The following is a 141,988-nucleotide window of genomic DNA, read 5'->3' as shown; positions in this document are numbered from 1 at the left end:
TTTAATTTTTAGTTAATATAATATTTAAAAAATAGAAAATTAAATATTATTTTATTTAAAATATAATAAAAAATATTTCAAAATTAAAAGAAATAAGTATCATTTATTATAATTTCTGGAATGTAGGTGTAATTTTTGTTCTTAAAATATAATATTACTTTACTTGTAATTTCTACTCCCATATATTGATTAGATGGAATATATCTCAACTTAACATTATTTATCATAATTTTTATTTAATTTAAATTTATTTTAATAGAAAATGAAGTTGACTTTGTTAAGAAAATGCCTTAAAAGTAAGTAAGAAAAAAAAAACAATATATCAGATCTCATCTTTAAATTAATAAGGCATTTGCTGACATGTAAATAAGAATTTGCATGTGTAATTTTTCTAAGGACATTTTGTGAATTAAGCATAGTTGATCTTACAATAAACCGTTCATTCAGTTGATCTTACAATAAAATGCCTTAAAATTAAGCAAAAAATTCAATTATAATATTCATTCTTTAATAATGTGTTTGGAAATAGATTTTTTTAGAAAAAAAAATTGTAGAAAATTTAAAAAATTGTATAATATAATATATTGTTTAAGTAAAAAAAATGAAATTTCGAAAAATGATCAAATTTTATCTTTAAAAAATACGAATTTAAAATTAATTTTATTCTTATAATTTTGTGTTTTTATTTTTGTAATTTCTCCTCTATCAGTTTCACAAGTAAAGTTTTTTTTTTAAATTAAAATTTCTTATAGTTATTTTTTAATCAGTATTATAAAGATTTATGGAAATTAGTTTTATTTCGAAATCAACCTTATCTGGAGTTCTCTTTATTAAATTGATGTAAAATAATATTTTAAAGTAAAATGGTTATTTTAAATTTATATTAATTGAAAATTTTCTTAACCGTGTCAACTAAAATAATTTTTTACAAATATAAATCGAACTTATCTCTGAACTAACATTAATCAAAATTCTCTTTGTTAACATTAACAAAGTTATTTCTCATTAATGTTGATTAAAGTATTTTTTTTTATCAACGACAATAAAATTATTTTCTATTAATATAAATGTTAATAGGAATTTTTTTCGATTAAAATTACTATTTTTTTATTCATATAAACTAAAGATATCTCAAGATTTTTTTATGTGAATATTAGCGAGATTATTTTTCAACATATCTTGAATTTTTTTCCTTACTTTTTGGTAATGTTTGTAGAATTATTTGACGTTACGAGTTCAGTCTTTTATGTAAAGTTGATCATAGTTTTTTTTTTTCTATTGCTAAATGGATAAACTTTTGGTCAATTTTGACTAGTATTTTTTTTCAATGTCAAATAAGAAAAAATTTCAACGACATCTATTAAAAAGTTTGCAAAAAATCATCACCAACAAGATTTGAAAACAACTTATTTATTAATGTAAGTAATTGTTATTGACAATAAATAAAAATAACCTATTTAAAATTTTTTATTGATATCAGTTCAAAATATATTTGCTGAGTTTAAAAATAGCTTGATGAAAATCATCGTTAACTAATTTATTGAAGTATTAAATATTTTTCATATTAGGAGATTTTTTTATATTTAATAATAAATTAAATATTTTAGAGTTTGGAATGTACATTCAATTCAGAAAATACATTTTAAATTTTAAAATTCGAAATATAACTAGCTCAGAAAATCTATAAACCTATAAATTATACAATTTGAAAATGAAAAAAATAAACCTAACACCTTTTGTAAAAGGGTAATTTTGAAAATAAAAAAGGAAAATTGTCATAAAAAATTTATGGAGGTGAAGAAAGAAATTGACTTATTTTGGTCCGTTGGCCACCATTCCCAATTCAAGTTGAAGCCCAACTCACAAAATGGTGGAGAACTATTTCATACAAGACTAGTAAACACAGGCTGAAATTCACATTAAAAATAAAATAAAGATTAATATTTGCTTTTTAAAATTTTATTGTTGTTATATATTTGTTACTATTTTTTTTCAATTTTTTTTCTAAAATTAATTTTTTTAAATACTAAAAAAATAATATTTAATACATTAGTATAATAAGGAAAAAAATATATGGGAAAGACATTATTTAAGTGTATTTAATTTATTGCAGTAGGAAAAAATAGGATTATTAATATGAATATTCATCAAGTAATATGAGTGAACTGATGTAATAGAATTCAACGCCCTTTTATTTTTTAATTATGTAAAATATGGTAAAAGAATGTGTTGGATTTTCGATTCCCTTTTTATTTTTGTATGAAAGCATTGTTGTGTTTCTATTGCAATATTTTAAGATATAATATGGTCAATAATTTAGATGCATGTTTCATAAATTTAATAATTTTTACTGAAAATAAACAATTAGAAGTGTTTTATGAAATAACACAATGAAAAACTACTAGGTAGGTACATTAGTGGAATAAATAACAACTAGCGAGTCCAAAATTATTCTTTTTTATTATTTATAATTTATATTGCAAATTTTTAAGTCCCCTAAACTATCATTCTATTTATAAACGAAGATGAACTACATTTCTATATTCCATATATTTAATATGCTACTCTATCCCAACCCGCAGATCTATATATAATGTATGTGATATATTTATTATATTAGTAACAAAAATATTTTTTTACACCCATACTCCACCTTATATCTCAATAAATATTAATATTTTAATTATTTATAATTTTTTTAATTTTAAAAATTATTTAAATATTTTACATTTTATTTATATTATTAATGAAGAGATTTATAATTTTTTTATTAAAAAATTAATATTTTATTATAAATATTAATATTTTATTATGAATGTAAGGTTAAGTAGATGTAAAAATATCACCCTATTAGTAATTCTAAGTAAACTAAATGAGCTTCATATGTTTACTACATCCCATAAATATTTATTATTTAAAAAAATGTTATCAAGAACCATTTAATTAATTAAATAATAATATAATTCGTTATTGTAAATACTCAAACTTAAAAAAAATATAAATTCAACTATTTTGAGCTAATAATTAATTATGATGAAAAAATAATGGATTATTTGAAAGTTATCCAAATACCAATTGCATACATAATTAATTATCACGTGAAATAATTTAGTTACTTTAATTTTTAATTGAATATTAAAGTTTTTTTTTAAAAATTGAAATAATACTGAGACTATAGATACATTTTTTTTGTAAAAAGGGTTTAAGATTGTTTCTTTTTAAAAAAACATATTTCGAGCCTTTTCAAATGAACAAGTATTCATGAAACAATTTGCGAAACTTTTTTTTAAGAGATGTTTTTTTTGTTCACTTGTTCAAAATGTAATCACATTCAATATATACCTTTCTAACTTATTTTCTTATTCATTGATTTTATTTTACTTTCTCACTTAGGTTTGGTGTGTCGGTATTGTAGGTTTCCATATTTTATAGTGTTCTTGATAGGTTTTAAAAAAACCTTCATATTTTATAGTTGTTGCATATTATATTAAAGAAATAATAATTATCAAATTATATGTAATTATTGTATGCAATATTTGACGATATTGTACTCAATTATATGCAATTAATTTAATAATTATAGAATCTCATGATTAGTATCCTACCTAATTAGATTGTAATTTGGGAGATTTAAATAAAAAAAATCATGTCTTGTAAAGAAGGCACCAGTAACGAGTCCGATAGAAACCTCGTACAACGCTTCAGTGCCGAGCAAATTCAGCAATTGGCAAGGGCTATTTACTCGCTCAACAATAACGGTAAAAGTGACACGTTTGTTAGCTCTGCAGGTCTGCTTGCCCATAACTCCTCTTCTAATTCTGCTTTTACGAAACCATGGATTTTGGATAGCGGAGCAACCGATCACATTGCATCTGATTCACAATTTTTCACACACACCTCATCATCATTTATTTCAAATGTTAATCTGCCCACCGGCTCAACTGCGCCCATCTCATCTACAGGCACAATTAAATTCAATGACAAAATCACTCTCAAAGATGTTCTTTGTGTTCCTTCTTTTAATTTAAATCTCATGTCCATTAGTAAGATAACCAGTTCACTAAATTGTTGTGTCGTTTTTACTCCACATGGTTGCGTTTTACAGGACTTGGCTACGGGGAGGATGATTGGCTCGGGTAAACAACACGCAGGCTTATACTACATGTCCCCTCTTCCAAACCAAGCCCACGCATCTCAAATATCGACCGATCCTGATTTATGGCACAAGCGCCTTGGACATCCTTCTCCGGCGTGTCTACAGCTTGTATCTTCCCTACTACCTATCCCTATCAGTAAAAATCTCATTCCCATTCATAATCATTGTAGTATTTGTCCCAAAGCTAAACAGACAAGGCTACCCTTTCCTTTAAGCACAATAAAATCTCATTCTCCATTTAATCTATTGCATTGTGACATTTGGGGTCCTCACAAAACCCCAACTCATTTTGGAAAACGTTTTTTTCTCACTATAGTCGATGACTATACTAGATGTACTTGGCTATTTCTTATGAATCACAAATCTGAAACCCAACATCTCTTAGAGTCATTCATTACATTTGCACAAAATCAATTTCAGGCATCTATTAAAACCATCCGCGTTGACAACGGACTGGAATTTATTTCAATGTATGATTTTTTTCTCAAAAAAGGTATTGAATGTCAACGCACTTGCGTTTACACTCCTCAACAAAATGGAGTAGTAGAACGCAAACATACAGCACGAGCCCTCCTATTTCAGTCCAATTTACCATTAGAATTTTGGGGAGAATGCGTCTTAACCGCCACATATATCATTAATCGCTTGCCATCACCTTTACTAAAAAATAAATCACCTTTTGAGCTACTGTATAATCAACCACCTTCACTTTCTCACCTAAAAACTTTTGGTTGCCTCTGTTACGCAACTGTTGTTTCACCTAAGCAAAAATTTGATCCGCGTGCCCGACAATGCATTTTCATTGGTTATCCTCACAGTCAAAAAGCATACAAATTATTTGATATAGATGCAGGCACTTTTTTTACAAGTCGGGATGTCATCTTCCATGAAACTATTTTCCCATTCTGCCAACAGTCACAGACACAATCCTCACCTCCATTACAAGGTATTTTGCCCACTATTGACATTGACTTACCTACTCTTGTCCAACATTCACTCGATCAACCTTCTTCTCTTACTCATCACAATGCACCTGAACCTCCATCAAACCAACCTTTTTCTCCTACTCGTCACAATACACCTGAACCTCCATCAAACCAACTCTCTTCTCCTACTCGTCACAATGCACCTGAACCTCCATCAAACCAACCTTCTTCTTCTACTCGTCATAATACACCTGAACCTCCAATAGACCAACCTTCTTCTCCCATGCCAAGAAGTTTACCACCCATTACCAAACCTTCTCCAACCGACCTTCCTGTTCGACGATCCAGTCGCACATCAACCCAACCTTCCTGGCTTCAAGACTACGTAACGGGATCCCAAGCCAATCATTCGACCACTGCCCAAGACCGACCGAATGGAACCAGGTATCCTATGCATCATTTTCTTTCTAATTCACGATTTTCTTCTACACATAGTGCATATCTTGCTAACATCACAGCCACCAAAGAACCTCACACTTATGCTCAAGCTATCCTTGATCCAAATTGGCAAAAAGCAATGGACGAAGAGCTTTCCGCCTTGCAGCTAAATCAAACGTGGACCTTAACACCGTTACCCGCTGGCAGAAACCCATCGGATGCAAATGGGTCTATAAAATAAAGTACAACTCAGATGGTAGCGTCGACAGATATAAGGCGCGCCTTGTCGCAAAGGGGTACACTCAGATTGAAGGTGTCGACTATTCTGAAACTTTTTCACCAACAGCAAAATTAACAACTCCTCACCATTGCAGCAGCCAGAAATTGGTTTACTCACCAGCTAGATGTGCAAAATGCCTTCTTACATGGCACATTGCATGAAATTATTTACATGGACTTGCCACCCGGACATCATCGACAGGGGGAGAACATTGTATGTCGACTCAACAAATCCCTTTATGGTCTCAAACAAGCATCTCGAACATGGTTTTCATCATTTTCTCATGTGATTAAATCTGTAGGATTTCAACAGTCCAAGACAGATTACTCTCTATTCACAAGACAGAATAACTCATCATTTACTGCCCTTTTGATTTATGTGGATGATATTCTTCTAACAGGAAATGATTTGACAGAAATTCAGCGTGTTAAAGATTGTTTATTACAACAATTTCGCATTAAAGATCTTGGAGACCTAAAATATTTTCTAGGATTGAATTTTCCGTTCCAAAGCTGGTATTTACATGTCCCAAAGAAAATATGCGCTTGATATTTTGCAGGATACGGGACTCACAGGTGCTCGTCCAGACAAATTTCCAATGGAACAATACCTAAAACTCACACCAGACGATGGAGAGTTATTAAAGGATCCAGTCAAATACAGGCGACTCGTGGGACGACTGATATACCTCACGGTTACTCGACCTGACATAGCATTTTCGGTTCGGACCCTAAGTCAATATATACAGAATCCACGGAAACCTCATTGGGATGCCGCAATTCGAGTCCTAAAGTACATCAAAGGATCACCCGGACAAGGATTACTATTGCCATCCGAAAACAATCTGACATTGACAGCTTATTGTGACTCAGACTGGGGAGGTTGTCAGACAACTCGGAGATCAGTATCTGGATATTGCATTTTTCTTGGTTCCTCTATTATCTCATGGAAGTCAAAAAAACAGACAAACGTATCAAGATCATCGAAGCAGAATACCGCGCAATGGCCAATACTTGTTTGGAGATAGTTTGGTTGCGATATCTGTTGCAGGATTTAAAGGTGCCATGTAACTTGCCAGTTCAACTTTTCTGTGACAATCAAGCGGCATTACATATAGCAGCAAACCCAGTATTTCATGAACGCACAAAACACATTGAGATAGATTGCCACATTGTGCGAGAAAAATTACAAGCTGGGATAATCAGTCCTTCATATGTACCGACACAGTATCAGCTCGCAGATATTTTTACGAAGACATTAGGCAAAGAACGATTTTTGACGCTACGACACAAGTTGGGAGTTCTTGATCTTCACCTACCAACTTGAGGGGAGTATTAAAGAAATAATAATTATCAAATTATATGCAATTATTGTATGCAATATTTGACGATATTGTACCCAATTATATGCAATTAATTTAATAATTATAGAATCTCATGATTAGTATCCTACCTAATTAGATTGTAATTTGGGAGAGAGAAACTCCCTATATATTTTCTATACATTTTAAATAATTAATCTCAAGTTTATTTTTTTAAACCGAGTTTAGATTTAGAGTGAATTAAACTAGTTTAAAAATCTCTAATATTCTTTCTTTCCAACCTTTATTCTTTTATTGTTCTTTATCTTAAAATTTGTTAAAATATTCAAGAAATAATCTTAAAAAAAATCAGTTTTTAAAGAATTTAGAACCATTTCATCCCTCATTGTTCAACATCTTTGAATTAGAATCAATTATATTTTTATTAAGTCGACTTAAACCAATTTATCAATAGTTTTATTTTTTTGCCTGGAATTTATTTTCTATAACCCCCTAAATTTTGAGCACTTTCATCTTATCTCTATCATACCAAATCACTTTGTTTATGTTTCGTTCCTCTCCCACCATCTTTCACGTGTAACCAACCATAAGAAGTTAAAATTAAATTTATTCATATTTAGTGCGTTTTTTTTATGAAACTAAGTTAATTTTGTAAGCTAATTACTAAAATAAATAAAATTTTAAAAAAGTATTGAAATCGATAAGTCGAGTTAACTTAATATAATTCGAGCATAATTAAATTTTAATTAATTCTATAAAGTTGTATCAACTTAAAAAGATTTATATTTTTTAATAACTTTTTAAAATTCTATCTATTTTATTAATTAACCTAGTTTTATATAAAAAAAAACCGTTAAGTATTGAGGAGCAAAATAAATTGACAGCTGGGTGAAGTGAATGTTTGGTCAAACAAATAATCTAAACCCTATTCATCCATTCATGAAATAGCAGGTACTGTTTCCCATGCTCTCCACCAGTGTCTCTGCTAACTCTGACCCTAACCTAGTGACAGGTTACCCACCTTAGAATATATATCCAAAAACTACCACCCAGTTTTTGAACTTACTACACACTAAAAAAATTAAGCACGATAATTAAGGCATAAAAACTCCAATTAATCTTGTTCTTCTATTCCAGGAATGGTATCTAATGTTTGAGATCTCATTTTTATTAATATATAATTAAGTTTAAATTTTATTTTATAAATTGATTTTATTATAAAATAAATTTTAAGTCTAAGTTATCTTCATAAAACCTTTTCATGTGATCAAGTTTGCACCTACTTATATACAATAATTATTATGGGTAGTCCAATAATAGTCCGATAGCGGGTGACCTGATAAGTCTAACAAGCACTCGTTAGGATAGACTCAAAATGGCTCTAATGCCATATTACGAAGTGGACTATACGCCTAATTCAACCCCATAAAACCGGCTCATAAGATAAGGTTTACACCCACTTATATACAATGAAATATCTTAATCTCTAGTCGATGTGAGATCTCCAACGAATTTTTGTAAAATTAAATTTAAAATTTATTCTTTTATATGATATTAAAATTATTTAAAATTGATTGAAGTTATATGCCAATTTATGCTAATACTTAGTGTCTTTGAAATAATTTAAGTTTAGAGGTATGTTTGGATGGGAGTGTTTAGCATTTCCTCACTTTTTGAGGAGTTACTTGAATTGGGTGGTGTTTCAATAAATGTGTTACTTGGCCCGATGCAATTGGATAATGGCAGCATTAATTTTGTAGTTAAAAGAAAGTGCAATTGGGAATGGTGTGAAAGGATTTGGTGATATAGATGAAGAGAGTGGGTGGTGAGTGTCCAAGGTTCTTAATGCTTCTTTGTCTCATGCTTCGGCAGTTTCCCATGCTCAGGTCCTCACATTTTTCTAACTCAATATAAAGCCTGTGGAGCTTCTTCCTACAGAGCTCTGCACTGTTTATGGCCCCATTCTTCATCCACAATTCAGATTTACAAAATAAATGTTAGACCAACCAAAAAGATTTGGAAAATAAATGCTATTAGTCTTGCATGCACTTCCAGTCAATAACCTCACCTGTATTTTAATATTTATATTTCAAATAGATAAGACAAACATACATTATTATTTGGAATTTTATCTCACTTAAAACTTAAATAATTAATTATTATTTTTTTTTGGTATAGAGAATATTCTAACTATATTATCAGACTATAGTTTCAAGAAGCTTGTTGAGTAAAGATTTATGTGGATCAACAGGTGAATAGGTTATTCTCTATTAATTTTATTTTTTTTGAATGATTTAGTTTGATTTTGGAAACTTGTCTCGATTGATTTGGGATTTTTCAAGTGTGAGAACAAAGTTTTGATAACAGGCAGGATTCAATCATGGTAAGGTCTTTCATGTATACAATTTATATGGTTCTTTAGTTGAGAGTGAGATGTATGATAGTATAAGTTATGCGTATGTTGGAGTGGAAATATACAATTTTACATATATGATATGGAAGAAATACTAAGTACAATTAAGATTATGGATGTTTTGAGGCATGCCAATTGTGTCTTTATTGAATTGGATGCAGGAGAATGATTTTTCGTAATGAAAAGCATTGAGTTTTCTCTCGTTTTCATGAAAATGTTGCTACCAACATTCAAGTGTATAATCATTACATTTACTACTCAGCATCATTTATGATATGTATGGATGCTCAAGAGTAGATGATGTAATTCAAGGAGAGCACCTACCATAAGCAAGAGAAAGACCAATATAACTCTCTCTTATAAAACACATAAAACACATGTCGCTTAAGCGATGATTGATTACTTAAGCATTAGTGATAAAGTGTTAGAGGGTTTGAAACTTGTTTGAAGATTCCAACACATGTAGGTCACTAAAACGACATCATGAAAGTTAAGTTACGAAACACTAAGTGACATGTAGTTGCTTAAGCAAAATGTCTACTTCCAATTCCAGTAAAGGGATGTCGTTTAGGCAAGATGAACACATTCAAGAAACATGGTGTTATGTGTGTGTATTGTTTGTTTAATATGTATATGTTTTTTGTCATGTGTGTGTGGGTGTGTGCGTGCGTGCATGTGTAGGTGCGAGCGAGTGTGCATGTGTGTGTCTATGTCTATTTGTGTGTGTGTCCATATGCATGTGTGGGTGTGGGTGTGCGTGCATGCGTACATTCGAGCATGTGTGCATGTTTTGGTATGTGTGAATTGTGTGTGTGGTCATGACCCATTTGAATCGATAAATATTATATATATATATATATATATATGTTTTACGATTTTTTTATGAATCTATGATCTTTTATGTATTGTCTGTTATGGGATTGTGTGACCCTTTATGGGCGAGTGTGTGAGATATCAGGATGGTGTCATGCTTTAGATGAAGTGATATTAATAATGTTAGTTCATTAAGTAAATGATGAGATATCTTAAATTCACTGATAAGTTGATCACAAAGATTAAACTATTAGGTAATAAGAAGTTGAAGGTGTAAGGGTCTAAAAAAAGTAACCTTAGAGTAGAAGTGGTATATTTTAAATGATACTTGAATATTTTATTATTAAAATGAAATGACATATAAATAGAAAATTCAGTTATTCAGGTTTCATTTTAAAAGAACCACCATCTCTCTAAAAGTTTTCCTTTTCCTTTCTCTCCCTTCTCTCTAAGATTCTGATCTCCTCGCTTATAGATTTGACGATCGGAGTCTGCCATTGGACTCCTGACAGTGAATTCTATAAAATCTATAAGATTGCCCGATCAGAATCTCTTATAGAGTTAAGCTACTTTTGAAGATTTTGGTAGGTTTGGAGCTCTTCGTGAGCATATGCTCAAGTAAAGGTAAAGGAAGCTAGTTTAAAATCTTCAATAGAACCATAGGTTAGAAGATTTGAATGTGAGTATGACGAGGTCAACAATTCCAGATTTTGTTGCAAGATTTCTTGTTCTGAGTAGATTGTAGTTTGATTGAAATTGAAAGTGTTGTGATTGAGAATTGGTTGTTTGATTTAAATGCTAGATTTTCTTGCAAGATTTCTTGTTCTGAGTAGATTGTAGTTTGATTGAAATTGAAAGTGTTGTGATTGAGAATTGGTTGTTTGATTTAAATGGTTTTGGAATTGGAAATCATATATATGTATAAATGGACATAATAACTCAATGATTCAATGAGAGTGATTGTATCATGCTGAACAGGAACTGGCAATGTAATGTGTAGATTTATAATTTAGGAATTGAATGAGATATTGACTTATAATCTAATAGGTATATTAAGTTATGCAGAATTTTTCTGCATATTTCGCTCAAGCTAGCAAGTGCTAGCTCAAGCTAAAAAAAGTATGGGTGCTTTCTGGAGGATTTTAGCCCAAGCTAGCGAATTTTAGCTCAAGCTAAAATTATGGGTGCTCTCTGGAGGATTTTAGCTCAAGCTAGCAAATTTTAGCCCAAGCTAAAAAAAATATGGGTGCTCTCTGGAGGATTTTAGCTCAAGCTAGTGAATTTAGCTCAAGCTAAAATTCTGGGTGCTCTCTGGAGGATTTTAGCTCAAGCTAGCGAATTCTAGCTCAAGCTAAAGTAAAATAAATAAAAAAATATTAAATTAATTTTTATTTGCTTTTAAAAGATTTATTTATTTATTTCTATATAGTTTTTCTTATAAAGTATGTAAACTTTTATTTCAGGTATAGTTAATCGAAAATCTCTTTAATTAGACATTTATATGATTAATCAATGAATTGTTGTGTATTTTGGATATTCTAAACATTGGTATGATTTGATTGTTTGATGTTGGATATTATGAGGTTCAAAATATGAAGTCTAATCAAGACATAGTATTTTCAGGAAAGAAAATACCGTGTTGAGATTGTTATTAGGGTGTATTGATTTGTGAGTGTCCTGTGAATGAGATGATCCTGACTCTACTGATATAATGGAATCACATAGATGAAGTTATTCAGTTGGTGAGAGTTGAAGGAGGTCCATTTGGCTGAGTCTGAGGTTTTGAAATAACTGATTAGAGCAGATCAAATGGATTTACCCTGTCATATGAAGATGATGAGATATTGAAATGATTATGCGCATGGCTGTGTGGGTTTCACAGCAGTAGTATGACAGGTGCAGGTCTCTGGATGTTAATTTCAATACACGAGTCTTCTGGAAGTAGAGTCAAGTGTCTATGTGTTATGAGTCAGTAGAAGTCTGACATGTGAAAAGATGAATCATGAAAATTAATAGACACTTGATGATTTGAGAAATTGTATGAGAATTGATGAATTATGTTGATTAATTTGACATGAATTTATATAGAAATTTTTATATAGCTAGCTTACCCTGTTATTTGTTTGTGTTTGTTTCTTTATCTGTAATGATTGTGTTTTACACGGGAGCAGATGAGATTGCAGGTAATAGAGCTCCTCAATGAGCAGCTGGAGTATTGGATAGATTTACCTTTGAATGCTTTGTTTCTTTTGTCTTTTTTTTAAAACTTTTGATGTATATATTAATTCCCTATGAAGAGGGATATCTTTTTGAGATACAAATATGATAACCTAATATATGTTTACATGTTAATTAGATATTGCATGCATAATATATTAACAAATGTGAAGAAAAAAAAATAGGGATGTTACAGAAGGAGCTCAAGATAGGTGCATAAACAGACTTTGGTTGGGTGAATGTTATTATTCCTTTTTAATCGGCCATACTTAGCACAAATGTGTTTTTTAGAAAGAAGTCTTGTAGAGGTTACCATGTACATTAGTGATCTAATTAAGGATTTTGATACTTTGTTGACAATGTTTCAGCTTGTGGATGTTGTTGAATGATATTTTCATCTTGTTGACAATGCAATGATGTAATCCATGATATACATATAACTAGTTAAGTGGTTTCTATTTGCATTGATGAAAATGTCGTTATATGTATGATGTTTTATATCATGTAAGTAAAAATTGTGTATATGTTGTATTACATATATCATGTGATAAATATTTTAATTTGCATTAACTCACTCTTATTCATTGTCCTTGTAACTTATAGTCATAAATAGTAGCATGAGAACACATGATGATAAAGCAACAATAATATTAATGGAAAAAAATTCTATTCATATATACTATTGGTTTAATTAAGTTTTAAGTCTCTCATAAATTTAGGTATGTTCAATTGAATCTCTGTCATTTAGTTTATCCATTAACTGGATGACGTGATTGTTATCTTGCCCTGTCATCTTGTTTATTTATCTCCACGTATTAAGAGATATGATACTGTGTGGTCAATATAAAATTATATTGTCATTAATGCAAAATAATAATTAACTTTTATTTCTTTCATTGTAACATGTTTGGATAAAAATGTTATCGTGTTACCTAAAAACTTTAATATCACTATCTATAGTAAAGAAGGGATCATGGTATCATCTCAAAAATGTAAGTAACGACGATAGTCTTATGTTATTCAATACATTAAACAATAAAAATAATTTATTTTATATTAACCCAAAACCTCTTCCTTTTTAAAATATAGAGTCAAATAAACAAAAAGATGAAACAAGATAATAATTATATCATCCATTTAGTGAAAAAATAAATATAATATATATATATATATATATATTATATAGATATAGATATTTGTATTTGTATTAGTATAAGTAGACATTATTAATTATTTATATTTTTTTATGATGTTGATTTATTTTAAATAAAATATTTCAGGTTAGGTATAACTATGCAAACTTAATTATTATCTTAATTATTATCGTTACTAAAATAGTTCTCATTAAATGTTTTTAATTTATATTCTTTATATTTTACTAACATTTTTAAATTTAATGTAACAAGTACGGATGACAATACATTAAGTTTGGATATAATATAATTAAGTTTGTTCATATATTCGTGTTCAAAACAATATTTATTCCCATTTCATAATTACGCAGATTACAAATTTAATTTTTAGTGTCACACGGACTTATTATTTATATATTATCATTTTCATATTTGTTACCTATATTTTACTTGTGTACAAAATTAAAAATTGATAACAAATATTATTAAAATTTTCCACGAAATTTAATTCATGAAGGGTGTCGTTAATTTTTATGTTATCCCTGGAAACATTAACAATATAGGAGGGTCATTATTAACGAATATTTATCTTTAAGTTTTGGAAACACTTTTAACACGTTTCTTTTAGTCATGCATAAATTTTATCTCACTAGTATAATTCTTTTACTTCATATAATTAGTCATAAAATTTATAATTAAAAGTATATAGTTAGGTTTTTGTGAAAAGATTATAAATTATAGTTTATTACATAAATAAAATATTATATAGAGAGAATAAGAGATTAACAGGTATGAAAGGGCAATATCTGAGACACCGATCCACACAACCATATCTTGAAAGGGTTGATCTCTGAGAGTCCAATCCACACTAGCGGGTTTTTCAGAGATCAATTTACTTAATTTATGTACATTTATAATAGAGGCATAACAGATGTGGAACAACGATTATAGCTTCGTATGTAAGTAGTTTGAAGGACAATCCAATCAAGTTATATTGATTTTTTATAATTTTAAAGCACAATTACTTATAATTCCGTCTAAATCCCTTTCTCTTCTTACAAAAAAGGTTATTTGGATTAGTGAGTGGATATGAGAGAGTGAATTTGATATGTTTTGAAGGAAAAATGTAAAGAAAATGAGGTTGTTAGGATTAATGTAAATAAAGTTAGAAAATATTGAAAAAAATTATGAAAGTTTGTGTGTAATGTGATGAGTATTGTAACATCCCTATGTTTGTTCATATTTAATAAAATAATATGCATGCAATATCTAATTAACATATCATCAAAATATATCCATCTTCATAGGAATTTTAATATATACACAAAGGTTTAAAAATAAAACATTCCAAATAAAAACATTTCATCCTCTAGCTTCTCACCATGGAACTCTATCACCTGCAACCTCATATGCTCTCGTGTAAATACACGATCATAACAGATAAAGAAAACAAAACACAACAAGCAATAGAGTAAGCTAGCTATAAAAGAGTTCTATATAATTTGAATTTCAATTTAAGCACAAGTCATCAAGTCTCATACATTTTCTCAAACCATAAAGTGTTTATTATAATTCATCATTTACATTACTCATGTCAGATTACGTACAACCATACTCAAACACTTGACTCTACTTCCAAAAGACTTGTGCATTGACTTATATTCAGAGATTTGCACATGACATACTACCTCAATGTGAATCCACACAGCTAAGCGCATTAATAATCTCAATATCATATCACCTAGTATGACAAGGTTAATTCATATGATCTGACAGACCAGATTATATTTCAAACCGCAGATAAAATCATATGAACTTCATTCGACTCTCAACACCTCATAATCTTCATCTATATGACTCCAATATATCAGGAGAGGGAGAATATCTCCTTCTAGACGAATCCCTTATCAATGCATATCCTAAACAATCTTAACACGGTATTTTATTTATTGAAAATACTATGTCTTGATTAAGATTCATATTCCACATATCACAATATCCAAAATCACACAATTAAATCATACCAAAGTTTATAATTTCAAAACACACAAAAATTCATCCAACAATCACATAAATATATAATTAAAATATTTTTCAATTAAATATACATATTTTTTTTTAATGTAAGTTATAAGTAAAAACTATAAAATAGATATAAACCAACCTTTTAAACGCAAAGATAAAAAATTTCACTTCTAATTTTTTATTTTTATTTTTTAAGACTAGCTTGAGTAAAAATCATCTCTCTTAAGCCAGAATGGGTATTTCCAAAGCGAAAATTCTTTTACTTGAGCGAGATTGAACTCGGGAACACCCAAAATTTCATCTCAAATCTCGTCTAAGCGAGATTTCTTCTCGCTTGGGAGAAAACGAACCCGAGAACATCCAATTTTTTACTCTATTCTCGCTTGAGCGAGAATTATCTCACCTGAGCAAGATATGTAGAAAAATCTGCATAAACCTTCTATATTTCTGATTTATCTACCAAAATTACATCCAACTCATATTTTTATAAATCTACACATTAAAATGATAGTTACTCAAAATTATTCAAGCACTCTCATTGAGTTATTATGTCAATCTATACATATATATGCTCTAAAGTAAAACTTAAAACTTAAATAACTGAATTTTTTATTTATAATTTTTTATCATTTTAATAATAAAATATTCAACTGTCATTTAAAATACATCACTTCTACTCTAAAGTTATTTTTCTAAATTCTTACAAGTGGAATTGAAATTTTAACTTTTTTAATTAATAAAAAATAAGATTACAAATTTATCTTTATATTTAAAAATAATTAAAAAATATGATTTATTCATTTATACAATATTAATTGTTTGTAATTAAAATATATTTTCAGTACTATCTTAAAACTAACTTCGAATAAAATATGAATTATGTAGAATTGTCGAAACACAAAAAATACCATAAATTTTTTATTTTTAATTAGAAATAAAATGTTAATATTCGTAATTATAAAAGATGTGCGAAAATTTAGAAATACATTAAATTTTAATAACATAAAGCAAACATAATCTATATGATCATAGCATATAACAAATATTAAATAAAATACAGTATAATACATAGTATAAATAAAAATAGATATTAAAATAATATTTCAAAAAATAATAACAATTATTACAGCGGACACTTTTAGTTAAAAAAATACAAATAATCTTATATTATCAATATATGGAAAATTATTAAATAAAAAAATAATATTTAAATATTTATAATAATAAAAAATTTAATAAAAATGATTTTTATATTAAATTTAATTAATATTACTATTTTTATATTTATTTTATTACTAATATTATTATTGCATAAATATATTATTATTATTTTTTAATTGTTAATGATTTGATATTATTAATACATAAAAAATCATTAAATTAAAATAAATAATATTTAAATATTTATGATAATAAAAAACTAATATTTATATTAAAATAAAATAATAATAATTTTTTTGTATAATTTTTATAGTTAATATTTGTTATATAAATATATTTCTTTTATAAATAATTATATTTATTTTATCATATTATAATTATACTTTTACTATTATTATTATGATTCAATATTTATTTTTATTAATATTATTAATAAATATTTTTATTATATAAATTTATTTAATATTAATACTTTTTTATTTATATTATATTATAATATTAGGTAATGAAAACGTATAATTAATTATATATAATAAATTATATTTAATATTTAATAAATATTAATAATAATTAATATATTTTATAATTAATTAGATATTTAAATATATATAGCTTAAATAAGTGATGATAAAAAAGTATGAAATAATAATAAATCACATAAAAATAATAGAACAAAATATTTATTTGAGGATTCGCTTTAGAAGTTACATCATTTAGAAGTTAAAAGTCAAAATTAATTTAAATAGTGATAAAGTTTCAAATTCTAAAAGACAGAATAACCCAAATGCTATGTTAAAGAAATTTAGATTGAAGAGGATATAAAAGTTTTTACACTTTGAAGATAGATAAATAAAAAAAAGTATGAAAAGTGTTCCTTGTTGATTGAAAAGTGTTACGTGGAAAGTAGAGAAGATAGTGTGTTGTCCTGCAGTGCCGAAAATTTTGCTGATCGGAAGGGTCCCATTTACAGACTGGGATGTCAAATTCAAATTGACCATCTTCCATTCCCTTACCAATGCATACCCCACACCCTTCCCTCAACCTATATAACCTAAATCTCATTTACTCACTGCCCTACCACACAAATTCTAACTATTTTATCTTCCTATTCCCTAATTACTATTCCCAAGGACAACCTACTACTTCCCTCTCTTTCTTTCTATTCTCCAACTTCTCTTTTTTCTTCTTTCAAACCAAAATGTTATATATATTATCCACCAATAATAAAGATATTTTATATTTAAGTTAATATTTAATATAATATTAAAGTTATTTGAAAAATATTTAATATAATACTAGAGTTATTTAAAAACTATTAGAATTTGTTAATCTTGTTAGACTACTTATAATTGGATCGTTGTTGAACTATTATTAAATCACTATTAATATATTATCTTAGACACAAATTAATATGTGTGAGATAATATATTGAAAATTCTACATAATAATATTCTTATAATTTTATAAACTGATTTTATAAAATTAAATTTATAAAGTTATTTTTTTAATACTTCAATTCAATTTTTTTCTTTTCTCCTACCACCATATCCACCATTAAGCATTCTTCTTCAATTTCAAAGTGTTGTTCTATATGTATGCTTACAAAATGAATCCTATCATGTGTTAAAAGGTCAAATTACTGCACCACTTCAAACAACTAATCATTTGAAGGTACGCGCGTGCGAAGAACAAGTTTTTGCTGAATATATCTAAAGGACATTGGATTGCTACGGATGACAGAGATAAAAAAAAAAAAAGCATTCAAATTGAGTAAAATTAATTTGGAGAGTTTCATGAAATAATGTATGTATGAGAAATAAAGATGGAAAGATGAATCCGATTAAGTAAGAGAGTCTTATCATCTCTCATTAATACTACTAGGTCGGCCTATTTACTCATTCAAATCATTATTGCTTAGCATTCACTGTACACCAGTTGAGTCAATAAATAATCTAAAAGCCCATTTTCAAATACTTTCATTCACACTGAACCAATTTAATCACGATAAAAGATTAAAAAATAATTAGGTGCGTTTGTTTTAGGTTTTGTTTCAATTTGAGAGGAAATAGAGAGAAAATTGAAGTTGTTTGAACTAAAAAGGTTAAAGTGAAAAAAATGAATAAAATGCTTTGTTTTTATCTTATATTAATTAAAAATAACTTTTTACAGTATATAAATCTTGTAAATTTTAAGAATTAATTTTATAAGATTGAGTTTAAAATTATTTTTTAAAATGATATTAGAATTTATAAGATCTAGCATGACGAAATTTTTTTTAAATCATCCATAAATATATAGTTCAATGCATTAATGGTGAAGTCTCGATGTGAGAAGTATGTTATCAATCTACCTTAATTACAAATAAACATATTTTATATTATATATATATATAAAAAAGTGAAGTCAATTTTATAAGAATAAGTTAGACTTAAAATGTATTTGTTAATATTTTTTATTAGTGTGATTGATAAAAAAAATAATTGATAAAATTATAATATATAATTTTATCCTTATAATTAAAATTAATTTAAATAAAACATAATTATTTATTTGTACATACAAATTATTTGACATTCTAAATACATGCAACATTGTTAAAAATTAATTTATATTTAAATAAAAATAATTACTAAAGATTTAATCAAAATTATAAATTTTATAAAATATAATAAAATAAATAAAAATTGCTATAAAAATTTAGCACCTAATAAAATATTAAACATAAAACAATATAAGTAAATAAAATAAAATTACAATAATCACACGAAAATAAAAAAAAAATAATGAGAGCAATCTAGTACTACTAATAAATCTAAAAAATATATAAAATAAATGTGAAAGTAAAATAAATAAATTAAAAATAAATTTGATTATTTATTTGTTTTATTATTATAGATATCATTTATTTATAATTTCATTTTAGGTTATTATTATTACTTTTAATATAGTTATTATAATTATCATTTATAATTTCATCATTATTTTTATAGTTATTATTTTTTAAATGAATTAGAATATTATTATTTTATGGAGTGAACAGTACTAATCGGATCCAAACATAATCTAACGAAAATGTTTGTCTTTACCTTGCCTCGTGGGTGTGTATTGGGTTATCTAATTATTATGAGGATAAACAATGTCCAAAGTCCAAAGGTCTCGTTATTCTCAGCACCATCTTTTTGGTTCCTTCTTTGTTCCCCTACCTACAATCCTAGGTCTATGACCACACTATTTTATATAGCCCTTAGACTTATAGGGCATTGTCCTACTACTATTCCTACGAAACGATGTGAGTGAATCAATAATAATGATTTGATGTGAGTATTTCCCATTAGTCAAATCATATTTTTCTTTCACTCCACCATCACCATTCCACTCTCTCTTTTCCTATCCCACGTCACCCATCCAATTTACCATAATAACCCTCACAATTCAACATCTACCCATGGGCCCACTTCAAGGAGACGTGGCTCATCCCCGCTGGCTCATCAGGCCCAACCATTCTCATTTCAACTCTGTCCTTTCAAGCCCAATGCCTCCAACATTATAACTCACAGCTAAATTATTTCACTCTTCCTCACTTCCTCTGACCCATCTAGTACTTTCCGATGCAGGATTGAACCAAACCACTCATTAGATTCACGCAATTATTATTACTAAAGAGCATCATTCAAAATACATTATAACTTATAATTATGCAACAATCATAAATTATAAATTTAAATGAACAGATCATAGAGTTACCTTCAGAGCAACCAAATCTTGACCTTCGTCTTTATACGATCGAAATATAATTATAATAAAAGACCAGAAAGTAATTAACCACCTCTTTCTCCCTGACAAAAGATACCCAGGAAAAGGACACATTTTTTTATATTATATTGTGACTGTAATTAATTATAATAATATATGAATATTTGAATTTTATATTTTGATGCCCGGGAAAGAAGTTTCATCCGGTCTTATCTACCGCTGGGGTGCATCCGGAGCAGTGGATCGAAGCCGTTTATTTGGTGGCTCGGCTTCTCGCTGTTGTGATTCAGCTGAGCCGAGGAGATTTCTCTCGGAAGGTGTGTCGCAGCTGACACATGTGGCAGCGTCGAGCACGCCAATTGGGCTCGATGGTGGCGGCGACTCGGCTAGTCTCGCTTTGATGGTGGAGCAAGATGCGTAACACGTGTCCACCACGTACTCCTCCATTAGTTGGTGACAGCATCTCACCATTTCCTGTCCCGAAGAACAAAGATTCATTGTGATAATAATAATAAACAAATAAACAACCCCAAACAGCTAAAACAAGTTATCATCAACAAACCCTGTCACACACACACCTTTCCATGCTTCTTTAACCTTCCAATTATTCCAATTCTAATTATACTATTAACCATAATAATTAAAACAAATAAAATTACTTCAACTTCACTTCACTGAGTTTCGAATTTTATATTTTAAAACGAATAAAAAACAAAAAAATTATTCGGCATACATTGTTTACTCTATCATGAAAACTCGGCGACAATTGGGCGTCCGCGGAAGCAATGCCACGGCCAGCTGCGCAGAGAACGGCGGCGGCTGCCACCGTGGAGGGCGCAAATCCCAAGAAGTTAATCACTGCACAGTAGAAACGACGTGAGATAAACACATTTCTGAAAACGGCATTTCTTTTGAAGTAGTAGAAGGTTACCACGGGTGGTGCTAAGGATGAGATTGGAGGCGGTGGAGAAAAACTGATTCGTGGATTCGGAGGAGGAGGAAGAGGAAGAAGGGAGCTTGTTGATGAAATAGTGAAGATAAGCGTAGGGCGTGACGGAGCGTAGTCTCCATTTGAGATTGGACATGACCCAAAGCTCCATTCTCTGAACGGTTTTGGGAGCAAACACGAATTCAGGTTCGAACAGTTGCAGGTCGAGTAAGCACGGCACACGAGACTCTTCCATTTTCGCAGCGAGAGACAGGCATGCCACTGATAGCAGCTGGAACGGCCACCTACTCGGTTGCTGCCACGAATAAAATAAAATAATTAATTAATGGAAGGAAATAAAATAATAAAAAATAGCAATGTCTAACTTTATGCCTAAAGAGCATGACATTTTCGGGAGAGAAAAGATGTATTACGGGAAGAGAACATAGAGAGAGGAAACGGTCCAAATAGTTGACGGAGAGAAATGCAGTCACCGGAGAAAACTGGTAGAATGCGTGGACCTGCATTGCCAAGAATAAAACACTTTTCATTCATGCATCTTAACCAACGTGTTTCTGCGTGCGTTGCGCAAGTACCTTTAAGATCCAGTTGATGGCGTCGAGTCGCGCGGTGACGTCGATGGCGCGGTCGCGGCAGCGGCGGAGGTAGTCCTTCTCGGGCATGTGGTGGAGCTCGGCGTCGAGGAGGCAGGTGATGGGCAGGTCATCGGAATCCGGGAAGGGAGGTGTCGGCGGGTGGTGGTGGTCGGAGGTGACTTCGATGGCGTGTTCGCGGCAGAGGAAGTTAGAAGCGGCGGAGGGAGAGTCCGGCGAGTGAGACATTGCGGCGTTGGGTGAGGAGGCAATGGTGTTGGGTCATGACTGGGTTTTTATGGATTTGTGTTTGACATGTTGAAGTGGGTTGGGTTTCTCTTTCTTTGTGTCTGAAGCTTTCTTTTTTGTCTGTTTGTTTGGTTGCGCCTCTCTCTTTTTCTCTCTCTTTTTGGTCTGTGCGTGTGAAGTTGCAGAGAGAGTGTGGAACAGTTTTTATTTGTTTGTGTTTTTATTTTTTTTGTATTGCAGAAACGAGGAGTTGTCAAGCATAGACAAGACAGAGGAGAGAGAGTATTAATGCGTTAATGGCAGTGACATATGCGGTGGGGGTGGTGATTTATCTGTCGCTACTCACTGTTTATTCATCCCCAGCATTACCTTTTCACAACTCTTTTTCTTATCATCACTCTTACTAATCAAAATTATAACCCTAATCTTCATTTTTCTTAACAAATCTTCTCCTAATACACTAATTAAGAAGGTTATTTCACCTTTTTTATACAACATATTGTTTACAGACATAGCAATGACATGTGATGAACGATCCGTGTTTTACTATTCAGTGATGTAATGTGTGACTATTCATACAGTTCATCCAGAATCACGTTTAAAGTATCATTTAATTAGATAAGAAGTTTAATACATTAACTTTCCTCTTTGTGAGTATTGGTTTGATTTGTTGAAATGTTACATTTATATTTATACACTAATTATATAGATAGAATTTAATTAAGCATATAAACATGTCATTGACGTAATGTGAATAATGTTATACTCATAGTATGCTTCGAGAATCGGAATGGTATAAAGATGATATAAACATTGGAATGCTAAACCATAGAAGTGATGAGGTTCAGAATAATTACTAAATTTTCGTTTATTACGCCACATGATGATGGGCTGATAGAACGAGGAGAAGAGAGCGTTAAAAATAATCTACCGTCCTCGATTAGGTAACCTGAGAGAGGAGAGGAGAGAAATTCTACAGTAGAGATCCACCCAAAATGTTTTAGGTTTCATTTACATATCATCCACAATCCAAATAATGGTTCTTTTCAATAATCAACAAAAAAAATTCTATTTTATTACTTATTTAAATTATTTATGTCGTACTATATATATATATATAATATTATTTCTATTATAAAAAATATATAGATGAATAAAATCGAACAAAAATGAACAAAAAGAAAAATAAATAAAAAGATATTTCTTATGTTTTTCTATTAAAATAAAAAACATATGATTAGAAGACATATATACATACATTTATTTATATATACATAATACATTCATTAAGGTCTAACTCAATAGGAATAATGTAAAATAAAGAGTTAATAAAGGCTAAAATGAGAAAAGACAAAATAAAAATTAATATTTATACGGAATGAAACAATTAAAAATTATAAAAGACAAAATTTATATTAGTTTATCTATAAAATGTTTAGTTTTTCTATAAAAAGTTTGTATCCATATCTCTTGATATCTTCTGCAAGTTGGAGAACAAATATTTATGAAACCCAATTTGAAACAAATACTCTTGAAAGATTGAAGACTTAAGACTTTTGTATAAATGTCAGTGATAACTCATCTTCATTTTATTTCCTAACAATGTGACAATCTATTTCATAATATTGCTGAGTCATTATCACAATATAAAAGAGATGGTTGCTTAAAATAAAGTTTGAAATCTTGAACAAGATAAGTTGAACATTAAATTTCACATGTAACATTGGTCATTATATTAAGTTTCACATGAACTCCTTGATATTGTTCTTTACTTCTTTGATTTTTGGGATATGAGGGCATTCCAGAAATATACACTAAAATCAGTCACTCATTGTCTTGAATCACTGCATGTGCCTCAAACCACTATCACAAAAGGCTTTCAGATGAGTAGAACTGTTGGAAGAGAGAAATAAATCAAGACTTGAAATTCCTTTAATATATCTGAGAATTCTAATTGTTGCAATATAGTGAGCAATTGTAGGCTTAATAAGAAATTGAAAAAGTTGTTCCATAGAAAATGTCATGTTAAGTCGGATATTAGTGAGATATAAGTAAGCCTTCTAATCAATCTTCTGTAAGCTTGAATATTTGTGAAAGGAACACTCCTAGTAGAAGACAATTTTGCATATGATTGTCAATATGAGTGAGTGCAAGTTTGTAGGCTAAAAGACTTGTATCTGTTAACAATTTTAGTGCATATTTCCTTTGATTCACCATTATCCATTTCTTACTTGTTATTTCTAAACCAATAAAATATCTTAAATATCTAAGATCCTTAATTTTAAATGTCTGATTCAAAGCTTGTGTTGATTCGATTAATCTCCTCTTTATCATTTCATGTCAATATTATATCATTCACATGCACCAATAATGCTATAAAAGATTCTTCAGAAGAATTAATGAATAAGGAATGATCTAGATTGAGTATATCCCGGAAAAAGCAAAAAAGAAGGATGACAGTTTGACAAACCACTCTCTGCTAGCTTGTTTAAGCCAATATAAAACTTTTTTTAATTTACAAACTCATCCTAGTTGAATAGAAGTCAATCAAGGAGAAGCAACCATGTATACATGTTTTTTCAACTCTCCATGTAAAAAGGCATTATTTATGCCTAATTGTTTCAATTCTCAATTATATATAGAAGCTAGATAAAGAAACAACCTTATGGTGACCATCTTTGTTATTGGAGATAAAGTATCAAAGTAGTCAATGTCTTCGATTTGTGTGTATTCCTTTGCTACTAGCCTTGATTTATACCTTTCAACTGTCCCATTAACCTTATATTTTATTTTGAATACCCATTTTCAACCTATGGTTGTTTTTTTCCTTAGGCAGAAGAACAATCTTCTATTTTTGATTTGACTCCAGAGCAAATATCTCACATTGTATAGTTTTTCCTCAACAGTCATGGTTCACAGCTTTAGAGTGTTTGGCTCAACATGTGAAGGAAGAGACATAACAAAAGATGTGTAAGAAAGTGATAAATTGTTATAAGTCAAAACAAAATTCAAAATGATACTTAACTCTTGAAGACGTATTGGAAACATTAAGATTACAATAGTAATCCTTTAGATACTCAGGTGGTTGTTTTATTTTGGTACTCGTTCAGACATACTGATCTAATTAAAAAAAAAAAATTGTGTCATGATCTTCATTTAGGTTTTGGTTTATATGAAAAAAAAAGTATTTTGGAACCTCAATGTTTGATTCGCATTTATTATTACTGTTATTTTTAGCATTATCACAGGATGCAATAATGACTTGTGATGACTGACTCAAAATAGTAAAAAAAAAAGATCATAAATATTAGTACTGATAGTTTCATTGTTAGTATCTTGAATCCTTTGATATGGAAAAACATGTTTACAAAAGATAATATCCCTAGACACGAAAATTGATATGGATTGAATATTCAACATAACATATCTTTTTATTCTCCTTTAAAACCAATAAAAATGATGTCATTTGATCAAATTTTCTTCTACTTGTTGACGAAGTGCTAGCATAACATAAAGATCCAAACACCTTTAATCCATTAAAATCTGATGCAATTTTGTAAAGCATTTCATGAGGAGAATAATGGTTTAAAGCAGGTGTTGTAAGCATGTTTATAATATGTGCAACATGATGTTTGATGTACCATTCCTTAAATCGGGTACAGGACAAAGATGAATATGTAGACAAATACGAAGTGGACTTTAAGTCTAACTCAACCCCATAAAACCGGCTCTCATGAGGTTGAGGTTTGCACCCACTTATATACCATGAAAGGCTCTAATCTCTAATCGATATGGGATCTCCAACAAAATATTTGACCCCGTTTTAAATTACTAAAATACCATTAGTTTATTAGGTAACCTAACAAAAATTATTTTTCACCATTCCCCTTTTTTTCTTGATTTAGTTTAATTTAAACAATTATTCTTTCACTACACAAATCTTCATTTTTCTCTTGATTATTCTATGGTATGATATCCACTAATTTTATTCAAATCTCTAATGTCCCATGTCTTTCATCACAACATTTGATTAAAGATTTTTTTTTCTTTGTATGGTTTTTTTAAACAATGTATTGCATTTTAGGAAACACAAATATCAATTTTATCAAATTAAATCATATAAAACCCACATTTAATAATTTATAATCATTTTTAATATTTTTATTTGTTTTTTGTTATGTGAAAATGTCAAATTCTTAATTTTAAATGTTGAATCAATAGATAACCTAAAACAATTATCTTCTCTTCACTTTTTTTTTTCATTTTTAGTTTGGTCACATTTAAAAAATTATTTTTTTCTACATATTTATTTGTATCTCAATCGTTTAATTTGTTCGATATTCACTCTAGATTACTAAGATACTTTATCTTTAAATCATATACACAAGTAATATATGTTTTAGTTGTCTTATACTTTTAATCACATGTAATTTTTTTACTTTTTTTTTCTATAATTACCTTATATCTTTCTTTCTTATTTTATATGAAAGAAAAGAATATGTGTATGTTTTTATAGGGAATCTTTTTAATATCATGTTGTTTTTGTTGTAATTTTTTTTTATAAAAAAATTATTGAAACAATAATATATAAGGTAATACAAGAATAAATATGAGAATAAAACACAAATTTTATATAAAAAAATGAAGATGGTGTGGATTTTACTTTCAAAGTGGAGAGGATATAATATCTCATCCTATTATCATCTATACCATTGAGTGACTAATGATGACTTCAAAAGCACAAGTAAGAGTGTAAGACAAAAAAAATATTACTAGAGACATTGTTTAAACTATTAGATATTTTCTTCTTATTCCATTATAAAATTAAATATTAAATACTCTTAGTGATAACTTTGTGCTTTTATAAAATAAGAATAAGTAATATCCGACAAAGTAAGAGATGTTGTAAATATTATTTATATATGAAATAGTTTTTTAATTTATATATTAAATTTGAATATGAGTTTATCTAATTAAAATGTACTAAATTATGTATTAAGTTATTATATTTATTTAAATGTAATTTTATTTCTCTTCATCCTATAGTAAAAAAAATTGTAATAAATGTTAAAAACAAACAAAATAACATTAACAATTAGTAATTAGTAATTTTATAGGTTGCTTTGTCACTTTGAGGGAGATAATTATTTTAACATTATTGATGTATCATCTACTAATAACTTATTTAAAAAAAGATAAAATAAATATAATTCACAAAAAAAACTGGTATTGTAAGCCAGACTTACTTAAAGTATTAGATATTTTCTTCTTATTCCATTATAAAATTAAATATTAAATACTCTCTTAGTGATAACTTTGTGCTTTAATCAAAAAGAATAAGTAACATCCGACAAAGTAAGAAATGTTGTAAATATTATTCATGTATGAAATAATTTTTTTAATTTATATATTGAATTTGAATATGAGTTTATCTGATTAAAATGTACTAAATAATGTATTAAGTTATTATATTTATTTAAATGTAATTTGATTTCTCTTCATCCTATCTCTCTCTCTCTCACACACATATATATATATATATATATATTATTAATTATTAAGAAAACTAATGATTAAGAGTATTAGACGTGTAATATGTCATTAAGTTATTAAAAAATATATATTAATAAAATTCTGGCAATTTTCACGTTTGTGGGTTCACATTTCTATTAAGTTAAATTTAATATCCTATAACAATTCAATGTATTTATCCCTTTAATTTAGATTGTGGTAAAAAAAATGTAATAAATGTTAAAAACAAACAAAATAACATTTACAATTAGTAATTTTATATGTTGGTTTGTCACTTTGGGGGAGATAATTATTTTCACATTATTGATGTATCATCTACTAATAACTTATTTAAAAAAAAGATAAAATAAATATAATTAACAGGAAAAACTGGTATTGTAAGCCACACTTACATATGTCTTTTGGGCATACCTTTAAATAAAGAATAGGTAGTATAAATCGTCAAAATTTATTTATAGTATTTGAATTGTGTTGAACCAATAAAATTTATGAGGGAAAGTAACATAAAAATAGGACAAAGAAACTAATTAGATATAAACATAAATAGATTTTTTAAATAAAATAATAATAATATACGTGATTGTTGAGATATTATATATAATATAAAAGTTTTCAACATATGATGTGAGTTATAATTATGTTTATATATAACATCAAATCTAATGATGAATCGAGCCTTATGTGAAAGTCAAAGGAAATCACTATATTCGCATGACACGTGAGCATTCTGTCTTTTAAATAGTTCTTCTTTATATAACTGCATCACGTGTTACATACACCAAAAAAATGAGATCACTATCAAATATGTTGTTCAAAGCGAAATCAAAGATTTCAGACAACCTTTACCTTCGTACGCGGGAGTTGAACAGTGTTGTGTAATACAATGTGCATTGAAAGTTTAAATGAAAACAATATTAAAATAAATATAGATGTAAAAGAATCATAAAAAACACAATTTATATTATGAAATAATAAGTTGAGTTTGTTTTTGTTTTGAGCTTTTCCTTCTTTATCCAAAAAGAAAAAACAACCTTTTGAGGAAGTGAATTTGTTTTGAGCTAGAAATATCTATATTTCTACACCGAAACTAATTTTTCATTAACTATGAGTATCAACCTTTTTTCACACCAGTACTCGGTTGAAACTAAATTATTGATGTTTTTCATGTGAGTATACGACAAGACGGAAGCTGATTCCCGCAGGACAAGGGCTTCCACATGGACCCACTTAGTCTAAACCATGCCTAGGTGAGCCTATAAGAAAGCCATAAATTTCATGTCCAATTCCACAACACAGATTTCAAAACTTCAATTTGCACGTTCCTTTTTAGTCCTTTGATTTCATACATCATTGTCATCTCTCATATGTTTCCCACTTTGAGCTTCGACTCAATTTCAAGCTTCACTCCTAAAAGACACTACATTCATTCACATCCTCACTGGTAAAACATAAGGCCCGATTAGAATAACTGAGCAGAGTCAGATAAGTAGAGTAAGGTTCTGTAAACATTCCTAATGCAGAGAATATTCCGCTTCAAGTACATAGACGTGTAAGACAAAAACTTAGCATGCATGCAAATTGCTGCAAACTGCAACTCTTTTGCTCTAGTATCTTTCTTTATGCATACTACTTCAATCGAAGATACGATGATATGTTGTACTATATTCGTAGGAAGATTGTCTTGAGAGTTATATATAGATATCCTCTTGTTCATTTTAAAGTGGAAGTGCACTCAAACTGAGGGGAAAAATCTGTCCAGGTTGAAAGGAAGTGAATAGAAGTCTTTAGTTCTAATATCCTGATTAAAGTTCATGAACTTTTCCCACCAGAGTCTCCCACTGTCTCGCCGAGTTGAGGTGTCTCCACGATGCAGAGTTAAATCCAAGAAGCAAGCAACTATAATTGCCACAGTTGCTGGGGATGAGAGAAGCACTTGCGCTGTATTGTTGAACTGCAAAAGGAGAGTTACAATGAACCACAAGAACCAAAGGTAGGTATAGTTAAACTAAAACCAACAGAATCAAGGTATTATATACAAACCCAAGTGGAGCCAGTATGAAGACGATCATTTTTGGGTAGCAACAGATCATCGTGGAAATACTGTGGAACAGATAAACCGATGCAGAGAGAAAGTCCAAGGATGAGCATCGACCTATAACTGTTAAGATTGCAGAATTGAAGAAAACCAAGGCCAGCGGATGCTGCTCGTCATAGAAGAAACATAATCAAATATAGAAGTAACTCAGGAACAAAACATAGAATTAGTATATGATCCAATGGTTTACTTAAGTTTCATGGCAATCAGTAAGTAGTCACTTATTTGCTTTTGGTTTCTTGGTCATTAACTTGTTAGTTCTCATAAAATGCATATATACGCATATCAATATTGTAGAATTATTTTCCTTAATTGACGTTGCATTATTTTCAATGTATCATCCGACCATATAACATAAATCACGCACGTACCTACGAAGGAAAAGAGAATGCAGTAAATAGCTGCTACAATAGGCAAAGGCACTGCTGCAAGAGATGCTCCAAATTTTCCTGACACAGAAACACAATCCTGAATGCTTAAGCAGAACAAATTAGGCGGAAAAAATAACATGTAAAGCTTGATAAGTTTGACTTTTTTTTTATCACTAAGACCATTCTCGCTATATTCATTTTATTCCATTCCACCTGTGTTGTTAGATATCCAAAAAAAGGCTTAGGAAGGAACAATTTCTCCAAGGCAAATATAAAATATGGCACATTTGCTTTCACCAATACACCCGAGTGTTTAGAAATTGGAATAAGTCGTTGCAACACCTAATATAGAGAAGAAAAGCATGAATCCAGTTGATATTTGAACGACTCTGCGACTTCCTACTCGTGTTAAACCCAAGAGTCCTGCATTTGCACTTAATGCAGGAAATAAAAGGAAAGACAATTAGATAAAGTCTTTGAGGCAAAAACAAAAGATTTTTTTTCCAAAGTTCACACGTTTAATAGAAGACAATTGGGCAGCCATATTATTCATATATTTGGTCTATAAGCAACATCTTCAGCATCATTTTCATACAGAAATGTCCTGCCTTAACCAGTGATTGGCAGGATGCTCAACTCTGTTCACAACCTCTATGTAGTGTAATCAGGTGTTCCTGATAACCTCAAAGATTTTCTTAGACGATAACATCTTAATCTCATCATAAAACAAATTTGTAGACTATTAACATTGAGTGATAAAATATTAGAAAACTCGTTTTATGCTTAGAATCAGGAAAACTAGGATAGTTTGCCAAAGAATAGTAGTTAGTTTAGATGATTTTTAAAGGTAAACAAAATGTACACTGATGCAGTGGATCCAGTTCCAGTGCCAAAAAATCCATCCAAAAGAGTACCTATGCCCTGAAATCATCGAACTTCGACGAATAAGTCTGATTTCTTAGAAGTAAATGGACGTAAAAATGTAATGTCAAAGAATGAGACATTACCAGCCAGCCAACACCACGACCAAGCACAGATGGTGGAATAGGGGTTGCTTTACCTAATCTTGATGCTGCAATCAATGTCCCTGTTGACTGTCCTCAAATAATGACTTATATCAAAGTACATCCAAATAAAAAGAACTTCAATAATACCCCTTATCATTAGGAGTTGTCAAATTACAAGATAATGTGAAAAAGAGCAGGGGCAGTTCACCAAAATTTTGCAAATTTACACATTGTCATGTTCAAAATATTGCTAGCGTTAGTCTTTATGATTATTTTATCAATAATATAAAAACCATCCTCACAAAACAATTATGTTTAAATTATAAAAAAAAGCAGCAAACCTCTACAGTTGCAACAAGAGAAGCAGAAAGCATAGCAAAAATATCACCAGCATTGAAAGAAGGGTGTCCCCATTGAAATGGACGTGGAACTCTTATCCTGCACAAATGAAATGAAATCTAATTGAAGAATAGAGCTTTAGATAACCATCCACATGAATGAATGAATGAATTACCATCAGCAATAAGAGGTGGTCAGAACACATTCAGCTCCATGTACAAAATTGAAAAAACCAGTTTAATATTTTAAAGCCTTATCATATCAGAAACACAAAATATGGATTTGAAAGAACTACATGAGTCTTAATAACACAAACAAGCTACTTAAGACTGACCAGGGAGCAGCAGTAACTATCGCATATTGATTTGTACAACAAGTCATTTGAATTTTAGCCGGTCTTTCTTTGAATGCACCAGCTGCAGTAAGAAATTCAGCACAGGCCCATGCAATTCCAATTGAAACTATGATTGCAAATCGATCAACTCCACTTGATTTCAGCCTTTGAGGAATGTACTACAAGGCCATTGATTAACAACAGTAGAAATGTCAGTTTAAAATGTTGATTTATGTGGGTAAATAATATGCACACACAGATTAAAAGGGTAAATCATTTCTTACATATTTGAATCTTCTAAGTTAAAATTTTAGTGAAGAGTCAGCCAAATCATTTAGTGAAATTATTATGCATGTAGCAACGTTAAGCAGAAGAATATATATATTTCGGTCTAAATAATCTTATTCTAGCTCTTCGTGAGTTATATCCATACAGAAGACTTGAAACTCAGAAAATCAAACTTGTAACACTAGAACAACTAAGCTTTGGTAGCATATATATTTAATATCAAGAAATCTTGATGATATATTAATGATTTAATTACTCGTTCAGCACCTATAGGTATACAAATTTTACTACTTCGTCCTTATATTTAAAAATAAAAATATTCATTTTAGTGTATATATATATATATATTCTCATATATATTTACCATTTTTAGTATCTATACATATCATGGTTAATATCTTTTAGTCTTAATTTATTTCCGTTCTTCTACTATATATTGGCACGGAAGGTAGATGAAAATTATTTATTTGGAGGATGGAATTATCGATTATGTTGATTTTATTAAGTTTTAACGATTTTTAAATATATTAATAATATATAAATAATAAAAAATTAAATAATATTATAATAAAACATTCTTTCTCATTTCTTTTAATTAAAAAATCCTTCATTTTCACTAAATTGTTGTTCTTTCCTTTACCACTCTCTTCCTTTCCATTGTTCAAGTGAAACAAACCCTTAGTTAGTGTGATATAAATTTAGTTACTAGAAGTAGCATATACCAATGGAAGGTTAATTTTATAAAATTGGGGTAAATTTATTATAAATAGGTAAAGTTTTTAAAAATTACATAAACGAGTAAGACGAATTTTGAAACACTATTTTAAGGAAATTATATTTCAATGCACAATTTATTTTGATATTTTTTAAATTAGTGAAAAAATTGTGTATAAAAACATAACTTTATTTGAACAAAAAAAAGAAAGAGTACATGATTTAATGCACGATTTTTTAAACGGAAGTCCACTTTATTCACACAAATCTCTTTCCATTTATTTTTTTTTTTCTTTGCATTTTCCTGTGACCAATTGCTTGTATATGCTCTGCTATTTTTATTTTTATTTTGACTCAGACAGTAAATTTGGAGAAGCTGAAGTGAAAGAGTACAAGGCCAAACAAGCAACAAAGGTTGTTCCAGATATAAATCCCAACTTAACATAAATAATAGAAAGAGTTGTAATTGAAAAAAAAGGACCAATTGAGTGATTGTAATTAGAAAAACACAATTACCGTGTAATCTTTCCAACACAATAAAAGAATAAGAGAATGATATACGACCTCGGTTTCAAAAATATATTAAAAATGATTAAAAAATAAATTATAGAAGCACAATTTTTATTATTTAAAAAAATTAAAATATTATTTCTTCCTTTTGAAGTCATTTTTTCAAGCGTTGACTTATTTATTTGTATTATCTTTCAAAAATTTATTCATTTTTAATAAATTTAAAATAAAATCGTAATATTTTATGGAAGAAAAAAAACCTATCAAGATCATTTTTAGATATAAATATTAAACAGTAAAGTTTATTAAAGTATAGATAACACATAAATAGTTTAACCTATATTAAAAAAATAGTGCTTCTGCTATTTGCTTCACTAATGACTATGTTTTTGCTATACAAATATTTAAAAAAATAAACTAAAATAGATGTGGGAAAATAAACCTGGAACAGGAGGAGAAGGATGAATGCTGGGAGAGCAATTTCAACACAGTGTAGCAGCTACAAGAATCAGATTATGTTTGTTAAAGAAGTAATAATATGAAAGAGACAAGAAAAGAGCAATGCGTGTACTGTTGAAAATGCTGATATGAAGAGTCCTATGCCAGTGAGAGTGGCAAGGGGAACCACACTAAGCGGGCTCAGACACCTGCGATATCAGTACTAATAATATCACTGATTCTTCTGTTCCAAAGTATAACTCATTTAATCAAAGACGCAAATTGCACTAATCATCAAAATAGATTCTCAACTCAACCATGCACATTACCTTGCAAAAATCCTCCAAAATCCTAAAAAACCAATACCCATTTGAAAAACCGATGCACCAATAAGTGCCCCCTGTATGGCTCTCATCGAATGTAGAAACCTCTACAAAAACCATCCAAGAAAAGTTTGAAATTAGTGAGAAGCATTTTCACCAAATAGTGATTAGATAGAGCAATAACACAACAATGCAGACACACTGATATATAGATTAACCTGATGCGGATCTTCAAACACACTCATCCTCGTGGAAACAGCAATGGACACAGCAGGAATGAGGAAAGTGTAGGATGGTCCCATCACCACAGGAAGACGTGTTCCAAACAACGTTTGCATCAGTGTGTTAATGGCCGCAACAAAAAGCAGAGTCTCGATCATCTCAGCCTGCTCCTCCTATTTTATTTTATTTCAAAACAAGTAGAAAGAAATTCGAGTGAAACAGAAAAACTAAACAAACACATATATCAGCATGTATACATGAAAATGCTAATAAGAAAACTTCAAACGTTCGATTACATTGCCACCACCCATCAAAGGGACAAGGATGGAGGAAGCCATGGCAATGGTCCCAAGCACAACCGCGAAATGCAGAAACGCAAGAAAAATCCCTTCAGCTGCAACCAAAGCAAAGCAGAAGAAACCGTATCAGTGTGAAGTGTTAATTATTAAGTTTAGGTAGAAAAGAAGGGTTGGTAATAGCATATACGCCATGAGGGAAATCTTGGAACACAGTGAGCAACACCGAGAATTTCATTCACGTTTTCTTCTTCCATTGTTTGTCTCTCGTTTTCTTGTTGTTAGTGTTTATTCTGTCTCTGATTTGATATCTCTTATAAACACGATGAGTGCTTGAAATGCCTGTTTGTTTTCTTGTGAGGTTACGGTTATGGCCTATGGCCTATGGCCTAGTGAGGAGAATGCAGCTTTGCTTATATATAATATAGGCCTTTTAATTTTCCAATATTCACTTTTTTTTCCTTACATATGTATGTTACTAACAAAAATGTCTTTGCATGTTCCAAATCCTATGATTTATGTTGTCTTTAGTCGTGAAACTTTTTCTTCTTTATGTTTTTTTATCTGTACAATTTCATTATAATAATTATTTTGTATATCTAGTCAATTATGTTGTTAAAATGAAATATTAAACTATTTTTTGTAATAAACTAATGATAAATAATATTAATAACAATAAATAAAATAAATTTTAACTCATTTTTCTAATTAAATAATAAAAAATTTACTATTTTTTCTTTTCTTTTCTCCAATCTATTTTGTTTTGTTTTACCAAACTGATAAACAGCATACATTATTTATGACAAAAAATGGAAAAAAGAAAGGAGTAAATGCCTTTAGTTATGCTTCTTTGGTATTAATTACTCATTCTGTACTGTGCTATATGATGTTTTTAGTGACGCGTGGCACAATTTGAATGACACATCACAACATATTTGTTACAACATCATGAGTTTTTTGTTTATTAAAAGGAACGTGAACTTAATTGAAAACTTCAATCGAAAGTAAAATAAAATACATTCGTAAGATATTAATTTATTAGTTTTGGTACACTTTATTGTAGTATATAATTTTTATTTTTTTTATTTTTTAAGCTATATAAAACTATTTATTTATCATTTGAATTTATACTACATAATTTAATGATATTATGTGTAAACGTTATCACATTTAAAAAAAATCAAATTATTTAAATCTCATCTAAGATCACCAATGTTACAATATAGACAGAATAAATTAGGCATCTTACTGTAAAATATCATAATTGTTTGATTATGAAACTTAATAAATAGTTTATGCAGCTAAAGAAAAGTTCAAATTTGTTTTTAGTTTCTTAAAATAAATTAAAATTTTGGTCTCTGTAAATTATTTCTTTCTTTTTGCTCCCACTAAAATTTAAAATGATCAGTTTTGATCCCTATTGTTGTATAACATATTAGCTATTTATGCCTTTAACAAAAGCTTATATGATCATTTCAAGTTATAAATAAATTCTATTGTTGTAATATAATGTCAGCGTGTATCACTTCAAAATAAGAAGTAAGAGAAATTAAGTGCGAACATTTTATACGCAGGTGTAAGAATAAAAGTAGGAGATGCAGGAAGAAAAAACTCAGCAGAGAGTGATTGGCGCATGACAATGGCTACATATGGGCCTAATTACTATAGAGTGGACTGCTAGAGGCCCAATTGAAATAGTTGGGCAGGGTGAAACAAGTCAGTATTATTTGTATAGATATTACACACTTTGAGAGAAGAAATTCTAAAAGGAACATAGATTTTCTCTTGATCATTTTAAAAAGGAAGTGCTCTCTCTCAATATGAAGGAAAGAATCTGTTGAGGTTGAAAGGAAGTGAATAGAACTCTTCACTTCTAGTATCATGATTGAAGTTCCTGAACTTTTCCCACCAATGTCTCCCACTGTCTCTGCGGGTTAAGCTGTCTCCACGTCTCAAAGTTAAGTCCAAGAAGTAAGCAACTATAATTGCTACAGTTGCTGGGGATGAGAAAATCACTTGCACTATATCGTTGAACTGCAAAAACAATAATCAATGGTGTAATAGTAAAATAAGAATTATGAAGAAAACTTCTTTGAAGTTGAGTATGCAAACCGCAGTGGAGCCAGTATGAACAGGGCCATGTCCAGATATCAACAGATACTCGTTAAAATACTGTTGAACAGATAAACCAATGAAGAGAGAGAGTCCTAGGATGAACAATGACCTGTAGCTGTTTAGGTTGCAGAATTGAAGAAAACCAAGCCCAGCTGATGCTGCTCATCATAAAAAATGATACAACTAAATTAGAAATAATGCAGGAATAAACATGAAATTACCATGATCCAAATGGAAATACATTTTACATGAGAATTGACAAGTTTCACGGCATTCACTAGTTTACTTTTGGTGTTTAGGTCATTAACTTGTTTGTTCTCACAAGAAAACAGACACACATAAAGATGATAGAGTTATTTTCCCTAATTCATGTTGCATTATTTCCAATGCATTGGGCCAAGCAACACATAAATCAGTAAATCACAGACTTACCTACGTAGGCAAAGAGAACGCAGTAAATAGCTGCTATAATTGACAAAGGTATTGAAGCAAGAACTGCTCCAAATTTTCCTGGCACAGAAGCACAAACCTGAACTTAAGTAAAGAATCAGTAGAACAAAATAATAAAAGTAAAGCTAGATCAGTTTGATTATTTCATCACTTAAAAAAAGTTTGAATTGATGGAGGGGATAAGAAAAACGTAGAATGGAATGAAACTTTAGCTTTCAGTGCTTGACAGAGGGAGTTGAATATATGAAATATATACCATCCCATTCCATCAAATACCTCTATTTTTTTCCCAGTTTGGGAGGTATAGGAAAACATTATTGTTTGTTAATTTATTACTATTCTATTCACTTCTCAAATAATGAAATAAAAACTCTTTTACATTTCATCATAATGTTATGATATCCAATTCATTTTATTCCACCTTTTGCTGGGTACTACTAAAAATAGAGCCTTAGGAAAGATCAAATTCTCCAATATAATAAAGTATTTTCACCAATTCAAGTGTTTACACATTTGAAGAAATTGTTTCAATACCTAATATTGAGAAGAAAAACATGAATCCAGCTGATATTTGAATGACTCTGCGGCTTCCTACTCGTGTTAAACCAAGGAGTCCTGCATTTTCACTTAATATCAAGGAAAGACAATTAGATAAAAATTATCCAAGGTTCATACATTTGTATGAAAGAAAGAAATTAGGAAGACATATTATTCATATATTGGGTCAATAGGCAACACCCTTTTCAGACAGAAATGTTCCTACATAGCAACATGTCAATCCAAAACCCATCAAAACCTTTAGGTAGTCTAAATAAGTGGCTTCTTGATAACCTCCAATATTTTCCTATGTACTAACATCTAAGTATCACATAAAAGTAAATTTACAGTCTTCCACACAACAATGAAACAATGAAATAAACATTGATTGATTGAATATTAGCAACTCATCTTATCTTATGCACTGAGTCAGAACAACTTAGGTCCATAGCTTAAGAATACAGCAAGGCAGATGAACTTTTAAGACAATAAAACGTACACTGATGCAGTAGATCCAGTTCCTGAGCCAAAAATGCCATCCAAAAGAGTGCCTATACCCTGAAATCGTCAAACATTAACATATAAGTCTAAATTTTAAAAGAAATTGCATGAACAAATGTAATGTCAAAGAATCACATAGCACCAGCCAGCCAACACCACGACTAAGCACAGAAGGTGGAACAGGGGTTGCACTGCCAAATCTTGATGCTGCAATGAATGTCCCTGTTGACTGCCCGCAGAGAATGAAAAGGGAAAAAATTATATAAAAGTACATCCAAATGAAAAGAACTTTAATCATAAACCTTTTAATTAGAAATTGTCAAATCAAGAAGATAGCATAAAAAAAGACCCGAGGGAAGCTCACAGAATTTTTGTAAATCCAATTAATAGAGTCAACAAATTCATACTGATCATGGTACAAATTGTCATGTGCTAAATATTGCTAGCATTAGCCCTTCTGATTATTTTATTAAAATGATATAACAACCATCCCCACAAGTTTGTCGACACATTAAAAGAAACAAAAGCAAACCTCTACAATTGCAACAAGAGAAGCAGCAATCACAGCAAAAGCATCACCAGCATTGAAAGAAGGGCGTCCCCATTGAAATGGATATGGAACTCTTATCCTACATAAATGAAGAGAAATTTAATTGAAGGGTGTTACATTAAATGACCATCCATTTGAATGGATTTACCATCACCAAATGATCAAGTATGCATCTGTGTATTTTATGAAGAGGTGTCCTAAACACATTCATGTCCTTGCACATAGTTGCAAACACTAATTTGATGCTTGAAAGCCTTAGATATCATCATCAATTATATCATAGAATATAATATATGGTTCTAAAAGCACTACATGACTCTTATAATAGAAGCAAGTTATTAAGACTGACCAAGGAGCAGCACTAATTAACCCAGATCGATCAGTACGACAACTTAATTGAGTTTTAGGCGATCTTTTATTATAGGCACCAGCTGCAGTCAAAATTTCAGCAAATGCCCATGCAATTCCAATTGAGACTATAATTGCAAATCGATCAGCTCCTCTTGATTTCATCCTTTCCGGAATGTACTGCAAGGCCATTGATTTAACATAAGTAAAAATATCAATTCAAAGTGTTGATTTACTTTGATATATAATATACACAGATAACAAGTGTAATTCACTTCTTGAAGTACCACTAATTCGTACTTAAATTTTATTCAAGAGTTGGCCAAACCAAATGAAATTATGCATATAGCAATATCAAGCACAGATGCATATATATTTTGTGGTCTCGATTATAGATATCCTCTGCAAAAGACAATCTTATTCCAGTCTGATACTTTTTCCTACACACAAGACTTGAATGTGGACCTTGCTTAAGGAAAATCAAACATTTACTAGTTTAACTTACTGTTGGCAGACCCATGTAAATTTAATAGGAAGGGATTTGGGTAACATATTAAAAAAAATAGAGCTACAATTTTTGTCTAACTAATCACTTTCTTGTTGCTGTACAAATATTTCAAGAGAATTAAACTAAAATGGATGAGAGAGAATGGTAAAGAAAGTAACATACCTGGGAAAAGATGACAATGATAACCAATGCAAGGAGACCAATTTCAACACAATCTGCCAACTACAAGAATCAGAGAAATATCAAAGATTGTTTGTTAAACAACTAACAATCACATGAAAGAGACTGCCAATATGCATAAGAAAGAGCAAAGCGTGTACTTTTGGAAATCCTAACACAAAGAGTCCTAGTCCAGTCAGAGTTACAAGAGGGGCCACGCTAAGCGGGCTGAGAAATCTGCAGTATCAGTAGAGATAATATAGTGAACTTTTCTATTCTAAAATATAGCTGACTTCTACAGAGAGCAGATTGCAAAATAATGATCAAGAGATTCTCTGGTTTGTAATCTACCTGGCAAATATCCTCCAAAAGCCAAAAAAGCCAACAATGATTTGAAAAAACGATGCAACAATAAGTGCTCCTTGTATGGCTCTCATAGATTGTTTAAATCTCTGAAAAAATTCAGTGAAGAATCAATTGGCATTAGTAACATGCACTAACGCTTCAAAAATAGTCATGAAAACTAGTCAATTTTCAAGTAGAGAAACAGCACATCGACACCATTCATTAATTATTTTCACCAAGCAGTAATCAGAGAGAGCTACACAGTACACTACAACAATATGAACACACACACAGACTAACCTGATGTGGATCAACAAATACACTCATTCTGGTGGAAAAGGCAATGGAAACAGCAGGAATGAGAAAAGAATAGGATGCCCCCACAACCACTGGAAGACGTGTGCCAAACAACGTTTGCAGCAGTGTGTTAATGGCAGCAACAAAAAGTAGAGTCTGTATTGTTTCAGCCTTTTCTACCTATAATTTATTTCAGAGAAAAGAAATTAGAATCAAAACGAATGAGAAGACTAAACAACAAGGTATTAAAAAATTGCACTACATTGCCACCACCGATCAACGGGACAAGGATGGTGGAAACAATGACAATGGTCCCAAGCACAACCAGATAATGCTGAAAGCCAAGAATGACCCCTTCAGCTGCAACCAAATTAAAGACAAAAAAAAAATCGGCTCAGCAAATAAAGGGTGGCAAAAATTGAGCTTAGATAGAGAAAAAGGCCAAAGGGGTGGCATATACGCCATGAGGGCGAGCTGGTAACACAGTAATCAACACCGGGAAGTTGGTCCTTCACGGGATGAGGTAGGAACTCATCAGCCTTTCCTCCACCTCCACCAGCTACCATTGTTTCTCTCTCTGGTGTTTGTTTACTCAGCAATTTAATTTCTTAGTTGGTGTTTCTTATAGTGCAGAGAGAAAAAGAAGAAGAAGCAGGTGTATGGTGTGTTCGTTAAGAAATGGTCCAGAATGAAAATGATGAGTGAGAGTTGGCGAAGGCGTTGTGACTCTAGCTACTGCCTGAAACGCTTTTCCACATTCACCTGGCGCGCTTTTCAACAACTCTGACAGACTACTGTCATTTTCTTCACTGCACTTATGGGACACAATTGTACCCTCATACCATGCGCAGGGTAAGAACTCATAACAGTACCACAACACCACCGGATATAATACTTTTATGTTTATCACCTTTGAATGATTATTTTTTTCAAGATAATTCCAAATTCAATCTAAGAATCTGGTTTGTACTTGTTGAGGGAAGTTAAAATAATATGTATATAATTACTAATAAACTTCAACTTTCCTTTTACATGAAAACTGAATACATAATAATTATATTTTTAATACAAATAACTATAAAAAATTTAATACAAAGTTGGTTTAGAATATGCAACCCATGCATGTGTACCTAAGAGGGTCTGACATACACCAACCAGATCAGAATACATGCAGGTTTATCATTGCTTCTCTGTCTTTTTAACATACATATGGCAGATATTTTTCTGGCCAGACAAGTTTCAGGTCATTTATCCTGACCATTGATTTATTTAAGAGTGCATCTAATGGTCAAAACTAAGTGGTGCACCATGGACTGCTTCTTACGAGGTTCCCGCAGTGATGAGGTTACCTTAATTGGTTTGTTGTAGTTGGTAATGTTAGTTTAGCTTACTATTAACCCTAACTTTCTTTCTTATTTGGCTTTTATGTTTTTTTGCTTTGTTTATGGAATGACTTGCTAACTTGTACTACCATGGTTCTAGGGTCAAATGTTGGAACACCAAAACAAGGAATATGTCATTGTTCACCACCTCATGGACACAGAATTTACAAAAAGCTATGCAAAAATAAAACAACAATGATTCAATAATTTTCCATGTTGATGTTTATTAATAAATTTATTATTTAACATTGTATTTAAAAAAGAGAGTTTATATTTAAGGTTTTGATCTACTTTAACTAAAGTTGTAGTTTGTGATAAATACATTAGTTATCTATGTTGTTTCATTACCTAATTCACTTACTGTCATTTATCTATGTAGACAAGTCACAACTTATTGAGTTGAAAGTTTCTGCTTTGTAATAAAATAGTAAGAAAGTGAAAATAAGTAAAGAAAATAAAATGAGTAAAATTAAAAGAGAAAAACGATAAGAAGGGATTTTAATTTATGATGAAGTATATAATATAGTTTTTTACTTTGTATGGTGTGTTCCACAATGCTGATATATCCAATAACCAATAACTTCTACAGAATAAATTAAATTGAAAAAATATATATGCATTAACTTTTTTTTGGGCCGTTCATTGTGAAGGAGAAAGATGACAAAAGAACAAGCTGAAGCTAAAACACAAAAGAAGGAAAAAAAACAGCGCATGTATTATAGTCAGCAGGCTTTTTTTCTTATTCCGGGTTATTATTGGCTACTATAGACCTATGAAACTTTATCATGAAAAATTATTTGCAGTCCAAAATGTATCCTCACAGACGAGACTTTCATATGGGTATATTTTAACACTTTCTTTTTAAAATATAACCACTTAACAATTTTTTTTATTAATATAATAATAATAATATCTAATTCTTAAATTTTGTATTTTTTTAAATACCACAAGGATATAGTCTCTTATTTTTTATCTAAAATTTTAAATAATTTTATTAAATATCTATATTAATAAATAGGGAATCATTATATAGACTCATTAGATAAGTTAACTTTCTTCTAATAATAAATAAAAATAGTGTACCCTACGAATATTATTAATTTTTAAATATGATATAAATATAAAAAAATATTCTTAATCTCAAGTTTTAAGATAACTTAAAACCTCTCTTATACCAAATTTACTACAAGAAAACGCGTGATTAGCTGTCAGATATTTGCGTTGATCTAGTGTGGATGTATTTTTCGTTGGCCAAACCCACATAAAACTGACGCAAAATTGGTTTTTGTGAGATGTTCGACGCATAACAAACGTGCGAAAAGATTTTGAAAAAAAAAATTTATTTTGTGTCGCCAATAACCGACGCTTAATTTAAGTTGTGTGTAAGGGTCTAGAAAATAACCTTAAAGTAGAAGTGGTATATTTTAAATGATACCTGAATATTTTATTATTAAAATGAAAATGACATATAAATAGAAAATTCACTTCAGGTTTCATTTCAAAACAACCACCATTTCTCTAAAAGTTTCCTTTTTCCTTTCTCTCCCTTCTCTCTAAGATTCTGATCTCCTCGCTTATCAGTTTGGCGATCGAAGTCTGCCATTGGACTCCTGGCAGCGAAGACTACAAGACTGTCCGATCATAATCTCTTATAGAGTTTCAATTTTGTTCCTCTTTTTCCTTTTCTCTCCCTTCTCTCTAAGATTCTGATCTCCTTACTTATCAGTTTGACGATCGGAGTCTGCCATTGAACTCCTGGCAGTGAATCCTATAAGATTGCCCGATCAAAATCTCTGATAGAGTAAGTTCAATTTTTACCCTTCTCTGAGTCAAATTTTGAACTAGTAGGTTTATCTCAATCTAAGTGTATGCATGTGCCACTTTTAGTTTTAGGATTAGTCTTTAGTAGATCAGAGTCTTAGAGATATAGTTAGATTTTTTATCAGGACTCTGTGGTGCAGGTTAAGCTACTTTTGAAGATTTTGGTAGGTTTGGAGCTCTTCGTGAGCATATGCTCAAGTAAAGGTAAGGGAAGCTAGTTTAAAATCTTCTAACATCTTCAATAGAACCCTAGGTTAGAAGATTTGAATGTGAGTGTGACGGGGTCACCAATTCCAGATTCTGTTGCAAGATTTCTTGTTCTGAGTAGATTGTAGTTTGATTGAAATTGAAAGTGTTGTGATTGAGAATTGGTTGTTTGATTTAAATGATTTTGGAATTAGAAATCATATATATGTATAAATGGACATAATAACTCAATGATTCAATGAGAGTGATTGTATCATGCTGAACAGGAACTGTCAATGTAATGTGTAGATTTATAATTTATGAATTGAATGAGATATTGATTTATAATCTAATAGGTATATTAAGTTATGCAGAATTTTTCTGCATATTTCGCTCAAGCCAAGCTAAACATTTTGGGTGCTCTCTGGAGGATTTTTAGCCCAAGCTAAAAATTCTGGGTGCTCTCTGGAGGATTTTAGCTCAAGCTAGCGAATTTTAGCTCAAGCTAAAATTCTAGGTACTCTCTGGAGGATTTTAGCTCAAGCTAGCGAATTTTAGCTCAAGTTAAAATTCTGGGTGCTCTCGGGTGGATTTTAGCTCAAGCTAGCGAATTCTAGCTCAAGCTAAAGTAAAATAAAATAAAAATAAAAAATAAAGTAAAATAAAAATATTAAACTAATTTTTATTTGCTTTTAAAAGATTGATTGATTTATTTCTATATAGTTTTTCTTATAAAGTATGTAAACTTATATTTCATGTATAGTTAATTGAAAATCTCTTTAATTAGACATTTATATGATTAGTCAATGAATTGTTGTGTATTTTGGAAATTCTAAACATTGGTATGATTTGATTGTTTGATGGTGGATATTATGAGGTTCAAAATATGAATTCTAATCGAGACATAGTATTTTCAGGAAAGAAAATACCGTGTTAAGATTGTTTAGGATGTGCATTGACTAGGGATTCGTCTAGAATGAGATATCCTGACTCTCCTAAGATAATGGAATCATATAGATGAAGTTATTCAGGTGGTGAGACTCGAAGGAGGTTCATATGAATGGGTAAGTTGTTTGAAAGATAATTAACTTGACCTGTTATATGAATTAACCCTGTCATACTATGAGAGAGATGATATTGAGATTAATTATGCGCATAGCTGTGTGGATTTCACAGTGATGTAGTATGACAGGTGCAGATATCTGAGTCTAAGTCAACGCATGAGTCTTCCGGAAGTAGAGTCAAGTGTTTATGTGTTATGAGTCCGTGAAGTCTGACATGTGAAAAGATGAATTGTGAAATTTAATAGACACTTGATGATTTGAGAAATTGTATGAGACTTGATGAATTATGTTGATTAATTTGACATTAAATTTTATAGAAATTTTTATTTAGCTAGCTTACCCTGTTATTTGTTTGTGTTTGTTTCTTTACCTGTGATAATCGTGTTTTACACGAGAGCAGATGAGATTGCAAGTAATAAAGCTCCTCAGTGAGCAACTGGAGTATGGGATAGATTTACCTTTAAATGCTTTGTTTGTTTTGTTTTTTTTAGTTTTGATGTATATATTAGCTCCCTGTGAAGAGGGATATCTTTTTTAGATACAAATATGATAACCTAATATATGTTTACATGTTAATTAAATATTGCATGCATAATATATTAACAAATATGAAAAAAATAGGGATGTTACATTGTGCGTCCACCTGACCGACGATATTTATAGAAAAAAATATGTTGCGTCAACCGACACGTAATTATACTTTAATCTTTTAATATTTTAAAGTTTATTTATTTTAAATTTATTTAATATGTAATATCATAATAAATATTTTAATTTTTAATTGTTTATGTATTTATTTTATTTTTTATTTTTTTAATATTATAATAAAAAAATTAATTTTAATTTTTTTGATATAAGTTAGTTGAATTAAATTTATTAAATTGATTAAGTGTTTGATTTTTAAATTATTTAAAAAATTATCTTAAAAAGTTTAGAAAAAATTGAAAATTGTAGAAAAATAATAATTGAGTAAAAGAAAATACGTATTTAAATTTTGTAAATGTTATATAAAATATTTTAATTTTTTAAAGATTATTTGTTTTAAATTTATTTAATTTATAATGGTTTTATAAATATTTTAATTTTGAAAATTTTGATATAAGTTAGTTAAATTAAATTTCTTAAATTGATTAAGTGTTTAATTTTAAAATTATTTAAAAAAATTATCTTAAAAAGTTCATAAAGAATTGAAAATGTAGAAAAATAATAATTGAGTAAAAAAATACGTATTTAAATTTTGTAAATATTATATAAAATAAATAATGTCGCACCCGACATTCACATACCTCTCTAAATCTTTCATTCTTCTTCATACGCATTTGAGAGAGTAGTCCCCCATGATTTGAGTGTGTGTGAGAGAGGATTGATGAGAATATTCATTATATTTCATGTTCTCCAATGTGAAAATATATATATTTTTTTTAATTTTGAACTCCATTTTGCACCTCCTCTAATTGAAAATATACATGAAATTATACATGTTAATTGAAAATATATATCTGCCCTACTCTAAAAACACAAAATTAACAAAAATAATAATTAAAACTCAACTAAAATCAATTATATGAATCTTAGTTAAAATAATATATTTATTCATTATTACAATCTAAAAATATAAATAAAATTACGTTCATCAATCAATTCAAATCACGATACACCTTTATCTTACTTTTAAATCAAATATTGGAAACGATTTTAACTTTGAATGCAATATTTATTGTTTTAATTATTTCATTTAATCAAATTAACTATATCCCTTCATCATTGACTTGTTGAATAGGATGTGAATAACTTATACGAAGTTAAAAGTCAAACTTAAAAAGTTTATAAAAATTCATATTTCCTAAACCATGAAGGACTTCTATTAAATAAGTATGTAAAGACTTTGTACTGATGAAATAAACAAAATTAACAAATTTAGAAGAAAAAAAATAGCTTCGGACTCCCATGTTTGAATGTAATAAACTTTTTTTAAAACTAGTTTAATTTTGGTAATAAATATATGTTAGTTGATTTCATCATTTTTTTTTGTGAAACAACAAATTATTTGATTAATTGAGGCTATTGTATTGAAAATTCCAAGTGAATGGGGTTTTAAATGTTTTGAATTGTTTGTTTTATGTTTTGGTCTATATAGACAGGGGTCTGAGATCACATAACAATAATTTCAGTGAACACAAGATATTTCAAAATTACTCTTTTGGATAATTTGTTTCTAGTTTTGGTTAATTGACCCATTTTTTGGTCTGATCATGGCAATGGTCACACATGCATAGGGCTACCACAATTTGGTACTCTCCTATGATTGTTTTCCCATCAGTTCAGGTTATTAAAATAACACTTTAAATGAGTCAAGTCAATTTTTCTAGAAGAATTCAATTTTTTTTATACTTTTCCTTTCAAGAATACACACTGATATTTAAATTTTCTTTGATGATGGCTTCCATTTTTATTTTAGTTAGAAAACTTATGAATTTTCAAAAAGTATATTTATTGTTTTTAGGATAACGCAGACGGAAGAAGACTAATAACAAAACAGAGAGAAGTAGGACAGGTATCAAAGAAGAAGGGGACCAGTTGATACCAGCCAAAGACATTTTAAATACAGTAATTTTTTATTATATTATTATCATTATGAGTAAAAACACTAATGTATCTATATATAAAAGGATTTTTTTATATACATTTTTTTAATTATACTTTTATTTAATATATTTTATTTTATTAGCATAATAAAGTATTTTTATCATAAAATTAACTTTTATATGTAAATTTATTTTTCCACACTTTTCTTAATTCCTTATTTTAAGACAACAAGAAATAAGAAATATATTTTTCTCACACCAAATTTCACATATCATATAAAATAACTTTCATTTTCAATTACTCTCTCCACTTCGTTTCAAATAACTTTATCCTTCGATAAAATCATTATTCTTTTGTATCTATCATCAATTCAATCCTAACTTTAACGTTAATTACCAATGAAAGAAGAGAAAAAAAAACTTTTAAAAAAGAAGAAAAATTCAAACTAGAGAAAAGAAAAAAGAGATTGATTAATCAATTCATATTTTTCTTTTACATATTATTTTTTATATTATTTTTTGCTTTTTAATTTCGACTAATTTAAAACTATTTTTGTATGTTAAATTTCTATCACCGTAAAAATTAAATAAAAAGAAAAAATGCAGATACATTGCGCCGGTGTTTTCGTTAGTTCCAAATAATGGTATTTCTTTTATTATTATTATTATAGATTTTTTTTTTAAAGTTAAAAATACACATGACATTTACATTTGGATGTTGTTTAAAATGGTTTCTTTTATTCGAATTATTTATTTTTTAGAGAAAAACATATAGACTAATAACACCCGCATAATAGTAATTTTAGTTACAAATCATTTGCATGTCACGTGCACCTTGGGATGCAATTCATTTTAAAATGTAAAAACTAATATCATATTTAAATATATAAATAATATTACAATTTAGATTTATATGTGTATATATAATGGGTTTCAAATAAATAATATAAGAGAGGTAACCATGGATGATAAAGATTTATACTTTGAATTATATACCATTATTATGATAAAAATAGTGATAATGGTTATCATGATTATAATAATAATAATGATTAGCACAATGATAATAGTAATTATTAGGATTAGATGAAGGCAAAAATGTTGACGACTAAAGTCATTAAATGGTGACAAGGAAATATATAAATTGTTTTGTTTTATTGCTATTTAACTTTAACTTTTTTTTAAATAATAAATACAGGTTGACTTGTTTGATGAACAAAATATTATGACTTGTTGGATGAACAAAATATTATATTACAGAATATAATTTGTTACGCTAACTTGATATGATTTATGGTGATGCCTTTTTTTTATTCCTATGAAAAGTGAGTTATGACTGAACAAATTGCTAGATATTCTCTTATATTCAAAAGGATAACATAAGTTTTTTTCTTCTCTTTTATTTTTTTATAATATTTATACATAAATTTAAATTACAATAGTAATTAAAATATTAAAAATATTATATAAACAATATATATAATTTTAAATTTATTGTATATGAATAATATTATTTTATCCTATTAAATTAATAATAAATGTTAAGTGAAAAAAAAAAAAGGTAGTAGTCCCTTACGCGCATTTGACACGGAATATACCGTTTCCAAAAATAAAATAAAAAATGGTAAAAGGCATATTGAATGCGAAGAAGTTACAGAAGGTAACAATTTATGGTTCCGACGAGGACGTGTGACCATGACACGTTGCTTCCCTGTTTCCTGCCAAACAAATAACTCATTATATTATTATATTATTTAATTTTTTTTATAAATGATAATCAAAATAATGAAATGAAAAAGAATGAAAGAAAGAAAGAAGAAAGACTGCATAGGAAATAGCTCTCCTCGGTTATAACCTCCGAGGTGGAAAACCCACCCACTATCCCAAATCCAATAAATACCCTCCCCTCTTTTTCTTCTCTCTCACCCCTCTCTTCTTTTATCTCTTCTCTCTTCTCTCATCCCATGAGTTATTACAACCAGCAGCAACCACCGGTCGGTGTTCCTCCACCGCAAGGTTCTTCTTCTCTCTTTTTTTTTTTTCTTTTATTTACTTTCTTAAAACTATATTTAAGTCTTTGCATGTTACTTTATCTTGTTCGATTGTTTCTTCTCGTTTTTTGTTCACGGATTTCCGATTTGTTATGACTATAGGTTACCCACCGCAAGGGGACGCTTATGGAAAGGATGCCTACCCTCCCCCAGGGTACCCTCCGCAAGGCTACCCTCAGCAGCCATATCCAGCGCAGGGTTACCCTCCGCCCTACGCGCCTCCTCAGTACGCTCAGCCTCCGCCTCAACAACAACATCAGTCTTCGGGTCCTGGTTGTTTAGAAGGATGGTGCGTTTTTTATCTCCCTAATTCTCTATAGATAATGAATTATAAAATTAAAATCGAGTGAGTGGAGATGATCGTGGTGACTCCGATTCCGAATTTTAGATCGGAATTGACGCGATTGACTAGGTGCGCCCATTTTAGATCGGAATTGACTCGATTGACTAGGTTGCGGATGCACCGCATCTATGGTGTGCCCTTGTTTGTTTCATTATCATTTATCAGGAGTTGTTTTGTCTGTGTCAATGGCACTTTCTCTCACTAGCACGTCATTCGAGGCGGATGTCACTTTTTTGGGTGGACCCGCCACTTGCACCTTTTCTTAAGTAATCTATATTTTTTTGTTTTAACAACAATTAGTACAACTAATAATTATATTTTATTAAATTAAACTTTTTTTTTTGGTTGGTTAATTATAGGACTACTCTGTTATGCATTGAGAAATCAAATTATTTTATAAGTAGGGGTTAATTAAGTTATGATGAACTGAGACTTATAAAATGGGAACATATTTGAAAAAAATAATCAGATTGAAGTAGGGATTAATAATTTATGATGAACTGAGACTTTTAAAATGTGAACATATTTGAAAGAGGAAGGTAGCATATGAATTATCAGCCTCTTTGTTTAAATCTCTTGTTTAAATCACGGATTTGGCTTAATTTGTTTGAATTTGTGAATTGTTGCAGCTTGGCTGCTCTCTGCTGCTGCTGCCTGTTGGATGCTTGTTTCTGAGAATACCTTGGGTTGCACAAATTGGATTTGAAAGTGTAATATGGCTTTGAACATGAGGAATATCGCTTTTAGCTTTTTATTTTTCCTTGTTGGTTTACCTTTGGTGGATATGAACTATTGCTTTCAAAATTATACTTCTGCCTCATTTACAGCATTTATGTACGACATTCATTTGTCTTTCTGTGTTACATTTGATGTTTTTGTTAATATTGACAATTCATAAAAAAATCTCTCTAGTTGTACTCGAATTAGCATAACAGTAGTTTTTCATTTGTTGCATGCTAATTGAATTTGTATTTTGATGAGTTAGTCTCAGTTTTGGATTTTGCGAACATAGATAAGACAACTATTCAGCTGAAACATGTAATATGAGTTCAATTGCGTAAGAAAACAAATTTGTAGCAGGAAATAGTTTGGCTCAACAACTTTCTATGTGAGGATGACTACGAGAATTGCACTTTAGTTTTGGCTTTTGCTTGCCAATAATGTGCTTTGTCATGCTGTTAGTGCTATAAACTTTGGCTAGTGGATTCCCCAAATACCTTGAACAGTCTATTCCACCTATATATCTTTACTCTTCTCCCTAAACCACACATATACACATCTGTTCTGCCACCTAATATCACTGTGTCACCTTGTTTCTATTGTAATCACATGTTCCCTCTCTCCCTCATTACAAAGGTTTTTTGAGTACTTTATTAGGAATCTGGGTTAAACAAAGAACTATAATAGTTCAAAATATAATATTTTTTTTTATTTTACTCTGTGACTCTACCTCATTGTGTGTGTCTTATCTCCTTGGATATATTCTTCACTATAATTGCTATTTACACATTTCTTATATTTTCAATTACCATGTTTCTTAACAAATTTTTATGTGTGCTATTCTTATCGATTTATTTTAAAGAACATATTTATACTTGATAAGTACAACAAATATTATTCAGACTGTAAACAGAAGGAGAGATAATGTTTAAACACTTAACTGATAAACGTTTTAACCTATTTCGATGGGGGCAGTACAAAACGGAGTGTTGAAAGACACAAAGTGAAGGGTAGCTTCTGTTGCTATGTATGTACTGTTTATGCAATTGGAAAGAAGATTGGAAAGAAGAATAACAGTGTGAAAAACGAGTAAAACTTAGAAAAATAATAACTCAGAAGAAAATATAGTAACATGATCTATTATGCACATAAAAAATAATAAAATATTTATGACATAACTGATTATAGTGGAAAATATAATTAATTGTTTTTTAAATGTTTCATTATTTTATGCTGGTATAATTAATAAAATTATGGATATAACTTATAACTTTTTTAATAACTATACTATTAATATTTTATTAATATATAATTTTTATGCTATAAGGAAATAAATAATATAATAAATAAAATAATTTGATACTTATTAATATATATTTTTATATTAAAAAACAATTAAAAAAAATAATGTTTAAATTAATTGATCTAAAATATTTATATTTTATAAAGTAATTTAATTGACATGTTATTATTTTAAAATAAATTTATTTATTTATTAATATTTGATAGTCATTTTTAATTTTTAATTTAAAATTTATTTTAAATATATAGAAACATTATATTTTATTATATTAATCACATGTATATAAATATCAAACTTAGGTGTTAGTTTCTTTCTCTCAATTCAACCAAACTCATTTTTGACTCTTTTATCTCTTCCTATTTTTTCCATCTTTCTTAATCTCATCTTTTTAGTTTTGAAATAGTTTTTGTTTAATAGTGTACATTGTATACAGAGATTGAGATGAAAAGTTATATATTTAATAAATTTATAGTTTCAAATCTATCTGTAATTTAATATTTTCATTCATAGATTAAAAAATATGATATACATATTTGTATACAATTTTACTAAAGGTGTATTATAATTTCAAGAATTATGGTAAATGAAAAGTGAGGTAATTGTAGTGCTCCAATACTGAACATATTAATTTATTTAAGGATGAAAATCAATAAAATAATAGTAATACAGTACATTGTAAAATCACCATACCCCCTATTTTGAGGCATTTGAAACATTTATAATTTAGTTATACATGTACTAGGAGCAAATAGTTTTTTTTTTTAATATACGAAGAAGTTTCTTCTATAGGTTAGTTATTTTTATTCTATTTTCACTTCAATAATTTAATACTTTTTTATTTGGTGTCTTAGTAAATTGCATATTATAATTTAAAAATCTCATCAAAGATAAAATACACAAGCCATTTTATATTGTTATGGATTTTTTATTTCATATTTTTGTAAATTTTATATTGTAATTTAAGAAGATCATTAAAGATACAACATTTGTGTATTAAAAAGGAAAATACTTTCTATATTGTTATAAATAATAATAGTTTTAATATTTTAAATTTTTAAATATAGTTAACACAATGGATGATTAAATATGTAAAATGAGCATTTAAATAGTGTATTTCCTTTAACTAATTTGAGATGTTTACTTTCAAAAAATATACATCAACACAAAATACTACATTGCTTTTTGTTGTTCTTACAATCTCATGTCGAATATTTCCTATCGATTGTTTGCAACTCACATAAAGTATGTTCGAGAGATGAGACACGTGCAAAGACACTTAATATTCAAGTTAGTTTGAGTATAAAAATGTTTTATATATTTAGGACTAGAAAAGTTATGGGTCTATCTTTATTTATAAAATCTATAGTGGGCTTTGTGCTTTATGATATGGTAATTGCTTTCTGCATCATATCAATGCACCCAATTTTAGTATGAAAAGACGAAAATGTCCTTAAATAAAATAGGATACATATAAAATTACATTTTGGACTTCCTTTTTGAGAATATGTTTCCAGATTTTTTTTTTCCAAAATGAATTTTTTGTATTGTGGATTTTCTTATCCAGAATGAGATTTTGATTTTTGTTTCTGGATTTTTATTTCTGGAACACAATAATCTCTTTCGAATATATTTTTTCTAGAATGTATTATTTTCAATTCTGGATTTCCATTTCCATAATGAAGGGTATTTTTTGGAAATTAAATTTGTATTGGGTGCAGGTTAAAAAATATTGGATGTAGGAAGAATTTGTATCGCGTAATTATGCTTTACTATTCATAACCTCTTTTTGGCCTTAATTTACTTCTAAACATTCCAATCTGAGGAACTTAATGGCCGAATGCCTTGACGACCTCTAGGTCAATCGATTTCCAGTAGGACATGTAAGAAATTATGTAAATTAATTTCTATAAAGTGACTCACATGACTTAGAGTTTGGGCTTTGGGCCCGAATATGATTTAATAATAATAATAGAATTAAAAGCCCATTGGTTAATGTGAGAAATATATATCTGATGGAGATTGGGAACTAAAGGCTATAGGGTTTTGTCTCTGCAAATAATAGTTGTCTAACTGTTAACCATCACGAAAGTGTGTGACAAGTACGGAATTGCTAAGAGATAGATTGGGACAAAGGAGATAAAATAACTGCTCAATTAGGATCACTCATGGATCAAGGTAAGTGTCTATTTCTTCTTGATTGTATGATTGTGTGAGAATCATGATATGATAAGATCTATTTGTGAACATAAAGAACCCTAATTTTAAAAATTATTCCCAATTTAAAAATCCTAATTTAAAATTAGGGTTTATAAATTAAGGTTTTCATTCCTCTATGATAGTTCCCTAATTGTCCTAAACCATCAAAATTAAAGAATCCTAATTTTAATTAATCCCAATTGAAGAACCCTAATTTTTTAAAATTAGGGTTTATGGATCAACGCCATTAACGACGTAAAACCTTTTGAACCCAAACGCAAGAACAGTGGTTGCTGCGGCGCGGTGGTTCGCGCAGAACGGTGGCTGCTGCTGCTGCGGTGCGATCGTTCGCGCAGAACGGTGGTTCGTGGCTGCGATGCGGAGGTTTTTGGACCTTCTAGACCCTTGACGACATGGTGATTCATTGTGAGAGGGGTGGTTAACGGCATCCCTGCAGCTTAAGCAATTTTGCTTCATGAAAAAGAAGCAAATTTGATTTACTGTGCCTTAGGTTATCAATTTTATTAATATTATATTAGAAATATAAAATAATGAAATACGTCAATTTTATTAATATTATATTATAATATAAAATAATAAAATGCATGAAAAGAATCCAATTAGTGAATCCATGTATGAATTATTCTCTGCCATCATGAAATGCATGAATTCTTTGCTGCACCCCATATTAAAGTTTAATCAATTGTTACTTTTCTGTAATTTAGGTTATGTTATAATGTAATTAAATTTGCATTTAAATTAAACTTTAATTAATTAATTAAAAGTGAGTAACGAAAAATTATTTTCTGTTTTATGTATCATTTTTTAATGTAATTTAATTTACGTTAAATTAAAGTTTTAATGAAATTTTATTATGTTCATTAAATTAAATTTTAATTAATTGATTGAAAGTGAGGAATGGAAAATTATTTTCCGCTTTATGTATTAATTTTTAAATTAAGATTTTGGAATTATTTGTATGATAGATTTGTAATCACCAAAGTGATCAAATCTTTATGTTTTATTTAATTCCAAATTATGGATGATGAAATTTTATTTCAATTAATGATATTATTTATGGAATTATTTGTATGATAGATTTGTAATCACCAAAGTGATCAAATCTTTATGTTTTATTTAATTCCAAATTATGGATGAAATTTTATTTCAATTAATGATATTATTTATGGAATTATTTGTATGATAGATTTGTAATCACCAAAGTGATCAAATCTTTAAGTTTTATTTAATTCCAAATTATTGATAAATTTTATTTCAATTACCTATAGAATGGATGCTAAATTATTTAAATATGGGTAAATGAAAATTCGTTATTATAAGACATTTTTGGATCACCCAAAGGTTGATTAGTTGTCCTTATAATTAATGGATATGATTGTTGGTAGTGAGTATGTGTTATTAGTTTTGCTTGTATATCCAAAGATAACAAGTGTTTCTAGTTAATGCATATATCTTACCAAATAAAGTTAATACTATTAACATCATTATGTTTTGTGTATTAATGAATCTCCCAAAGGAGAACATTAGTATACATAGAATGTTTTCTGAATCTGTATAGTATGTTTAGTTTATTACTCAAAGTATTAATGTTAAGCATGTGTGATCAAGTATCTGTTCATATATCTTTATGCGAATGACCATAACAAGTAATATTAAGTCTGCTCTTCCCAAAACTAATAGTGCAAAAGAATTTATGAAATTTGTGGAAGAGTGCTCCCAAGCTACTGATAAGTCTCTTGTTGGGACATTAATGAGTACATTAACCACCATGGAATTTGATGGTTCTCGTACTATGCACGAACATGTCATTGAAATGACTAATATTGTAGCAAGATTTAAGTCTATTGGAATGACAGTGGATGAGAACTATAACATGTTAGTTCAGGAAGAGACTAGATTGAAAAAAATCGAGGAAACCACTTTATGCTTTTTATGTACCTAGTATATCTAGGAATTTAGTTTCATTGTCTAAACTTGATGTTGTCGGATACTCTTTTAAATTTGGGAATTGATGTTTCAGTTTATATCAGCGTACCTATTTGATTGGATCTGGTACTCTTTATGATGGATTATATAGATTGAACCTTGATAATCTATATGCTGAAACTCTTATGACCTCGCATCATAATGTTGGCACTAAACGTAGTTTAGTGAATGAATGTTCTGCTTTCTTGTGGCACAAACGTTTGAGACATATTTCTAAAGAAAGGATGGAGAGATTGGTAAAGAATGAAATACTTCCAAGTTTGGATTTTACTGATCTGAATGTATGTGTGGATTGTATTAAAGGCAAACAAACAAAACACACAAAGAAGGGAGCCACAAGAAGTACTCAGCTTCTTGAAATTATACACACTGATATATGTGGACCTTTTGATGCAAGTTCTTTCAATAAAGAAAGGTATTTTATCACCTTTATTGATGATTTTTTACATTATGGTTATGTCTATTTACTGCATGAAAAATCGCAAGCGGTGAATGCCTTGGAAGTTTATATAAATGAAGTGGAAAGGCAATTAGACAGAAAGGTGAAAATTGTGAAGTCAGATAGAGGTGGTGAATATTATGGAAAGTATGATGAAAGTGGACAACACCCTGGTCCGTTTGCTAAGTTCCTTGAGAGACGTGGTATTTGTGCTCAATACACAATGCCAGGTACACCACAACAAAATGGTGTTTCAGAAAGGCGTAATCGAACCTTAATGGATATGGTTAGGAGCATGTTAAGTAAGTCAACTGTACCTGTTTCATTGTGGATGTATGCTTTAAAAACTGCCATGTATCTGTTGAATAGGGTTCCTAGTATGGCAATTCAAAAGACACCTTTTGAATTATGGACAGGAAGGAAACCCAGGTTGAGACACCTGCATGTTTGGGGATGTCAGGCAGAAGTCAGAATATACAATCCACAAGAAAAGAAATTGGATGCAAGAACAATCAGTGGATATTTCATTGGTTATCCAGCAAAGTCGAAAGAGTATATGTTTTACTGTCCTACCCAGAGCACAAGAATTGTTGAATCTGGAATGCTCGGTTCATTGAAAATGGTGAAACCAGTGGGAGTGATACTTCACAAAATGTGGAGATTAAGGAAGTTAGAGTACAAGTTCCTTTAACTAGTACCTTTACTTCAAGTATTGTTGTTCCTAATGTAGATGAGTCACTCAACAATGAAGAAGAACAACAAATTAATGATCATGAAGTTAACAATGAACCTGTAGTAGAACAACCACAAGAAATAGTATTAAGAAGATCTCAAAGAGAAAGAAAGTCTGTTATTTCGAATGATTATGTGGTTTATCTACAAGGGTTAGAAAATGACTTAGGTATTGATAATGATCCGGTTTCATTTTCAGACGCCATCAATGATGATAATTCTGATAAGTGGTTAGATGCCATGAAAGATGAGCTTAAATCAATGGCACAGAATGATGTATGGGACCTTATGGAATTGCCAGAAGGATGCAAGAGAGTCGGGTGTAAATGGGTCTTTAAGACTAAACGTGACTCTCATGGCAATATCGAACGTTACAAGGCCCGACTTGTTGCCAAAGGTTTTACTCAAAAGGATGACATTGATTATAAGGAAACATTTTCACCTGTTTCTAAGAAAGATTCCTTTAGAATTATCATGGCATTAGTAGCTCATTATGATCTTGAGTTGCATCAGATGGATGTCAAAACTGCTTTTCTGAATGGGGATTTAGAAGAGGATGTTTATATGGACCAACCAGTGGGGTTCATTGAAGAAGGAAGGGAACACATGGTGTGTAAACTTAAGAAATCAATATACAGGCTTCTAGGCAATGGTATCTTAAGTTCAATGATACTATTGTGTCCTTTGGGTTTAAGGAAAACATCGTTGATCGGTGTATATACCTGAAGGTCAGTGGGAGCAAGTTTATATTCCTGATTCTGTATGTTGATGATATCTTGATTGCAACTAATGATCTTGGTCTATTAAGTGAGACTAAGAAGTTTTTCTCTAATAACTTTGAGATGAAAGATATGGGTGAGGCATACTATGTGATAGGAATTGAAATATTCCGTGACAGATCACAAGGACTGTTAAGTTTGTCTCAGAAAGCATATATTAATAAAGTTTTAGAGAGATTCAGAATGGATAAATGTTCGACATCTTCTGTTCCAATACAGAAAGGAGACAAATTTAGTCTCATGCAATGTCCAAAGAATGACTTGGAACGGAAACAGATGGAGAATATACCTTATGCATCTATTGTTGGGAGTTTAATGTATGCTCAAACTTGTACACGACCAGATATTAGTTTTGCAGTTGGTATTCTTGGTAGATACCAGAGTAATCCAGGATTGGATCATTACACGACCAGATATTAGTTTTGCAGTTGGTATGCTTGGTAGATACCAGAGTAATCCAGCATTGGATCATTGGAAAGCTGCAAAGAAAGTTTTAAGATACTTGCAAGGAACGAAGGATCACATGCTTACTTATAAAAGATCTAATCATCTTGACGTGATTGGATATACAGATTCAGATTTTGCTGGCTGTGTGGATACACGAAAGTCTACTTTTGGTTATGTGTATCTTTTAGCCAGAGGAGCGATTTCATGGAAAAGTGCGAAGCAGTCAGTCATTGTTGCGTCCACTATGGAAGCTGAATTTGTGGCATGCTTTGAAGCCACAGTTCAGGCTAATTGGTTGCGGAATTTTATTTCAGGACTTGGAATTGGTGACAGTATTGCCAAGCCGCTGAAAATTTATTGTGATAACTCTGCAAAAGTCTTCTTTTCTAAAAACGACAAGTATTCCGAAGGTGCTAAACATATGGAATTGAAATACTTTGTCGTTAAAGAAGAAGTTCAGAAACATAAAGTGTCAATAGAACATATTAGCACTGATCTTATGATTGCTGACCCTTTAACAAAAGGGTTACCACCCAAAACATTTACTGGTCATGTTGTAAATATGGGCATTATGTTACTAGTGAATTATGAATGTTGTTATTAATGCTTATTTGACACTTTGAGCTCATTGATAAATAAAGTTTCTGAAATTTATGTTGTTTTCTACTTTATGTATATGCATGCAAATTATGTTATTATGGTGAGGAAAACAAATTATGTTGTTATTGATGACAATGACATTATGTTTGAACCTATTATGAATTTCTCACTATAAAGTCATATTAAGGAGAAAGAATGATATAGTAATACATGGAAGGAAATGTGTTGATTGAAATGACATGTAACCGCCATAACTCTTATTATTTTTATATCCTTGATCTTGATTAATGATAGAACCAATTTACGTAAGGCCTTTTAAATGCGCATTTATGTCATTATTAAATCATGAAAGTATTATAACTCATATAAGTCAAGTGGGAGAATGTAAGAAATTATGTAAATTAATTTCTATAAAGTGACTCATATGACTTAGAGTTTGGGCTTTGGGCCCGAATATGATTTAATAATAATAATAGAATTAAAGGCCCATTGGTTAATGTGAGAAATATATATCTGATGATATACCACTACAAGAAAAACGCGAATACAACATAAAATAAAATTAGCAGTGAATGGGATTCAAAGCCAGGTTCCTTCAGCAATCCTTCAGCAACCAAGTAAAATTTAACCACTACACCAAGCAAATTCTTTAGTTTTATTATGATTTTTATTATACTTATTATTATTAATAATACTGACAATATTAATAATACTGACAATATTAATAATATTAATAATACTGACAATATTAATAATATTAATAATACTGACAATATTAATAATATTAATAATATTAATAATACTAACAATATTAATAATACTAACAATAATAATAATACTAACAATATTAATGATACTAACAATATTAACATATGAATCACATTTAATTTATCTATAATCTACTTGAGTCTAAACATAATTTATTATATTATCTATTAGTGTGAATCAAATTTAATATATGTCATACTCATAGTCATCATATTACCTATTACATTAAAATCAACTATCATATTAATTATTATTTTACGATCATATTGACTTAATTAAGTTCATTATAGGTAGTTGGTTTTACTTGTGTGTTATAGTAAAGAATATTGTCAACAAACAATATTATCTTTTAACATAAAATGATGACTTTTACATTAACTATTAATTAAATCTCTAATACAGATTACTAGTTAGCATATCATTATAGTTTAAACTATATTAATTATTCCATAAATCTATGTAAAAGGTTGTTACTAAATAACCCTTTCTACTAATATATAATATAAATCATAATGACAAAGTGATTAAATAATTTATAATTTAAAATATTTTAAAAATTATACATTATATCAATTTTAATCTATGTAAGTAAATATTTGAAAATAAGATTTTTTTTATCGACAAAGAATAAAAAAAATTAAACAAAACATTTTAAGGATATTTCAATCCTTATACAAGAATCTCAAATCAGAAAAGAAGTGTAAGATACAAGCACCTATATAGCCATCTAACAAAAACTTCACAACTACCTATAATAACCTATATTTGAAAATAAGATATCAAATAATTTTATATTAATATATATATATATATATATATATATATAATATGAAAGTAAATTTAAATTTAACCATGAGTTTTAAAAAATTAATGATTAAATAAAGAAATATATTAATCAATATATATGTATTTATAGTATTAAAGTTATATTAATATTATATAATTTCTTCCTTTTTCTCTCTATCTATCTATATCCGGATAAAAGTAATATTACTCAAGTCAAATAAAACTACTATACACACACAATAAATATCTAAATGTATATTTATATCAAAATTAATATTTATAATATGAATATAATATTGATAATATGAATATAATATTAATAATATGAATATTAATACTAATAATATTAATACTAATAATATTAATAAATATTAATTATAATTTGAATATTAATACTAATAATATTAATAATAATGTTAATAATAATGTTAATAATAATATTAATTATAACATTAATAAATATTAATAATATGAATAATATTAATAATATAAATATAATTTATTTTATTATTATTATTATTAATTATATTCATATTATTAATATTTATTTATATGTATAAGTATAATAAAAATGATAATATGACCAAAGAACTTGTCTGGTCTAGTGGTCAATGCTTCCCCTGGTCACTGGAAAGACTTGGGTTCGGGAGGAGGATACCAATTTAGAAACTATTTAACAATAATATAAACTAATTTAGAAACACCAAAAATATAAAATGATTTCTAATTTAGTCACTATAGCAACTAATTATTTTTTTTTCTTCTAAAATTGGTTTATATTTCATGCTTTTCTTGTAATGTAACTTTTATTATTTAAAAGATAAACTGTTTTTATTAAAATATTATATAATAAAGTTATCAAATGATGTATTTTTTTATAAGAGTACAAATATAAGGAAAAATTAAAATATATACCATGTACAATCATATTTCTTATTTGAGACTATAAATACTTAGAAGGTGTAGTCTGAATTGATAAGAAGCTATTGTTTAAGTTTAGTTTAAACTGAAGAAGCTCACCAAAACAGGGCACATAGATGGCTACAGTGAAGATTGCTTTGGCAGTGCTTCTTCTTGCTCTATTAACCAGCAATGGTATTTTTTCTTCAACGTCTTAATGTTTGGGTATCAGACAAAACTTTAGGAATGTAATTTTTACATGAATTTTGCAGGGTTTGGTCTTCCGAGGATGCTGATGACAGCTCCTGAATGCCATAAAGTTGATGACTGCAATAAAATTTTACGTGATTGCAAAGGAGAACGAGTGTGTGATAAAGGTGTCTGCATGTGTTTAAAGAACAAAGAAGCAAAGAAAGAATGTCGAGAACACGCTGATTGCGAGGTTATTCTTTGTCCTCCACCTTCTCAAATTCCACACTGTGATACTTCCGATGATGCTCTTTGTTCTCCTCCATCTCTTACTCCATATTGTGATTTTACCAATTCCTTATGCACTTGCTAATGTAGAAACGAATGATCACATGTTTCAGATCTCAATAATGAAAACTTATTGGTATGTACTATACTAATAAGGGTTTAATAATTAATAAGTTGTTTCAATTCCCTGAGATACTTTAAATTTATTATATTTTAATTCCCTGAGATACTTTAAATTTATTATATTTTAATTCCCTGAGATACTTTATTTTTCTTTTTAAAAATATAAAAATAATAATAAAGTATATAGACCAACTTTCTTTTATCCAAATTTATTAAATAAAAAATTATTATTATTATTTTATATATTTCTTTGAGTTAAAAAAACTTATATTTATAAAATAAAATAAGAATTACATCAAGAACTTTAAATAATAAGATATTGATAACTATATTATAAGAAAATAAAATAATAAAAATATCAAAAAAATAATTAGGTTCAGCGCACAAGGTAAAAATAAGTAACTAAATAAATAAATAGGACTAGAAAAAAAAATCGAAGTAAAAATAAATAAATGACTAGTGTGTAACTAGAGGTAAAAATAAATAATAAATAAATGAGGATTGATGCATAAATAGAACTACAAATAAATAAATAAATAGGAACTGTTAGAGGCAAAAATAAATAAATAACATCAATGCATAACTAGAAATTAAAAAAATAATATAAAGATAGATAAATAGGATGTAACTGTAAGAAAAAAAATTAGAACCCGTGTAACTGAAGGTAAAAATAAGCAAAAATAAATAAATTATACAAATAAATTTATATATATATATATATATATATAAAGAATAAAGAAAGTACAGTAATATATAATTCAAAATAGATAAAAGGTTAGTAAAATAAGTCATATTAAAGAGAATATTAATCCTAACATAACCTCATTGATATATGTCAATAGTTTATATTTTTAGTAATTGTGAGTAAAATTGATTGAAGTTTGTGAGAGATGTGATGATTGTGAGAGTATTTTTATTTTATTTTTAAACATGTAAAATGTAATATTAAAAATAAATAATTTAAATATTTATAAATTTAATATTATAATTATAAAATATTTTTATATTAAATATAAATAGTATTAATATATGTATGACAATAGTAATTATTATATTTTTTATTATAAATAATTATATATTTTTGTATTAAAATTTATTTTATTGAGAGAGAGAGAGTAGATTTAATTTAATTTTACCTTTTTTAAAAATGTCATGTTTCATTTAATGAAAAAATTATTATTATCTTCTATTAATTTCATTATTTATATTTTTATCACAATAAAATATGTATAATTTTATTGCCTTTATAGTTTTATTATTTTTCTGAGTAATTAACTAAAAAAATTAATTTTATATATATATATATATATATATATAATTTTAGAAAAGTAATTTCATCCACCCCCACCCCACATATATATATATCTATAGCTTAGATTTAATTTAATTTGACCTTTTTAAAAAAGTCATGTTTCATTTAATGAAATTTTTTTATTATTATCTTCAGTGCTAATTTCATTGTTTTATATTTTTATTACATTAAAATATGTATAATTTTATTGCCTTTATAGTTTTATTATTTTTATGAGTAATTAACTAAAAAATTTAATTATATATAATTTTAGAAAAACAGTATTAAATTTTTTTAGCCATTATTTAATTATTTCAAAATAAAAAAAATGATTCAATTATTTATTTTATTTAATAAATTTTTTTTCATTATTTAAAAGATAAATTGTTCAATTAAAATATCATATTAAGAATCAAATGATGTATTTTTTATATAAGAATACAAATATAAGGAAAAATTAAAATATATATCATGTACAATCATATTTCTTATTTGAGACTATAAATAGTTAGAAGGTGTGTCTGAACTGATAAGAAAAGCTATTGTTTAAGTTTAATTTGAACTGAAGAAGCTCACCAAAACAAGGCACATAAATGGCTTCAGTGAAGATAGCTTTGGCAGTGCTTCTTCTTGCTCTATTAACTACCAATGGTATTTCTTCTTCATCGTCTTAATGTTTGGGTCTCAGACAACACATTAGGAATGTAATTTTGACATAATTTTTGCAGGGTTTGGTTTTCCGAGGATGCTGATGACAGCTCCTGAATGCCATAAAGTTGATGAGTGCAATTTGATTTTACGTAATTGCAAAGGAGAACGAGTGTGTGATAATGGTGTCTGCATGTGTTTCCAGAACAAAGAAGCAAAGAAAGAATGTGGAGGACACGCTGATTGTGAGAATCATTGTCATCCACCATGTCTTATTCCATACTGTGATCTTACCGATTCTTTATGCAGATGCGAATGTACAAAAGAATGATCACATGTTTCAGATCTCATTACTCAAAACTTATTGCTATGTACTATACTAATAAATTAATGGGTTTAATAATTAATAAGTTGTTTCAATAAACTGAGACACTTTAAATTTATTATATTTAATTAGCAGTATCTCTTCGTTTACATGAAAATAAAAAAATATTAGTTTGGGTATAAGTTAACGTGAAAAAAGTTTTTTTTTTTTTTTTTTTATTAAGTTTAACTCATAAAAAAGTTTGTAGATAAAAAAAATCATTAAATAACAACTAGTTTTAAAAAATAAAAACATTTAATTATTATATTGATAAATTAGATATTGTTTTATAAATTAAAAATTATTAATATTTAAATAAAATTTTATTATTAATAAAAATTAATAAAGTAATTTATAGATAATATCTAACATTAAAACTAATTTGTAATGTTATGATTTTGCAACTATAAATTCTTCTTAGATCATATAGTTTTTTATATTCAGGATGTGTTTCACCTCCATGTTATTCGTAATAAATAAATTTTTGTTAATAAACATATATATATATATTATTAAATTATAACAACAAATGAATAAATTTATATTATTTAAATAGAAAATATAATTTATCTAATCTTCTCATTTATGTATAGAAAACGTTATCAATAGTTTATTAAGTTTTAAAAAAAAACTAATGTAATTTATTAGGTAATTAAGTGTAAAATCTCCTTTATGTAATGAATATACAAGAATAGAATGATAGAAGTTCGGCATGCAGAGGAGAAAAAAAAATTACATAATTTTTTTTATGATAAATATGTTTTCATTCTTCTCTTTCATTCTTTATATATTTTATTATAAAATTAGAAGTTAATTTAAAAAAATAAAATTATTATATTAATTAAATTAAATATTATTTAGAAAGTAAAAAATCATTAATATCTAAATTAATTTTTATTAATGATAAATAATTTTTAAATTGATATTTAATTAAAATATAATATATAATTAATTCAATCAATATAATATTTTCTTTAAAACTAATATCGATTTAATGATTTTTTTAAATATATATATATAGATTGACTTTATGTAAATGAGAGTGAATGATTTAATAATTTTAGAGCTCGTTTAATTTTTTATTATCTTACACATTAAAAGATAATATCTTTAATTTATTTTCCTATTATATACTTGATTTTTACAGAAACTGTTAATTATTTTACTATTTTTACTATTTTTTAATTTTATTTAATTAAAATTAGAAAATATTTTAATTACAAACAATTAAATTTTCATTATATATGATTATATATGAAAGTTACACATAACAAAAAATAAAGTTGAGTTATACTCATTAAATAAACTACATTAAATAAAATATTCAAATTTAGAAACATATACAACTTTTTAAAAATAAAAATAGAAATTTTAATTTTTAGCAAAAATTGAATCATTTTAAAGAAAATATAAAATTATAGTTACATATTATTTGAGAAAGTAAAAAATCTATTTGTGTAATCACTACAAAAAAATATGTTTATTAGCATGGGTCAAAAATGGACATTAGCTATAATAAATGAACGCAAAAGTATAGTTATCATTAAAATTTGGAAGCTAATATGCTCGACATAAAAATAGGTGTGTGGGACACAAGTGGTGTATTTTTTGCGTAGGTCTAACCCTACATGCTCCCACATAATTTTTAAACAAGCGTGGGCTTAGCCTACATGTTGCCCACACAAAATTATATTTTATATTGTTTATTCAAAGAAGCATGAGCTTAGTCAACGGATTGACCACACAATTTTTAAACAAGCGTGAGCTTAACCTTCATAATTTTATTACATATTTAAATTTAATTTAAATATATATATATATATATATTATGTTTGTGTGGGCTTAACCTACAAATATATAAATTTTAAATTTTTATTATTATTTATTATTTATAGTTTCAGTTGTGACCGTTTGACCCACACAATTTTTTTTTTCTTTTTTTTAGTTTATTTCCATATAACCCACGCTTTATTTTATTTTTTTTAATAATGAAGGCTTAGTGAACACTATTTTTAGGGTTCCTAGCATCACTTTCACTTTCTTTTGCAGCTAATTTTACTTTTTGGTGTAGTGAATAAAATTTATGTACCTATATTTTTTACGACAACTTATATTGAATAATTAGTTTATTAATTTCTTTGTCACATTTTTAAATCAATAAGGTAGTAACTTTCGAGTTAGAAGTTTATGAGATAACAATCAAACAGATTTACATACACGTAAAGGTATTTAATATATAGTTTTTTTTTAAATTTTAATATTATTATGTTATAATTTTATTTATTATATATAATGATTATAAAACACTTTCAACGTACTAAGCAATAATAACCTAATTAATTAAGTAATTAATTAATAATAATAATAATGTTGTCAATAAAAGTAAAAGTTGGTAACACATGAAAAATAACATGTAATAAAAGCTAAATAATTAACTACATTAATTCTAACTTATACAATAATACTTATATACTTATAGTAGTTAAATTATAAGATATAAATATTTAGGGAGTAATATTTTGTCTTGGACAGATTGTTGGTTAGTGAATGATACTCTTTAAGACATATATCTTATACTATTTTCAAATTTTGTATTTAAAAGCTCTCCCATCAACACGTTATTTTGCTTGGTGTGTTCGAACTGGGAAAATTGTAACTTATGATAATTTAATACATATAGGAATTAAGACTGATGGGGGAATGTGTGTCATGTGTGGGACTGAGCTAGAAACACTAAATCATCTTTAAGTCTGGTGTATGTCTGTTGTGTGGGTTGGTAAAAACTTTGTACATTGTGATAATGCTACTCAACATTTTGAACAAATGACTTTATGGACATGAATTATGTGGATTGTCATTATTTGAGAAATTTGGAATCATAAAAATAAGATTATTTTTAACAATGGAGTGGTAGATCCTATTGAAATTTTTGCTATGGTTTAAGTAAAGGCGTGGGCATGAATAATTTATAAATGATTTTTCTTATTTTTCGTCCTGATTTGGATGAGAGACCATTTTGCTGATGATTACAACCTCAAATGCTGGATAGGAGTTAGAAACCAACATACCTCTTTGAAAGTGTCATGCCTTATATCATTGACATGAATTATGTGATTGTCTTATTTTTTGTAATCATAGTATATTGTATATGTGGAAATTTTGTTTGAGAGCTAGGAGTTTAAACATGATATGTTTGGCCATTTGTTCTTTTAGCATTCTCATGTTTTGAAAGTTGTTTACATGGGTTTGAAGTATTCTTAATACTTCCATTTATATTATTCTTGTTCTCTGATTAAAAAAATTTATATAATATATATATATATATATATATATAATAATGTATTTAGATTGAGTAACGTGTGAATTTGAACCACCAAATCCAAAACAAATGACGATTCTTAAAGATCCAGCTATTGTACATAAATTTAAATGAAAATGACGTTCACAACTTTCAAATATTAGGTAGGTATATAAAAAAGTCAACATGAAAATTGTCAAATTTTGGTGTGATATTACAATAATTAACAGTTTTTTTAATCATAAATAAGTTGTGTTACAATTTTGTTTTGAAGGAGTTATTTTAGAGAAAAATGACTTTAAATATAGCGTGGATGCATCCTAAAGTTATGTAATGATTGTTCGACTTTGGTTAAAAAAAATACCACTTAATCTTTTATGAAAAAAACTTTATAATATCAATTAATTTTAAATAAAGTCGTACGTGTTGTGTTCTAATAATCTTTATAAAATTTTTGTACTGAATTAAAGTTATATTTGAAAATGATTTTTTTTAAGAATGAAGTCGAGCTATTAAGCCGATAATTGGTGCAATTAGTTACATAGCTAATATTTAGGAACAAAATAATTATCGAAGCTCATTATCACACTCATAACTAGGTTTATTTATATTTTTAATCCTTAAAATTTGAAATAATTATGGTTTTAATCTTCTGAAATTTATTTTTTTAATTTATTAAAACAAAGAAACAATTTTTCTAAATTCTAAATTTGAATGAATAAAAACAATATTAGACCCTAAAATTTGAAACCCCAAACTTTAAATCATGAAAAACTCATTTTCGTTTATCAAATTGTGTAAATGATTGATGTTAACTTCAAAGGAGTAAAACAAAAATTTAGGACCAAAACCACGATTATTCTAAATTCTAGAGCAAAATAAACATAACTAAAGTCTATGTTTAAAAACATCAGAAACATATATAGTTATATTGATTCCATTCATATTACTGTTAAATAGAATTGTAACAATAAAGACTGAATGAGTGATTAAACAGTTTTCAATATTTTAATGATACAAAATAGGAAGATGAGTTGTGTATGGAGTATTTCTTTGTGAACTTAAAAAACTGGATGTTGTAGTAAAATTTATTAAAAAATATTCTGAATAATCAAGATGCAGACACACATGCGTGCATATGTAGCAAACTTCCTGTTTCATCAGTACATATGTTCTTTACAAGCATCAATGGTGCAAAATAACTGCTAGCATTCTAGGTCACTTCACATCAAGCAACGACTTCCGTGGTAGGAACTTGGTCATTCTCCAGCTGACTGTAGTTACCCTTCTCTTTGAAAAGTTGAATGTGATGGTGTTTGCAGTACAGTTTTCCCTCGTGTGTGATAAAGTTTGATGAGCTTATAGTACAGCCTCCATAGGTACATTTGAAGCAGCTCTTATGGTAGGGTGTTCCATTAATCGTTACCTTCAACATATATAAACAATATTAACAAATCATACATTGTATATTGGTATCAATAAAGCAGAGACTCCACACTAACCAGATGAAATTAATCTAAGTAATGCACCTAATTCTGTTAATTTAGTCTTGGTGAATGTCGGTGGTTAGGAAGATTTGGTGAGTTAGGAACAAGGACATATTTAAAGGTGGAGTGATGGACCATTCAGAGACTCTCTCTTTGGCCAAATTGAAGGTTTGGTCTTGGATTTCCTCTAAAATCTCATCTGTTTGTTTTCCTTATTCAAATTGTTGTCTTGAACCTATGGTTTGCCTATACTCGATTTAGGTTGTTGGTTTCTGGCTATGAAATTTCTTGTTTTAGAGATATTGGTTTCTGGTTAAGAAATTTCTTGTTTTAGAGATAATATTTTGTCAGTTGTTTTTGATAAGTTGTATAAGAATCGAATCACCTCTAAAGTTACCTATATTTATTTATTATTGATAAAAAAAATATTGGTATGAATAATTAAATAAAACCAGTGATAGATATAGTAATGGCTACCCGCTCAGTGGGATACACTGTCTTTTTGCAGCACACACATTTGTCTCTGGTGCCCAAGAACACGTTTGCGAGGCCCTTAGAGTTCTGCTAAATAAAATATTAAATCAGTGAAAATGGCAATTGCAAACTTTGCATGACAAAGGAAGCATACTTGCTCAAACTTTACGCAGGTTCAGATACTGTATATAATGAATAAAAAAAAAACTAGAATTCTGAATCGTGTTTACTTAATGAATGGCAATAAAAGCTACAGAAAGATCACCTCATTTTCAGTGATCGGTTTCTCTGGTTTCTGAACTTTGGGTGTTCCTGTGATACGAGAACAAGAGGCAACAAAAAAGGAAAAAAAATTAGCCCTTTTTGTTTATTAAAAACAGTTTTCTATTTTCATAACAAAAGATGCCCTAGCCCTAAATAATTTGATGTGGGATATGAGTTTCTAGATTTGAAGTCAGTTTTACCTTCGAAGCTTTTGTCCAAGCTGCCAGTTCGCTTGTAGAGTTGATCATAATGAGGTCTGCAGTATAGCACCCCCTCAAAAGAACAGTAGTTGCTCAGCTGCAAACAAAGTTGCACCACACTTGTAAAAAATGTATGATTTCATCAAATTTCTCAGACTAGATTCATCAATATGTATGATGAATAAAAATTTCTCAGTCATTTGAAAGCTTCATCAAACAAATTCATCAAACAAACTTAGACAAAATCAATACAATAAAATTTAGAAAAAGCGTATATATATATACATAAATAACTATATGTAATGCTTGCAAAATCAACTATTATTATATGAATTTTAACCCTAACTCAACTCCATAAAACTGGCTCATGAGATAAGGTTTACACCCACTTATATATAATAAATTGTTCTCATCTCATAAGCTCTGAGAGCATATTATGAAGTGGACTTTAAGTCTAACTCAATCCTATAAAACCAGTTCATCTGAGAATTGCACCCATTTATATACAATGAATTGTCCTCATCTCTAATCGATCTGAGATCTCCAACATTAACATTAAAACATAATGAAATGGCGAAATGTGTACTGGTTATACATATAAAATATGTATATAGGGATGTAATATGTTTATAAACCTTAAGGGTGTTGCGGCAATGGTGGCATCTGAAGCAGGCCTTGTGATAGACACGGCCATCAGCAGTTAGCTTATCAACAAGATACACCGTTTTGTCACAAGCCATGCACTTTTGCGTGGTTCCCCCAAAACTGGCCATTGCTTATTCTGTTATGAACAAAGTCTGATAAGAAAGGAAAAAGAGAGAAAGGGAGGAGATGCTGCACTTTCTGCAAGGATTTCCTCTGCTTCTCTCTCTGTGTTTCCTATGAGAAATGGGGATGAAAGCAAGAGATTAAAAGAGAGAAATTGTGGACGCCAGTGAATTGCGGATCACCTTAAATTATGGATCAAATGAACAAAGATACAATCAAAAGTAGTTGCATTAATTATGCCATACATTAAGAGTTTTTTTTTGGAAAAAAAATAACTGTTATGAAGTGAGTTTATTGTAAAGTAATGGTGTATGAATGAAGCTTTGAATATTAAATTAGCTTGTTCTTGAATAAGTCTGTTACAGTATATGTATAGAAATACTCTAAATTTAGTTGAAGATGAATTGTATGCATAAGTTTATTCTTTTTTAAATGAGAAGCAGAAAATAGGATTAGCAGCAGAGTAATCCAATGGTCAAGAAATATAACATCCCCTGTTTTATTTATATTGATATTTAAAAAATTATTATAGAAACTAGTTTAATGTATAATTTAAAATAAACATTAAAGTATAATGAAACAATTCGAATACGTAACATATATTTTAAAATTATTTAAATAATAATAAATGATGTTACAAACCGTGGGTGCATGCAGAGTGTTTTTTGTAGAAGTGTTTGATTTACTTATAGCATTTTACTCACAACAGAGATCAGCTGTATGATATTGGTAGCGAAGGTTCTGATTTGAATGTTGTTTTTCTTCATCTCCTGGTAAGAAAATCCACCTAATAAGATTTATATTTTCAGATAAAGATTTGATGATGGTTTAATATATAATTAATTCTACTAATAGCAATAAAACCACTTGGATTAACAGAGGGCATTTGGTCTAGTGGTATGATTCTCGCTTTGGGTGCGAGAGGTCCCGAGTTCGATTCTCGGAATGCCCCTTTTTTGTAAATGCTATTTTTTATTTTGATCTTAAAACAGAAATACATGTTTCTGGAGTTTGAAGAAAAATAATTTGAGTTTGGCAGACCTACCAATCTGGGCATTTGGTCTAGTGGTATGATTCTCGCTTCGGGTGCGAGAGGTCCCGAGTTCGATTCTCGGAATGCCCCAAATTTTAGAAATATTAATCTGCATTTCTGATACCTATTTAAAGTGGTCCTATAAAGAACAATAGGAGAATAGTAATTAAACTTAGGTAAATTCTTTCTGCACCTCCTTTATGTTATTCTTCCTGTGTATCCCTACCATTTGATAATCTGTATTCAATTTTTTTTTCTACAAATTTTATAATGTAAAATTAAGATTATAAAATCTAAAAGTTAAAATTTATAATTTTCAAATTGTTGATTTCTCATAGTTGAGAGTTGAAACATTAAAAGAATGCTCAATCAATAAGATTAAGAAACAAATTTTCATCATCTTAGAGGATAATGATCACATCTCACAAGAGTTGCTTAAATCACAACTTGAAAAGGGGAAATCCATGTTAATTATGTTTTTGAAAGGATGTACTCGTGTAAAAAGATATCTCATTCAAGTGATATTTTTCTATAATCACATTTATATTTAAGTGTCTTTATATAATCTCTTTAATGTACGATTGACATGTAATATATATATTGTAATAAAAAAATATAGAGAATTAATTTTTATAATATATTAAAAATAAATTACATGTAATTAATTATTTACATAAATAATAAATAGATAATTTAAAGACATTATGTATTTTAAAATAATTTATTGATCTTATTTTAAAATATTTTTACTACACTAAATATTTCAATTAATATTGTTCGTGGTAGGCATTAAACATACAAAAAAAATTAAAAATAATAAAAAAATAGTAAAAAAATCATAATTATAAAAATAATAAAATTTTACAATGTTTAAAACCAAACAAGACTATATTATAAGACCCTTAAAACAAATTTAAGTATTTTTTATTCACAAATTATATACACAAACTTACTCCTTTGACTTTTTTAAAAGTTTATTTTTCTAATGATTTAGTCTACAAAAAGAAATCAGTTATCTGAAAGGCATCAAGTGTTTGGTCTGGTTTGTTAAGCTTTGGAGAGCTTCCAAGTTCATAATCTCCATTTATTTTATTTTATTTTCATTGTTTTTTTAGGATTTGGAAACTGTCAAGCTTGACTTGGAAAGTTTAACAATAATAGACATCAGAGGCAGCATGTGAAAATGTAATATAATAATGCCTTTTAAGTCATAGTTAATCTTAAAAATGAAACCAGAGATATAACACTTTTAAAATAATTTCAAATACTTAACTATGCTCCAAATTATAAATGTGGGCATTTGGTCTAGTGGTATGATTCTCGCTTAGGGTGCGAGAGGTCCCGAGTTCAATTCTCGGAATGCCCCCAAGATTTTGTGTTTTCAAACCATTTTTTGATTTTATGCAGAACTTCATATAGAAACAAAGTTTTAAAAACAAACACATTATTATTATGCATGTGTGTCAATCTGCTCTATAAGCATAGCAACAAGAAAGCTTCCCAAGAGGCACTTAGAAGTTACTTTGATTTGCAAGCATCAATGACAACAGAGATTATGGTATATGATCTCGTGTCTCAAGTACACCATCTAAAATTTGTATTATACCATGAAGTAATGCATTACTACAAATCAGCTTGATTCAGTCTATAATGCAAAGTACAAACAGAAACACATAGCAAAACCTACACTTTTTTTTATTTACTTATATGTTATACCGAGTGTGGTTTGATCTCACCTTGAACAAGAATAAGCCTAAAGATGAGTATATAAAAAAAGAGATTCACATATCTATTACTTAAAGGTTTTGGATTGGAAATGGTGACTTAACTTTTCTATATGAAATGTTTGTGTTTGATTAGTTTTGAATCTTTTAGCATTATCCTTTAAAAGAACTCAACATTTTAGAAGCAAAGATTTAACTTCAGAACTCAACATTTTCGTAATAATGCATTTGCTCTAGTCAGAACATGATTCTTGCTTAGGTTGAGAAAGTTTCCGAGTTGATTATAGGAATGCCATATCTTTTGAAAGATTTGAAAGTTGACAAACTTGACTTGACTTGGTAATTGGTGCAGTTAAATACCAACAGGCGTCAGATTTTATTTCTAAATTTTAACCCTTTGAACCTTTGGAGTCTGACAAGCTTGTTCTTTTCATTTTGATTATTTAAACAATAATAAGCAACAGAGGCTTCATGTGAATGCCTTAGGATGCATAAAGTGATAGAAAATCAGTTTTGCTAGTGACAGCTTGCCACTGAACATGTGTAAGAATAGTGTGTCTGAAGTCATTGTTGACCTTAATAATAGAACTGCAGACAGTGTGACATGCATGAACAATTTACTTGGCCCTCACCATTTCCATGAAGGCAATTGGTTTGGTAGCATGATTCTCGCTTTGGATGCAAGCCACTTTCTAAAGTACTAGAAAACTACAAAATTTGCATAAAATTTGGCTTTTGGTCTTGTGGTATGACTCTCAGAATGCCCTACATTTTGATAATTTGGAAATTTACAAGCTTGACTAGATTTTTTAATTACCAATTAACTACCAACAACCACAAGGTATTGTTTCTAAATTAGCCTTTTGGAGCTTTGGAAGCTGACAAGCTTGACTTGTGTGTTTGTTTTGTTAAATGACCATTAGCATCAGAGGCTCCATGTGAATGTTTGTTGGGATGATTGATTGCTACATCAACAGTTTTAGCTGGAAAATTTTCAATTCCACTACCCACTGAAAAAGCAATAAAATATTATGTTGCAAGTCATAGTTGATCTTAAAATTTAAAACCAGAGGGGAAAATTAGTAAATCTCTTTTATACCTCACTGGAAAAGCAAATTATCTGGTAATTTGTACGCAATCCTAATATAGAATTGCAGACAATGCAATATGCACAGATTTTTTTGACTAAAATATAGATACAATTCACTTAGCTACCTTATCTTCAGTGTGGGCATTTGGTCTAGTGGTATGATTCTCGCTTTGGGTGCGAGAGGTCCCGAGTTCGATTCTCGGAATGCCCCATTTTTTTCATATTAATTTTGTTTTTTTTCTTACGTATGTGAATCTCTTACCAATCTATCTGGCTGCATTAGCCAAATTAAGCACAAAATCTGCTTCTCATGCCATGAGACTCTTAGCAATTGATTAGATTTATGTATCTCTCCACAAGTTTGCATGCATTGGTCACAACTCTAAGTTTGTATGTTATCTCTAAGTGTAGCAGCATTTGAACTCCAAATTTTATGATGAATGAATATTACTAAATGAAAAGGAAATAGAGTCTAGCTCAGTTGATTGAATAGAGTGTGGGTTTTGTTAAACTCTCTGACATGTGTTAAAAAACTGTTTATTCAAATTCATTAGACACTGGAATTAGCAATTGTCTAACCATATGATTTACAGCACCGAGATGTAATTTCTTAATAAGAAAATCTAGTATCATACCAGAAGAAGTCAATAAGAATACAATTCATAGGGCAGAACTTGAGCTTCAGTTATTGAATTTTTACATCGAGCTTTATCAGGGAACGGTGGAGTTAGCTAAAGAGTAGTAAAACCACGGAGAACAAAAAAGGTGTTTATATTACTGAGTTTTTAGCACTTACAGACAACTGTCCAAATCTATTATGCATAGTTGGCACCATGATTGATAACAGAGTTACATTGATTTATTGAAACAGAAGAAGAATGCAATTGTTGAATTAAACATTCACCTTCTGATTATGAATGTCCTGAATCAAGAAGACATTTTATGTGAAAAGAAAGATTATGTATTATGGTTTACAACGATCCAACAGATATATATTAGATGAAATTCTGAAACAAAGTGGACAAATCATTGCTTAAAAATACATTGCCTTGTGGCTTGAACACTGCTCTTGGAACTGTAAGGCAGAAGAACACATCTAGTTGACAAAACAGTGTAAGAATCAAACAAAAGTATGGAATTACAGATAGGAGAAGTAGTCCCTGAATCATTAATCCATGAGGGAAAAAATGAATCTCATGACATGAAAAAATCATACCAATAATGTTATAGGCAAATGCACTTAAATGATCATCCATAGTGAGAGAGGTAAATCTAATGCTTTAATTTTTGGTTGTGTAGTATCAAGCTAACTTGTGTACTTGACTGTAGTTCCATTGGTGAAAATCCAGGTGCCCCCACTGAAAGGTTCAAACGAATATAATGGGATTTTAATAAATAATACATAAACTTTACTTTGACTCAGAACATCCAATCTGGGCATTTGGTCTAGTGGTATGATTCTCGCTTAGGGTGCGAGAGGTCCCGAGTTCAATTCTCGGAATGCCCCTATGTTTTTCACATGTTTATCTGTGCCTGTGTTTTTTTATTAGGCTTAATAGTTTATCTATCTCTTAGCAGTTCAGCTCCACAGATTAGCAAGCATCAGGCACAACGCACTGAGATTGTGGCATGTGATTTTAACTCTAAGTATGCCATTTCAGCTCTGTATTCTACAGTGATTTAAAATGTTGCTTAATCAACTGTTATTTCAAAATTGAATGACTGAATAAGGAAGGAGGTAGTGAATTGTGTTGATGATGCCTAGCATGGCACCCAAAAATATGAAATTCTTATAAAGAAATTATGAGCACAATTATATATTCAAAACCACAGTACATGAAATTGGCAAGTATCTAACAAATCAAGCGCTAATGTAGCATAGAAACTGATATATGTTGCAAAACTTCATTTCCTTGCTTTCAAATGTTTTATAAGCTAATCAACAACTGTATCAGTGTTGGCAGACACCTTGCAAGAAATCACAAAGGAGCAAAATTCTCTATTGCTAGTGGATTTCAGATCACTGCACTTACGAAACAACAATAGAATTAAAAAGTAAAAATAATGTTTCAATAGTCATTTCTATGCAATCTTAATATACTGCAGCTGAGAAGGTGGCAGACATAAACAATTTTAAGTAGATGTAACATATAGATATTCTTCATTTGGCCCTTTATATTTCAATGTGGGCATTTGGTCTAGTGGTATGATTCTCGCTTTGGGTGCGAGAGGTCCCGAGTTCGATTCTCGGAATGCCCCCTTTTTTTTTCATTTTTATATCTGTCTGTAGTTTTTTGTAATTCACAAAATGCTTTAATCCGTTTATAAGTTATACAAATTTATTTATTAATAAGTATACACATTTTTTTTTGTCTCATTCATTTTTGCTGATATTTATAAATAAAGAACTATTGAAAAAGCGATTAGGTTAGGTCAGTTTCTCCCTGTTGAGGAGAAGAAAAGTGAAGAATAGAAAGGAGTGTAGACTAAGAAGTTTCGCGCTGCGAGAGGTCCAAGTTCGTTCTCCGAATGCCCTTTTTCGTTTTTTTCTGACGATTTGGAAGCTGACAAACTTGACTTAGCTTGGTAATCGCTGTAGTCAAATACCAACCAATAAACACCAGGTTTGATTTCTAATTTTAGTCTTTTCAACTTCCGGAAGTTGACGAACTTTACTTGTTAATTCGTTTAGTTAAATAATAATAAGCATCAGAGGTTGCATGTGATTGTGTTGGGTTCTTTAACTGCTTGCCACAGAAAATGTAATACAATAATTTGTTGTAAGTCGTAGTTGATAGTTAAAATATAAAACCAGAGACAGTGGTACAGGTCCGGTTGTAAAGAAAAGCAGGTAAAGAATCTAAATTAGGAGAGGTGCGCTCACACAGTTAATGCTCCATGAATTAGTAAACTCACTTTGATTAGAAAAACAGGTTGCCTTGACTTACAATTGCATATCCAGGTAAGCAAATCTGGTATGCAATCTTACCATAGAACTGAAGAGAATGGGGCATGCATATACAATTCTAAATTAAACGGACATAGATGTGACTTTGCTCCAACTCTCCCAATATGGGCATTTGGTCTAGTGGTATGATTCTCGCTTAGGGTGCGAGAGGTCCCGAGTTCAATTCTCGGAATGCCCCCTTTTCTTTTTATCTTTGCCTAAATGTCTTCATGTGTTTTTGTCATTTTGGCACAAGAAAAACACTGCATTCTCAGATAGGATAGAATACTAGAAGTTGCATTTTTTTCTAAAGAACAGGAGAAAATGCAAATCACCATCTAAACAATCAGTTTCTTTTTGTATTGTGCTTGGTTGATCACCCTAAAATAATTTTAGCAAATCAATTAATTACTTTTGGATATGATTAGCAAATAAAAAATATTGCATGGTAAGGCTTTTGATCTTGTCATCTGATTCTCACTCAGGGTGAGTTCCCAAATAACCCCAGTTAATTAATCCTCATACTTAAATACCAACTACCAATTATTCCTTAAATTTAAGCTTTTGAAGTGTGGAAGCTGACTAGCTTGACTTGTTATTTTGTATACTTATAAAACAATAAGCTTCAGGGGCCGAATGTGAATGTGTTGGAAGAATCATTAATAGTTTTAGCTGGAAGTTTTTCAGCAAAGAGTGACAACTTGCCACTGTAAGTGTAATTAAATCATATGACAATTCATGGGAAGTCTTTAAATATATAAAACCAACTCTCTTTCATATCTTGACTTGGAAAACAGTTATCTTGATTGATAATTACCCATCCAGGTAACCAAATCTTATAATTTGTATGCCGTCTAACTGTAGAACTGAAGACAATCGATGCATAAATAATGATATAGCCCCTTATATTTCAATATGGGCATTTGGTCTAGTGGTATGATTCTCGCTTTGGGTGCGAGAGGTCCCGAGTTCCCGAGTTCGATTCTCGGAATGCCCCTTTTTTTTTATTCATATTTATTTGTGCCTGTATTCTTCTCATGTGTGTGTTTGTGCATGCATTTGTTATTGACTAGGCATAAAGCATGCACTGCAATCTCAGCCTGTCAGTGAGAGAAGAATACTTGCAGTTGTGTTTCTTACACAAAAATACCAGGAGAAGATGTGAATCAATCTTAACAATCTGGCTGCATCATAGCATCCACAGTTAAGCACAAAGACTGCTTGCCATCCACAGTTAAGCACAGAGACTGCTTGCCATCCACATTCTCCAATTCAACATACGAAAAGGTACATGTGGCAAAACTTCAGTTTTTTACTTCAAATGTTGTATAAGTGAATCAACAACCGTACCGATGTTTGAGGAGTTCTTTTATTATATTAAGAAGCAAAAAACTTCTCCACACCAATGGATTTCAGCCCCCTTAATGAAATGAAAACAACATTAAAAGTACAAGTAATGTTTCAACTCCTGAAAATGAGAAATGCTATAACTTTAGTGATGTCATGCAGTAAAAGTCAGATGTAGAAGTTAGAAACAAATTTTTAACTTTAGAATCTACCTACCTTAAATTAATTTCTTCAAATTGATTGATTAGTTTTTTATAATTAGCGAACAATAGGCATTAGGGTTTATTTCTAAATTTTATCCTTTTGAAGCTTTGGATGGTGACAAGTTTTTCTTGATAGTGTGTTTGTTTAAATAATAACAAACACGATTGCCTTGGGATAAAGTGATACTCAAACAGTTTCAGCTGGGATTTTCCTGTACCAAGTAACAGCTTGCCACTGAAGAATGGGATAGAATATTGTGTCTGAAGTCAATGAGGGGTAAATTTGTAATCTCTCTTTGATATCTTAGTTTGAAAAATGAGTGACCTTTACTGTTAATTCTCTATCCAGGTAATCGTATCTGCTCATTTATTAGCAATTTTACAACTTTAATAGAAAACGAGACATAGATTTGACCTAGGCATCATTATTTCAATATGGGCATTTGGTCTAGTGGTATGATTCTCGCTTTGGGTGCGAGAGGTCCCGAGTTCGATTCTCGGAATGCCCCTCATTTTTTTGAATTTATTTGTCCTGTATTATATTTTTGTGTTTGTCCTGGACCTGGAATGGCGTTTACTTCACTCTAAGCCCCCCCTTCTTTTCAGATTTAATGTGCTGTATTATTCGAATGTGTGTTTGCCATTCTTTTTCGGAGTGTGTTCTTTACACTGACTAGGCACAATGACATGCACTACATTCTGCCCTGTTTGCCAGAAGCAGTACTCTCAGTTCTGTTTCTTCCACCTCAAGAACTGGAGAAGATGTGAACTAATCTTATAAATCTGGCAGAATTAGCCTTTACAGTTGAGGACCTAGACAGATTCCTGAGAGGCACGCAAAAGTTACTTTGATTTTTGTATCCCATGGTTTGCAAGCATCAGTTACAACACTGATATAGCAGTATGTTATCTTATATTTGTTTCAGTGTTGTACAATGAAATGATTGCTAAATCAACTATATTATTTCAAAATCTATAAGGAAAGATATTGTGAATTGTTGTTGTCTTGTCCATGAAGCCTAATTCAACTCTATAAAACAAACTTATAAGGTAAGGTTTGCACCGACTTATATACTATGAAATGTTCTTATTTCTAATCGATGTGAAATCTCTAACAATACCAACAAACTAATCTAGATATTATTTTTAAGTTTTAATATTTTAATGTCTGGAAGCTAGCAAGCTAGACCTGTTAGTTTGTGAACTTATAAAACAATATGCACAAGAGGCAGAATCTGAATGAGATGATGATATACATTAGAAGTTTTTCTCTGATAAGTGACAACTTGCCACTGAAAGTTTAATAAAATTATATGGCAAGTCTTAGGATGTCCTTAAATATAAAACCAGAGGCGTAGGCAACTCTCTTTGATACCGTGACTTGGAAAAGAAGTTATCTTAACTGAGAATTCCCCAGCCAGGTAAGCAGTTCTTACCATTTGTATGGAATGTTACTAAAGAACTGCAGACAATGTGGAATTAGAAAACAATATTAAGGGAATATCAGAGAAAGATTGGACTTAGTTCTATGTTTATGAATGTGAGCATTTGGTATCCTATATTTATGAACTTGGACATTTGATCTAGTGGTATGATTCTTGGTTTAGGTGCGAGAGGTTCCGAGTTCGATTCTCGGAAAGCCCCAATTTTTTCAGATTTGTATGTGCTTTTATTGTCCTCATTTGTGTTTTTTTCATGGACTTGGCACAAAGAAAATCACTGGATTATCACTCAGATTATATTACTTGGTGTCCCTTCTTCCACCAAAAGAACAGGAGATGTTAATCTCAGTTTTGACAATCTGGTTGTATTGGTGTTTGCGGTTGAGAACCAAGACAGGTTGGCATGAAGCACCAAGCAGCTGCTTTTGGTTTCTGCATCTCTCCCACAAGTTTTCAAGCAACAGTCCCAACACCTAGAATGTGGTTTGTGATCTTGTGTCTATATATGTCATTTGAACCTACATTCAACAATGAAGTAATATTGCTAAATCAACTACGCTATTCAGAAAAGGAAAATGAAAACCAGTATGATACCAACAATAGTTGTTATGGTTCAGTCTGTAATGCAACATACAAATTGAAGCATATTGCAAAAACTTCAGTTCTTTTTATATAAGCCAATCAACAACTGTAACAAAGTTGTGGAAATTTTACGACAGATCAAGAAGCAACAAATTCTCTATTGCTGATGGATTTCAGCTTCCTGTCCTTGTGAAACCACATTATAAATGCAAGTAATGTTTCAACTTGTGGTAAAAAAAGAGTGCTACTAATTTTTAATGATGTCACCTGGTAAAAGTCAGATGTAGAAGTTAGAAGCGAAGTTTTAACTTCTGAATCCACCCTAAACAATTTTGCGAAGTCGATTTGTTTGTTTATATTATTACTTGCAAACTACAAAATTTGTATGATAAGGTTTTGGTCTAATGGCATGATTCTCAGAATGCCTTACATTTTGATAATTTGGAAGCTAACAAGCTTGACTTGCTAATTGGTGTTTATAAATAACAACAAGCATACGGTTTACTTAAAAATAATTGCATTTTGGAGCTTTGAAGCTGATAGATTAGAGGTGTCCTGAGTTTGGATTTTGGAAGACCATTGGATTTTAAAAGCTTATGAAGATATACAATGATATCCTTCCCTAAAAAAGGACAATTAAGATTTTTTAGTTAAGTTTTTAATGGATTTATTATATAGTAAATTTTGAAAGATTTGAATTAACTTGACAGATTTAAAGGATTTGAAAAGATCTCCCAAGAAATTTTTAAAACCATCTACAAGTACAAAAGTTAATGAAAAATAATTAAAAAAAAGGACAAAGTTTGGATAAAGAAAAGATATACAATACAATATTTAAAATCCTTAAATAGGTAATTTATTTTAATTGCGTCTATTATAGCTATTCATGTATAACATTTTTTTTTCTATAAAAACTTTCATATTAAACATGTATTAACATCTTTCATATTAAACATGTATTAACATCCAACAATGTTTACAATTATAGTATTTTGTTACAAAATTAAAACTAATGGTAAAGATATTGTTTATTGGTTTAATTAGAAATGCATGATAATTACATCTTTCATTTAGAAAGTTTTGAAGTATTATTGTACATGATTTTACATTACCTTTAGTAAAGAGAGAAAATCATACATGGTGAAAGTAAAGTTAAGCAACCAACAAAAAAAAAAAAGTGTTTTCTCAAGGGTTGGGAAGGAATTGCTGAAAGAGTGTGTATTTATACATTCTACTAAAAGGTGACGTCAAGTTCTTTTTTTTTAAATAACTTATTAAAATTTGTATATATTTTAGTAATCTTTATAGAGTTAATGGATTGCACAAGGCTTGTTTATATAAATTTAAAGTTTTATTAAATATTAAATTTTTTCATAAGAAAGTATCTTAAAATTATCTGAAACCCAATTTAATACTTCGCCTTATACTTGTGTAATAAATCTTTTAAGGAAATAAAAGAATAAAAATTTCATTAGAATAAAATGTTATGTAAAATAACAAAAATTAGTATGGAGACTATGTTAAAAAAAATTATATTCTATAAACACTTAAAAAGAAAACATAAAAAAAAATGAGTATGCTACAGTCTGATAAATTAAAGTAAAACAAATATAGATGTACAATATTTAAGTGAAATCTTAACATACGAAACTTTTACACAAACTTCTCAAAAATCCCTTTCATTAACTGTTCTAGGTCAGTTTCTCTCTTTCAGGAGAAGAAAAGTGAAAAGTGGGGCGCGATAGGTTCCAACTTCATTCTCTGGATGCCCTTTTGTTATTTGACGATTTGGAACTGACAAGATTGATCTGGTAATCGCTATAGCCAACAAGCATCAGGTTTGATTTCTCAATTTTTGTTTTTTCGCGTTCCGGAAGTTGACAAATTTGACATGTTAGTTCCTTTAGTTAAATAATAATAAACATCAGAGGTTGCATGTGATTCCTTGGGATGAATGAAATTGTAGATCGACAGTTTTATCTGAAATTTTTATGTGCAAGTAACAGCTTGCCTCTGAAAATTTAATACAGTAATGTGTTGTAAGTCAAAGTTGATGATTAAAATATATCCGGAGATAATGGTACTTAAACCTTCAATGCTCCACAGTGCATTGAACACCATATCTGTAGCGAGAAAGTATATACATGAAACCAGTGTGATAAATTGTAAATTCACTTTGATAACTTGACTAGAAAAATAGGTAACCATGACTTACAATTGCCTATCCAGGTAAGAAAATCTGGTAATTTGTATGGAATCTTACCATAGAACTGTAGAGAATGTGACTTGCATATACAATTTAAATATAAAACTGACATGGATTGTGTTGGGATGAATGAGTCTTTAACTGCTTGCCACCGAAAATGTAATACAATAATTTGTTTTAAGTCGTAGTTGATACTTAAAAATATAATACCAGAGATAATGGTACAGATCCTTTATAAAGAAAAGCAGGTAAATAATCTAAATTAGGAGAGGTGCTGAGAGTTACTGCTCCATAAATAGTGCCTTGAATTGAACACCATTGTCTCCAAAACAGGATATCTGTACGGAGAAAGTTTATACATAAAACTTGAGTGGTAAATTAGTAAACTCACTTTGATGCCTTGATTGGCAAAACAGGTTGCCTTGAGTTACAATTGCATATCCAGGTAAGCAAATCTGGTATGCAATCTTACCCTTGAACTGAAGAGAATGTGGCATTCATATACAATTCTAAATTAGACTGACATAGATTTGACTTTGCCCTTATTCTCCAAATATGGGCATTTGGTCTAGTGGTATGATTCTCGCTTAGGGTGCGAGAGGTCCCGAGTTCAATTCTCGGAATGCCCCCTCTTTTTGTCTGTCTGTGCATGAATTGTCTTCATGTGTTTTTGTCATTGAGTTGGCACAAGAAAACCCTGCATTCTCGGACATGATAGAATACTTGCAGTTGCATTTTTTCTAAAGAATAGGAGAAAATTCAAATCACAATCTTAACAATCAGTTTTGTTTGTATTGTGCTTGACTGTTGATCTGTCTTTTTACATTTAAGCTCCAAGACACTTAGCATTGTTATGATTTACCTATATCTGCACGTGTTAGCAAGCATCAATTTTAACGCTAGATTGTGGTATATGATCTTAACTCATATGTGCCTCTTGAACTCTATATTCTACAATGAATTAAAATATTGCTGAATCAACTATGTTATTTCAAATTGAATAACATAATAACGAATGAGGTTGTTACGTTAAAGGTTAAGAAGAGGAAACGTAAAGGGGAATAAAACTATGAGAAAACTAGGCAAGATAAGAAAATTTCTACAATATTATTCTATGCCCTCTTTACTACACAAAAAGCCTTATATTGTTCTTGCTAGCTAGTCTCTAAGAGACAGTTGTATCCTTGTAACAAAAAACAAGGATATCAAGTTGTATCCTTAAGAGGTTGTGAGTTGTTGTTGATGATGCATGCCCCCCCCCCCCCCCCAACAATATCAAGTTCTTATGAACAAATGTATCAACACTATTAAGAAGTGGACTTAAACCTAACTAAACCTTATGAAACCGACTTATAAGATGAGATTTGTACCTACTTATAAACTATGAATTGTCCTTATCTCTAGTTGATGTGAGATTTCCAACACACCCCTTACGCCGATGCTACTAACTTGTACGTGAGACTATACATTTATGGGTGATCCAATAACACCTGATAGCGAGTGACCTGATAAGTCTAACAAACTCTCGGTGGTCGGATAGACTCTAAATAAGTCTGATACCATATTAAGAAATGGACTTAAGCCTAACTCAACCTTATAAAATCGGCTTGTAAGATGAGGTTTGCACCCACATATATATTATGAAATGTCTTTATCTCTAATCGATGTGGATTTCCAACAAACACAATTATATCTTGATATCCTTTGCAGATGTAATTAGCAAGTATCTTACAAAAACTAGGTGGAATATGTGATTAAACCAACATATCAAAACATGCGATATTGAATTTCTGATCACTGCACTTAGAAGCGATATTAGAATTGTGAAGTACAAATAATGTTTCAACTTGTGTAAGAAACCAACTTACTGATTTCATGTTTTAAAAATCAAATTTACAAGCTAGAAGCAAAGGTTTTAACTTCATAATACACCCTAAAATATTTTTAGCAAATCAATTAATTACTTTTCGATATGATTAGCAAATAACAAATACTGCATGGTAAGGCTTTTGGTCCTGTCATCTGATTCTTACTTAGGGTGTGACTTCCCAAGTAACCCTGGTTTATTAATCCTCATACTTAAATGCCAACTAGCAATTATTTCTAATTTTAAGCTTTTGAAGTATGAAAGCTGACAATCTTGACTTGTTATTTTGTATACTTATAAGCATCAGGGGCTGAATGTGAATGTGTTGGAAGGTAATTAACAGTTTTAGCTGGAAGTTTTTCAGTAAAGAGGGACACCTTGCCACTGTAAATGTAATTAAATTATATGGCAATTCATGGGAAGTCTTTAAATATATAAAACCAGAGGGGTAAGCAAACTCTCTTTCATATGTTAACTTGGAAAACAGTTATCTTGATTGATAATTACCCATCCAGGTAACCAAATCTTACAATCTATATGCAGTCTTACTGTAGAACTGAAGACAATGCATGAATAAATAATGATATAGCCCCATATATTTCAATATGGGCATTTGGTCTAGTGGTATGATTCTCGCTTTGGGTGCGAGAGGTCCCGAGTTCGATTCTCGGAATGCCCCTATGGTTTTTTTTATGGTTATTTCATATTTATCTGTGTCTGTATTATTCTCATGTGTGTGTATGTTATTTTTTTTATAAGCGCATGCATTTGTTATTGACTAGGCATAAAGCATGCACTGCATTCTCAGCCTGTCAGTCAGAGAAGAATACTTGCAGTTGTGTTTATTTTACAAAAAGACCAGAAGAAGATGTGAATCAATCTTAACTATCTGGCTGCATTATAGCATCCACAGTTAAGCACAAAGACTGCTTGCCATGCCATGAGACACTTAGTATTTGATTGACATCTGTATCTCTCTGTTAGTTTGCAAGTATCAGTCAAAACTCTGAGATTAGTATGTGATCTTGTGTTTCAATTTGAACTTTGCATTCTACAATGAAGTAATATTGTTAAATCAACTATATTATTTCAAATGGAATTAGGAAGGAGATCGTGAATTGTTGTCTTGTCCATGAGGCCTAGCATAGCAGTAAAACATATCAATTTTAAAAAACTGTATTAGCACTACTTGGACAATTATTTATTCTTGTCAGTTACACATGTAGCATTACCAAATATCTTATTTTATAATATTTAACACAGATGCGATGTGTGATAACCTGCATGTCAAATCACATGTTGTTTGCTATTATGTAATCCAGTTTGAAAAAGAAAAGAACAACTAGTATGACACCAAATTAAAATACTTCAATCAGCTTGAATCAGTCTCCAATTCAACATACAAACAGGTACATGTGGCAAAACTTCAGTTTTTTACTTCAAATGTTGTATAAGGGAATCAACAACCATACCGATGTTTGAGGAGTTCTTTTATTATATTAAGAAGCAAGAAACTTCTCCACACCAATGGATTTCAGCCCCCTTAACTTGTGAAATGAAAAAAATCATTAAAAGTACAAGTAATGTTTCAACTCCTGAAAATGAGAATGCTATAACTTTAGCGATGTCATGCAGTAAAAGTCAGATGTAGAAGTTAGAAACAAAGTTTTAACATTAGAATCTACCTTAAATTAATTTCATCAAATTGATTGATTAGTTTTTTATAATTAGCGAACAATAGGCATTAGGGATTATTTCTAAATTTTATCCTTTTGAAGCTTTGGATCTTGACAAGTTTTTCTTGATAGTTTGTTTGTTTAAATAATAACTAACATGATTGCCTTGGGATGAATAAAGTGATACAAAAACAGTTTCAGCTGGGATTTTCCTGTACCAAGTAACAGCTTGTCTTTGAAAAATGGGATAGAATAATGTGTCTGAAGTCATTGTCGACGTTTACGTATTCAACTAGAGGGGTAAATTTGTAATCTCTCTTTGGTATCTTAGTTTGAAAAATGAGTGACCTTTACTGTTAATTCTCTATACAGGTAACCGTCTCTGCTAATTTATTAGCAAGTTTACAATAATGCTACTGACAATGTGGCATGCATGAACAACTTGAATGGAAACCTAGACATAGATTTGACTCAGGCATCATCATTTCAATAAGGGCATTTGGTCTAGTGGTATGATTCTCGCTTTGGGTGCGAGAGGTCCCGAGTTCGATTCTCGGAATGCCCCAAATATTTTTAACTGTATTGTATTTGTCCTGTATTGTTTTTTTGTCCTTGTCCTGGACTTGGAATAGCGTGCAATGCACTCTAAGCCCCCGTTTGTTTCATATTAAATGTGCTGTATTATTCTCATATGTGTTTGCCATTCTTTTTCTGGGTGTGCTCGTTACATCGACTAGGTACAAAGACATGCACTAGATTCCACTCTGTTTGCCAGAAGCAGTACTCAGTTCTTTTTCTTCCACCTCAAGAACTGGAGAAGATGTGAACTAATTTATAATTCTGGCAGAATTAGCCTTTACAGTTGAGAACCTAGACAGATTCCTGAGAGGCACGCAAAAGTTACTTTGATTTTTTTATCTGTGCCATGGTTTGCAAGCATCAGTTAAACACTGATATAGTTGTAGTATGCAATCTTATATTTCTTTCCAAAAACATTTGGACTCAGCGTTGATTGCTAAATCAACTATATTATGAATGCGGGCATTTGGTCTAGTGGTATGATTCTCGCTTTGGGTGGAGGGGTCCCCAGTTGGATTCTCGGAATGCCTCCAATTTTTTCAGATTTATCTGTGATTTTGATTGTCTTCATGTCTGTTTTGTCATTGACTTGGCACAAAGAAAAGCACTGGATTGTCATTCAGATTAGAATACTTGATTTCCTTTCTTCCACCAAAAGAACAGGAGATGAGAATCACAGTTTTCACAATCTGGTTGGTTGTATTAGTCTTTGCTGTTGAGAACCAAGACAGATTGGCATGAAGCACCAAGCAGCTGCTTTGGTTTCTGTATCTCTCCCACAAGTTTTCAAGCATCAGAACCAACACCAAAATTGTTATATGTGATATTGCTAAATCAACTGTCCTTATCCTAAATTGAATAAGGAAGGAGGTTGTGAATTGTTTCCATGGTCCTGCCACCCCAAATTATAATAATCTTAGCAAACAAATGTTATAGTTGTTCTTTTAAAGTAATCAAATCCATTAGGAATTATGAAGTGTCTTATTTTATAATTTATAACACTCAGATTGAATATGTGATGTTCTAGATTCACATGCTGTTTGATTTCATTTACGGTAGTCAGAAAAGGAAAATGAAAACCAGTATAATACCAACAATAGTTACTATGGTTCAGTCTGTAATGCAAACATACAAATTGAAGCATATTGCCAAAACTTCAGTTCTCTGTATAAACCAATCAACAACTGTAACAAAGTTGGAGGAGATCAAGAAGCAACAAAGTCTCTATTGCTGATGGATTCGAGCTTCCTGTCCTTGTGAAACCACATTAAAAAGACAGGTAATATTTCAACTTGTGGTAAAAAAGAGTGCTACTAATTTTTAGTTGTCACATGGTAAAAGTCAGATGTACAAGTTAGAAGCGAAGTTTTAACTTCTGAATCCACCTTAAACAATTTTGCCAAGTCGCTTTGTTTGTTTATATTATTACTTGCAAACTACAAAATTTGTATGATAAGGTTTTGGTTTAATGGCATAATTCTCGGAATGCCTTACATTTTGAGAATTCTGAATCTTACAAGCTTGACTTACGAATTGGTGTTTATAACCAACAATCATATGGTTTATTTAAAAAAAAAATCCATTTTGGAGCTTTGAAACTATTCCAGAGTTTGGATTTTGGAAGACCATTGTATTTTAAAAGCTTATGCAGAAATACAATGATATCCTGGGAATGTAACAAGAAGTACGGTTCATTTGAATGAAAGGACGATCAAGAGACCTATGTTTATTAAACCTTTCTTCTTGAGTCAAGAGCAATGCTTCAATGTTCTCAACGGTGTAGGGATCAAGACGGGACGTGACAGAGGTGATGAACGCATCATACTCCTTCAAGATGTTCTTCTATGGAAACATTTGAGCCAACAGCTGCAAGAGAATCGATAACTCGCTTGATGTCAAGAAGATAAACACTGATAGACCGATCCCGCTTAGGAGTTTTCAACTGGGTTTTGAGCTTACGAATTTTCGCACGAGTATTGGATGCAAAGTAGACATTTAGCTAGTCCCAAATTTGATAAGCCAATCGTAAACCAACCATTTTGGTTAACAATGAATTCGGCATAGAAGCCAACAACCAGACAACTAGAAGGTTATCTTGTTGTTTATGCAGAAGAGCAAGAGGATTAGGGGTTTCATTTCCAGAGGAGAGAAACGATAGGGGAGCATAAGAAGATTCCAAAATTTGAGCAAATTGAGTTCCTTGACCTGCGTAAGAACCTGTTGACGCCAAATCAGGAAGTTGTCATCGATGAGTTCAACGGTGAGAGGTGTTGAAAAGGTATGAAGTTGAGAGACAGGAGAGGAAGAAGACAAAGGAGTTTCTTGAGCGGAAGCAGAAGAAGAGGAAGAAGACATGATCAGATTCGAATTAACTTTACATATTTAAAGGATTTGAAAAGATCTCCGAAATTTTTAAAACCATCTACAACTACAAAAGTTAATGAAAAATAATTAAAAAAAGGACAAAGTTTGGATAAAGAAAAGACATACCAATACAATTTTTTAAATTCTTAAATCGCTACTTTATTTTACCTGTGTCTTTCTATTCTGGCTATTCATGTATTAACATCTGTACATGTATGGGCGAGGTCGAGGTCCACCTGGCTGCCCGAGGCCGAACCTACTTGACCGAGACCAGGGGAACTTGGCTGAGACTCAAGAGATGTGGTCGAGATGCCGAGGCCGATGACCCACTTGGCCGAGACCTTAGAAGACTTGGCCGGGACCACTAGGATTTGGCCGATGGCTGACCCATTGAAGAAAATAAACTAAGAAAACCCTATGAAGCTCTCCCTCTTCTCCTTGATGCTTGTGTCCTTTTATAGGGCTTTTCTGCTCCAAGGATCTTGGGAAAATATTGCAGTTTAGATTTTGTAAACAATTTCCACTTTCCATAATTCTTTTTATTTTGCAGAAGATTTGCTTCTAATTTTGTTTCTGGAATCTTGTAGCTTTTATTTTCTCTTTCTTCTCCTCAGAATATTTTTTCTGTTTTGGTTCAAGAAACAACTTGGACTTTTGCATATTTGGCCCATTCACAAAGGTAGATGCTTCCTCTGGATAATTTACTCTAAAAACACAAAATTAACAATAATAATAATAGTTAATGCCCAAATAAACCCAATTATAAGAATATTAATTAAAACAATGGATTTACTTATTATTATAGTCCAATAATCTATGAATAAGGCTAGTGAGTGTGAATAAATATATGCTCATCAAATACCCCCACACTTATCCTTTTGCACTCCTGGGCAAAACACTCTAAGGCTTAAAAAGAAAAGAAAAACAGTGCAAATAACAAATAGCAAATTCTAAGAATTCATAATGAAAGACATGATATAATTTCAAGAAATCAAGGAATCAAGAAAAATGTGAATGGAAATTCCTATATTTTAATATACAAGTAGGTAATTGAAATCAAAGGTTGAATCAAAATTGACAAAACTTCACTGGACACTCTCCTACTCTCAAGTGTTTAGGGTTTGTATTTACACTCAACACCCATGCAGACAAACACTACCATATGCTTAGCAAGACTCTAATATTCACAACAATCGAGAAAAACATGCAATCAAAGATCAAGAGGTCTTCATAAGGGATGTAATGAGGCTAAGGTAAAGGTAGGTAAAGGGGGGAAATTAGGCTTAAAACCATAGAAAAACAAAGGAGCAATGGAGGATAGGTCTAAAAACAAGTGTAAGTATTATGACAATTCAACTCTTCTTTTTATTTCAAGATATAATTTTTTTTTTCATATAGTAGACAGTCAATCCAATGTATTAGAGGATCCACTCTTATTTTCTTTATTTTGCTTTGCTTTTCTTTCTCTTGTTGTATTCCTTTTTTTTTCTATCCCTTTTCTTTTCTTTTCTTTTCTTTAAAACTGAAAGGTAAACTATGAAAATGAGACACACCCCCACACTTATTCAAAAACCTATTCCCAAATGATTTCAAAGCTCCTTCATCTTCTAAGGTAGGGACAAACATGGTTTTTTCTGTTTTGAGGCTTGTAATGAGGGTTAAAAATAAGAAAAAAGGCTATAGGCTCAAGGGGTTAACACCCATACCATGGGAACTTGGCCGACGGTCGACCCTTACTACAGTTAACGCTCAAACCAAGATCAGTGAAGTTAATCTGTACATGTATGGGCGAGGCCGAGGTCCACCTGGCTACCCGAGGCCGAGCCTACTTGACCGAGACCAGGGGAACCTGGCTGAGACTCAAGAGATGTGGCCGAGATGCCGAGGCCGATGACCCAATTGGCCGAGACCTTAGAAGACTTGGTCGAGACCACTGGGATTTGGCCGATGGCTGACCCATACCATGGGAACTTGGCCGGCGGCCGACCCCTACTACAGTTAACGCTCAAACCAAAATCAGTGAAGTTAATCCATCATCAAGAATTAGGTAATGCAACCTTAAGCAGTATTCACCTCGATAAACGGGCCCAACAAGGTAGGCCTATTAGAATAATATAAATAGCACGCATTCCAAGGAGTAAGGTATGTCATTTATTACTGTTCACCTACCTGAGAGTTGACCACCCGATTTACTGACTTGAGCGTCAGAGTGCCTTCGCAGGTACCCCCACCATCCGGTGTTCAGCCGAGGCCGAGTGCCGAAGGAGGACGAGGAGAATCCCAGCTCACCACCCAGTCACCTGACCGACCGAAGGAAGGAGAAGAAGACTTCAATAGTTCTCTAGGTCTCATCTCCCTAGCAAGAACAATTGGCGCCCACCGTGGGGCCGAGGGAAACTAGCTGAAGGAAAAAAGTAGATGGTCTCAACAAGAAACATGGAAAGAATAACTGAAGCCGACCAAACAATGTTGTTGCTGTCTCTCCAGAGGGAGATGGCCGAGATGCGAAAGAAGGCCGAGGAGGCTACTCAGAAAAACAAACAAGAGCTGCAAGTTCTCCGTAGGGAGAACGAAGAAATGAAGAAGCTGGGGGAGGGAGGACCCTCTTTCATACCGACGAACGTTGTCGACAAGTTCTACACCTCTCCCCCTAACCTAGATGTGGTTGAGGGGACGAGGGGCCGACCCCCTCCCCGAGACATCGAGATGGGCGACGAGTCATGCCTAATGAGGTCCACCCAGACGACCCTAACGGCCGACCCGAATCGCCAACATCCCTTTACCAACACCATCATCGAAGTCCCACTGCCTGAGAAGTGGAAGGGTTTCAACCGAGACCGATATGATGGGTCGACCGACCCGGACGAGCATATGGACGCCTACACCACCCATATGAGTCTCTACCAGTGTTATCAATATCGGATAACGGATCATATCGGAGACCCCAAATTTCCTTTATAGAGTTATAACGGAACCCATATCGGGTTATGGCGGAAGCATGGCGGTCGAAAGAAATAATATATATATATATATATATATATATAAATAACTTCAAAAAATGCAAAAATAATGAAAGAGACAATCATAACTAAATATTATATTATGTCTAAAGATTCAAATAACAATAATATGAAATCAAAACATCACAAATTTAAAGTTCAAAACATAAAACAACAACAAAACCAAAAGAAATTGTCTGATGTTTATAACTATCAGACTCTTCTTAAATCCCCACATAATTGTCTTCAATATTATCTAATGGGGCATATCCCTCCTCCTCTTCCCCTTCAGAGAAACTCTTGTCAAAGTTAAGTAATTTTTCAAACTCTGAATCAGAGCTATCATGCAATTCATTCTCAACCCCAATTTGAATCTTCTCTTTGCCCTTTCTTGTTGGGGATAAAGTTGTAGCTGGACCTTTCTTAGAAGCATGGGAAGAGCCAATGAAAATACCATCACCACTAGATGGTAACTTTCTTTTGTTGGTTGCTTGTCTCCGTGTGTAAATTATTGGTTCTCCAACCCCTGAAGCTTCATAAACAGTTGCCCAATTAAGAGTGGGATCATCATCAAAGACCAACTCATTTCCCCGTCTTCAGTATCATCATCTACTTGTCCCACTAACCACTCATTGCACCATCAATGTCATTGAGTAGAATAGGGTCTATTTCATCCCTAATATTATATCTTTGAGCAAGTTGTTGGTTATACTTTACGTAAACCAAATCATGCAACCTTTTGTGCTCCAATCTGTTACTTTTTTTGGAATGAATCTGCAAATATAATGTGAATTAATTTCTTTCTACATCCTACAAGATAATAATGAAATGAGTCTTGTATTACTTACTTGCTCAAATACACTCCAATTTCGCTCACATCCTGATGAGCTACATGTCAAACTTAAAATCTTGATGGCTAACTTCTGTAAATTGGGAGTTGCGTGCCCATAATTCTTCCACCATTGAGCTATAAAAGTAAAAAAGGTAACTTAGAATGTATGATATAATTTATATGTTAACGCACGCATTTTAGAAAGCATTTAACTGTCTCACCTGTGGCTGTGGTCTTCCTTGATTCTTTGGCAAAGTCATCACCAAACAGTCCACTTCCACTCTTATAAAGAGGCAACTCGGTTAAAAAAATTTGTTGCACATCTTTACTTGGCACCAACCTCTTGATGCAAGCATAAAATCCATTTGTAACTTCCAAATCATATTCCATTTCTGGATTAGAATAATAAAACTCTGGATTCAAAAAGTGACCGGCTGTATGCAAGGGGCGATGAAGCTGACATGTCCATCTATTATCAATGATTGTAAATACATCTTTGTACTTACTTTCATTGTTATTGAATGACTTCATTATTGTTTCTTTTGCTTTCTCCATTGCTTCATATATATAACCCATTGTTGTTTTTCTCTCTCCATCAACCAAACGAAGTACATGAACCAGAGGAGCCATGACTTTGAGAGTAAATACAACATGATTCCAAAATGAAGGCATAAAAACAATTTTGGTAGCTTCTTTCCCCTTAGCTTCCTTATACAACTTGTTTTTGCTCCAATCATCTTAAGTAAACATTTTTCTTAAATTTCCCTTCTCGTGATACAACCTTTGTAGTGTTAAATAAGAGGTAGCAAACCTTGTAACTGCATATCTTACCAATTCCCTCTTATTTGTAAATTGTCTCAATAAACTCGAGGTACTAGAATGGCTATAGATGAAGCCAACAAGATTAACTCCTTTCTGAATCGTCTTCTTTATCAAAGGAATATTTCCGATGTCTTCAAGCATCAAATCTATACAATGGACAGCACAAGGAGTCCAATAAAGATTAGGTCTTTTTGCTTCCAGTAATCTACCAGCAGAGACATAATTACTACCATTATCTGTGATAACTTGAACGACATTTTCTTCTCCAATCTCCTCCACAAGGGCATCAAGCATCTCAAAGAGCTTTTCTCCTGTCTTCACAAATTTAGAACCATGAATCGACTTGACAAACATTGTCCCTGCAGGAGAGTTCACCAAAAAGTTAATCAAACACCGTTGCTTTCGATCAGTCCATGCATCTGACATGATAGAACAACCATGTCTGCTCCATTGCAATTTATGATCTTTCAACAACTTTTCGGTGTACTCAACTTCCTTGTTGAGGAGTGGAACTCTAATCTCATGATAGCTAGGAGCTGGCAAATTAGGTCCATAAGCACCTATAGCATCAATCATATCTTGAAAGCTCTTCAATCTTACAAGATTGAATGACAAGCCCGCTTGATACCAAAATCGAGCAATATATTGATGAACGGATGCCTTTAAGTTCTTGTCACATGCTTCTTTAATATTAGTCTGCCTGAGCTGTTCTCTCTTTCTCTTCTCTATTGCAGCATTTGGATTTCTAATAAAGGCATCCATTGGTCCTTTTTTTCCACCACTATTTCTCCCCCTATCATTACTAGTGGTGGAAATTTCAACTTCATCTTCACTTTCAATATTATCACATGTCGTCGCACCATATACATGATTAACGGAACAAGTGGTTGTTTTTTCTTTCAATAAATTCCAAAGCTCTTCTCTTACATTTTTAGGAGTCTTGGTGCAAGCAGCAACATTGCCTTTCTTCGCCATCAAATTTTCTTTGGCCCTAGTAACTCCCTCTTTCATAATTTTCCCACAGTAGTTACAAACAATTGTATTTAAATTTGTGTCATCCAATGGATGACAATGTTTCCAGCCTGGATCACTTCTCTGGGATGTTCTTGAAGTGTTATGTTCATTGGCCATTATGCTGGAAAATAGGAATATTTTTCTAAAATAATTATATTGAAAGTGAAAAAAAAAAGAAAAAAATAACAAATGAAAAAAAAATCACTTGAACAACGACAGGCATTGACGGGGCGGCGACAGTCGGGGGCGACGGTAGGCAGCAACAGTCAGTGGTGGCAGAGAGAAATAAGAATGTGTAGTGGCTGTGGTTTAGGGTTTAGGGTAATATGTGTTTTAATTGGTCCCAAAATAAGCCCAAAAGCCACACGTCAGTTTTTAAAATTTTAAGGTTGAAATAGTGGGCCAAAAGTCATACTAATAAGGTGTTTAAATTAGGGTTGCCTTCAGAGCCACACCACACGTCAGTTTTAAACTTTTAGTATTTTTAATTTAAATTTTAAAGTTTTTATTATTTTAAATCTGAAATGGGCTTTTGACCCAAATCTTTTTGTCTTAGAAATTAGGGTTAGGGCTTTTGCACCCTTCTTCTTCATCAGCCGCCGCAGCCCTTCTTCTTCATCAACTCCTTCAAGCTCCGCTGCCAACAATTTTTACCGATATTTTGATATCTTCGATATCCGTTACCGCTCCGCCATGGGTCGCCATGCGAAATCCGATTCGCCACCGCCTTGTTGTGGCAGTGGTCTGGAATTCCGCCACCAAAATCTGCCATGGCCGATATGTGATAACACTGGTCTCTACACCTCGGACGACGCCATGTTGTGCCGAGTGTTTCCCACATCCTTAAAGGGTGCAGCCCTTAGTTGGATCACCAAGCTCTCACCCAACTCCATCGATAGCTTTGCCACGCTCGTCGCAAAGTTTGAAACGCAGTTTGCGACCAGCCAACCGCACCACCTAACCTCCATCGCCCTGGTAGGCATCCGTTAGGAGAAGGGAGAGTCGCTGAGAACCTTTGTAGATAGATTCAGTAAAGTGGCAATGAGCATTCAAAATTTGTGCCCGGACGTTGCCATGCACCACATGCTGACGACCCTACGTCCGGAGCCCTTTGCCAACAACCTGTGCATGTAGCCGGCCGACAGCCTAGACGAGCTGAGAAAGAGAGCTGCTAAGTACATGCAGCTGGAAGAGCTGAGAGAATTCCACAACCAGGCCTGTGCCGAGGCTGGTGGTGAGAGAAACAAGGAAGAAAAGGACCGTCAGGCGCGGCCGAATCAAAGAAATGACCGACGCCAGGACAACCAAGACCGACCAATCCGGTTCTCAAGGTACACACCCCTGACGATCGAGAGGGGGAGAATTCTAGACGAGGCCCTCAACGCCGAGTTGATCCCTCCTCCAAGGATGGTGGCCAGCCCAAGTAATGTCGATCGGAGGAAGCAGTGTCGGTACCACCAGAACGCCGGACACTCGATCGAGGAGTTTCAAGCCCTAAAGGATAAGATCGAGGAACTTATCCAAGTTGGGGCATCTCCGTTTCGTCAGGAATGGCCGAGACCCGCCCCGTCGGGTGGATCCACCCAGACAGACGAGGTCACCCCAACGCGGCCGAAATGACCAAGACAATAGAGGCGACCGACAATCCGCAAGGGATGACCCCCATCGAAAGGACGACCCCCCTAGGGAGGCCGATAGGAGAGGTAACCAAGAGGTCATCAACACTATAGTCGGCGGTTTTGCCGGGGGAGGAAGCACGAACAACGCCCGGAAGAAGCACCTCCGGGCAGTACACCAGGTAAACGCGGTGACATTCCGACCGAGGATGTTACCCATCACGTTCACGGACGAAGACTTTAAGAACGTAGACTACCGCCAGCAGGACGACCCGATGGTGGTAGCGGGCGATATAGACCAATTCACCATACGAAAGACCCTTGTAGACCAAGGAAGTTCGGTAGACAAACTCTACTGGAAAACTTTCAAGGCCATGAGGATAGCCGAAGCCGAGATGATGCCATACGACAACCACGTGGTAGGATTCTCGGGTGAGAGGGTGGGTACCAAGGGTTACATCGAATTGTACACCACCTTCGGAGAGGGGAAGAACACCAGGACCATCAAAATTCGATACTTGGTCATCGACGCCAACACCTCCTACAACATCCTCCTCGGCGACCGTCCATCAACCGACTGATGGCCATACTATCAACCCCTCACCTCGCAATGAAGTTCCCTTCAAGAATAGGAGACATTCTCACGGTCCACGTAGACCAGAAAGAAGCACGAGAGTGCTACGCCGAGAGCCTCCGGGTGGAACCTTTAAGGACCGACACCTCTCCCCTCAAAATGAGGAAGTCTTCCCGAAAGGATCGCTCCCCCAGGAAGGACCAACCGAGGGAGATCAAGCCAACCGTGGCATTGGTGGACCTCGATCCCCGGGCAACCGAGGACAGGCTGGAGGCGAGAGAAGAGCTGAGGAGAGTCCCCCTCTTCGACGAAGAACACAACACGGCTGTAGGAATAGCCTTGGCAGCGGCCGAGGCCTAGATCATGCATTCCACACTGAAAAAGAATATTGACATGTTCGCATGGACGTCGGCCGACATTCCGGGGGTGAGCCCGGATGTCATCACCCATCGATTGTCAATATGCAAGAAGCCCGCCCAATCTCCTAAAAGAAGAGAGACTTGGGCAACGAAAAACGACTCGCGGCGAAGGAGGAGACCGGCAAGTTCCTGTCGGTCGGGTTCATAAGGGAGGCCCGATACACGACAAGGCTGGTCAACGTCGTCATGGTCACCAAACCAAACGGTAACTGGAGAATGTGCGTCGACTACAGAAACATCAACAGCGCATGTCCGAAGGACACCTACCCCCTCCCGAACATTGACCGACTAGTGGACGGGACGACCGACCACAAAATTATGAGCTTCCTGGATGCTTACTCTGGCTATAACCAGATAACCATGCACCCGAGGGACAAGGAGAAAACGGCTTTCATGACGGCCGACGCCAACTACTATTACGAGGTAATGCCATTCGGCCTCAAGAACGCAGGGGCGACCTACCGGCGCGTCATGTACAAAATCTTCAAAGGCCTAATAGGCCGGGCGGTAGAAGTATACGTGGACGACATAGTCGTGAAGTCCGACTCGTTCGAGTAACATTTGAAGGACCTGGACGAGGTCTTCAGAGCCTTAAGGGGAGTCAACATGAAGCTCAACCCCGAAAAATGTACCTTCGGGGTTGGGGGAGGGAAGTTCCTAGGCTTCATGCTCACCCACTGAGGAATAGAGGCCAACCCCGACAAGTGTCAGGTCATACTCAACATGAGAAGTCCGAACAGTGTGAAGGAGGTACAACAGCTCCTAGGGCGGCTGACCGTCCTCTCCCGGTTCGTCCCCCGCTTGGCCAAGAGGACTGATGAGCATATATTTATTCACACTCATTAGCCTAATTAATAGATTATTGGACTATAATAATAAATAAATCTATTGTTTTAATTAATATTCTTATAATTGGGTTTATTTGGGCCTTAACTATTATTATTGTTAATTTTGTGTTTTTAGAGTAAATTATCCGGAGGAAGCATCTACCTTTGTGAATGGGCCAAATATGCAAAAGTCCAAGTTGCTTCTTGAACCAAAACAGAAAACAAATTCTGAGGAGAAGAAAGAGAAAATAAAATCTACAATATCTCAGAAACAGAATTGGAAGCAAATCTTCTGCAAAATAAAAAGAATTATGGAAAGGGAAACTGTTAACAAAATATAAACTACAATATTTTCCCAAGATCCTTGGAGCAGAAAAGCCTATAAAAGGACACAAGCATCAAGGAGAAAAAGGGAGAGCTTCATAGAGTTTTCTTAGTTTATTTTCTTCTTAGTAATTCTTTTGTTTTGCCTCCGCATGGAAGGCTAAACCTTTTTGGTTGATTCTTTTGTAATTCCCCATTGAGTTTTGAGGTTTTGTTCAATAAAAGTTTCGATTTTTAATTCTCTATAGCAGTTGTTTTTATTGTCTAATCTCCTGGAAAACTGGTTTTTGTGAGAGGTTGTACTTGAACGCATGATTGAGAGTCTTCCTTATCTTAAACTTTGGTTTCTTAGTTAGTTCGCACTGTTCTAATTAATTTCTTGGGCGCATGATTCAAGGGAGAGGAGGTAAGCATTCCCATGGAGTATACGCATGGAACAAAGTGGGTATGGATTAAACCAGTGGACGCATGCTTTACTGGTGAGTTTCAGTTGAATCAGATCGGCGCATGTTCAATCTGGTTTAGCTCTGTTGGAGGATTGAGAATAGATTAATCTTTAGAGAACCTGTGAAGAATTCAATGGTGGAAGAACTTGGGATCAACCACTTTTTATTTGCTATTTTAATCTCTTTTATATTTTCTGCACAACTATCTCAAATCCCCTTTTCATCTTTATTGTTTTTGCTAACTTTTATTGCTTGCAGATAGATTTTAAACCCTGATCAACTGATTTTACTATTGGATTCGTTGGGAGACGACTTGGGGACATTTGTCCACAATTATACTATTATCTCTCTAGTGTTAGACAAGTCTACGCTAGAATCATATTAATTTGACAGCAAAACGACATCTATCAAATTTGGCGCCGTTGCCGGGGATCCAATTTGATTTTGGTTATCAGGTTTTTCTTTCTTATCTGCATAATTTTTTTTTCCTAATTTTTTTTTTCTGAATATTTAACCTGTATTTTCTTCCTATTAGTTTTTATTTATTTAGTATAGCAATAAAAAAAAACAAAATAAAAAATAAAAATAAAAATAAAAAATCTAATATTTAGGATATCTCTTATCTTTATTTTATTTTGATTTGTTTTTATTTTCTTTCTTTATATCTTTTATCTTTATTTTGTTTTGATTTGTTTTATTTTCTTTCTTTATATCTTTTATCTTTATTTTGTTTTGATTTGTTTTATTTTCTTTCTTTATATCTTTTATCTTTATTTTGTTTTGATTTGTTTTATTTTCTTTCTTTATATCTTTTATCTTTATTTTGTTTTGATTTTCTTTCTTTATATCTTTTATCTTTATCTTATTTTGCCTTTATTTTATATCTTTTATGTTTTTAGTTATTTCTTTTATTTTGTTTTGTCATCTTTATTTATTTTTGTTTTTGTTTACTGTTTTTATTTTCTATATTTTATTTATTTCTACATAATCTTTTTTTTCTTTAACTATTTTTTTTAAGCATTAAGTGTAGCATTTACATTAGTTTTTTTTTTTAGGATCTTGCATTTAGGGTAGACACTTTAGTTGCTACTTTTTGATTTTTTAATATTGAAAGCAATTCAGGGAAGACTCTGGCTAGGAAAGACTTGGTTTCTAAGTTTGTCCACTTGTGACTCACCTCTCTTTCCTGGGAGTTTACTTGGTTTTCTTTTCAATTTAAACAAAAAAAAAGAGTTTGCTCTAAGGCGTCTAATAACTGTTGGTGTCCATAATATACATCCCCTGTTTTCAATTCCAAAATGGAAGAGAAATTAGCTAAAGAAATTTACAATTATGATATTTATTATGAGCCATATTTGCAGCAACGTTCACAGTTTTATGAGCAGCCTCAACAACAATGTGAACCATATTTTCAACAACCTCAGCATTTTAATCCATATTGTCAGCCGTCATATGAGCTACCTCAACAACAACCATATTATCAGCAATATTATTTTGATGAAAGTGAAACACCTTTTCAACCATTTTTTCAAACTGATAATATTACTCATAATCTTGAAGAGCCATCTTTAGAGGAGCTGGTGAGACAATTAATGGTAAATACAATGAAATCTCAGCAAAGCATAGATGCTACTCTATCAAAGTTAGAAGAGAAAGTTGGTCAATTGACTAGACAATTTGAAGATATTTCTAAGCAAAGTTTGAATTCACATCAAGATCCTAATTTAGATATAGAAAATCTTTCCAACTTTGATACATGTTATACTTGTGATCCTGATATATGTGTTGAGATTAATTCTGCCATGCCTCCAGTTTCCATTTCATTTGCAGGAATAAAACCTTATCCAGACACTCCCAAAGTGCATATGACTGCTGAAGACACAAAGGATTTTGATGATACATGTGCAACATGTTCTGTGATGACCAAATGCATATCCTCTGATGATATAATTTGCAGTGCAGACACTGTTGATTTGCAGGTTGTTAGGATCTATGAACCATTACCAACTAATGTCCAACCTCCACTGATGGAAGAAAAATCATTGCTTAATCAAGAGGCATTAGACTCTATGACACATGCAGGTCTTGATAAAGAAGTTGTTGATGCTGCTATACTTGCCGAATCTAGTGAAAAAGATTGTGCACTAGCAGATGGCTCTGACATAGTTTTGGAGGTAATACAAGAAGAGGAAGAGCAGATGTTACCCATCCTTCAAGTAGACACTTCTAGTGGAGAAGAAGATGATATTATTCTTCCATCCTTAAAGCTTCAAAGAGTACAACCTCCATTATTTAAGGTGAAGCCCATATCACTCATTCCATCATCTCCACTGGCTACACCTTCTATCATAATTGGAACGTTTGAAAGCAGCCTTTACCAGCCACCACCACCTCTTAACTTACATTTCATTCCATCTCCCACCCCAACTAGACTGTCTACCCTAGCTAGACTGTCTAGCCTTAGATCACTACCCTTAGACGATCCCCAAATAGCTAACCATATCAGATCGTCTATGATGAATAAATTTTTGTCTTCCATATATACTTTAGAAAGTACCATCATCCATTCATGGAAGAAACTATACCATTTCACACACCCTCCAGACCTACCCCAGTTCCATCCACTATTTCAAGGCTTCTTCAACATAATATTTTTGTTACATAGTTTACCAAGGTACTGCATGCTTTGGTTAGACGCTCCAGCTGATAGTGTTTCTACACCACTATGGATGAAGAGTCTTGGCTTATATTGTAGAGGAGATGGTTGAAGAGATTTGTTGCAGTTGCCAATTCCCTCAAGCTGAATGAGGGAGTACTTCTTCTCTCACTTTTATTATACAAATTTATTTATTGATTTTACATTGAGGACAATGTATGATTTAAGTGTGGGGGAGGAGAATCATAGTTTAGGGTTTATCTTTTGTTGATTTATTTTTGTGTTTTTTGTTTTTCTTTTAATTGTTTGAATTTCTTTTTTGCTTCTATTAAAATAAATAAGCTTTTTTAGGATTGTCTAATGGCTGACATGTTTTATAATTCTTGAAAATCTTGGTTTCTTGATCTTTGTTGTTTGGATTTTCTGAAAAATTGATAAATAAGTTGGTTATGAGAAATTTTGGGTTGAATCTTTTGATAGAATGTCCCAAGTGAGTTTTGAGCCTTAATTGATATATCATTTAATACTCTTTTTAGTGTGTTTTCACTCATGATTGCTTATACTCTAGAACTTAGCTTGATTCTTTGTTTTACAATTGTGATTTACGTGCATGAATTGATATGATAGAGGCATTCTTTGTTTAAATTAATCCACTAGCCATATTAGCCTACCTTTATGATAATCCATTTGTTAGCCCTTTGAGCCTATAGCCTTTTTTTTTTTTTTACCCTCATTACAAGCCTCAAAACAAGAAAAACCATGTTTGTCCCTACCTTAGAAGATAAAGGAGCTTTGAAATTATTTGGGAACAGGTTTTTGAATAAGTGTGGGGGTGTATCTCATTTTCATAGTTTACCTCTTCAATTTTTTATTTTTTTTAAAAAAAAGAAAAGGGGTAGAAAAAAAAGAATATAACAAGAGAAAAAAAAAGCAAAGCAAAACAAAGAAAATAAGAGTGGATCCTCTAATACACTGGATTGACTGTTTATTATATGAAAAAAAAATTATATCTTGAAATAAAAAGAGGAGTTAAATTGTCATAATACTTACACTTGTTTTTAGACCTATACCCACCATTGCTCCTTTGTTTTTCTATGGTTTTAAGCCTCTTTTCCCCTTTTACCTACCTTTACCTTAGCCTCATTACTTCCCTTATGAAGTCTTCTTGATTTTTGATTGCATGTTTTTTTCGGTTGTTGTGAATATTAGAGTCTTGCTAAGCATATGGTAGTGTTTGTCTGCATGGGTGGTGAGTGTAAATACAAACCCTAAACACTTGAGAGTAGGAGAGTGTCCAGTGAAGTTTTGTCAATTTTGATTCAACCTTTGATTTCAATTACCTACTTGTATATTAAAATATAGGAATTTCCATTCACATTTTTCTTGATTCCTTAATTTCTTGAAATTATATCATGTTTGTCATTATGCATTCTTAGAATTTGCTATTTGTTATTTGCATTTTTTTCTTTTCTTTTTAAACCTCAGAGTGTTTTGCCTGGGAGTGCAAAAGGATAAGTGTGGGGGTATTTGATGAGCATATATTTATTCACACTCATTAGCCTAATTAATAGATTATTGGACTATAATAATAAATAAATCTATTGTTTTAATTAATATTCTTATAATTGGGTTTATTTGGGCCTTAACTATTATTATTGTTAATTTTGTGTTTTTAGAGTAAATTATCCGGAGGAAGCATCTACCTTTGTGAATGGGCCAAATATGCAAAAGTCCAAGTTGCTTCTTGAACCAAAACAGAAAACAAATTCTGAGGAGAAGAAAGAGAAAATAAAATCTACAATATCTCAGAAACAGAATTGGAAGCAAATCTTCTGCAAAATAAAAAGAATTATGGAAAGGGAAACTGTTAACAAAATATAAACTACAATATTTTCCCAAGATCCTTGGAGCAGAAAAGCCTATAAAAGGACACAAGCATCAAGGAGAAAAAGGGAGAGCTTCATAGGGTTTTCTTAGTTTATTTTCTTCTTAGTAATTCTTTTGTTTTGCCTCCGCATGGAAGGCTAAACCTTTTTGGTTGATTCTTTTGTAATTTCCCATTGAGTTTTGAGGTTTTGTTCAATAAAAGTTTCGATTTTTAATTCTCTATAGCAGTTGTTTTTATTGTCTAATCTCCTGGAAAACTGGTTTTTGTGAGAGGTTGTACTTGAACGCATGATTGAGAGTCTTCCTTATCTTAAACTTTGGTTTCTTAGTTAGTTCGCACTGTTCTAATTAATTTCTTGGGCGCATGATTCAAGGGAGAGGAGGTAAGCATTCCCATGGAGTATACGCATGGAACAAAGTGGGTATGGATTAAACCAGTGGACGCATGCTTTATTGGTGAGTTTCAGTTGAATCAGATTGGCGCATGTTCAATCTGGTTTAGCTCTGTTGGAGGATTGAGAAAAGATTAATCTTTAGAGAACCTGTGAAGAATTCAATGGTGGAAGAACTTGGGATCAACCACTTTTTATTTGCTATTTTAATCTCTTTTATATTTTCTGCACAACTATCTCAAATCCCCTTTTCATCTTTATTGTTTTTGCTAACTTTTATTGCTTGCAGATAGATTTTAAACCCTGATCAACTGATTTTACTATTGGATTCGTTGGGAGACGACTTGGGGACATTTGTCCACAATTATACTATCATCTCTCTAGTGTTAGACAAGTCTACGCTAGAATCATATTAATTTGACAGCAAAACGACATCTATCAAGGACCCCCCAAACTACCACACAAGAGACCCCTTACAGCCTGACATACGGGACCGAGGCCATGATCTCGGTTGAAGTGGCCGAGCCCACCATACAACGACAGATGTTCGATCTCACCCTAACCGCCTCTACCATGGGTGGCGCCTCGGCCACCCCAACTGATAAAGAATCGGTGGCAGATGAAGAAGAAGAGGTTGACAAAGAGGAAGAAAGCCATAGGGTAGGAGAGGGGCGACCGAGAGAGGGGGAAGAATGGCCGGACGAAGAAGATGTTGGCCGAGACACGATCGACATCACTAACCTTTGTAAAAGCGAGGGAAGGCGAAGCTTTATAAAAAGGCCGAACGGTCACTCGGTTCTCATAGCAGTGGGCGAGGGAAGGCTCGTCTATCAGACAAACTCACTCAGAAAACGCATGATCTCGACACTGTTGGAGACCCCTATTTATAAGGCCCATGGGCCTCGGATCCTGAACCGACGCACCAATCTCAACCGTTAGATCCAAGAGATCCAACGGTCCACTACGTTTCCTGCCCGAAAAACCCCTCATAAATGCCAGTCATGTCATGTCACCTAGGGTCACGTCACGCCGCCTGGGTCACGTCACACCTCGAGAAATGGAATAACTGCACAATAAAGGGAGACCGACCGACACCCATCATTAAAGACTCATCGGACATATCTAACACATCTGCCCTTGAGCCTGGGGGGCAAGTGTACATGTATGGGCAAGGTCGAGGTCCACCTGGCTGCCCGAGATGTGGTCGAGATGCCGAGGCCGATGACGCACTTGGCCGAGACCTTAGAAGACTTGGCCGAGACCACTGGGATTTGGCCGATGGCTGACCCATACCATGGGAACTTGGCCGACGGCCGACCCCTACTACAGTTAACGCTCAAACCGAGATCAGTGAAGTTAATCCATCATCAAGAATTAGGTAATGCAACCTTAAGCGGTATCCACCTCGATAAACGGGCCCAACAAAGTAGGCCCATTAGAATAATATAAATAGCACGCATTCCAAGGAGTAAGGTATGTCATTTATTACTGTTCACGTACTTGAGAGCTGACCACCCGCTTTACTGACTTGAGCGTCAGAGTGCCTTAGCAGGTACCCCCACCATCCGGTGTTCAGCCGAGGTCAAGTGCCGAAGGAGAAGTAGGAGGACGAGGAGAATCCCAGCTCACCACCCAGTCACCTGACCGACCGAAAAAAGGAGAAGAAGACTTCAATAGTTCTCTAGGTCTCATCTCCCTAGCAGGAACAACATCTTTTCCTTCCTTTAGGTTTAAAAAATATGTTTACAATTATAGGTTTTTTGTTACGAAAGTAAAACTAATGGTAAAGATATTGTTTATTGGTTTAATCATAAACTTTTTATGTATTATTATACATGAGTTTTATATTGCCTTTAGTAAAGAGAGAAAATAATATATGATGAAAGTAAAGTATAACAACAAAAAAAAAAAAAAAAAGTGTTCTCTCAAGGGTTTGGAAGAATTGCTTAAAGAGAGTGTATTTATACATTCTAAAAAAAAGTGAAGTCAAGTTCTTTTTTAAAAAATAACTTGTTAAAAATTGTATACATTTTAGTAATCTTGATAGAGTTAATGGATTGCACAATACTTGTTTATATAAATTTGAAGTCTTATTCAATATTGAATTTTTTCATAAGAAAGTATTAAAATTATCTTGAAACCCAATCTAGTACATCGTTTAAATCTTGTCTAATAAATCTTTTAAAGAAATAAAAGAATACAAATCTAGTAAAATAACAAAAATTAGTTTTGATACTATCTTAGAAAAGTAATAAAAAATAATAATTTTACAACTCTTAAAGTTGTATATAATTTTTTTATATGATAAGATTAAAAATAAATATATAATAAAAATTAAATTTGTAATTAAATGATTAAAAAATATTAAAATAATAATATTAAGAGTTATAAAAATTTGAAGTTGTTAATTATAAAAAAGAAAAAATATGAGTATGCAACAATATGATAATTTAAAGGTGAATAAATATATTTAAAGTGAAATCTTAACATACGAAAGCTTCACACAAACTTCTAAAAAATCCCTTTCATTGCCTTTTCTAGGTCAGTTTTCCCCTTCAGGAGAAGAAAAGTGAAAATAAGTAACGAGTGTTTGATCCAGATGATTCGTGCTTGGGGCGCGAGAGGTTCCAACTTCATTCTCTGGATGCCCTTTTTGTTTTTTGACGATTTGGAACTGACAAGATTGATCTGGTTATCGCTATAGCCAACAAGCATCAGGTTTGATTCTCAATTTTTGTTTTTTCGAGTTCCGGTAGTTGACAAACTTGACATGTTAGTTCCTTTATTTAAATAATAATAAACATCAGAGGTTGCATGTGATTGCCTTGGGATGAATGAATTGGTAGATCGACAGTTTTATCTGAAAATTTTATGTGCAAGTAACAGCTTGCCTCTGAAAATTTAACACAAAAGTTGTTGTAAGTCAATGTTGATGATTAAAACATATCCGGAGATAATGGTACTTAAACCTTTAATCCTCCACAGTGCATTGAACGCCACACCTTTGTCTTGTCTCCAAAAACAGGATATCTGTTGGGAGAAAAGTATATACATAAAACCAGAGTGATAAATTGTAAATTCACTTTGATAACTTGACTAGAAAAATAGGTTACCATGACTTACAATTGCCTATCCAGGTAAGAAAATCTGGTAATTTGTATGGAATCTTACCATAGAACTGTAGAGAATGTGGCATGCAATACAATTTGAATATAAAACTGACATGATTGTGTTGGGATTGGGATGAATAGATCTTTAACTGCTTGCCACCGAAAATGTAATACAATAATTTGTTTTAAGTCGTAGTTGATAATTAAAATATAAAACCAGACAATGGTACAGATTCTTTATAAAGAAAAGCAGGTAAAGAATCTAAATTAGGAAAGGTGCTGACACAGTTAATGCTCCATAAATAGTGCCTTGAATTAAACACCATTGTCTCCAAAACAGGATATCTGTACGGAGAAAGTTTATACATAAAACTTGAGTGGTAAATTAGTAAACTGACTTTGATACCTTGATTAGCAAAACAGGTTGCCTTGAGTTACAATTGCATATCCAGGTAAGCAAATCTGGTATGCAATCTTACCGTTGAACTGAAGAGAATGTCTCATATACAATTCTAAATTAGACTGACATAGATTTGACTTTGCCCTTATTCTCCAAATATGGGCATTTGGTCTAGTGGTATGATTCTCGCTTAGGGTGCGAGAGGTCCCGAGTTCAATTCTCGGAATGCCCCCTCTTTTTGTCTGTGCATGAATTGTCTTCATGTGTTTTTGTCATTGAGTTGGCACAAGAAAAACCCTGCATTCTCAGACAGGATAGAATACTTGCAGTTGCATTTTTTCTAAAGAATAGGAGAAAATTCAAATCACAATCTTAACAATCAGTTTTGTTTGTATTGAGCTTGACTGTTGATCTGTCTTTTTACATTTAAGCTCCAAGACACTTAGCATTGTTATGATTTACCTATATCTCCATGTGTTAGCAAGCATCAGTTTTAACGCTAGATTGTGGTATCTGATCTTAACTCAGTATGCACCATTTGAACTCCATATTCTCCAGGGAATTAAAATATTGCTTAATCAACTATGTTATTTCAAATTGAATAACAGAATAACGAAGGAGGTTGTTATGTTAAAGGATAAGAAGAGGAGAAACGTAAAGGGGAATAAAACTATGAGAAGAACTAAGCAAGATAAGAAAATTTCTACAATATTATTCTCTGCCTTCTTTACTACACAAAAGGCCTTATATTGTTCTTGCGAGCTAGTCTCTAAGGGACAGCTGTACTCTGGTAACAGAAAACATAACAGAAATATATTCTTCCTATCCGAAAGTGACAGCTGATATGCTTCTAGATAAAATCTCTAATATGGGTTTTTCTCTGTTTTTAATGGACCTTGCTATCCTGGGCCTGCTATCAGAGGTTGTGACTTGTTGATGATGCATGACCCCCAACAGTATCAAATTCTTATCAACAAATGTATCAACACAATTATATCTTTATATCCTTTGCCCATGTAATTAGCTAGTATTTTATTTTATACTTTACAAACACTAGGTGGAATATGTGATTAACCTACATATCAAAACTTGCGGTGTTGAAGTTCAGACCACTCCACCTAGAAGCAATATTAGAATTGTGAAGTAAAAATAATGTTTCAACTTGTGTAAGAAAGACAATACTACCAACTTACTGATTTCATGTTTAAAAGTCAAATTTACAAAGCAAAGGTTTTAACTTCATAATACACCCTAAAATATTTTTAGCAAATCAATTAATTACTTTTCGATATGATTAGCAAACAAAAAATATTGCATTGTAAGGCTTTGCTCTAGTCATCTGATTCTCACTTAGGGTGTGAGTTCCCAACTAACCCTAGTTTATTAATCCTCATACTTACATGCCAACTAGCAATTATTTCTTAAATTTAAGCTTTTGAAGTATGGAAGCTGACAAGCTTGACTTGTTATTTTGTATACTTATAAGCATCAGGGGCTGAATGTGAATGTATTGGAAGAATGATTAATAGTTTTAGCTGGAAGTTTTTCAGTAAAGAGTGACAACTTGCCACTGTAAATGTAGTTAAATTATACGGAATTTCATGGGAAGTCTTTAAATATATAAAATCAGAGGGGTAAGCAAACTCTCTTTCATATCTTAACTTGGAAAACAAGTTATCTTTACTGATAATTACCCATCCAGGTAACCAAATCTTACAATTTTTATGCAATCTTACTGTAGAACTGAAGACAATGCATGAATAAAGAAAGATTTAGCCCCATATCATTCAATATGGGCATTTGGTCTAGTGGTATGATTCTCGCTTTGGGTGCGAGAGGTCCCGAGTTCGATTCTCGGAATGCCCCAAATATTTTTAACTTTTTTTGTCCTGTCTGGTATTGTATTTGTCGTTTCTGGTATTGTATTTGTCCTGGACTTGGAATGGTGTGCACTGCACTCTAAGCCCCCATTTTTTCATATTTAATGTTCTGTATTATTCTCATGTGTGTTTCCCATTCTTTTTCTGAGTGTGTTCTGAACATTGACAAGGCACATTCCGCCCTGTTTGCCAGAAGCAGTACTGGCAGTTCTGTTTCTTCCACCTCAAGAACTGGAGAAGATGTGAGATAATCTTATGAATCTGGCAGAATTTTCCTTTACAGTTGAGCACCAAGAAAGATTCCCAACAGGCATGCAAAAGTTACTTTGAATTTTCTATCTGTCCCATGGTTTGCAAGCATCAGTTACAACACTGATATAGTGGTATGCAATCTTATATTTTGTTTCAAAAACATTTTAACTCAGCATTCTACAATGACGTGATTGCTAAATCAACTATATTATTTCAAAAATCTGTAAGCAAGGAAATTGTGAATTGTTGTTGTCTTGTCCATGATGCCTTGCACCCAAATATACCAATTTTCACCAAGTTAATGAGTTCAAGTTGCACAATTGTTTATTCTAGTCCATTTGACATGAAGCATTATCTAATATCTTATTTTATAATATTCAACACTCAGATGTCATATGTGATAACCTACACATGAAATCACATGTCGTTTGCAGATGTTATGTAAGTCAGTCAGCAAAGGAAAAGAAAAACTAGTATGATACTGAAATAACTTCTGTCTACATGATTCAGTCTCTAATGCAATGTACAAACACATACATATAGAAAAACAGAATCTACCTTAAGATAATTTCTCCATTTTTGTTTTTTAGTTATTGTATATTAGCAACAACAAGCTTCAGGTTTGATTTCTTAATATTTTCCATTGCACCCAATGTTTGAACAAATGTATGGGCACAAATATTCAAATCCATTACCTACATATCCTATCATGTGGTGTTGGATTTGGTTTAGGCCAGTTGATAAAGGAAAAAAAAATGGTATGACACCAACATAACTTACTTCATTGAGCTTGGTACAGACTGTAATGCAACATAGAAACTGATATATATTGCAAAACTTCAGTTCTTTGGTTCCAAAAGTTTTATAAGTTGATGAACTTTCGTAACAATGTTGGCTAACATTTTATAGGAAGTCAATGCCTGGAAGCTCGCAAGCTAGACTTGTTATGTTAGTTTGTGAACTTATAAAACAATATGCATAAGAGGCTGAATCTGAATGAGATGATGATTTACATCAGAAGCCTTTCTCTAATAAGTGACAACTTGCCACTAAAAGTTTAATAAAGTTATATGGCAAGTCTTAGGATGTCCTTAAATATAAAACCAGAGGGGTAGGCAACTCTCTTTGATACCTTGACTTGGAAAAGAAGTTATCTTAACTGAGAATTCCCCAGCCAGGTAAGCAGTTCTTACCATTTGTATGGAATGTTACTAAAGAACTGCAGACAATGTGGAATTAGAAAACAATATTAAGGGAATATCAGAGAAAGATTGGACTTAGTCCTATGTTTATGAATGTGTGCATTTGGTATCCTATATTTATGAACTTGGGCATTTGGTCTAGTGGTATGATTCTCGCTTTGGGTGCGAGAGGTCCCGAGTTCGATTCTCGGAATGCCCCCAATTTTTTCAGATTTTTCTGTGCTTTTATTGTCCTCATTTGTGTTTTTTTCATTGACTTGGCACAAAGAAAAGCACTGGATTGTCACTCAGATTAGAATACTTGGTGTCCCTTCTTCCACCAAAAGAACAGGAGATGTGAATCACAGTTTTGACAATCTGGTTGTATTAGTGTTTGCAGTTGAGGACCAAGACAGGTTGGCATGAAGCACCAAGCAGCTGCTTTGGTTTCTGCATCTCTCCCACAAATTTTCAAGCATCAGTCCCAACACCAAGAATGTGGTTTGTGATCTTGTGTCTATATATGTCATTTGAACCTGCATTCAACAATGAAGTAATATTGCTAAATCAACTATCCTTATCTTAAATTGAATAAGGAGGGAGGTTGAGAATTGTTTCCATGATGCCTTCCTCCCCAAATTATAATATTCTGAACAAAAAAATGTCATAGTTGTTTTTTTCAAGAAATCAAATCCATTAGGATTTATCAAGTATCTAATTTTATAATTTAGAACACTCAGACTAAATATGTGATGTTCTATATATAGATTCGCATGCTGTTTGATTTCATCTACGCTAGTCAGAAAAGGAAAATGAAAACCAGTATGATACCAACAATAGTTACTATGGGTTAGTCTGTAATGCAACATACAAATTGAAGCATATTGCAAAAACTCCAGTTCTTTGTATATAAGCCAATCAACAACTGTAACAAAGTTGTGGAAATTTTACGACAGATCAAGAAGCATCAAATTCTCTATTGCTGGTGGATTTCAGCTTCCTGCCCTTGTGAAACCACATTATAAATGCAAGTATTGTTTCAACTTGTGGTAAAAAAAGAGTGCTCCTTTTTTTAATGATGTCACCTGGTAAAAGTCAGATGTACAAGTTAGAAGCAAAGTTTTAACTTATGAATCCACCCTCAATAATTTTGCCAAGTCGATTTGGTTGTTTATATTATCACTTGCAAACTACAAAATTTGTATGATAAGGTTTTGGTCTAATGGCATGATTCTCAGAATGCCTTACATTTTGATAATTTGGAAGCTCAGAAGCTTGACTTGCAAATTGGTGTTTATAAATACCAACAAGCATATGGTTTACTTAATTTTTTTTTGCATTTTGGAGCTTTGAAGCTGATAGGCTTAGAGGTGTCCGGAGTTTTCATTTTGGAAGACCATTGGATTTTAAAAGCTTATGCAGAAATACAATGATATTCTTTCCTAAAAAAGTACAATTAAGATTTTGTAGTTAAGTTTTTAATGGATTTATTTTATAGTAAATTTTGAAAGATCTGAATTAACTTTACAGACTTAAAGGATTTGAAAAGATCTTCACGAAATTTTTAAAACCATCTAGAATTACAAAAGTTAATGAAAAAATAATTAAAAAGGGACAAAGTTTGGATGAAGGAAAGATATATCAATACAATTTTTTAAATCCTCAAATAGGTAATTTATTTTAACTGTGTCCTTCTATTCTAGCTATTCATGTATTAACATCTTTTCATTCCTTTAGGTTTAAATAATATGTTTACAATTATGGTATTTTGTTACAAAAGTAAAACTAATGGTAAAGATATTGTTTATTGGTTTATTTAGAAATTCATGATATTCACATCTTTCATTTAGATAGTTTTTAAGTACATGATGAACGTACAGTTTAGCAACCAAGAAAAAGAAAAGTGTTCTCTCAAGGGTTTGGAAAGAATTGCTTAAAGACTCTTTCTTCCTACACCTCCTCCATACCTTCTTGTGCCACCCCCATACTAAATATGAAAATACCATTTTATCCTTTTTTTTTCACCCCCTTGGATTTGAAATAATAAGCCTATGGATTATGTAATCCGGATAAATTCCGGATTACATAATTCGGAAGTCAATTTCATATTTAGAAAAGACTTCCGGATTATGTAATCCGAAAGCTAATAACACATCGAAAAAAAAGACTTCCGGATTACATAATCCAGAAGCTAATCTTATGTATAGAAAAGACTTCCGGATTATGTAATCCGGAAGCTAATCACAAAAGACTTCCGGATTACATAATCCGGAAGCTAATTTTGAATCTAAAAAATGACTTCCAGATTATATAATCCGGAATATTAAAAAGGGTATTTTTGGAATAAGAAAAATTTATGGGGGTGGCACAAGAAGGTATGGAGGTGCAGGAAGAAGCAGCCTTGCTTAAAGAGTGAAGACTGTGCACATAATAATAATCAAGAGATCAAATTACATATTTCTTTTAAAAAACCTTAGAATAAAATTGAATTTTTGAAAAATATTAAATCAAATTAATTATTGACCTTTCATGTTAGAAAAAAAGAAGTAATTATATAAATTTATCATAAGAAAGTATCTTAAAATAATCTGAAACCTAATCTGATACAACCCGTTATACTTGTCTAATAAATCTTTTAAAGAAATAAAAGAATAAAAATTTTATTAGAATAAAATATTAAGTAAAATAACAAAAATTAATTTTCAAACTGTTAAGAAAATATTCTATTCTATAAAGACTTAAAAAGAAAACTTAAAAAAAAAGTAATAAAAAAAATGAGTATGCTACAGTCTGATAAATTAAAGTAAAACAAATATAGATGTACAATATTTAAGTGAAATCTTAATATACGAAACTTTTACACAAACTTCTCAAAAATCCCTTTCATTAACTGTTCTAGGTCAGTTTCTCTTTCAGGAGAAGAAAAGTGAAAAGTGGGGCGCGATAGGTTCCAACTTCATTCTCTGGATGCCCTTTTTGTTTTTTGACGATTTGGAACTGACAAGATTGATCTGATAATCGCTATAGCCAACAAGCATCAGGTTTGATTTTTCAATTTTAGTTTTTTCGAGTTCCGGAAGTTGACAAACTTGACATGTTAGTTCCTTTAGTTAAATATTAATAAACATCAGAGGTTGCATGTGATTTCCTTGGAATGAATGAAATTGTAGATCGATAGTTTTATCTGAAATTTTTATGTGCAAGTAACAGCTTGCCTCTGAAAATTTAATACAATAATGTGTTGTAAGTCAAAGTTGATGATTAAAATATATCCGGAGATAATGGTACATAAACCTTTAATCCTCCACAGTGCATTGAACGCCGCACCATTGTCTTGTCTCCAAAAACAGGATATCTGTAGGGAGAAAAGTATATACACAAAACCAGAGTGATAAATTGTAAATTCACTTTGATAACTTCACTAGAAAAACAGGTTACCATGTTTTACAATGGCCTATCCAGGCAAGCAAATCTGGTAATTTGTATGGAATCTTACCATAGAACTGAAGAGAATGTGGCATGCATATACAATTTTAATATAAAACTGACATGGATTTGGCTTTGCCCTAAGCACCCAATCTGGGCATTTGGTGTAGTGGTATGATTCTTGCTTAGGGTGCAAGAGGCCCGAGTTCAATTTTCGGAATGCCCCCCTTTTATTTACATATTTTTCTTTGCCTGAATTGTCTTCCTGTGTTTTTGTCATTGAGTAAGCACAAAGAGAAGCACTGCATTCTCAGACAGGATAGAATACTTGGAGTTTCCTGTCTTCCAAAAGAACAGGAGAAGATGCAAATCACAATCTTAACTATCTGGCTGTATAAGCCTTAGGTTGAGATCCTAGACAACTTGTCACAAGGCAGTTAGCGGTTGCTTTAATTTCTTGAACTTTCCACATTTTAGCAAACATCAAATCAAGTAAAAATATTGGTTCATGAACTATTTTTTTTTTTCAGAATGAATATATGAATAAGGAAGGAGGTTGGTAATTGTTGTTATTGGTGCCTGCCACTCAAATGTATCAAATTCTTAAAACAAATTACGAACACATCTTATTAGAAAGTATCTTATTTTGTAATTTACATTACTACAGTAGGATGGAATATGTGATTACTTACATTATCAAATCTCATGATGTTTGATTTGATGTAAGGAGTCATAAAACGAAAAGAAAAAAACTAGTAGGATAGCAACACAGGTTACCTCAGTCAGCTTACTTCAGTCAGTAATAGAACATACAGATTGATGCATATACAAATCTTTAGTTCTCCGATTTAAAAGGTTTTATAAGCCAATCAACAACAATATCAATTTTAGTTGACATTTTGCAAAGAGATTGTGGAGCAAGAACAAAATTCTTTATCACTAATGGATTTCAAACCCATGCAACACTAGAAGTACAGTAATGCTTCAACTTGCAATAAAAAGGAGAATGCTACAAGTTTCCTGATGACTTGGTAAAAGTCAGATGTACAAGATCGAAGCAAAGTGAAATCAGAATCCACCCTAAATAATTTCACCAAACCAATTTATTGGTTTTTAATATAAATATAATAAACTGCAAACAAACGAGTTGGCATAGTAGGGATTTTGCCTTGCCATATGATCTCACTTAGGGCATGAGAGGTCCCAAATTCATTCTTGGAATGCCCATATGTTGTTGATTTTGAAGCTTACAATCTTGACTTGACTTGTTAATTGCTGTTCTTAAATACCAACTACCATCGATATTTATAAATTTTAACCTTTTGAAATATCTATATTTATAAGAAAACTCTTTTTGATACCTTGACTAGAACAAGAAGTTATCTTGACTAAATTGGCTATCTAGGTAAGGAATCTGGTCATTTTTTTATACCACCTTACTGTAGAACTGAAGACAGTGTGGCATGCACAAACAATTTTAACTGAACCTTAGACATAGATTGGACTCAGCCCTCTCCTTTCCAATGAGGGCATTTGGTCTAGTGGTATGATTCTCGCTTTGGGTGCGAGAGGTCCCGAGTTCGATTCTCGGAATGCCCCGATTTTTCACTTTTATGCAATGCATTCTCAGCCCCTACTTTTTCGTAATTTATTCACATGTGTATGTGTGTCATTGACTAGGCACAAAGACACACACTGAATGCTTGCAGTTGCATTTATTCAAAAGAGCAGAAGATGTGAATTAGTCTTAACAATCATCTGGCTGTATTAGGCTTCACAATTAAGCACTAAGACAGCTTTGCATGAGACACTTAGAAGTAGCTTTGATATCTGTATCTCTCTACTAGTTTGCAATCATCACTCACAACACTGGCATTGTGCTCTGTGATCTTAAGTCTCAAGTACACACCATTTGAACTCAGCATTCTACAATGAGTAATATTTCTAAATTAACTTTTTAATTGAATATGAAAGGAGGTTGTGAATCGTTCATGAGGCTTATCACCCAAAAATATCAATCTTACCAAAAGAAAATGTATAACCACAAGTATTTATTTGTGTCCTTTTACACTTGTAGCATTTACAAGTATCTTCATAATTTACAATGCTCAGATGTGATATGTAATAGAATACATATCAAATCACATGCTGTATGATTTTATATTTTATGTAATTGGTCAGAAAAGAAATGAAAAGGTTGTTTGAAACCAAAATAAATTATTTCAATCAATTGTGTTCAGTCTGTAATGTAACATACAAACATATACAAGTTGCAAATTTTCAGTTCTTTGATTTAAAATGTTTTATGAGACAATCAACAATTGTAACAATGGCAGTGGAGTTTTCATTAGAGATCCTGAAACGAACAAACTTATCCACAACTGATGGATTTCAGCACCCTTAATAAATAAAAATGGAACAATTGCCAGTAATATTTCAACTTGTTGTGAAAAAGAGAATGCTAACATTTTAGAGGTGTAATGTGGCCAAAGTCAAATGTACAGGTAAGAATCAAACTTTTAACTTCACAATCTCCCTTTAAAATAATTTCACCAAATTGATTATTTTTAATATAATTAGAAAACAATTTTTTTTGCATAATAATGCATTTGATATAATCATATGAATTTGATTCTTGCTTAGGTTGGGAAAGGTTTGAAGTTGTTAATTTGATTATAATGCCTTTTTAATGATTCGGATGCTGACTATCCTTACTTGTTAATTAGAATAGTTAAATTCCCTCAAGCTTTGAATGTTATTTCTAAATTTTAGTCTTTTGAAGCTGACAAGCTTGTCTTTTTAGTCTGTATAGTTAAATAATAGTTAGTGTCAGAGTTTGCATGTGTATGCATCGGATTAACAGTTTCTGCTATAAGTCTTTCAGTACCAAGTGACAACTTGCCTCTGAAAAAGCTGTAAAATAATATGTTGCAAGTCAAAAGTTGGTCTTAAAATATAAAACCAGAGGGTTACGTAAGTTATCTCCCCTTGATACCTAGACTAGAAAAACAAGTTATCTTCACTTAATTTTGCTTATCCAGGTAAGCAAATCTGGTCAATTGTATGCAATCTTACACTAGGACTGAAGAGGATGTGGCATACATAAACAATTTTAACAAAACCTAGAGATAGATTTAACTTTGTCCTCACCCTTACAATGGTGGGCATTTGGTCTAGTGGTATGATTCTCGCTTAGGGTGCGAGAGGTCCCGAGTTCAATTCTCGGAATGCCCCTATTTTTTCAGTTTTCATGTATTTATGTGACAGTATTGTCCTCAAGGTTGTTTTATCTCTGACTAGGCACAAAGACAGACACTGCATTCTCAGCCAGAATAGAATACTTGCAGTTGCCTTTCTCCAGTGAAATGAACAGAAGTCATGCCATTTATACATTCTACAACAAACTAATATTGCTATGTTATTTTAATTGAATAAGGAAGGAGGTTGTGAATTGTTGTCCGTGATGCCTTTCACCCAAAACTATCAAATTCGTAAAAGTAATTGAATACAATAATTTATTCAATTCCATTTCATGTGTAACATTAGAAAATATCTTATTTTATAGTTCACAACACTAAGATATGATGTGTGATTACCAACAGATAAAATCACTTGCTGTTGGATACTTTGATTCGATGTAAGCCAGTTAGGAAAGGAAAAGAAAAACTAATGACACCCAGAAGTTGCTTCATTCAGCTTGGTTTAGTCTGTAATCCAACATACAAATAGATATAAATAGCATGACTTTAATTCTTTGATATAAAATGTTTTATTATCCAATCAACAACTCTATGAATGTTGATGTAGTTTTTACATGTAATTATGAAGCAACAAACTTCTCTATCATTGATGGATTTCAGCTCCCTGGACTTGTGAAATAACTTTGAAAGTACAAGTAATGTTTCAATTTGTAATAGAATGCTACCATTTACTGATGTCATGAGGTAAAAGTCAGAAGCAAATTTATTAGATCAGAATCCACCCTAAAATAATTTCACCAAACCAATTTTTTAGTTTTTAATATAATTAGCAAACAAAAAGATTTTCACACTAGGTCTTTTGATTAGTTGCTATGATTATCTTAGGGTGTGAGAGGTCACATGTTCATTCTTGGAATGTCCTATATTTTAATGGTTTGGGATGCTAACAAGCTTAACTTAATTTGTTAATTGGTGTTATTAAATAGGAAGAAGCATCAGATGTTATTTTGAATATTAGCCCTTCAAAGCTATGTATGGAAGCTGACATTCTTAACTTTTTAATTCGTTTTAGTTAAATAACAACAAGCATCAGATGCTCCATGTGAATGCATTGGAATGAATAATAACATACATTATTAGTTTTAACCAGAAGGTGTCCAGTACCAAATCGCTACTTGCCCCTTAAAATGTAATATAATAATGTGTTGCAAGTCACAGTTTATCCTAAAATAAAAGACTAGAGGTGAATAAGTAAGCTCCTTGATATCTTGTCTGACAATCACCTATCAGGTAAGCAAATCTGGTCATTTCCCCTTCAATGTGGGCATTTGGTCTAGTGGTATGATTCTTGCTTTGGGTGCAAGAGGTCCCGAGTTCGATTCTCGGAATGCCCCTAATTTTTCATATTTTTCTGTGCCTGTCTTATTCTCATGTGTGTTTTTGTCATTGAGAAGGCATGAATACATGCACTGCATTGGGCATCACAGTTAAGCACCTCAAAAAATTGCAATGAGCCACTTAGAAGTTGTTTGATTTCTGTATCTCCCTAACATTTTGCTAGCATCAGTCACAACAGATTGTGGCATGTGTGCTTAGGTCTAAGTATGTCATCTGAACTCTGGCATCTACATTATATTGCATTAATTGTTGTCCATGACGCTTGACACCCATAATTATCAAAATGTTAAAGTGTAATGTATGAACAAGATTATTTATTCAAATTCCTTACACATGTGGCCTTAGCTAGGTTCTTTTATAATGCACAAGAATTAGATGTAATTTGTGATAACCTACTTCATACATATCAATCACATGCTGTTTGATTTTATGTAAAGAAGGAAAAGAAAAACTAATGTGATACCAACAGAAATTACTTCATTAAGATTTTAATAATATGTAAGGCAACACGCATAGATACATATTGCAAAACTGTCTTTCTATTAAATCATTGAGAAATGCCAGTAGCAATCTCTCTAACAGACTCTTTTGAATACACTAAAATTTATTGGATTTAACAATGTTTTGTTGCTTCCATCACTTAGTCTCACCTGAATTTACAATTTTCAATAAATTAAAACCACTAGTAGGGTGTGTTAAAGAGTGTTATAGAAAAATGAGCATTAGTAGCTCTCCTATAAAATATCTCATAAGCCAATAAAAAACTATGAATGTTGGTGAAGTTTTTACAAGAGATTATGAAGTAACACGCTTCTCTATCACTGATGCATTTCAGTTCCCTGAACTTCTGAAAAAACATTAAAAATAAAAGAGATTTTTCAATTTCAATTTCAGGTCACAAGTTCATTCTTCAAGTGCCTTATATTTTGATGATTTGAAAACTGACAAGCTGGAAGTTGACAAGCTTGACTTGTTAGTTTGTTTAGTGAATGCATTGAGATGGATGATGATGTGAAACCGATGGGTAACCCCCAAATTAGTGGATTAAATAGTTAGTTAGTTAAGGAAAGTTAATTACCAGACACTAATAAGGTAGGCTAGGTTGCATATAAATAAGAATTGACAGAGATAGTCATTTTGGTGAAAGAGGATTAGGACTAGGGAGAGCAAATCTCTCAAATATCCAGGGAATCCTTTATAGAGAGATACACTCGATCTAAATAAAGTGTTTTCTTCATTTATTATCCATTTCTTTAAAGATACATTAACACTTTTGGCTAGTTTTCAGTACCAGTTCACAGCTAGCCACTGAAAATGTAATATATCAATGTGTTGCAAATCATAGTTGGTCTTAAAATATAAAATCAGAGGATTAAATAACCACACTCTCTTTGATAACTTGACTAGAAAAAAAGTTACCTTGACTAACAACTGCCTATCTAAGTAAGCAAAATAAGTCATTTGTGTGCAATCTTAATATAGAAATGCAGACAAGTGGCACATATAAACAATTTTAAAACAAAACTAGAAATAAATTTGACTTACCATTCAATGTGGGCATTTGGTCTAGTGGTATGATTCTCGCTTTGGGTGCGAGAGGTCCCGCATTCGATTCTCGGAATGCCCCTAATTTTAAGTTGGGCCTGTTTTATTCCTGTTTTTTTTTTTCATTGACTAGGAGTAGATGTGAATCAGATTTTACAATTTGGCTGTGTTAGCCTTTACAGCTGTCCGAATGCCCCTAGTTTCCAATTTCCACATGTTTCTTGGGCCTTTATTATCTTGTGTTTTTTTTTTCATTGAGTTGGAGTAGATGTGAATCAGACTTTACAACCTGGCTGTATTAGCCTTCACAGCTGAGCACCAAGATAGCGCTTGCCATTGTATGTAGTCTTAAGTCTATATATGCTATTTGAACTCCATATTCTACGGTGAAGTAAAGATATTGCTTAATTAACAATGTTATTTCCATTGGTAGAATAATTAGAGAGCTAGTTAGTTAAGGTGAGTAAATTACGAGAAATTAATGAGGCAGGTTGCCTATAAATAAGAAGAGTTGAGAATTTGTCATTTTGGTGAAAGAGGATTAGAACTAGGGAGAGGCCTGGATCCCTTGAATATTCAGGGAATTCTTTGTAGACCTAAACTCTATCAATAAAGATATTCTGTTTTTCTTTCATTTCTGAACCATTTCCTATCAGCTTCAATAATAATTTTGGCTAGAAGTTTTTCAGTATCAAATGATAGCTACCAAATGAAACCGTAATATGATAGTATTTTGCAGGTCATAGTTTGTCTTAAAATATAAAATCAGAGGTCTAAATAAGAAAACTCTGATAGCAGGATTAAGAAAACAAGTTACCTTAACTGACAACAGAATTGAGAGAAAATGAGAAAAAGTAATTTGAAATTTTACTGAACTGTAGAAATGAATTGATTACACAGCTATTGAGCTCAGTTATTCATAGGAATAGCTTAGGCTACAAGCTAGACCTAGACCAACTAACTTCAGCTGTCAGAACAGAATTACAACTGGCTAAACCAACTAACTCCAGCTGTCATAACAGAATTTCAACTGGCTAAACTAACTAACATCATCTGTCATAGCAGAATAACAGCTGGATAACTAACTCTGAATTAGAAATCTACATATACAAGTAATTCTTGTGTGCAATAGAGAAGTGAGGACAATCTAACAAAAATCTAGACATAGATTTAACTTTGCCCTTTACCTTCAAAGTGGGCATTTGGTCTAGTGGTATGATTCTCGCTTTGGGTGCGAGAGGTCCCGAGTTCGATTCTCGGAATGCCCCTATTTTTTTTCATATTTATCTGTGTCTGTATTATTCTTTAATTCACAAAATGCTTTAATCCATTTATAAGTATAAGTTATACAAATTTATTTATTTATTATCAATTATACACACTTTTTATGTCTCATTCTATTGAAAAAGCAATTAGGTTAGGTTAGGTCAGGTTCTCCCTGTTCAGGAGAAGAAAAGTGAAAAGTAAGAAAGGAGTGTTGACTAAGATGGTTTGCGCTTAGGGAGCGAGAGGTTCCAAGATCGTTCTCCCAATGCCCTTTCTCGTTTTTTGACTATTTGGAAGCTGACAAGCTTGACTTAACTTGGTAATTGCTTTAGTCAAATACCAACCAATAAACACCAGGTTTGATTTCTAATTATACTCTTTTCAACTTCCAGAACTTGATGAACTTTACTTGTTAATTTGTCTAGTTAAATAATAAAGCATCAGAGATTGCATGTGATTGTGTTGGGATGAATCAACTCATTCTTTAACTGCTTGCCACCAAAACTGTAATACAATAATTTGTTGTAAGTTGTAGTTGAAAGTTAAAATAACCAGAGACAATGGTACAGGTCCGGTTATAAAGAAAAGCAGGTAAAGAATCTAAATTAGGAGAGGTGTTCACACACTTAATGCTCTCCATAAAATAGTGCCTTGAATTGAACACCATTATCTCCAAAAACAGGATATCTGTACAGATAAATTTTTTACATAAAACTAGAGTGGTAAATTAGTAAACTCACTTTGATGCCTTGATTAGAAAAACAGGTTGCCTTGACTTACAATTGGATATCCAGCTAAGCAAATATGGTATACAATTCTAAATTAAACTGACATAGATTTAACTTTGCTCTAATTCTCCCAATATGGGCATTTGGTCTAGTGGTATGATTCTCGCTTAGGGTGCGAGAGGTCCCGAGTTCAATTCTCGGAATGCCCCCTTTTTTATCTTTGGCCTGAATTGTCTTCATGTGCAAATCACGGTCTTAACAATCAGAATGCCCCTATATTTTTTTTCATAATCAACTATGCCTGTATTATTCTCATGTGTGTTTGTCATTCACTAGACAAAAGGCATGCACTACATTCTCAGCCACAAAAGAATTAGCAATTGCATTTCTTCCACCGAAAGAACACTGAATTAGTCTTAAACAACTACCTATATTATTAGTCTTTGAGAATTGAGCACCAAGACAGACTCCCAAGAAGCACTTAGAGTTTCTTTGATTTCTTATATCTACACTAGTTTGCAAGCTGAGCCACAACACTGAGATTGTGGTATGTGATATTAAGTCTCTAGTACATCATTTGAACTCTACATTCTACAATGAAGTAATATTGCTAAATCATCTATGTTATTTCATATTGAATAAGGAGGTTGTGAATTGTGGTCGTGTCCATGATGTCTAGCACCCAAAAATATTGATCTTAAAATAATGTACGTGAACAAGTTGCACAATTATTTATTTGTGTCCACTACGCATGTAGCATTAGCATGTATCTTATTTAATAAATATGAGAAGTACAAGTAATGTTTCAACTTGAGGTAAAAAAATATGAGAATGCTACAATTTTAGTGATGCCGTTTGGTAAAATAGAAAAAGTCAAATATATAAAATTGAAGCAAAGTTTTAATTTCAGAATACACCAATAATTCCACCAAATTGATTTATTAGTTTTTAATATAATAAGCAAACGAAAAAACTTGCTTATTAAGGCATTTGGTGTTGTCATATGGATGTGATTCTTGCTTTGGGTGTGATGCATAGAGTCTCCGTGTTCATTCTCAGAATGTCCTTTACTTTGTTGATTTGGAAACTCATCTTTAAACCAATTGCCATTTGTTGGGAAACTCGTCTTTAAACCAATTGCCACTGAAAATGTGATAGAATGGTTTGCTGTAAGTGATTATTGAATTTAAAACATAAAAAGAGGGGGTAAAGGAATAAACTCCTCTTGATATCTTGATAGAAAAACAAGTTATACTTTCACATACAATCCTGTCCAGGTAACCAAATCTGATCTTTTTATATGCAACCTTGTTATAATCAGGCTGTAGAAATGTGTCGCAAGAAAACATAGCACAGGGGCAATTCAGGAAATGAGTATGATTGAGAATAAATCTGTTAAGGAGAATGACCACATGTCAAGTGATCTTGTGGGTGTGGGCAGTCGAAAATGTTCGAGTGAGGAGACCAATTCACGAATGGGAGATTTTGTGATGCAGCAATTAGTTATATAGAATCTTAGTGGAAGAGAGAGAGAGGGGCTGTGATGTAAACCTTAGAAGGTTGAGAATTCTCAAAGATGACTCACAAAGTGTAATTTAATGAAATCTTCAAGAATGACTTTAAAAGAGGAGGTTAAAAGAGGAGGTGCTCTCTTTTATAAGGAGCATGCCACGGTTTTAGAAGAGGAAAATGCACCCAACAACTGTTTAGAAAGATTAGAAACCCTAATGTAAACATAAGACTATTTAAGCTAAAGTTAACTCAACTAATCCTATGTCTAACACTTTAGTTAACTTCTAATTAATCTTTGCACATGGGTGGTTCCTTGAAATTAAGGAAAAACTCATCATTACACTTCCAATAAGCATTGGTGGCTCTCATTAAGAGGTTAAAAGCCATGTGAAGTAGTTACAACATCATTACACTTTTTAAGGTGACATTTATTGGTTAGAAACTCTTCATGTGACTTCTATACTTATGAATTTTGTCCCATATGTGTCTCTTGGTGACTATTGGATTGTAGAATATTCATATATAATCAAGGAATATTCTATGATTCAAGAGCTTTACAAAATTGAGAGGTTCTTTACTTTTTATTCTAATTCTTCTTTTGAATTTTTCTTGGAATCTTCCTTTTTATTTATATTTGTGCTTTTCTTTGCCTTGCTTGTATTATTTGTGTAGTTCTTATTTTCCTTCTTCATTAAATTCCTCTCCAATCTATTTATATCAAGTTGTTGCATTTTTTTTCTTCTTCCTTGTTGTCTTTGTAGTTGCTATAGCTGAATAGCAACATTCTTCTTTTACGGTATGAACCCTTCAATGCCATAATACAAAGAGAGGTTTATCCATCTTATTCAGTGCCATTATTTCCATTCTTATTTGACGTGACAACTTTACAAATGCATAGACAATTTTATCGGAAAACGAGACATATATTTGACTTAGCCCACTCCCATTCGATGTGCACATTTGGTTTAGTGATTTGATTCTCGCTTTTCAAATTCTCGGAAGTTCCTTCATTCAGTTTGGTTCAGTCTGTAATGCAACATGCACATACTGCAAAACTTCATTTCTATAAAATGTTTTATAAGCCAGAGAACAACTCTATCATTGTTGGCAAACTTTTAACTACAAGTAATGTTTCAACTAGTGGTGAAAAAGAAAATGCTGCCAATTTACTGATGACATGTGGTAAAACGTCAGATATACAAAGTTAGACACAAAGTTTTAACTTCAGAATTCATGCACTTCATTCTCCGCACTTGTTTTTCATATTTATCTGTTTTTATATTATTCTCATGTGTGTTTGTCATTGACTAGGCACAAAACCTTGTTTTGTTTTCTCAGCCAAAAGATAAAAACTTGTTGTTTTGTTTCTTCCACCAAAAGGACGGGAGATGTGAATCAGTCCTAACTATCTGGCTACATTAGCCTTCACATTTAAGCACATAAATTGCTTGTCATGCCATAAGACACTACCAATTGATCTGTTTCCAATCAAATAAAAAGAGTATGAATGTAGACTGTCTAATGCAGTGTCTTGGATACCATCTATGCATGAAAACTCCAAGTTGTCTCCCAATGAATTCAATTACAAATTTAGTAAAACAGAGTTCAAAAATCATTTGCAGGTAGTTTGAGTTAATAAGAACCCTTAATTAAAAAGGGGTTATTTGCTGTTGAAGATAGAAAATTACAAAGACTAGACTAAAGAAAATTGAAAAGCAGATCGATTCTCGAGTTTATTCATCATTAAATCCTTCATCAATTGACATATATATTATTAATCCAATTTTCAAACAAAAGGCAATTAACCAAACAAGTATCAATCAATTCGCGAATTAATCAACCAAGCGTCAATCAATTCATTAAGTTCCTTACCCATGTCCAAGCATATATGTGTGAGAATTTTAGTCTTTTACCTTTTGAATTAAGCAAACAAGAGATTGTTTAGAATAAAATAAACTAAACAAGAATTCCAATCATAGAGCAAAATTGAATTATTGACAAGCGGTCAAAAACAATTCCTAAGCAGAATTATAATTCAAAAAGATTAGACCGTCTAGCATAGTCTATCACAAATTGAAGAACAAGACTAAATTGCACAAAATCTCAAAATATAATGTGAAATCACAAGAGAATCAACCCAAATTGATTTAGCCTCCCTGCGGAAGCAAAACCAAAAAAATTACAAAAAAAATATAGAAAACTAAGGAAAATTGTGCAACTAGGTTAGAAAGTCTTCTAGTGTGGAGTTTGTAGTGTAAGAGTAAGATTATGTCCATCCTCCTTATGGCTTGTATCCATTTATAGTTTTCTTTTCCTTGCATATTTTTGATTCAGATTTTGTTTTCAATTTTTTATTTTTTATTTTTTATTTTGAGATCTTGTTTTTCTAAGATTTTGTAGATTTTATTCTCCAATTCTTTTTCTCACATTTTGTTTCTTATTTTCTAGATTCTATGCATTTGTTTCCAATTCTTTTTCTCAGATTTTGTTTGCACTCATCTTTCAAATATTTTGTTTCCAAATCTGTTTCAAATAAACAGATTAAACTTTGACTAATCAGGTCATAACAACAAAATTTGTTTGTGTTGGTCCATAGCAAAAGAATCTATAGTCGGCGGCCCATGGACCTTGAACAACTAGATGGTATACTGCACACATCAAGTGTTCAAAGTATTTTATTCTTTTATCAAGCTCAGAATCCTAACTTTCTAAAACCATTGAAATAACTCGAAACAATAACCTACAATTCAAGATATCATCAAACAGGACAACTAGGTTAAAAATATGAATTTAATTAATAATCTTAGGTAAGGTCCAATTAAACCCAATTGGGTAAATTCCAATTGATACATTGTATTTATTCTCAATTACTGGACAAGAAACCTAAGACTAAATGATCTTAGTGTAAGTAAAAATGTGTTCATTACAATGCTATCTTTAAGTAGTATTGTTAAATGAACTATGTTACTAACTGAATTGGGAAGAAAGTTGTGGATTGTTGTCCTAGATGCCTGGCACCCAAAATTATCAATCTTGAAAACAAAGTATGAACACAATTTTTTATTCAAATCTATTACATATACAACATTAGCAATTGTCTTAACTTATAGTTTACAGCACTCGGATGTAATTTGTAACAACGTTCATATCAAATCACATGTTCTCTGGTTTAATTTAAGCTAAACAGAAAAGGGAAAAGAAAACTAGTATCACACCAATAAAAGTCACATCTATCAGATATTTGTCTGTAATATAATGTACAAATAAATTTATAGGGTGAAACTTGATCATCAATTTGGGATGTTGAATTCACAAGCCAATCAACAATAATGCTAGTGGAGTTTTTACAGGAGATCATAAAGCAACAAACGTCTCCATCATTGATGGATTCCAGTCCCCTCTTGCACATATGAAACAAGCATTGAAAGTACAAACGTTCTGAAAGCTAAATCATTTAAAAGAGATTATAGAACCACGTTATCAGTTGCAGACAAGATAAAACATATTACTTCGTGGCTATCCTTAGATGGTGAAAGAAGAGATGATAATAAAGTTGCAGATACAGTTATATTGCTGTTACAGTATTATGATCAATGGGGGGACACGTGTTGTACTTAACCATTTCAATTAGAAGTTAGTTAGAAGCTTTGCATTGCAATAGCACAACTTTATATGGGAGGTTAGTACAGTATTGAGAGGAAAACAAGAAATTCTTGTAATTCTCTTGTATCTTCATTCATTCAATAATAGTCTCAGGATCCATTCTTTCTTATTTGGATTTCCTGCAAGTTCTGCAGTTCTTCGAATTCCATCTATTCCTAGTGCTGCTATATCAATTGCATGGTGTGATTTAACTTGTAATTTAATTTTCACTTGATCATTTGGGAGATGTTTAAGAAAACTTTTGCCTTAATCAGCCTTATACTGAACTTACATCATCTGAACATCGAATACATCTAGAGAAGATACTTACATCTGATCTGTCAGGTCTTGCTTGGACAAAGCCCCAAGTTTGTTAATCTTATTATCAAAAATTAGAGTGGGAATACCATTTAAAGAAGGTTTGCTCAACAAGTTATGAAGGTCATTTCTAGAGGCTGGTAAATCGTCATAATCAGCTGTGTCAACAACATAACTGCAAGTTCCACCATAAAATAAATTATATCAATGACACATTAAGATCTTGACAGAATAGATATCTAACATGAAATTATACTGTATGTAGGGAAAAAAGAATGTGAAGTTGAAAGTTAGTGTTGCCTTGGACAGAAACAACAAAGGTTCACGTAGATACACTTTTGGCAATCATAGTTTCACTGAAGTTCAGTTCCTGTAATTTTCAAATTGTAAATTGTAATCACATTATACCCTAATAATAATTCTAACTTTTCACATTGATGCAAAGATTATTTTTCCTGCCACATCTTTGTTGTGTAGTGGGGTAGAACATGGAATGGAAGGAGCTTATCATGTGATCCTTAATCAAATCCCACACTTCTGACATTTCCACAATCTTTCCATCATATGCCAATACATATCATGTGACTAATCGCACACGATATATATACTGGGTTTCCTCCTTTTGCTATATTATACAGCTAAACTTAGCTGGGCAAGATTACTTCCCAGGAGCATGAAGTTTCGTCCTCCCAAGGGAAGCATCTTTTACCGTCTCTCCACATGCTACAGAAACGCCATTGCGAATTTATAATAATACTCCTAATTGTAACCGGTTAGTTTACGTGCAATTGCATTTTTGTTTAGAACTCAATAACGAACCAATTATACTTGTAGACACATCGTGTCTATGGAAGATATTTATGTTGTGTGTGGAACATTAATTAGTTTCAATACAGTATTGTCTACTCACTGTAACTTTCCTTCATCCCAGTACCTTGTGTCACTTCATTGGGAAACACACAAAACGTAACTTCTCTATAAGTAGCAGAATTTGATCTGTTAAAGCATGTAAACCTTTTTTACTGTATTTGATAAAGTTTTGAGGTCTCGTGCTGAAATTTTTATAGAGCATTTTATTTCGTCTGGAATAAAGTTTTGCTTTCAATGATGGAGGTTTTTAAATCAAAGTGTCTCTTGTTTAGAATCAAATTTGCAAGTGAGACTGTAGGTTCAATATTCTTTCTGCTGAGAAAAACTTATGGTTCATGTCCGCAAGAATAAAATAGAATATGCTCTAGCAACCTTAATATAGTATTTTACTTAAATAATATCCATTGGCTAGTTTAATCAAATTGGTTCCTCGATGGTCATGCGACATAAGTATTTTCTGATTGGGAAAGAAATTTAATTTTGCAGCCATAACCCACAGCCCAACAGATTCATCATAGCAACAATCCCCAACATATGGTATAGTCTCAATCTCTAACCTCATTTCCCACATCTGATCTTAAGAAAGAAAAAAATATACTTAGCACACAGTCACTAAGTTAAAATCAAAATTCGAAGTTCCAACTCATGTTAGCATCACAACACTATCTACCAGATACTCAGTATTCAACAAGTGTAGTACTCATATAAGACAAATCACACTTCCAAGTTCCAACTCATGCTAGCATCACAACACACTACATACCAAACACTCAGTATTTAAGAAGTGTAGTACTCATTAGACGTCAGTTTAAATGGTTTCAAAATCTAGTGTTGCTAAGATGCATTTTTTCATCCCCATTGTACTCAAATTCAACTATTATTATCTACTTTTTAAGTCACAAACAGAATTTGTAGAGTAGAGTATTTGTAATTTTGTCATTCAACAGAACATATTATATAAATCTTGGAATCAATGTATTGAATTAGGTCTATCATTATCAACCATCAGTCATTCACAAAAAAATTCAGAATGCGGAGGATTTGACCAATTTATGTGTATCATACAAACAAGGGCATACGAATCTATGCATATATGTAGAATAAGGAAGAATTGTATTAACTTAAAGATTTGAAAAAGAATGAAAGAATAAACAAATATCTACAATTTTCTGCTAGCTCAAATAACTGAATCCCACTCAATTTCTTTATCAAATTAAACTGAAGCATCCTCTTTCCAAATCAGGTTACTATAACCAAAGATTCTGGCAAAACATGAAATCAATTGTTCCTGTACTATTTCTCCCTCGGGAAGGACAACATTTGTCTCCCTTCTCAAAGAAGTTACTTCTTTATCTGCAATTCCACAAGGAACAATGTGCCTAAAGTAGCTTAAATCAGGATCAATGTTAAATGCCATCCCATGAGAAGTGATTCCACTCGATATCCTAACGCCAATAGCACCTATCTTCCTTTCTCCAACCCATACCCCAGTCTCACCACTTTGTCCAGGACAAGCTTTCACGTCATACATTGCAGCCAGTTCAATCATGGTTGACTCAATTTTCTCCACAAAACTCCTAGCACCAAGCCCAATATCACGAAGTGATATGATAGGATATAAAATGGCTTGGTGGGGACCATGAAAGGTAATGTCTCCTCCCCTTTGTGTGTAGTGAAGTTCAGCTCCAATTTTTTCCAACTCTGACTGGGGGATTAACAAATTGTGAACAGTTTGCCTTTTGCCAACAGTGTATGTAGGCGGGTGTTGCAAAGACAGAAGAGTATCACATCTCCTATGAAGCTTTCTATCCAAGGCCAGTTTTTCCTGCAGTTTCAATGCATCAATATAGTTGACAACTCCTAGTTTCCAGACCTCAAGGCTTCGCAAACCCCTCATTCCCTATTCCTGTGCCAAGAAAGAGAGGAAGACAGTGAAAAGCAAGAAAGAGAATAAGCATTATCACAAACAGGGAACAGGTAACATTAACTACATTGAAATTTTAGCCTGAAGTCATCAAAGGTGCAAAGAAATGCCTATATTGGTACCCAAAAGTTGATTCTCATTCATTCAGCAAGCACCAATCACAGGAGAAAGAAAAGTGAAGGAGAATAATTAATAAATAAAATAAAAAATACCAAAATGGTTGAGGAACTAGAACGACCAATATTGCTGTGATATCTCAAATATCGTAGTTTGATTTCTCCAACGGTTCACCCAAATTAAAATTACTGGCAAAGGTTACAGATATTTTTCAAAAGATTCAAATTTGAGGTAGTTCTGTCTCAAACTGCCATGATCTTATATTTATCGCTCGCAATCAACTAACGTCAAAATCCTTTGGGCAAGGGAGGTTCTTGTTGGGCCAACAAGAACTGTATGATTGGTATCTTCCTCTCAAATCTTATGTAAAAGGTGGTCGATTAAAAAAATTCAACGTAAAATATGGTTTTTCGTACATTTACTGTCAAATTTTTTTCATTCAACGTAAAAAATTAAATTTTTTTATTCATGCCCTTCTTTATTTCTGATATTTTATTAGATTCGAGGACTTTGTTATTTGTTGTAGGGAACTTGGTGTAATAAGATAGCACAATAGTTAGACCTATCACATTTTAAACATCATATATTTTGGTATTTGATAATTTCGTGTGAACATATACAAGCAGTCTTCACTTTTCTCTACCAAATCCATTTAACTATACCCTTATAACGCTTCATTTTCAAAGTTTTATTATAATTTTGAAATGCAATTCCCACACCATGAATCAATTATACTCCCTACCCATATCCACAGTTTCCGTAGCTACGGTACAGACTAGGTCTCCTCGAACTTGGGTTAATTTGAACAGCACTTCAATCATACCATTTTGGACAGGAAAAGAGGAGAATTGCAATTTGCATCTTATATGTGAAACAAAAGACGAGAAATTAAGGAAATCACAAGCGTCATTCCTCGAGAGAGAGAGAAATGCATCTATCAATTTGTACCCATCAACATGGTACATTAAACCCACCCAGAGAAACAAGTTAACCTCTCAAAAACTAACCTTGAAAGCACCAGCGACGAGACCAGAAGCGTGAACCAACAATACCTAAAAAACAAACGAATTTCAGCTTATAATCCGAATATAAGCAGATATTGAAAGGACAAACAAACACACAGAGCAAGAAAAATGGTTACCTGCCAAAATAAAACAGAGTGGCCGAAGATGACAACGAAGGGTGTGAGAGCAAAGGCTTTGACAGCAATACCAAAGTCCTTCAAAAATTGGTCGATTGAGCTTCATTGCAATATCTTGTTTTCAGACACTACTTTATATCTTCTTATTCAATTTTTATTTTAAGACTACATTTTTCGTTCAAATTTTAAATAATTTATTTTCATACTTTTATAAATTATTTCTAGCATAAAAGAATTCACAATATAATATTTTTTATTATTTAAAAACCTTGAGGGTTAATGTAAAACAATTTTTTATCTGTTCACGATATCTTATCCTTTCTAACTTTCTAGTGTAACATCTTCTAAATAATAGATTTTGTATTTAAGGTTTTTATTAAAGATCTATCATTAAAAATGCATTTTGGTCTTGATAATAAAATATTATATATATCTTATTAATTAAAATAATTTATGTGTGTCTCCCTCCTATCCTTCTAATAACTTTTTTGTCACATTAAATGGAATTTATGTTTATCTTTGTGCTATGTTTTGTTTGATAATTTAAGGGGTCAAGAGAACTTACAAGGAACTAAGTTAATTTGGTAAGAATATATGTAAGAAAAATTTTCATTACTATCACTTTTCACTATTCCTTGCCTTTTTAATAGACATTATTGTAAAATTATTTATCATAAACTTCTATATTATTAATTTTTTCATAACAACTTATCCAAATTAAACATAAAGATATACATATTTCAGTTTATAGGTGCTATTAGATATAAATTTAATCTCATATATTTTTTAAATTTACTCTATCAGTGGTAATCGTATTTTTTATTTTTGTTTTTTATTTTATCTATAAATTTAGTAGTATGAATAAATGTATAACATTTATATAATTAGTAAAACATATGTTTTTTGAATTAACAAAACTAACTTCCAATTCTTATATGGGTCAATCTTCCGTTCAACTTTTTGCAAGTCATGGGAGATGGATTAAAACAAATTAGTTCAACTTACATAATCATTTCGTACACCTCCATATAAAAAGTGAAAGGTCATTTATGCACCTATTTAAATTTTTTTAAAATCCTAATTCTCTCACTCATAATCCCACACCCTCCATTAACCATTCTATCTCGAAACCAGTGCACCTCCTTACCTCTTTTTTTCTCCAGCGACAACACCTTTGTTTTTCTAGCAGGAGTGAGTTTGAGAGAACATTTGAGCGCATTCAATGGCTATGGTTGAAGAGAGCATTTGCACAAGAGTAGTTAAGTTAAATTATTGTTTATTTGAATCCCATTTTTTGACCTTCTCTAATCTTTATTTCCTATGTTGTTGAAGAAGATACCGATTTGCTCTGGTATGCATTTTCTTTAAACAAATTGGATTGGTCCATTCAATATACAAAATTGATCCGGTATTGTATACCGGATAACACAATTCGGTATGTAAATTTACAATACATACGAAGTTGGTCAATCTGACATAGAATACGGAATCCAATTTTATATACCAAATAGACCCAACCGATATGTGTTTCAAAAAATGAGGTGTACCAACATCTCCGATATATAAAAAAAAACAAAAATAAAAAAGTGAACGAAAATCATTAACTCACCTTTACTTTCAACAACCACCAAGAATCACTCATAAACTTCACTAAATCGGAACCTTCAAATAACAACTCCTCTGTTTAAACAAACTCTCTAATATATACTATCATTATATTTTGCATTTCAAAATTTTATGGGGATGTTTCATTGAGGTGGTGGAAGAATATGTTAGAGATCCCACATTAACTAGAGATTAGAGCCTTTCATTGTATATAAGTGGTGCAAACCTTAATCTTATGAGCCGGTTTTATGGGGTTGAGTTAGGCTTAAAGTCCATTTTTGTAACATGGTATAGAGTGGGTGCAAACCTCACCCTATTATACAACTTTCAATACTATTATTTTAATATTTTTTATATCATTTAATTTCAAACTTATCTTTTATCATATATATTTATTTTTAAACTTATCACATCAAGAGTTATATATAATTTTAGGAGTTGTCAAAATATCATTTTTCTTTGTGAATCATTTACAATTTTTTACACTATAAGTATAAGTAAAACGAACTTAAATGAATAATAAATTTAAAATAATTACTACTAAAGTTTGTAATTACTAAAAAATTAAACAAAGTTTTGGATAAAAATAGTTCTATAAAAGTCTAAAACTTAAAAAATTTACACTAGTTTGTTATCGACCCTATAACAAAATATTTTGCTCATGCCAATCCAATGCTTCTGAGTTTAACACTTTTTGAAAAACTGTAACATGTGAATTCAGTTCATAAGTAATTAATAATTTAATTTATCATATATATATATATTTATATATGATTCCAATATCTATCAATATTATTTTATATAATTAATGTCATCATCTTCCATCATGTAACCTCTTACAATCCAAAACAAACATGATTAAATCAATTAACGACAATACAAAAATAATTATGCCATTTAAATACCCGAGCACAAGAGCTTAGATTTCAGTTATGTTTCTTTCACCTTACTTAATGGAGTTCACTTCCTGAAAAAAATAAAAAAAAAATCTGACAAAAGTAATTGTTCTTTTTTGAGAACATTTCTTTCAAATCTTCCTACAAGGGCATCGTGTTGTATATATACCAAATACTCTGATCAATTGGCGTTGTCAAACTGTGCATTATTCACGAAATGACTATGACATTTCATCGTGGCTTCATTTTTATCATCATCACGTGACTGTTTTATAATTTTTCCATTTATTCTGGTTGGAAATTTTATTTTTTATCGGTAAATAAATGCACATAAGTGCATAAATGCACTTAAGTGCAAGCATAAATGCACTTAAGTGCAAGTAGTGATGTTTTATTATTCTGTTTTAATTATTGATTTAATATTTTTAGATAACTGCTCATAAATAAAATTAGTTAAAGAGTTTGTTACTGTAAGTATTATAAATGTAATTGTCAGCAAAGATAATAACATATCATCCTCTCTGAATTATTCTGAAAAACTAAGGATTCTTGGAGAGTAAAACTCTCTTCATTATTGTTAATTCTAAGTTTTATGATATATCCATGGGAAACAAAAGGATAACCAAAAACGGAAGGAAAGGAAAAGAAAAGCGCAAGAACATGAAGAAAACAAGAAAGAACAAGAAGAGAAATGAAATCAGGGTTCAGAGAAACAGAGCGTGTCAAAGATACCTTAATGAGGAAAACTGCGGATTCGCGAAAGCAGGAGAAAAAACGTGAAAACAGAGAATGGAAAGCTGGTGCACTTTCAGTATAAGGTATCCAACATATTAATATAGAAAAACCCAAAATGGGCTGAGAGAAAGAAACAAATAAACGGCCCAAGAGGCCCAATGGGGTGAAACTCAAAAATTACTGTGTCAATATATACCCCCTACACTAAAATGAAATATGTTGTGTGGGGCTTATTTGATGAGTGATAAGATGAAGGTTTGTGCAGAAGGCTGCAACTCGTTGTTCATCACCATTTTCCTTTTACTAATCTCAGGTTTCTCTCTCCTTCAATGGCTGCTGAGTATTCACTTCAACCATTTCTATATATCTAATACGTCTTCTTTAACATATGTGCAGGCTACGGCGTCCATTCTTTGTCTTACCATTATTCTGCTACTACAGATGTAATGCCATTTCCTCACCAATACTTACAAATCTCAAAACTCCACTAACTTGCAAAATGTTCTTCACGTTACTACGTCATAATTTTATTTTACAATGATCGCAATCTACACAAAACATCATTGTCCATCTTTAAGAGTAGTTTATGATCAAGGAAATAAAATAATCTATTTATATATTATCTATTTCATCAAAGGGTAAAAACACCAATTTTCAAGATTCAACAATTTTGTTAATGCTTAATGAATCAAAATTTATCTTACAAAACACGTTTCAAAAATTTGCTATGAAATAAATATTTTTTTAAAATATAATTATCTTTAAGATATACTCTTGAGGTCTGTATAAAAGAATAACTAGGGACTATTTTCCCCCTAAATATAGTTTAGGAAACTTTTAAATGCATTAATATTATTAATTTTTTTATAATTACTTTATTTTGAAATATTAATAATGCATTCACTTTATTGTAATATATAGCAATACAAGTTATTCTTAATATGGTTGAAAGCTTATTTATTAAATTATATGCACTGTCATTAAATATAAGGATCACTCCAACTATTTATGAGTATTTGTTTTGAAAGTTTTAGAATAATATTAATTAAAATGAAATAATTAAACCAATTTTATAATTAATTGTATAAGGGGTGTGAGATCTGTACATTTTATTTATATTATAAAAAAATCCATAATTAATTATTTCTTATATTATATATAGTATTATACTGTGGTTGAATTGGATATTTATTTATGAAAATAATAATAATAATTAAATTTATTGGTTTTTTTTTATGAAATGAATAAGAATTGATTTATTTTACTGGTTTGAAAATAAGCAGTGCATAGCAGAAGCTGAGAGAGCAGAATATGGAGGAGGCATTATAGTAAACCCAGGATTTGATGAAAACATAGAGGGTTGGAGAGTGTCTGGAAAAGGGTCCATCAAAGAAGGAATATCCAATGAAGGAAACAGATTCATTGTTGCTCACAACAGAGAACAACCGTTGGATAGTTTCTCTCAGAAGCTCCAACTCAGGAAAGGAGTGCTATACACCTTTTCTGGTAAGATTCATTTGAGCTTTGAGGAATGTTTTGACATGGTTTCTGAAACATCTGAATCACCATTTTCTCCCTTCTCCATGTTCAGGTTGGTTTCAGGTGAGTGAAGGAAGTGACACGGTGTCAGTGATGTTCAGAGCAAAAGGAAATGAACTGATACGAGGTGGCGAAGTGATGGCAAAGCATGGATGCTGGACCCTTCTAAAAGGCGGCATAACTGCAAACTTTTCAAGCACTGTGGAGATTCTTTTTGAGGTCAAACACATCTTCCACAAATTCTTAACAAACAAAAACATATTAAAAAACATATTATGCTTATGCTTTCATCTTGTCTTATTTTGCTTATTTCCTCAAAATTCAACTCAACTACAAAGTTATAGGGCATATGTGCTATTGCGGCTTCATTTGCATGTTGACAAACTTCTATATTTTATAGAGCCAACTAATAATTTTTATTTTATTGTTTAAATATATGTATATTTTGTTGTTAAAAGAAATTGGTAAGTGGTTGTTAAAAAAAATTATAGGTGTTAAATGATGATTTTTTTTAAAGATATTTTAATAAATTTATAAAACCATTACACTCATCGTTTTGTCCTTCCTTCTTTATAATTATAAAAGTTTATTTTTTTTTATTATTACACTATCTCAAAACACGTTATCAAGTAATAATTATTTAGATCTTAAAAAATTATTCTTTTGTTTTGAAGAAAAGGTATAATTCATCCATATTATACTACCTTACCAATAATTTTATTAATATTCTATTCAATAGTTTAAATATATTTTTATTAAATAATTTAATTTAATGTTACTATAATTCGGCATACGTAAGAGAAAAACTGGATGAAACAACTTTTCCTTTTAAAAAGTAAATTTCTATGAAAAAATACATTTTAAAAGCCAACTTACAACTTCATTTTAGTAAAAAATATTTTACTCAAACTGATTAACAAATATAATAATAAAAGCTATTATATAAAATTAAAATGGATTGTATAATAACTGTGTGGAAAATGTGGATTGTCAAATGCTAATCCAACATGAAAGTAAGACAACAATTATATTTTTATATTGTTTTAAAATTTTATTATTTTAGTGACTAAAATAATGATGTCTTACATTCTTATAAGTATGTTTTCTTAACGAAAGTTGATTAAACTATACAGAGCAAGAATTCAAGTGTGGAAATATGGGCTGACAATATTTCCTTACAACCATTCACTAAAAAGCAGTGGAGATCACTACAAGATGCCAGCATTGAGAAGGTAAAAATAATGCAAAACCTAACCCTAATTTACATGATAGACCATCTTTCTTTAAGTTCACCAACTGTTAGTAAACTCAAGCATGTGATCATTAAGAGGAATGAATGAAATAGAAGACCAACTTGCATTGAAAAAAATCACTGTAAATTATAAACGAGTCTTGATCTATAACATGCAGGTACGTATGAAGAAGGTTAGATTCCAGGTAACCGATGAAAATGGAACAGCATTGAATGGAGCTAAAGTCATCACAAAAGGAGCAAAGTTGAACTTTCCATTTGGATGTGGAATGAACCATTTTATCCTCACAAGCAAAGATTACCAGAACTGGTTTGCTTCAAGGTTCAAAATCACAACTTTCACCAACGAGATGAAGTGGTATAGTACGGAGAGAATCCAAGGGCAGGAAGACTACAGTATCGCAGATGCCATGCTGACATTTGCCAAAGAGAAAGGCATTTCTGTGAGAGGCCATAACATTTTGTGGGACGATGAGAAATATCTGCCTCAATGGATCAAGACCCTTTCACCAGAGGATTTAAAGAAAGCAGCAGCAAAAAGAACCAGGTCTGTGGTTTCAAGATACAAAGGACAAGTGATTGCATGGGATGTGATGAATGAGAATCTCCACTTCCACTTCTTTGAGGACAACCTCGGCCAAAATGCCTCTGCAAAAGCATATGCAGCAACTTTCGCGCTTGATCCAGGGACACAGATGTTCCTGAATGAGTTTAACACCATTGAATATAGTGGGGATAAGATAGGCAGCCCTGTCAAATATATACAGAAAGTTAAGGAGATTCGGTCATTTCCAGGAGTTGCTGGAATGTCACTAGCAATAGGGTTGCAAGGCCATTTTGCTGTTGGCCAGCCAAACCTTGCTTACATGAGATCATCTCTTGATCTTCTTGCTACAACTGGACTTCCAATATGGCTCACAGAAGTCAATGTGGATCCACAACCAAGTCAGGTATTTCATCAACATTAAGTTGCAACTTATAACAGAAACTTCAGCTTATTACATAGCCACCCAATAAGTCATGTTATGAATTTTTTTATGGATTAAAATGAATTTTAAAAAATTGTTTTATATGTATCAAAGTAAAGTTTAATTAGAAGGCTTTAATAGTGTAAAAGTTTTATTTTATGTTGTCACTAAATCATAATATACCTTCAAGGTGACTGACTGCATTACCTTAATCTCCTCTTTCTCATTTCGTGAGCAGGCAGAGTACTTGGAACAGGTACTAAGAGAGGCGTATTCTCATCCTGCTGTTGCAGGGATTATCATGTTTGCTGGCCCAGCACAAGCTGGTTTCATGCAAAGTTCTCTGGCGGATGAGAATTTCAGAAATACTCCGTCTGGGGATGTTGTGGACAAGCTCATCAAGGACTGGGGAACTGGGCCTAATGTTGCCACAGCAGATGGCAGAGGAATAGTAGATATCTCACTGCACCATGGAGATTATGATGTAACTGTTATACATCCTCTATTCCACTCCCCTAGAAAGTTGAATCTAAGTGTAAATAGAGATTTTTCACTTGAAACCATTGATGTGAAAATGCATTAATAAAGCAAGATTGTAATAAAATGTTCGACAGCATCGTGATTGATTATTATGGTTTTCTAAAATCCTACAACAGTCAATGCTCTTCCTCACTCCAACATAAAACATGTACACAGTAATTTTTATAAATACCAGTTAGTTAGTTAATCGCATAAATACTTACATATGATTATTTATTGGTTGAAGGAGTAAGTCATTGCTTATAAAAGCTATGATTCATCAATATGATACGCATATACAATTATTGTAAAAAATAACATGATAGGATAGTGCAAGATATGCATTTAAGAAATGTATAAAAGTCATAAAGAATATATAACTGCAACTCTGTAAAACCAAACAAAAAACTCATTTGTTAGACATTGCCAAACTAAAAAAATTTATAAATCATTATTCATGAAGGGAACAATTTCCATCTTAGTTTACGAGGACAGTCTTCTATATTTCTATATTGCACATTCATGAAGTATCTAAAAATAATATTAGACACTTTCAACAAATAAGAGTATTAATGTTTCACGGGTCTGGATACTTTGTCCATGAGTATAGGTGAAGAATGTAAAGTGTATCTATCAGTAAAACAAATTGAATAAAGTAGTTTACAAAATTTAACGTCTCACTTGAGACATCTGTTTTCTGATTGGACTGAGTTCCTTTTCTAGTTTAATGGGCTAAGCCATATGAAAAAGAAGAAGAATGAAGGTTCATGAATAAGAACATGAATCATGACTATTGCTTTCAGCATCTCTATGCTTTCTCCCTGTATTTCCATAGACCATGAGAAATGTTAAAAATTTCTTCCATGCGGTTTAATTGTGAAGTCTTCGGATTGAGTGATATTGAAAAGTTTCTAGATTAAAAACAATTTAGAAGTTAAAAAGTTAAATATCATGCTCTGGATTACACACAATCTAAAATTATATTTTTACAGCGTTGTTCTGAATTATATAATCTAAAATTTATTTCCAGATTTTACACTCCAATATTAATTTTTTCACTTATAAATTGGTTAATCCGGATTTTTTTACTGTTCAATCCAGAAGTGCATTCCGAACGTCTAATTCAGAATTTAAATTTTCACCTCCGGATCTGGAAGTTTGGAATTGATGTCTGTTTGTTGCTGTTGATTAATGGTTTTGCTTGCAGATAAGCTTATTTCCAATGCTGCTTACATTCCTGGAAAGGGTAGTCTTGCTGCTGATGAGTCGACAGGAAAATTGGTAAGCGTTTGGCCAGCATCAATGTAGAGAACATTGAATCCAATAGGCGTGTTCTTAGGGAGCTGCTTTTCACTGCTCCTTGGTGCTCTTAAATATCTCAGTGAAGTCATTCTCTTTGAGGAAACAATGTCCAACCAATCCTTGATTTCCAAACAATGTCTACAAAACCTTGCTTTCCAACCAATCCTTTTCCAAAAACAATGTCCAAAACAGCAGCTGAACATCAG

The 141,988-nt window shown here is 31.5% G+C and overlaps 9 protein-coding genes, 5 long non-coding RNA genes and 20 other non-coding genes across 35 annotated transcripts; 27 read left to right on the top strand and 7 right to left on the bottom strand.

Moving 5' to 3' along the window:
* Positions 1-20,576: 20,576 nt before the first annotated feature.
* Positions 20,577-22,728, bottom strand: LOC137828917 (cyclin-D4-1-like). The gene is made up of 5 exons (XM_068635671.1): positions 22,161-22,728; positions 21,999-22,085; positions 21,568-21,880; positions 21,370-21,494; positions 20,577-21,110 (listed from the first exon to the last, which is right to left on the bottom strand). Exons 1-5 carry the CDS (start codon positions 22,404-22,406, stop codon positions 20,850-20,852), a joined length of 1,032 nt encoding a protein of 343 aa, XP_068491772.1. The 5' UTR covers positions 22,407-22,728; the 3' UTR covers positions 20,577-20,849.
* A 6,845-nt stretch (positions 22,729-29,573) lies between these two features.
* Positions 29,574-35,132, bottom strand: LOC137827977 (nucleobase-ascorbate transporter 4-like). Its single transcript, XM_068634361.1, has 14 exons — positions 35,066-35,132; positions 34,876-34,973; positions 34,576-34,752; positions 34,364-34,464; positions 34,168-34,243; positions 34,039-34,095; positions 32,085-32,263; positions 31,753-31,849; positions 31,412-31,498; positions 31,267-31,325; positions 30,747-30,838; positions 30,405-30,482; positions 29,979-30,139; positions 29,574-29,889 (listed from the first exon to the last, which is right to left on the bottom strand). The coding sequence occupies exons 1-14, from the start codon at positions 35,130-35,132 to the stop codon at positions 29,671-29,673; spliced, it is 1,548 nt and encodes a 515-aa protein (XP_068490462.1). The 3' UTR covers positions 29,574-29,670.
* A 1,338-nt stretch (positions 35,133-36,470) lies between these two features.
* LOC137828813 (nucleobase-ascorbate transporter 4-like) lies at positions 36,471-41,590 on the bottom strand. 2 transcript variants are annotated; one of them, XM_068635527.1, is made up of 14 exons: positions 41,146-41,590; positions 40,948-41,045; positions 40,689-40,865; positions 40,395-40,495; positions 40,205-40,280; positions 40,047-40,106; positions 39,378-39,556; positions 39,011-39,107; positions 38,621-38,707; positions 38,477-38,535; positions 37,975-38,066; positions 37,423-37,500; positions 36,988-37,148; positions 36,471-36,909 (listed from the first exon to the last, which is right to left on the bottom strand). In XM_068635527.1, exons 1-14 carry the CDS (start codon positions 41,249-41,251, stop codon positions 36,691-36,693), a joined length of 1,590 nt encoding a protein of 529 aa, XP_068491628.1. In that variant the 5' UTR covers positions 41,252-41,590; the 3' UTR covers positions 36,471-36,690. The 2 variants fall into 2 exon arrangements, with proteins under 2 accessions (XP_068491628.1, XP_068491629.1); XM_068635528.1 differs by having other exon boundaries at positions 36,745-36,909; positions 37,100-37,148; positions 41,146-41,390.
* Positions 41,591-49,493: 7,903 nt separating this feature from the next.
* Positions 49,494-51,553, top strand: LOC137827739 (cysteine-rich and transmembrane domain-containing protein WIH2-like). The gene is made up of 3 exons (XM_068634031.1): positions 49,494-49,739; positions 49,877-50,063; positions 50,747-51,553. The coding sequence occupies exons 1-3, from the start codon at positions 49,688-49,690 to the stop codon at positions 50,790-50,792; spliced, it is 285 nt and encodes a 94-aa protein (XP_068490132.1). The 5' UTR covers positions 49,494-49,687; the 3' UTR covers positions 50,793-51,553.
* A 10,316-nt stretch (positions 51,554-61,869) lies between these two features.
* Positions 61,870-62,462, top strand: LOC137828587 (uncharacterized). The gene is made up of 2 exons (XR_011083914.1): positions 61,870-61,989; positions 62,067-62,462. It is a non-coding gene; the product is annotated as an uncharacterized lncRNA (long non-coding RNA).
* Positions 62,463-64,228: 1,766 nt separating this feature from the next.
* Positions 64,229-64,774, top strand: LOC137829640 (uncharacterized). The gene is made up of 2 exons (XR_011084054.1): positions 64,229-64,336; positions 64,414-64,774. It is a non-coding gene; the product is annotated as an uncharacterized lncRNA (long non-coding RNA).
* Positions 64,775-69,071: 4,297 nt separating this feature from the next.
* Positions 69,072-71,399, bottom strand: LOC137828143 (LIM domain-containing protein WLIM1-like). The gene is made up of 5 exons (XM_068634594.1): positions 71,056-71,399; positions 70,421-70,517; positions 70,222-70,268; positions 69,960-70,043; positions 69,072-69,421 (listed from the first exon to the last, which is right to left on the bottom strand). The coding sequence occupies exons 1-5, from the start codon at positions 71,191-71,193 to the stop codon at positions 69,224-69,226; spliced, it is 564 nt and encodes a 187-aa protein (XP_068490695.1). The 5' UTR covers positions 71,194-71,399; the 3' UTR covers positions 69,072-69,223.
* A 669-nt stretch (positions 71,400-72,068) lies between these two features.
* Positions 72,069-72,140, top strand: TRNAP-UGG (transfer RNA proline (anticodon UGG)). Its single transcript has one exon. It is a non-coding gene; the product is annotated as a tRNA-Pro (tRNA).
* A 99-nt stretch (positions 72,141-72,239) lies between these two features.
* TRNAP-CGG (transfer RNA proline (anticodon CGG)) lies at positions 72,240-72,311 on the top strand. Its single transcript has one exon. It is a non-coding gene; the product is annotated as a tRNA-Pro (tRNA).
* Positions 72,312-73,515: 1,204 nt separating this feature from the next.
* TRNAP-AGG (transfer RNA proline (anticodon AGG)) lies at positions 73,516-73,587 on the top strand. The gene has a single exon. It is a non-coding gene; the product is annotated as a tRNA-Pro (tRNA).
* A 1,587-nt stretch (positions 73,588-75,174) lies between these two features.
* Positions 75,175-75,246, top strand: TRNAP-UGG (transfer RNA proline (anticodon UGG)). Its single transcript has one exon. It is a non-coding gene; the product is annotated as a tRNA-Pro (tRNA).
* Positions 75,247-76,470: 1,224 nt separating this feature from the next.
* Positions 76,471-76,542, top strand: TRNAP-AGG (transfer RNA proline (anticodon AGG)). Its single transcript has one exon. It is a non-coding gene; the product is annotated as a tRNA-Pro (tRNA).
* Positions 76,543-77,222: 680 nt separating this feature from the next.
* Positions 77,223-77,294, top strand: TRNAP-UGG (transfer RNA proline (anticodon UGG)). Its single transcript has one exon. It is a non-coding gene; the product is annotated as a tRNA-Pro (tRNA).
* An 815-nt stretch (positions 77,295-78,109) lies between these two features.
* Positions 78,110-78,181, top strand: TRNAP-AGG (transfer RNA proline (anticodon AGG)). The gene has a single exon. It is a non-coding gene; the product is annotated as a tRNA-Pro (tRNA).
* Positions 78,182-78,899: 718 nt separating this feature from the next.
* On the top strand, positions 78,900-78,979 carry TRNAP-UGG (transfer RNA proline (anticodon UGG)). Its single transcript has one exon. It is a non-coding gene; the product is annotated as a tRNA-Pro (tRNA).
* Positions 78,980-79,969: 990 nt separating this feature from the next.
* On the top strand, positions 79,970-80,041 carry TRNAP-UGG (transfer RNA proline (anticodon UGG)). The gene has a single exon. It is a non-coding gene; the product is annotated as a tRNA-Pro (tRNA).
* A 3,173-nt stretch (positions 80,042-83,214) lies between these two features.
* LOC137829563 (uncharacterized) lies at positions 83,215-89,243 on the top strand. The gene is made up of 3 exons (XR_011084029.1): positions 83,215-83,394; positions 86,412-87,815; positions 88,043-89,243. It is a non-coding gene; the product is annotated as an uncharacterized lncRNA (long non-coding RNA).
* On the top strand, positions 84,320-84,391 carry TRNAP-AGG (transfer RNA proline (anticodon AGG)). The gene has a single exon. It is a non-coding gene; the product is annotated as a tRNA-Pro (tRNA).
* Positions 86,237-86,308, top strand: TRNAP-UGG (transfer RNA proline (anticodon UGG)). Its single transcript has one exon. It is a non-coding gene; the product is annotated as a tRNA-Pro (tRNA).
* Positions 87,799-87,870, top strand: TRNAP-UGG (transfer RNA proline (anticodon UGG)). The gene has a single exon. It is a non-coding gene; the product is annotated as a tRNA-Pro (tRNA).
* Positions 89,244-93,471: 4,228 nt separating the features above from the next.
* On the bottom strand, positions 93,472-94,709 carry LOC137827975 (uncharacterized). The gene is made up of 4 exons (XM_068634360.1): positions 94,301-94,709; positions 94,096-94,214; positions 93,874-94,021; positions 93,472-93,779 (listed from the first exon to the last, which is right to left on the bottom strand). Exons 1-4 carry the CDS (start codon positions 94,707-94,709, stop codon positions 93,472-93,474), a joined length of 984 nt encoding a protein of 327 aa, XP_068490461.1.
* Positions 94,710-94,817: 108 nt separating this feature from the next.
* On the bottom strand, positions 94,818-96,032 carry LOC137827974 (uncharacterized). Its single transcript, XM_068634359.1, has one exon. It carries the CDS (start codon positions 96,030-96,032, stop codon positions 94,818-94,820), a length of 1,215 nt encoding a protein of 404 aa, XP_068490460.1.
* Positions 96,033-107,565: 11,533 nt separating this feature from the next.
* LOC137829613 (uncharacterized) lies at positions 107,566-112,453 on the top strand. The gene is made up of 2 exons (XR_011084045.1): positions 107,566-107,774; positions 109,487-112,453. It is a non-coding gene; the product is annotated as an uncharacterized lncRNA (long non-coding RNA).
* TRNAP-AGG (transfer RNA proline (anticodon AGG)) lies at positions 108,727-108,798 on the top strand. The gene has a single exon. It is a non-coding gene; the product is annotated as a tRNA-Pro (tRNA).
* On the top strand, positions 110,361-110,432 carry TRNAP-UGG (transfer RNA proline (anticodon UGG)). Its single transcript has one exon. It is a non-coding gene; the product is annotated as a tRNA-Pro (tRNA).
* On the top strand, positions 112,028-112,099 carry TRNAP-UGG (transfer RNA proline (anticodon UGG)). Its single transcript has one exon. It is a non-coding gene; the product is annotated as a tRNA-Pro (tRNA).
* A 2,301-nt stretch (positions 112,454-114,754) lies between the features above and the next one.
* LOC137829545 (uncharacterized) lies at positions 114,755-129,826 on the top strand. Its single transcript, XR_011084027.1, has 3 exons — positions 114,755-114,920; positions 128,942-129,054; positions 129,180-129,826. It is a non-coding gene; the product is annotated as an uncharacterized lncRNA (long non-coding RNA).
* Positions 116,833-116,904, top strand: TRNAP-UGG (transfer RNA proline (anticodon UGG)). Its single transcript has one exon. It is a non-coding gene; the product is annotated as a tRNA-Pro (tRNA).
* On the top strand, positions 118,468-118,539 carry TRNAP-AGG (transfer RNA proline (anticodon AGG)). The gene has a single exon. It is a non-coding gene; the product is annotated as a tRNA-Pro (tRNA).
* TRNAP-UGG (transfer RNA proline (anticodon UGG)) lies at positions 119,828-119,899 on the top strand. Its single transcript has one exon. It is a non-coding gene; the product is annotated as a tRNA-Pro (tRNA).
* TRNAP-UGG (transfer RNA proline (anticodon UGG)) lies at positions 122,645-122,716 on the top strand. The gene has a single exon. It is a non-coding gene; the product is annotated as a tRNA-Pro (tRNA).
* On the top strand, positions 123,580-123,651 carry TRNAP-AGG (transfer RNA proline (anticodon AGG)). Its single transcript has one exon. It is a non-coding gene; the product is annotated as a tRNA-Pro (tRNA).
* A 1,050-nt stretch (positions 129,827-130,876) lies between the features above and the next one.
* Positions 130,877-133,095, bottom strand: LOC137828691 (octanoyltransferase LIP2, mitochondrial-like). Its single transcript, XM_068635371.1, has 3 exons — positions 132,967-133,095; positions 132,833-132,877; positions 130,877-131,690 (listed from the first exon to the last, which is right to left on the bottom strand). Exon 3 carries the CDS (start codon positions 131,679-131,681, stop codon positions 130,998-131,000), a length of 684 nt encoding a protein of 227 aa, XP_068491472.1. The 5' UTR covers positions 131,682-131,690; positions 132,833-132,877; positions 132,967-133,095; the 3' UTR covers positions 130,877-130,997.
* Positions 133,096-136,451: 3,356 nt separating this feature from the next.
* On the top strand, positions 136,452-140,544 carry LOC137828883 (endo-1,4-beta-xylanase 5-like). Its single transcript, XM_068635628.1, has 7 exons — positions 136,452-136,515; positions 136,599-136,645; positions 137,486-137,708; positions 137,794-137,960; positions 138,875-138,973; positions 139,152-139,943; positions 140,200-140,544. The coding sequence occupies exons 1-7, from the start codon at positions 136,452-136,454 to the stop codon at positions 140,542-140,544; spliced, it is 1,737 nt and encodes a 578-aa protein (XP_068491729.1).
* The last annotated feature ends 1,444 nt before the right edge of the window (positions 140,545-141,988 follow it).

The sequence above is a fragment of the Phaseolus vulgaris genome, chromosome 7, assembly GCF_000499845.2.
Source record: "Phaseolus vulgaris cultivar G19833 chromosome 7, P. vulgaris v2.0, whole genome shotgun sequence".
Lineage (NCBI taxonomy): Eukaryota > Viridiplantae > Streptophyta > Magnoliopsida > Fabales > Fabaceae > Phaseolus > Phaseolus vulgaris.
Note: the sequence above shows the minus strand (reverse complement) of the source record. Positions and strands in the feature narration are given on the sequence as shown.

Excerpts from the sequence above, each read along its gene's own strand:
- LOC137827975 (XM_068634360.1), bottom strand. The coding sequence starts at position 94,709 with ATGGCTCCTCTGGTTCATGTACTTCGTTTGGTTGATGGAGAGAGAAAA. Across the intron at positions 94,022-94,095 it reads ATTGGAGTGTATTTGAGCAA|ATTCATTCCAAAAAAAGTAA; the intron begins GTAAGTAATACA and ends TTATATTTGCAG. Across the intron at positions 93,780-93,873 it reads CATTGATGGTGCAATGAGTG|CTTCAGGGGTTGGAGAACCA; the intron begins GTTAGTGGGACA and ends CTGTTTATGAAG.
- LOC137828143 (XM_068634594.1), bottom strand. The coding sequence starts at position 71,193 with ATGGCCAGTTTTGGGGGAACCACGCAAAAGTGCATGGCTTGTGACAAA. Across the intron at positions 70,044-70,221 it reads AACCGATCACTGAAAATGAG|AACTCTAAGGGCCTCGCAAA; the intron begins GTGATCTTTCTG and ends TTTATTTAGCAG. Across the intron at positions 69,422-69,959 it reads CAGTGTATCCCACTGAGCGG|GTAACGATTAATGGAACACC; the intron begins GTAGCCATTACT and ends TATATGTTGAAG.
- LOC137828917 (XM_068635671.1), bottom strand. The coding sequence starts at position 22,406 with ATGTCTCACTCGCCGGACTCTCCCTCCGCCGCTTCTAACTTCCTCTGC. Across the intron at positions 21,881-21,998 it reads TCTCTCTATGTTCTCTTCCC|CAACCGAGTAGGTGGCCGTT; the intron begins GTAATACATCTT and ends TATTCGTGGCAG. Across the intron at positions 21,495-21,567 it reads CATCCTTAGCACCACCCGTG|TGATTAACTTCTTGGGATTT; the intron begins GTAACCTTCTAC and ends TCTACTGTGCAG.
- LOC137828813 (XM_068635527.1), bottom strand. The coding sequence starts at position 41,251 with ATGGTAGCTGGTGGAGGTGGAGGAAAGGCTGATGAGTTCCTACCTCAT. Across the intron at positions 40,496-40,688 it reads TATTTGTTGATCCACATCAG|AGATTTAAACAATCTATGAG; the intron begins GTTAGTCTGTGT and ends GAATTTTTTCAG. Across the intron at positions 38,708-39,010 it reads CTCTTGTTGCAATTGTAGAG|TCAACAGGGACATTCATTGC; the intron begins GTTTGCTTTTGT and ends CTCTGCGGGCAG.
- LOC137827739 (XM_068634031.1), top strand. The coding sequence starts at position 49,688 with ATGAGTTATTACAACCAGCAGCAACCACCGGTCGGTGTTCCTCCACCG. Across the intron at positions 49,740-49,876 it reads CGGTGTTCCTCCACCGCAAG|GTTACCCACCGCAAGGGGAC; the intron begins GTTCTTCTTCTC and ends TTATGACTATAG. Across the intron at positions 50,064-50,746 it reads CCTGGTTGTTTAGAAGGATG|CTTGGCTGCTCTCTGCTGCT; the intron begins GTGCGTTTTTTA and ends GAATTGTTGCAG.
- LOC137828883 (XM_068635628.1), top strand. The coding sequence starts at position 136,452 with ATGAAGGTTTGTGCAGAAGGCTGCAACTCGTTGTTCATCACCATTTTC. Across the intron at positions 137,709-137,793 it reads AGTGCTATACACCTTTTCTG|GTTGGTTTCAGGTGAGTGAA; the intron begins GTAAGATTCATT and ends CTCCATGTTCAG. Across the intron at positions 139,944-140,199 it reads TGGATCCACAACCAAGTCAG|GCAGAGTACTTGGAACAGGT; the intron begins GTATTTCATCAA and ends TTTCGTGAGCAG.
- LOC137827974 (XM_068634359.1), bottom strand. The coding sequence starts at position 96,032 with ATGGCCAATGAACATAACACTTCAAGAACATCCCAGAGAAGTGATCCA.
- LOC137828691 (XM_068635371.1), bottom strand. The coding sequence starts at position 131,681 with ATGAGGGGTTTGCGAAGCCTTGAGGTCTGGAAACTAGGAGTTGTCAAC.
- LOC137827977 (XM_068634361.1), bottom strand. The coding sequence starts at position 35,132 with ATGGAAGAAGAAAACGTGAATGAAATTCTCGGTGTTGCTCACTGTGTT. Across the intron at positions 34,974-35,065 it reads TCCAAGATTTCCCTCATGGC|CTGAAGGGATTTTTCTTGCG; the intron begins GTATATGCTATT and ends CTTTGGTTGCAG. Across the intron at positions 31,850-32,084 it reads ATAGTTACTGCTGCTCCCTG|GATAAGAGTTCCACGTCCAT; the intron begins GTCAGTCTTAAG and ends TCATTTGTGCAG.